At 42.6% G+C, this 125,205-nt stretch overlaps 1 protein-coding gene across 1 annotated transcript; it reads right to left on the bottom strand.

The window, feature by feature from the left end:
- Positions 1 to 4,792: 4,792 nt before the first annotated feature.
- Positions 4,793 to 118,731, bottom strand: GRM3 (glutamate metabotropic receptor 3). The gene is made up of 6 exons (XM_037390406.1): positions 117,982 to 118,731; positions 54,738 to 55,341; positions 41,600 to 42,455; positions 18,931 to 19,997; positions 10,922 to 11,096; positions 4,793 to 5,344 (listed from the first exon to the last, which is right to left on the bottom strand). The coding sequence occupies exons 2-6, from the start codon at positions 55,233 to 55,235 to the stop codon at positions 5,271 to 5,273; spliced, it is 2,670 nt and encodes an 889-aa protein (XP_037246303.1). The 5' UTR covers positions 55,236 to 55,341; positions 117,982 to 118,731; the 3' UTR covers positions 4,793 to 5,270.
- Between the last annotated feature and the right edge of the window lie 6,474 nt (positions 118,732 to 125,205).

Genomic DNA, 125,205 nt, shown 5'->3' with positions numbered 1-125,205 from the left:
GAATCAGTCTGTTATGCGTTCACTTGATTGAACTGAATGCATATTATTGCTGCATTTGCATGCTTTTCTTTGAAATCTGGAGTGAGACAACTGAATCTCTTTGAGGATTAAGCACATTTTAGTAGTGTTTCTGTATATATTATTGGCAAATTAGCAGAATGTTATTGTCTCAGCTTTGACAGTGCTTGCTAGCAGGGAAATGTGCAATGAATGTATTCTATCTTGACTCTGATTATGTTGGTTGATGTTTGTGATATATAATATAATTGATTAAGAGTCTAGGTTTGGGGAACATTTAAGTGTCTTAGAGCCACAGGAGGAAGTCATTGAGTAGCTTCAAGAAGCTGTCATTTTGTTCAAAGAAAGAGTTTGACTATTTGCTCTTGCAAAAGAGGTTCTGGGACTCCGTTAGTAAAGGGAAAGTCTGCAGTTTTTGGTGGTTTTGGTTCATCTGTTCTGCCAGAGCTAGTAGTGGCCATAAAATAGAGATACTTTATGAGCAGACAAGATAGCAGCAGATGTTGCCATTGATGCCGTGTTGGAGGTTGACTGGAGATGAGATGTTGACTCATCTCCAGCAGTGGCCAACACAAATGCTTCAATGTAAGAGTAAAACCAGCTACAATTGGTGCTGACATGCCAATGGGGATGACATTTCTTCCCTGGTGAGGAATGCTGCTGGTTGGTCCATATCATGAGACATGGAGGCCTCAAATAACTATTCGAGGTAATAAACCAGGGAATGATATCCTCAAGAGAAATCTTGGGAAGTTCTGCTTATCTTTGGTGGTGGTCTCTCTTCGCCTTTCCCCTTGTATACTGCTTTCACTGAATCCCCTTTTTATTTCTTGCTGCTTTTGAATGCTTGTGAACTGTGATGCTTTGGCAAACATGTAAGGATATAGGAACAGAAATAAAAGGAGGTCAGGTTCATCCTAAAATATACAGTGTGTCACATGTATGGTGGCATCCCCGGTCACCTGGTTGGATGTGCCTTTGCTCAATTTGTGCAGCAGGAACAGAGAGGACAGGAGAACTGAGCTGACCATAAGCTGCCACTGCCTTTTGGTTATTTCTCTGGATGTATAGAGCTGGACCTCATCAGGAAGAATACTCTAAGGTCCCATGTGCTATGAGGCTGGTGCTCTAACAGCACCTAAAAGCCAAAGTGAGGTTGTGTGGATGTGTGTTTGCCTGAATAAAAGGCATGTGACCTCCGAGAATGTTGGTGTTAGACACAGTCCATTCCTCTCCTTGCCTCCTTCCACATTTTAAATTGGAACGTACTAGAAAGTCACTGTCTTTCAGGGTACTCTGCTTTCCAGCCAGTTGTAGGCCGTGGTGGAGCTGTTACCTGGCTTGCTGTTGTTGCCCCTGAAGGAGGGGTTGGTATGTGTGTGGAGGTGGCACTGCTGGGGAGAGGGAAGCCCCTTCCTGACCCTGCCAATTCCTTGGAGGCAGGAGAAGCGAGAAGACTGGCACTCCAGGTCTCCCCCCAGCCTTTGCTTCCTACCCATCCCCTTCCTCTTGCGAAAACTGCCCAGCCTGGCCTTGGCCTCTTTTCTTCTTGCAGTGACAAAACTCAGCTTTGCCTGTATTACTGAGAAGCTTTTAAAGAGTTTCTGCCTTTCCTCCTGTAGACTGCAAGCATTGGAGAGTAAACAATGACACCATGGACATCAGGCTGCATTTGGTGACGAGTTAAGGGTTTGCTTCAGTCTCCCTTTCTCTAAGCGTACTAACTGGGTGAAGGATTGGAGTGGAAACTTCTTTAACCAGAGCTGAGATTTCTGGTTGGAGCCAGGGTATTTTGGACATTTTTTGCTGATTTTGGGGATTTGTTTTGTTCAGGTAAGATATGATATTTTTGAAATAGGTTTTGATCATTTTTTCTATTTGGAAAGACAATTCCTTTTAACATTTCTTTGGTTACGACGGAAGCAGTTGTGTCCAATTAATCCAGGAAAAACAATCTCTTGAAGACAAAATAAAATATTTTGGTTTACCCCAGTAGATTTTTGGTTTGCTTTCAAACTTCACTCAAGACTTAAAAAAGAAACAGCTCTCCTGTATAAAAACCAAGAACAAAGGCAAAAAAAATCCCAGTCATTGTTTACTTCAGGTTGACCTGCAATGATTTTTTTTGTCTTATTTTTCTGCTCAGCCAATAAATAAAAAGTGATCAGTTTTTCACAGACCTTTCTGCACTCTTGATTTGTATCAGAGAGCTAAGATACCCTGAAGTTACAGCTTCTGAATGATAAACCGAACTTTTCTGCAGCCTCCAGTGAGGCACTGTGGGCACTGGGTTTAGCCTTGCTCTGACCCCAGCATTCCTCCTGGCTGTCTGTGGGCAGGGATCAGGGCAGTGTGACAACTCTTCAGGCTCAGAGCCAAAGTACTTCGAGCTCCCCTCTACCATGCAAGGAACCGTGACAGGGCCCACTGTACTTTGAGGTAAATTACTCAATCTTTATGTATGATGAGAGCAAAAAAGAAATCAGAAGAGGTTTATACTCTGAAGCCAATCTTACACAAATCGGAACAAAACCTAGAAACTGTTTTAGAGAAAATGAAATGATGATGTAAGGCAAAAGAATAAAACATAATCCCTTTGTCAAGAGATTTCAATGCCAGTATGGCGTGCAAAGCCTCTGCCAGACTTTGACATTTTCTGGTTTTGTTTTGCTGTGTTTTGAAACTGGATTACTTGAGTCATCAGTCAATACCAGATAATCTGTGTCCCTGGACATCCAATGGGAAGTTGTGCAAGGTTTCAAGACAAAACCAAGTACAAGAATGTCAGAAACATTTGGTGGGGCTGGAACTCCAGAGCTCCACATGTTTGTTTGTGGGGATTTTTTGTAGAAAAACCCACATGGAGGTGGCTCTCAAACCACCTAAGTCTTCATAACCCATGCTCAGACACAGACGTTGGGTCATTTTCTCAATAGTGCTATTGAACTGAATGAAAGCTCTGGGACAGTGAGATCCTCACCTGCTATAAATTAGCTTCAGTGATGCCAATTTAGATTCTAGGGCTGGATTCATCTGACACAATGCTTTTATTTTCAGTGCAAACTTTGTGGTCTGAGCAAGCTGTGCTAGTCTTTTTTTGGAGAGATTCATCTCAGCCTCAAGTAGCAGTCTGAGATAAGCCTGCTCCACTGAGTATAAAGGGAGAAGGGGCGGACAATCTCATATGTAGTTATTTATACTGTAAACAATGAATGTTAGGTGAGATGGATTTGACTCTGATTGTTGCGTTCCGTAAGAACTGAGAAGAAATTCTCATTGGCTGAGGCATTTTTAAGAGCTCCATAAAGATAATGTAGATGCAGGGACATCAACATCACAGTCAGGTATTCTGACCTTTTGCCATACTGTGAACAGCCTGTTAATCCACAAAAAAGCACACGAAAGTCCAATGAATGTAGCTGCCCAAGCTCAGATGCTTTAAGGAGTCTTGATTTAGAAAACCAGACTCCCAACCTGTAAAACTTGTCCCCTGTGCCATGGGGACCAAGCCTGAAACATTAGGCACTACAGGGCTGGTGGAGAGGAAGAGGGTGAATGCAGAGCTCTGCGCGTAATGCGGGCTGAGCAATGCCTGTTCTGGTGAAAGTCACAGGGGTTTCTGTACTAGACAACTCCATGATGTAGAGGCTTGAATGGCTGTGTAGCCAGTCACAGAAGTGTTGACAACAAGAGATTTTGCTGGTGGACATCAGGATTTCCAGAAAAATTAGGCATCTATCTGTGAGTGGGAATTTTAAAAACCTGCATCTTTAATTTTGGCATTCAAAATAACAGCTACTTCCTTTACCAGTTCAGCCCCAAGGACTTGCACCTTTCCAGAAATGTGTAAAAACATCTGCAAGTGCAGGAGAACTGCGGCTACAGAGAACTTGTACATCCGACAGTATGTATCTGTAGTGTCTGCCTTTCAAGCCTCAGTGGTGTTGCCTTTGAAGTCAATGAGAATTTTGCTATTGACCTCATCTGGAACGCGATCAACGGGAACAAGCCCTTAGGTAAATATGCCCAGACACATTAATCAAAGGTGTGTTTGTTTCCTTAATGACTTTTTGGACCTGGTAGAAGGGAGGATTTCAGATTGTTTCAATACAGTGAGGGCAGCTTTAAGAGTGCAGTTATAAAAGCCAAACTTTGAAGGTATTTTGCAATTGTCTAACTCGCCAGTATGTGTGTCTTGAATAGTTTGGTTTGAATGCAAAGGTCACCCCAGAGAAGTGTGTAAACGTCTCCTGAATTTGTCTTTTTTGACTTTTTTTCATCTCTGTTTCTGTGGTGCTCCAATTACTTTTCACAGCACTGTTGATGCAGAGAAGCTGTTTTGGCTGGAGGGATAAAACAGTCTTAGCTAATTTTCTTACAGAAATTCTCTTTGCTTTTTATATGGTACCAATCTATTGTGTGCATGACAGTGTTAAACCATGCCAAAGGACTGAACCAACAATCAAATTTTTTTTGCTTATACCTGAGATGCAGTTAGACATTTTCACTTTTGAAAATGTCCCTACATTTTAATAACAAAAAGAGCACTTGAAATGCTTTAATAATGTGCATTTTTTTAAGGAAAGGGAATTTATACTTGACCTTGACAAAGCGTTCATCATAAGCACATATAATGTGGTACAGATTTTGTAACACAGACAGACAGGTGTGTGTGTACACACACTAGTATGACAGACTCTTTATCTTTTTTACCTAAGCTGGTGTCTAGAGAAATGTAATGACCTTGAGGGAGGAAGAAACAAAAATGAAAACATGCTGAAAAACTTTTATCTTTTTATTATTGGTGCCTTTACATTAATACTGCTGTTTTGTGCTGAGAAAAACAATTGTCTGTTACATGTAAGGTAACCGTAATATACAACATAGAAATGCAGTCTAAGTTAATTACAACAAGGAGCTACAAAAAAATTTTGTAGGAAAGAAGTCACCTAACATTGCAACTGTGCTTGCAACAAATCACTCCCTTACTGCAGGACTATGCACATTGTGAACCATGGTTATTTACATGTCCCTTAAGACCATTAACAACAGAAGTGCTAAAATCAGTCTAAAAAGTTCCAGAACATCACTATATGCTGTACAATCCTCAAAAATAATTTATTACACTGTTTCTAAAAAAAGGTACTAGTTTTGTTTTGATTTCTTTTATTTTGTGGTGTTTTCCGGAGTGCACAACGTGCAAAATTTTGCCTAACAGTCTAAAAACTCAGGAACTGAACTGCAAGTCACAATCACAGAGATGAAGTGGTGGAGTCCAGAACTTCCCTTCCGTTGCAAACGGTCGGTACGTACATACTAGCAGATGCTGAAAGAGAAAGAGAGGGGAAAATAACTGATGTCAGGGTGGCAAGAAATTGCAACACACAATATTATAATTTATGTTGATCTGGGCCATCTCACCCAATTTAACCAAAATGCCCAATGAAAATTCACCTTAACATGACTGTGTCAGCAGTGGAGCTGATGGAGGTACAGTTTGCACCTCTACAAGGCAATTCGTATCTGAGGCTGAAGCATCCCCTGGAGGAACCTCATTTCTCTTTGCTGACCATTGAGAGCACTTAGGGCGACTAACCTTCTCCAAGAAGTATCTCAATACAATACATGAATTATTATTTTTTTTTATGATTCTGCACTGCTGGATCTCACTTTATAAGGCTTTGCACAGTAGTGCGAATTAATATAGCTAGAGTGCTGCTAAGATATACCTGTAGAATAAAAAGTGAACCTTCAGATTTTTCGTGTTTTATTGGCTAGAAATGCTAAGGTTTGATCCTTTGAGTTTTTACATAATTGGAATGAACATTCCTGAAATAAAATTGATGCATTTTTAAATCTGGGACAGAATCCACCTCTGCATATTAGGACTGTGTCTTGATATACTTTTTAATTTAAAAAAGTAACAATTCTAAGTACATGTTGGATGAGTGAAGAAATTTTTGAATAACTGAATTTGGAAACAAGGTTATTTCTCACCTAATCCCAGAATATTTTGTGTCCATAATACTTTTCATTTCTAGGAGCTCTGGATCAGGATTCAATATGCATCCAGAGGTGAGGGCCATATTCTGATACCCTTGTCTACATGGCCTAGTATTTTATATGATAGGTTTTCATTGCTTCAGTGATACAAGATGATGATTGAATCTGAGTATCAGAATCTGTTTCTAAATGTATTTGTATTTTAATTGTAGAATATATTACCATTCTGCTAAAGCCTTGTGGATTTTAATTTAAAAGCAAGCTGGTTTGTCTGTCTTTGTTAAAATTATCCATTGGGCATCAGGAATGTGTTTGCAGATACTCTGTGACATCTCTGCTCATGGCATCATAAAGCTGTTTTTTGAAAGATACATTAGGTTAATGATAACAGTGACCCAGAGAAATGTGATGCCTTCATCAAAGAAAACACATGGCAAGCAATGACTTAGTAAATTCAATCATCCAGTGTAAAAAGCAATTTATGCAGCTGACAAGGGTATGCTCAATCTTCCAAAACTGGTGCTGGCTACAGTCTCAGCTGCAGACTGGTTCCTTAAAGACACTCGGCATCACTGTTAGAACAGATCTTTCTTTCTTCAAATCAGCTTCTATTTCTAATTCTTTCATTGAATGGATAAATGTTTCATGGAAAACAGAACTGTTTTAACGAAAGAGATTTAGAAGCACCTGTTGGACTAACCTGCTACTCAGAGGGCAGGTCATATTGCTGATAAAAGGAAAGCCAGGAATGAGCTCTGCCCTGAATTAGGCAGATGGAATTTAGTCTCTCGCAACCTGGGTATGTATTGTGAGTCACATACACAAAAGCCATCATTGTAGGTAAAAGGTCATGGGGCATCATGCCTATGATTCTGTGAAGGTTAACTATCAGGTTTTTATTCAGTTTTTAGCTGGGTGTAATATGTCAGCACATTGATCTGAATTTTTTATTATTGCTGTTATTTTTATTTTGACTTATTTTTGGCAAATAGAAAGATCAGTACTGCTTAAGAGACCTGATTCAAATCCCTGTTCTACTGCAGTATGACTACAGGAAAAAGCATTTTGTTTCTGTGAACATCAGTCACCCACCCAGAACTTCTGTAGCTTCAGGGTTTTTTTGAAGTCCAACACAATGAAGAGCTCAAATGCTACAGTAACCAGGTCAGGACGATGTAAAAGCTGGGCAGAGAAATATGGTGGTAAGCAAGAAATGATTGGCCTTGCCTTTTGAGTTCCCAGGCTTCCTCCACAGCACGTACCTCTTTTGTAGTGCTGGCAGGCAGTTATTAACTCTGCTGGGTGGAGTAAGGTGTTCACACTGGGTATTCAGCTCTCTCTGAGACAGAACAAAAATCTTGCTTTTCCTTACACACCTCAGCAACGTCAGTTGCTAGCCCTGCACTGTTTCACATTTTGTCTTATAGCCCAGAGGGTTCCTGAAATATTGCTGGATCTCCCAGAGACACTTCACCTCCATTTTGCCTTATGTTGAGACCAAGGACAAACGTGTGACATGACCAAAAATCTTGATTTGGCTGCAGTTCGTGCTTTTGATCTCTTTCCTGCCTGTCCCTCATTTTGCTTAGATAATCCAAAGTAAGAACCGGAGGTAAAAAGCAAAAGCCCAGCACTGCCGTGCTGGAACAGGCAGATTCAAACTTGCTGTCTGTGTGCCACTTTTGGTACTCATGCTCACAGCTGGACAACTGTGAGTTAATCATATAAAAACCCCATATATCAGAGCTAGTTTAGAGCAAGGGCTGGGAAAAATTCTGAGAGAGGAAAATATACCAGTCTGGATATAAAAGTAGCTTCAATTCCTCTTCTGAACCCTGTGGAGGGCACCTGGATAATCTCAAGCCTGTGTGCAGCTTTTCATGTGGACATTACTTGGATGAATGACATCTTCTGGGTGTTAAAGCTCAGCCTGAATCATGCACGTGCTTAAATCAGTGCGGAGCTTTCTGGGAAGTTTTATGAGTGTTGACTTCCTGCCTTCTGGGATTACCTCTTCCAAGCCCATAAAACACACCACAGGAGAACTGGGGAACATCCCAGCAGGGGAAACACTTGCAGGGGAAGCAGAACCTATGCAGCTCTCTGCCAAACAAGGATTTTCAGGTTCAAATAAATGGGTACGGATGGACGTTTCAAAACATGTCATATACCTAGATACAATATAACCTGCCTCTCTTCAGCTTAAATCTGTATTTTTCTGTAGTCCAGATCTCAGCTGTCAAAATGATCAAAGCTTGGTGCCTCTATAACAAGTTTCCTTGCTTAGCAGTCAAGTATTGACTTCTACTTGTTTTCTGTGGAGCATGTAGCAAAGAAGAGGAGCTGTATTCATGTGACTGTAGGAGGTGCTTGTCTTAGCTCTCATGACTACTACCACACTGCAGCTCTTATAGTTGACCATTGACTCAGGCCCTCCCTCCGCTACTCAGCTTAGGGATGCAATTGTGATACACATTTAGAGCTAACACGTAACACTACTCAAAAACATCATGAGTGTCACTTACCTTTTGTCATAGAGTTTCACCAGTTTTCACTGTTCAAGGAATTGTCTTAAAACCTGTGGGTCACTTGCTGTTCATGACCCACTATGCTCATGGCATTAATGACTGATGGAGTGAAGAAGTGGTGGCAGCCCTAAGGTGCAACGGAGGGACAGAATCCATGGAAACAGGAAACACACTGCCCATTAGAGCAACCTGGATACTCCTGTCCTCTAAAGCTCTGATAATAAACAAGAACTGCCTTTTTGTATGTTGCTGTTACTAGAATGCCCGGGAGCTGATTTTGATCAGTTTCTGACTGATGAAAACACCATCAAGACCAAAGTAAAAACCAGCTGACAGTCCCATGACTGATAAGAGAAATATTTTAAATGTGGGTTAGAATCAATTTGGATTACAACCTCTTTAGAGGTTTCTAAATGACCAAAGAGTTAAGGAGGAAAAAAAAAAAAAGAAGAAAATTTGTTTAAAATAATTTACTAATAATTGGAAAGGAGTAAGGTAAAAATTTCCTTCTTAAAAATATTGGTGTTGTGATAGTGAATTCTCAGTGTTATTTTCCGAAATAATTGTTCTAGACAGAAACTACAGGGCTTTTTCCATTGTATGTCATGGGCCTTTTAGTCCTACTTCCAGGTCCATGTCTTGCCATGGTCTGAAAGACCAATGAAGATGAGCAGCCCTTATTCACCTAGGTGTAAGCAGTAAAAGTAAGTAACTGCAGCCACCTTTCTAAATAATGAAGTAGCCACAGATTGTAAGTCAGGATTTTTATGCTTTCCTTTGTGTATTAAAACTATTCATAAATCTGAACAGGTAAGCTTTTAATGTAAAGATGTGCACTGAGGATATCTTTCAGTTGCATGCATGCTTGTGCACACACATGTATTATCCAACCATTACAACAAAAATATCAAACTGCAAAATGCAATTTTATACAAAAGTATCCAAGAAACAAAATGGTTTCTGACTAAGCTTATTCTGTAGTATGAAAGAATTAAAAAACTTGGGAAGATGACTTATAAAAAATTAATAAGGGATGAAAATAGTCTCATGGGACTTATCATTTCATCAAGGGACCAAACTTCTAAAGGTTATTGGCAAACCATTGGTCTTTTGGGAGTGCTCAGCACTTTGGACACCTAGGGGTATCCTATCTCTCTTGGTTTAAGTTTTCCAACACAGAAAGGAGATTTTGGTTTCTTGTGTCAGGGCTGGATATGGTCCTGACTGATAAGATGGGGGGCATGTAGAGCCGTATGGCTTCTCTTTTGTTAAAGGACCATGGGCACCCACACACAGTATGGTTTGTGGTGGGAGAGCCTGAAATGGCTGGGGTCCCTTTAGCTCCTAATCCCTGCCAATGTGTTACACAGCAAGGTCCCAAGTTCTTTCCATGTTCTGTCTGAAAACTGAAGTGTCGAAGGTTTCTAGTCAATTTTGAAATCTAAGCGATACTCAAAAACCTGAGGCTAGGTTAGTGTGAACTGCCTGGCAAGCCTTGCTCTGTGTCTCCCCTTTCCTCTGTTTCTTATTTTGTGCCTCTTTATAGTTGTAGTGTGCTTTTTCAATTAGCTTTCCAGGTTAGGCATCACTGTCCACAAAGCTCTGTGAACAGGATGCTGTGTGCTCCCATTCTTGAACAGTTAAGCTTGACAAGGGAAAAAAAACCCCCAGCAAACACACAGGTGACCTTTTTTTTTAAAAATAATAAAAAAAAAATCTCTGAGCAAGTCACTCAGAAGAGGAGCGACAGCTTTAGAACAAAATCACAGAAGTGAATTTGCTTGGGGTGAAGAGACTGAAGATGAAGGAAAGGAGAGAGGCAGAGCAGATGAGCTGTCCTTGCGACAGAGCACTGATTGCTTCTCCCAGCTGTGGCACTTACAAAAGGTACTGCTCACACTCCACATACAGATACAGTTTATGGCATCCTCTGGATGCATTTACTGCAGACTTGGAGCTGTTCCTTATAATGCAGATGATAAGAGCCATTGAGAGTGTGCTGCATTGTGGCCCTGGTCCTGTCAGTGTGTCATTTTGAAAGGAATACTTCAGGGCAATCTGATCCTGCCTCCGCTGTGGGAGTGAGTGAGAGACAGGCTCTACTTGCTTTGTGCAGCAGACTGGAGTCAGAGCCCACCAAAAGCTTTCTGCTGACTTCAGTAAGCTTCAGAGTGGGCTCTGAGATGATTCCCATGGGAGGGGGATGAGTATTTCCCTCCAGACACAAATGAAGTGATATTTGCATGGGGTACATAGCTCAGCCTATAAAGGTCTTTCTGTTGCTGGTAAAAAACCCCACCTTGTCTCAACCCAAACTCACTGCAGCCCCCCCCCCCCGGTCCACATAGAAAGGTGGCAGTTCTGTTACTTACACTGAGAGTAAGTGGTCCCAGTCCCACTGACACTGAACCTGTTGAGATGGAGTCTGTGAGTGACCACGTTCTTCTGGGGCTGGAAGAGGATGATGTGCACCTTGGGTGCGAACAAACAGCCCAGCACAACAAAGCCGCTCAGGCTCACAGAGATGCACATGGTGGTGGTTTGCACCTAGGAGAGAGTGGGTGCAAAGTGCTGTGTTTCAGTATGGAAAGCTCTGAGATGCAGAATATTAGAAGCATTATCATACAACAGCAGGAACCACAGTCCTGGGGGGTTGTACTGGTAGAGGCTGACTTGAACATCTGTTGCATCCTTATCTTCCGCAGTCCTAGGATTATACGAGTGAGGTGCATGGTGCTGATGGTGCCCTCTGTCTCTGCATATCAGGGGCAGATTGAGTGTTTTCTCTCTCATTTTAGCACAGAAAGGATAGTTCTGTTCTCTTTCTCTTATCTCTCATGCCCTTGATTTCTAAATTGATCAGGAATTCCTCTGTAATGCCTATCATGCAATATCTGAGCAAAGCTGGCTACAGTGAAAACCAGCCTGCACACCTTTTTGTTTAGTGGGGTTTACATTAGATGCCTCATGCAAACCATCCATTTGAAAAACAATTTACTCTCCAGCCTCAACCCTAATCAGAGAACTTGAAAAATCCCTTGCAGGAATACAGGTGCAGTTTAGAGTAAACATAAGAGTTGGTGACATTTGTCAGACTGGGCCTGAAAGGTGCCCTGACTTTGAGACTTAAGCTTTTGGACTCAGAAATGAATTTTTTGTAAGGCCACTGGATTTTAGAGCAGTTGTCTTGGGGCACTTGTTACTGTAACTTTGCTGGCACCATCTAGCTTTCTTCCTTTTTGTTCAGTGCTATAAATAGGTGCCAGTTTACTGCCTCATTTTCAGTCTATATTCTTTTCTTCCAAGCAGATTCCTTAATTAAGATGTTGAATTAAACCGCTTTAACGTCTACTGCTTAATTTGAATTATTATGCATCCATGTCTCGTTTTTCCTTAGTTACACTCCTGCAGTCCTCGGAGATTAGCCTTCTTCCATGGGAATGGCTCTCATATCTCCTTGTCAGAAATAATTGGTGCAAAATGAAAAATAGAGTATTGAATGGACTTTGTTGCTTTATATATATACTGAGCACCAAGTGCTTTGTCAGCAGTGAGTATAATTAATTTGATGATATAATAATCACTCTTTATCCAAGGTAGACATGGCAAGCACCATGAAAAGGTGCTCAACTTTCACAGGGTGAGTGAACACTGAAGACCCTACAGGGGCAGCATGAGAAAGGGACACCTCCATGTTTCCAGCTCCACTTTTTCCTTCACCTCTCTGCATATCATCCACAGGGCTCTGCAGTCAGTTTGGGGTGGGTATTGAACAGGGTAAACAGGACAGGGTCTTTTCTTATAAAACAAGAATAAATGAGGGTAAGTAGTTTTGTGGTAAGTTCTCTTGGCTAACAAAGTCCTCCTCCCCACCCTGCTTTGCGAGGGCTCGTGCCTCCTAGAGCAGCTCAGCAGTGTTAATATAATTATACACTCAATCAATGAAATTATTTAGGTTAAAAATAGCCCCATCCCAATGGGGTTCCTTTTCACATAGGTCACTTCAGTGGTTTGCTATGTAACCCAGCCTCATCTACATGACACCCATGTGCTGGCAGAAGGGATCCAATCCTGGCAGACCAGGCATGAACAACTGGCAGCAAAGGCAAGATCCTTGAGCCAGAATTACTCTCAAAGAATTTTTTTTCCTTCATGCTGCATTACTGCTGTATTTCTTAAGCTTTTGTCTAAGATGACTAGGTTGAAAATTCCCTGAAATGGGCTAGATATTGGGGCTGCTGTCAATTTATGCGATGTGTGCTTATTTAATCATATCAGGCTTTGTTGTATTTTTGGTTCTGAAATCAGTGTGGATCTCTGCATGAAAATCAATGTTATCAGATAAATGTATCTTTTCCAGGAGCTCTCCTTTACATTTTTGACAGTGCAGCCACAGAGTCAACTACCAAACATTTGCAAAAGTTTGCAGAGCAGTTTCTGGCCTCTACTTTGGGATCTTCTAGACCTTCTGGGAGCAATTTCTGGGATTACTGGAGGACTTTGGGGAACACTTAAAGGAATGTCAAGGTGCTTTGCTGCTGGGAGAGGATTGACACAGGAGGCTGTGACTTCTAGCACCCCCCATCAGCTTCTAAGGAGCTCTGTCGGTGTCCTTGAGCAGCTTGGAGCTTTTGACTGAGATGACTCTTGGTTAGGTAAGGCTGGGCACCCTTGTTGCAGGTGCTGGGAAGAACTTTCTGTAGGTGCTGGGCAGCTAACAGGTTTGGCTGAAATATGCACAGAAGAGGACTAGAAATTTTGCTGAAGGCTGCATTTGAGTGCAGAGCATGGGCAGTGCCGGAGGGCATGGTCCCCAGTGCCTGCAGGGGCAACTATCCCTGGCATATCAGGATTGACCCAGACTGAGTCCCTAGGGAAGGTGCAGATCTGCAGCTTTGGGGTTGCAGGGATGCCCCTGAGGCCTCTCATAGGGCTTGGGTAGTCGTTCTCCTTTTCTGCAGGAGATGTAGAGGATTTCTGTTCCCAAGTTAAGGGGCTATGGGAGGAGGCCAGCAGACTTTGCAGCATCAGACATGGTGAGAAAAAGGTGGACTGGACCTTCTCTGACCTTCTGCAGGTACAAGAGCCTGGTCCGTACTAGAGAAGAACTAGGCAGCCCATGTTTGTTGAGTTAGGAAATGGAGAGTCCCATGATGAAGGAGGCTGGAAGTCTGTGACTTGTGGAAGCAGGCAGATGTGTCCTGCTCTGCTTACAGATCTGCAGTTACAGCATAGGTTAGCACCCCAACAGCAGGGTGAGGAGAGGGAGTTATGCTCTGTGTGACAGAGCAGTGAAGGGAGCTCTGCCTGGCAATGGGTCTTGAGCCCGCTGATATATTATGGAGCAGGATTAGTGGACAGACCAAAGTGGACAACATTGTGGTGGGTGTCTGCTATAAGTCACATCATTAGGAAGAAATAGAAGAGACATTTTTCAAACAACTGGAAGAAGTGTCATGTTTGGAGGCCCTGGACTTCTTGGTGTAGTTCCACCACCCTGATAGCCACTGGACGGACAACACAGCAGGGCAGAGGCAATGCAGGAGGTTTTTAGAGCACCCTAAGGTCAACTTCCTAAAGCAGGTGATTGAGGAACTGATGATCACGTGATCTTACAAACAAACAAGAACTTGTCAGGAATGTGATGAGTGGGGAAAGCTTTGGCTGCCGCAACCAGCAAATGGTGGAATTCAGGGGCCCAAGAGGAGGAAGCAAGGCAAAAAGTAGGATCACTATCCTGCAGAACAGATTTACCTGTTCAGGCATCTTCTTGGAAGAATACCATGGGATACAGCCTGGGAGAGAAGAGGAGTTCAGGAGGCCTGGGTGTTTTTCAAGAATCAACTCATCCAGTCTGGCTGGAGGCCTGTAGCTCGCTGTGTTCCCCAGGGTCAGTGCTGGGTCCGGTGCTGTTCAACTTATCAGCACTGACCTGGATGAAGGGACAGAGGCACCCTCACCAAGTTTGTGGATGATACCAAACTGTGAAGAGCGGCTGATTCACCAGAGGCTGCGCTGCCATTCAGCCAGACCTGGACAGGTGGGAGAGCTGGGCAGAGAGGAACCTCATGACGGTCAACCGAGGCAATTGTAGGGTCCTGCACCTGGGGAGGGACAGCCCCGTGTACCAGCATAAGCTGGGGCTGACCTGCTGGGGGGCAGCTCTGTCTAGAAGGACCTGAGAGTGCTGGTGGGCAGCAAGCTGCCCGTGGGCCAGCAGTGTGCCCGTGGGGCCACGGGGCCAGTGTGATCCTGGGGGGCATGAGGAGGAGTGGGGCCAGGTGGAGGAAGGGGATCCTCCTGCTCTGCTCTGGTGAAGCCACATCTGGAGTCCTGTGACCAGTGCTGGGCTGCCCAGTTCCAGAGAGACAGGGAACTGCTGGAGATGATCCAGCAGAGGCTGTGGAGGTGTTGAGGGGACTGGAGCATCTCCCTGGTGGGGAGAGACTGAGAGAGCTGGGGCTGTTCAGCCTGGAGAACAGAAGACCAAGAGGGGATCTTACCAATGCATACAAACATCTTAAGGGAGAGTGCCAAGAGGATGGGGCCAGTCTATTTCAGTGGTGCCCAGTGACAGGACAAGGAGCAATGGGCGCAAACTGCAACATAAGAAGTTCCTTCTGAATATGAGGAAGAACTTAGAGGGTGGTAAAGCACTGGGACAGGCTGCCCAGAGATGCTGTAGTCTCCTTCCCTGGAGATGTTGAAAGCCCGCCTGGATGTGACTGTGCAACTTGCTCTGGAAGAATCTGCTTTAGCAGGGAGTTGGACTAGATGATGTCCACAGGTCCCTTCCAACCCTGACCAATCTGTGATTCTGTATGAATGGCCCATCCCAATGGGCAGGAAATCAAGTAAACCTCTCTATGCCATTTTTTGTTGTCCCTTCTTTCCTATCTGAGACTTGTGGGTGTGAGGAAATAAGCTTGCATGGATAATCAATGACTGCCAACAGTCAGTATGGATTTACACAGGGGAAATCGTGCTTAATGAACCTGACAGACTTCTACAGTGAAATGACTGGCTTGGTGGATGATGAGCAAGTAGTTAATATTTGTTAGTTTGTCTTTAGTAAGTCTTTTAACACTGTCTCCTGTAACATCCTCATTGGCAAGCTGATGAAGTACAGGCTAGGTAAGTGGACAGTGAGGTGGACTGAAAACTGGCTGAACTGCTGGGTTTAAACAATTGAGATCAGTGGCACAACATCCAACCAGAGGCCAGTCACTAGTTTACCCAGGGGTTGATATTAGGACCAATGCAGCTTAACACCTTCATTAATCACCTGGATGCTGGGACAGGGTGAACCCTGAATAAATTTGAAGATGATACAGAATTGGGAGGAGTAGTCAGTACACTAGATGGCTGTGCTGCCATCCAGAGGTACCTTGACAAACTGGAGAAATGGGATGACAAGAAATTCATGTAGTACAGCAAAGGGAAAAGCAGAGTCCTGCACCTTGGGAGAAACAGCCCCAGGCACCAGTACATGCTGGGGGCCACCCAGCTGGAAAGCAGCTTTGCAGAGAAGATCCTGAAGGTCTTGGTGGGACAAATACACCACGAGCCAGCAATGTGCCCTTACAGCAATCAAAGTCAACAGCCTCCTGGACTGCATTATGCAGAGTGTTGCCAGCAGGCAGAGGGATGTGATCCTTCCCCTCTACTCAGCCCTGCTGTGACTCATCTGGGGTGCTTTGCCCAGCTCTGGGCTCCCCAGTACAAGACAGACATGAACATACTGGAGGAAATGCAGCAAAGGACCATGGAGATGATTAAGAGACTGGAACAGCTGTTGTATGAAGAGAGGCTGAGCGAGCTGAGACTGTTCAGAGTGGAGAAGAGAAGGCTCAGGAGGATCAGTATGTATAAGTACCTTGTTGGGGGAGAAAATAAAAGGGAGCCAAACTCTTCCTAGTGGTGCCCAGTGATGGGACAAGAGGCCATGGGCACAACCCAAAATACAGGAAATTCTGCTTAAACATAAGAAAACTATGAAGATGGTCAAAAATTGGCACAGGTTGCACAGACAGTTTGTGGAACCTCCATCCCTGGAACTCCATTTGAACTCCGATTGGATACAGCCCTGCTGTAAGTGACCCTGCTTTGGGCAGGGGAGAGGTCCCTTCCAACCTTGTGGTTATGTGAAGATGTGTTGTGTGTGGCAAAATCCCACAGCTGATATCACGACTGAATCACTAAATGCTCTGCTGTAAACCGTTTCCTCAGAATACCTTTTGCTGTTGAAACCTATCTGATTCAGGGTGAGAGAGTGGTCGTGTCAATATAAGCAAGCCTAGTCTGAGAGAAAAAAAGCATTTGTGTACTGGAGATACACCTAAACCATAAACCCTTCATGGAGCAGAGAAGGCCTTAACTAAATAGCAAGGTTATTTGGTTGGTGAATCTGTAAGATGTACAGTAATATGCCATCCCAGCATCTAACATGCTGGCCGACACCTGTCATATAGGGTTCATACAGGGACATTTCTGCTTCAGTATTTGTAGGGGTGTATACTATGTTGAACTACTGCTTTTTCTTTGTTCTGTAACTACTATAGTGAAGTCAACACCAAACCTCTGGATAAATTTCCAGTTCTTCCCTTTTTTTCAGAAGGGTGAGTCCTGAGCGATGTTTGTGCTTAATGATGAAATCTCAAGCCAGTCAACATACATTTTTTTCATTGCTACTATGAAGTTTCTAAAGTTGGGGTTTTTTTGGTGGTGCCACTGGTATTGGTCTACATTAGGATGGCACAGGTTGGTTCAGAGTCAAAATGCAACACTGCACAGAAATAAAATATGGGCTTTTCAAAGGAACCCCAGAAGTGTAGACATCTAGAAGGGGTTTTCAAAAAGCTTCTGACATGTCATGAAAGTATCAAAAAAGGTGTTGAAAGCATTTTCTGTCAGTTTTGTAGGACTTGAGTTGGCTTATTTGGAATCTTGAATTTAAATTAAATGCCTACAGGTATTCTGGGAAATCTCACTCAGGAGATAAGGCTGAAAAATGCTGCTTGAACAATTAAGTCATGCTCCTTTTGACCATTAGTGTCTGTGCTACCCACTCATGTGACTATCTGCACTGATATTACACTCCTTCTGTGTCTATCTTCCTGATTACTTTGGGTATCTGGAGATGTTCCCCAGTGCCTTCCTTAAATTTTTCCTTCATTAGCTTCCATCCATTACTTGCTATTCTAACTTCTCCTGAGACTGAATAGTCCCCTTCTCTCCTTTTGTTGCCTTGAAACTATTTATAGTCTGTGATCACATCTCCCTGGGTTTACTCTTGTCTAGACTAAATATATTTAGCTCCTTTACTGTCACTTGGTGTGTCTTACCATGTCGTTTGTTATCTATCCTTGTTTTCTTGAGGTTTTCAGTACCTTTCCTAAACTGAGAAAAATAGAACTAAACACACCGTTCCGGAGTGGTCACACCAAAAGTATGTTAAATGACATTATTAGCACCACAGTTTTACACGCTATTTCATATATGTATTACTGGTAATAATATCACCCTAAGCTTATCTACCTTTCTTCTGGGCAGAAAGTTGAATCAATTCACTGCAAACTGCTGTAACAGTCAACTCTAGCAGTCACTTCTCACATCATAATAACTGAGATTTCCAGTGGAGCAGATCTGAATCTTTTTCTGAGATAATTTTCTTCCATCCAAAAATACGATTTTATTGAACTTGAAGCTTTGCAACACTATGTGACACTTTAAACAATTTAATGTTTGTTTTAAGTTTCTTTGTGAAAGCTGACCAATATTACCTGCCCCGTGAGGAAAAAAAAAAAAAAAAAAAGTCCTATATCCAAGTAAATTTTTTTGGTTTGGATTGGGTTTGTGGTTTGGTTTTTTGGTTTTTTGGGGGTTTTTTTTTGTTTTTTTAATAGCTGTTTCATAGGAAATTTTGAAATTCTTTCCTTATCTTTTTTATTTGGGAGAAAATACCATGTTTGAATGGCATATTCTTTGCAGGAGACTAGTTAGTTCAGTTTTTAATGTAAGGCCAACCTCCATCAAATAATTCATTATTACTCATTCTAGCTCATGCTTTATGAGGTTTTTCTGTTACAACTGACTTCACATACCAATGTACCAGTATGGATACTTAATCCATATCTTTATCGCAATCAGACTGACAGTACTGATGCCTTCCACCTCTAACTGTATATGCTCAGTTTGAAATGAGACCATCTTCTTTAGAAATAAGCTAAAATTTGGTGACTTGCTTAGGTGGTCATTGAAACAGGGCTTATTTGCAAGGGATCCAGGGGACAAAAGAAGTGAAAGAAGCTTTTACTGAATGTCGACACAGTCCTCTAAAGTGATTCATGTGATTTATGGAAACAGATATCCAAAGACTTACTCTGTAGTCACTGGATGTCACATAAAATATGGGGAGAAAGGCCAGCCAAATGATGCACGTTGTGTACATCGTGAAACCGATAAACTTGGCTTCGTTGAAGTTCTCTGGACATTTCCTTGTTTTGAAGGCATATACAGTGCATAAGACTACGAGGATTACATCATATGTTAAGGAGATTAACATACTGGAATCTTTGACATTGCATTTCAATATGACAGTCTCTCTCTTCTCAGGAAGAGTGTACCGCCTGGTGCCAGGGGCCTCCAAGATAAGCCACACGGACACCACCACAATCTGTACCAAAATGAGACTCAGGCAGATGAAGACCTGAGAGCTGGGGCTGATGAACTTAGGCCTTTGGGCACCATTCTTTACACCATCAAATATTCTGGCTATGCAGTTCGTTTTTGTCAGAAGGGCAGAGTAGCAGACAGCAAAGGAACTTCCTAGCCCCAAACGACGAAGGGTGCAGATAGCTGGAGAAGGCTTAGCTATGAAGAAGAAAGTCATGCTGTAAGACAGGAAGACCCCAAAGAGTAATATGTAGCAGAGTTCACGGCCAGAGGCTTTAACCAGAGGGGTATTGTTGTGCTTGATGAACACTCCAATGACCATAAAAGTACAAATAAAACCCAGGCATGCAATGGTAACGGGACCTATTGCCCAAGCATCTTCCCACTTGATGTAGTCTTCTGGTAGGTCATAACAGCCAGTCAAGTCAGCTGTGGGCCATTTTCCAGGCCCACAGTCTGCACAAGTGAATTCATCAGCCAGGTACTCATAAGTTTCACAGGGAATACAAATCCAACAGCAGACATCTCCTGGTTGCATATTCTTCATCTCGTTAGGAGCACAGGGGTCACTGCACTGGGAGACAGGGACAGAGCTCCTGGACCAGTGGATAGAGTCAGCCTCAAGTGACAAGGTTTCTGCCCAGTGACCAACCTTCACATAGGAGTATCTGCCTCCAGTGTACTGGAAATTGAATACGTTGTATCGTCCTATCCCGTCTCCATAGGCATCAAATTTGACCATACTGTCTGCAGCATTGGGAGGATTGAATGGAGCTGTGAGGGAAAAAAAAAGAAAAGAAAAGAAAAGAAAAAGATAATATTATTATCAAAGCTACAGATGACTTCTTTCATCCCTTTGGCAAGCACAGACATCTGACAACTTAGAGAATCAAATTCAAGTGCCAACAGGTAAGTTGAGAGGTCTGTGTCTGTGTCATTTTTTAACTTGGAAGAAAAGAATAACTCAGATATAGAACTTTCTTTTGTTTTACTGTGTGAGGTATTTTTGTAAATGTTAGATTACCAATGTCCTTACTTCCCTCCCCTCCCCCCCCACTCCCCCGGCCCCGATACAAAATAATTCTTCAGTTATTTCTCATATTATGCACAAATGCTACCTTTCACATTTTCTCTTGAAAGAAGGAGGTCTGCTTCTAATTGATACTCAGAATTATTTGGTAAAGTTTGGCTGTCATGATTTAAGGAAATTCAAATGGTCAGTTAATAAACATCAGTTTTGAGGCCAACAGTCTGGAATGCAGTGGAACAGAAGATTCTCATGGTTTAACCCCAGCCAGCAACTAAGTACCATGCAGCTGCTTGCTGGTTCCACACCACCTCGGTGAGGTAAGTAGGAGAACTGGAAAAAACGTAAAACCTGTGGGTTCAGATAAGAACAATTTAATAACTTGAAAAAAAGTAAAATATACTACTACCACTACTACTACTACTACTACTACTACTAATTATAATGAAAAGGGAGATAAGAAAGATAGAGAGGAATAAAGCTCAAGAAAACCAAGAACCAAGCGATGCACAATACAGTTGCTCACCGCCTGTTGACCGATGCCCAGCCAGACCCCGAGCAATGAGCGGTGGCTCCAGGCTGACTCCCCCCAGTTTATATACTGGGCATGGCATTCTATGGTATGGAATAGCCCTTTGGCTGGTTCGGGTCTGCTGTCCTGGCTCTGCTGCCTCCCTGGCTTCTGCCCCTGCTCCCTGGCACAGCATGGGAAACTGAAAAGTTCGTGGTTTAGGGTAAGCACTTCTTAGCAACAACTAAACCCTCAGTGTGGTATCAACATTATTCTCACAGCACATCCAAACCACAGCACTGTACCAGCTTCTAGGAAGACAGTTAACTCTATCCCAGCCAAAACCAGGACAACGATTCATTTTGAAGATGATGGATAAGTAACTATGTTGTCCTCAACAGTTTATTCCTATGTCTTTTTCACTTGTCCCTGTGTTTTGCTTCAGTTTTACCAGTTTCCGATATTTCTGAGGTTCCCAGCATGTGCTGCTTTGGTCCTATATCTTGTTTGGGGAACAGATGAAAAAAACCACAGACTCGATCTGTGACCTTCTGTGAAATCAATATTGTAACACTTCCAACTGGTAAGCTCTGGAGAGCTCGTTTTTTTCCTCCAGCTGAGGGAATGAAGAAATATTAAAAATGTGGGAGGAAATTGCATTTACCGTGTATGTGATTTATTGGTCGTTTGCTGTAGCATCAAGAGTGGACAGCTTTATAGGCAGGAAGAAAAAGGGTTTTTTTTCCTGCCATTGATGAGCAATAAAGGTGATTTCATTCCCCAGTGTCTTTGGTTACAGAAGTGGTCCTACTGTCATTGCTGGAATAAATCTCTTTCCCTCCATCTGTGCCCATGCTATACCTGAGAATGGGACAGTATCATATAAGGATGAAGTATCTGTTTCCGTTTCAACCTCCAGATACTTTAGATTTCTTGCAGTAGATTTATTTAGCTTCTATAAAACACTGAGGCCAAATTCTTTCACCTTTATTCCTGCAGAGCTTTACTTTATTTTGCAGTGCTCTCACTAAGGTCAGTGAAAGGGACAGTGTTTTTTATCACAGAATCCACAATCAGAGGGCTGATGCATAACCTTTACTGCCCCAGGTGCTGGAAGTAGAGTGCATTTCTTTCCCAACATTCTTTTTATCTTATAGCAAGGTTGGGAGATAATTTACGCTTGCCTATAGGCTCCTCTGGGTTTGAGCCAAGACTCTGCCTGTTCTTAACCCTGTCCTCTCTTGCATTTTACCACCTCACCTGTGTCAACCACAGTGGCGGACAGCCTTGGTTTTCAGGATTACAGCCTAGGTCTGGATAACCCAGGAATGTGAAAGAAGATTGCTTTCTCTTTTTCTTCACTGTTAGCATATAGTTGTACTGCTGGATAGCCCAATGAGACCTCTGAGTGCACAAAAATCAAGGGCGGCATAATATAGCCCCAAATGGCCAGTCCTCCTGGAAGTAACATGCTCTGAATTAAACAAGTGGCTAAATTAAAAATATAGGTCAGCAACAAGGATATTAAACAGCTTCCCTTCTCGCCCTCCACCTCATGCACAGGCACGCAAGCTCTCATCCAGGAGCAGCTTTAAAATGAAATCATAATGCAGCACTTAACAGCTCTTCAATAATGTGTTGTCATTGCCAGTGTCTTATTTCATTATTCATAACACTTATACGGATTGTAGAAGCTGTTAACACAGCAGCCCAATTTTAAGAGCCTATTTATTCACCTCAGTGTTATACAGGCCAGCTCCTGAGGTGTGCTGAGCGCCTGTGACTTCTGCTGGCACCACTGGAGCCACAGGTAAGCAAGGCAAACCAGAAACTGGTTGCATGGCTTATCTTCTGTCCAGGGCATAACTTCAAATGCATGAGTATCCCAGTGCAAGTCATGTCAGGGTCAGAAATATCAGCACTCCTCAGAGGGGTTCCCCCTGTGTAACATATTCAACAGCTTCTTAGTTCTAGTAGAATATTTATCACTGAAATAGAGCAAAGTATTTCCCTTGCACTTTGTAGGCAGGTCCAGAAGGCAAAGCAGGTAATCTCATGTCTGGTTAGCTTGAAGCTCGTGTGTTTGTTGCCTTCCATGGGGCTACTGATATGAAGAAAAGGTTTTTGTAGGACAATATGTTTTACATCAACCACAGCTTGTAGCTTGAAACATTAATTTTTAATGGCTGCTGATAGAGGAAAATAAATCACACTCTTTCAGATGGAATTTAACCAAACAGTGATGTATTAAATTATAGTATGGTGAGCCAAAGCCTACAAATGAGCCCACTGGGTGGTAGCAATTAGTATAGCCACTGATCACATATAAAATCACTAAAGCATTTTAACTGCTATTTGTCAACGTATTCTAGATCCTGTAGAACCACTTCCAAAAAGACATGTTTTCAGAAAATATGATGTAATTAAAATCATAAATATAAGATGCTTATAGGCAAGAATATGATATCATAAGAAAGCAAGACTTTATCTTTTAGAGTAAAAAGAACATTTTTTGCGTATTTGTAAATGATTTTCCCAGAGATGATGTCAGGCCATGTCATAACTCACTCTGAGAATTCTTTTGCAGTTACATTTCAGTTTTGAGAGTAAACCTACATTCTTTATAACAGGCACTTATTTCTGGCAAGTCTTTTTCAGAGTTGTAGCTAATCTGTTCTGGATTTGCCTCTTGGGAGATGAGAAACAAGTCTCTCTGGGTCTACCCATGCTGTTAGTTAGGGGGACACCTGAATGACAGTACAAACTTTGTCTCCTTTGAGCAGTGTCTTTGAACCTTCTTCTCCCTTTGCACTTCATGAAATGAATTTTCCTTATGCAAAGTGGTTATCCAAGTGAAATTCTATAAAAGAAGCTATCAAGGAAAAGGAAGGATAATTAAAAGTGACTTAAAGATAAACCAGTGACGCTTTGTGCTCTGGCTTACAGCAGTTCGGCAATGAAGGTGCAACAGCAGTTACATGAGAAGAGGAGAAACACCCGGTATAGAGAGTGCAGGAGACAGAAGCCTGTGGAGCCAGAGTGCAGGCAGTCCACCTCTGTCAGCTCACTGAAGAAATCCTACTGAAGGATAGGATACCGCTGTGTAAGTGTAGGACAAACTACTTCAGCTTCAGATAAGAGATGAATGACTGTGTAGATTTATGACTGCTTTAGTAGCAGATATGGATACAAACATAAAATAACATCATAGCTTTTATATAGTGAATTATGTCACTTTGTTTCCGTCTTCCTACAGTGGGACCATCTTTTCCAACAATCACATAGATTGCAAGTATGTTCTTATGTGCTATTAGAAGCAGGTGAGTTGCTTTCATTTGGAAATATTTATTATTTCTTGTGCCAGTGAGGTACAGCTCTTGATGGAGGGAATTAATTCAGAAAGAAAGTTCTGAAGGGAGGATTTATTTTCTTATTGGGCAAAACCGCTATTTTCAGAGGTGGTATGGGAAATCTTTTTTGAAATTATTCCGATTCCACACATTGGTTCAGCTGGGTGAAAAATACTCCAGGATTTTTTAACTAGGGATGAGTAAATGAGGAAAACAAAGCAGTTTTAATCCTAATTAGGCACTGGGAAACTTTTAAGAGACAGCACAGCCTAGGAAAAGATGTGCGTCATCTTAACTGGCTTGGAACCAGACGAGTCCTGTTTGCCAGCAATGTCTTTGGGCCAGGAAAGATATTTTGCATACAGCGTCTTGCATGTTTTTGGTACAGAGCTGAGTCTATAGATGTTGCCTTATAGAAAATATCATCAGTAACGCTTCCTGGTAGGGATGATGACAGGTATGCCTACATCTGAGAACATCTTTCACATCCAATAATATGTGCATTTGTTCTTTGCTTGCAGAGTGTATTCTTTCAAAACAAGGTACAGATCAGAGGCACAGCTCACTAGCTAGGAGGCAATTCATTAATAACAAGGTTCGATGAAAGCTCTGCAGTTTTTCAGCTCAGCAGTTGGCAAAGCTGTGGGATTTCATCTGGTTCGGAAAGAAATGTAAAAAGGACTATTGTGTGCACCAAAGGCACCTTCTTCAACAGCTTGTTGGCCCCAAAGACTTTCAGCCAATAGACTATAAGGAGATCATGATTAAACAGAAATGCAAAGGTGAAGAGGGAACAGGCTGGAGTTTCTGAGAAGTTCAGTAAAGCCTCCTTAGTCTCACTAGATGGTGCTGCAAAAACTCTGAACTTCTGATCTAAGGCTGAAAAACAAGACATTTGTTTATGTAATGGAAAAATATAGTTTTTTTTTTAAATGCCCCCCTACTCCTTCCTGTTACATATCCTGGGCAATGCCTTTTTAAAGCACTGTTAGGAAGAGCCTTGATAATAATGTAACAGGATATGGTGTGTTTGTCCAACGGGCTCATCTGTGTGTGTGATGCCTTATCTTGAAAAGTATCAAAAGGACCCTGAGAATGCATATCTTTTAATTTTCTTCTATTTTTATCTAGGTATGGTTTGTGGAGGTCAAAGCGACTTATTTCTGCTTGTCTGAACATTCAGACCGAGTAATGGAGACCTGTTGTCTCCACCCTGTTGGCACCCACTCCTGTTTCTGTCTCAGACACAGCTGGTGTCTACACCTGACTGGCAGAAGGGATGTTGAAATTCGGCAGTTTAAAAGTTAGTACAGGGAAGGCTCAGAGTGAAGTGTCACTAGATTGTGTACCTCTCCACAATTAATAATTAAGGAATGGACTTAAAATATCAATTTTTTACAGAAACACATAGTCCTTTTTAACCTCTGCACCATTGTTTCTGGATGTGTTTTGGTCATATGTAGTATTGCCTCTTCTCATTCAGGAAATGAAAGAGAATGAGTAGTCTTCTATAAATGTTGTTTTCCTACTGTGACTACAGATTTTCCATTCAGCTCTATGGATTCTCTCTTAGGTTAGAAACGTGCTTGCTACAGGGACTTTTAACACGTCATAGACCCCCACAGCGTTTGCAGTAGTCAGAGACAGAAATGTTTCCCCAGGCTTAGCTGCAAGGTTCCCTCATGTGAGTGATAAGCATATGAGTTATCCTGAGATTCCCTCCTGCAAAGGAGAACAGGTATTTCTAGGGCTCACCTTAGAGTAGGTAGCTAGAGCAGCTCAGCTGAACTGCACCTGGCTTTTTTCTGCTGACCATAATGAGAGCGACTAGGTAAAATACATCTACAATATCTGTACATGAAGTTAGGTGAGATGAGTATCACCAGTACTTGGAACAGACAGGCTCACAGCTGGAGTGCCGAGTGTGCAAGCTCTTGTACAAGCTCCTGCAAAGGTACCTGTGAAGGGCTGCCTCCGGCAAGCTGTCTGCACAGGTGCTGCGAGTGCTGCGGAGGCTATCAGAGAGAACAGCCCAGGATAAAAGTGATGTGAATGCTGGAAAAATAAATGAAGAAGGGTCCAAAAGATGGGAAGAATTCATTCAGCTTGTCATTATCTTCAGCCTGGCTGAACACAGAACTCCCTAGCTGCCTTTCTTGTGAAACGCTTGCCTCAAGCAAAATGTTTTACATTTTCAGGAGTGTGCTGTTCTCTTGCCTGTGTGGCCCTTGGGCACATATGTGGCCTTCAGGACTGGGGGATAATGAACTAGATGCTAAATTACAAACCTTCATGGAGGAAATTATGAAGTCTCTCTTATTTTTTTAAGGAAATTTAAGGAATTAAAAAGGGAATTTCTGATTTCTTAAAGGATTTGGATGCAGAGATTACATAGAAGTTTTGTAGTCATATTTCTCTTTAAAAATAAAAACATATCCTCTGAAATTAAGAAAATGTCTTGAAGTTTTTGGTTAAGGTTGCATCAGTCCAACTTCAAAATAAATCAAACATTCATGGAAAAGCATCTAAGGTATTTTTCTTTTTTTTAATAAGTCTGCTAGGTTGATAATTGATATGAATGGTTTTTAAGATTCTAACATAGCAATGCCTTTCAATTGATATTATTCTTTTAATTTAAGATTATCCACTTTAGAAAATGGTTGGCACAAGAGGCAGAATGCATGCAAGGTAATTTATACTAGCAATCAGCTTGCAATTACCAAGTAAATTAAACCATGACTTTAAACTGCCTTACTCCTCCCTTAGGCCAGCTAGTTATTTTGTTAACAGAAGCAAAGGGAAGCCATTCCCATTATGAAGAATTATGGCCACCATTAGGGTGACAACACAGAAGCTCAGGAGCTGAAACTGTAAGTTCTGGGCTGGCCTTTGGTACCCCTTGAAATGTTTTTGGTCTGAGTTAAAAGGGAGTTGGCTGGTGAATTATGTGTCAGTTGCTGAACATTAACATTGCTTTCAGAGCCTGAGATTTTGGTTGGGACTTTCTGCCAGTCCCGTGGTTATGAGTTCCCTGTGTCCAATTTGGACTTTTGGGTGAGGGACATTCTCATCTAACCTCAGTGCTGGGAACTGGTGTCATGCTCTACCCTGCTCTCTTCTCAGCACATCTGGGACACAGCTGAAAGAGGTTGCAGCAGTGTTTTAAGTTTGCTAAAATTTACTTGTGGGCTAAGTGAGGGACTTGGATATGTGATAGGGGTGTGAGTCTTTCTCTTTTCGGAGGCACCATTCTATGACATGCTAATTCCATGCCCAGATTACATATAGTAGCTGATGGCTAAGGAAGTGTTGAAAACCTAATATTTCTTTGTCCTTCTTTGTCAGACTGAAGGAAATATGAATTGATTCAGTTACTAAGATATTGAAGGAAGGTAGTTAAAACACTTTTTCCTCTGTGGGGACTTGAGGATTAGAGAAGTGTTTCCAGACAGTGCTCTGAATAATTTAGTTAGGTAGCTTGCCCTTAGAGATCAGAACCAAATGAACTATGAAATAGACCCTCTGGCTATTATTTCCTAGTTGACTTGATACGAAGACACTCCCAAAACAGGTGGGCTGACATAGATTTAATTACTTACAATGCAATACTATTATTTAGTAGTAATAATACTCTTGCTGTGATGGTCTAAGATTCAAGAAATTTCACGCCTATAAGAAAGGCAGTATTTTTGATTAGAATATAGATGGAAGAAATGCACAAGCTTTCAGGCACAAGGGCACTTCATTAGGTTATCAGAAAAACTGCTCAACAAATTTGACCTTCAATTATTTTGAAGGAACAGCTCTGCACGGACTTCAGTATATAAGGTTTTTATTTCCTTCTGGAAACACAATTTCAGTTTGCAAGCAGCCTCATTACTATCCATTTGCAAAGTAATTGCTGAGAGCTTTCTGTTCCCTTCTTTAAAAGTATATAGTTTAAAAACACAAGGTCTGGTCAAGATGCAAGACAAGATACAGCAAAGAGGTGTTAGGTCAAAAGCTTCTGTATTTTTTCCAGATATATGGGCAGTTTAATAAATGTATTGCCTCTTCCTACAAACCTTACGACGCTATGCTATTATTTTTGTTAAGAAGCTACTGAAAACTCTCAGCAATCATCCTACAAATTGCTAATAATGAGGTAATTTGAAAAATGAAATTGCATTTCCAGTAGGAAAACAAAACCATAAGTAGTGAATTCTAAGGAAAGCGTCTTTTTGAAATAACTGCAGCTCAATTTTATAGAACACTTTGTGGAAAAAAAAGAGCTGCAGGATGCTTCAGAGCATCGTAGCATTGTAAAGAAACAATGCTATGGTGAAACACACAGAGGAACCTTTGTGCTCAGATGTACTTGGCTCATTGTACTTGGCACATCTGACATGATGTTGGTGGAAGACAAAGTAGACTTGGAGTTCAGCTGGAAAGGTAAATGTTTCACACATGGTGTAAGATTCTGGACTGTATCAGTTTACTCTGTGAATATAATATGTGCATGAAAAAAAGTGCATATTAGAATGTCTATGTTGAGAGTGTAGTTTTCTCACAGAGCTCCTATAGTCAGTGGAGAGAAGGAGACACCTCCAAAGGTGGGCTCTGACTAAATGGAATTGCCATCAGGAAGGTGGGTTACTTCCTCCACCAACAGGTCTGCAGTTATTAGACTACAAAATGAGTTGTGGCAAAGTAGGCGTGAGAGCAAGCTGACTTGAATATTGGCCACAGATAGAGAAAAACTAATGCTTTCAGTAAGGCCCACCACACACATTAAATGTGACTCATCTTTCTTTGTAAAGGTTTGATTCCGGATTTTCTTTTTACTAAATTCCATATAATAATGTGATGGCTAGAAATGTCCATCTACTGCAATAGCAGGTTAAATCAGTATTCGGTAGAGTATATCTCATGTAGGACAAAATGCTGAGTCTGCCAATCGAGAGGTGAAAATGGGCTACTTGCAACAACGAATTCTAGTAAAAAGATAGGGAGATAAAGGATAAGAACTCCTGGCTTTTAAGGTTATTCATGCATATCACACCCCAGTGGCAAAGGTAGCACGTCACCTCTCCCAACATCATCAGTGCTCATTGGCGTGCATTATCCTAGAACATGCAAGCTGCATGTCCCATTAATACTTGCAAATTTTTCTGCTCTCAGGAAGAAAAGATAAAGCTGAGAGCACAGAATCATTTTTGCTAGTGTTTTGCTTCACTGAATCAGTTTGGCAACAGCAATCACCAGACCTCAGGGGAAAATGTAAAAAGAAAATGTTGATTTATTTCCCTGTTTAATGGTGGAAGCAGAGACACATTGGTAGGCTTAGACTGATGAAGTGTTTCAGAGATCTAGAAAGGACATTAACTAACAGTACTGCCTGAAACCTTCATCTGACTTGAGACACTTTCTTCTCTAAAGAGCCTTTGAAAATGGGCTTTTTATTCTTTCAGTTACTGGACCATTAACTAGCCATTGGCTACTTACTCAAATTGATGTGGAAATGTTCCCAATAGCAGCTTCATACAATGTCTTATTTCCCACTGTCTGGTGGGGATCTGCCCTGGGACAGCAGGCCGATCTCTGCTACCAAGCTGCCATCAAGATCTTGGAGCAGTGATCAGCTGCCCCATCCATCAGGGCCATAGATCAACATAATGGAAAAATCCTGCTTTTGGAGAAATTATAGGTAAAATTTATTTATGAGTTCACACAGTGTACAGTTATTTGTGGCAAATGAAGGGACCAAAGAGTAGAACCTTCTACTGTTGCAGGCAACTATGTAATTGCTGCTTAGACTAGAAGAGTCCAGCAACCCCACCCCATACACTTCTGCATATGGTCAAGCATTTTCTAGTGTTTTGTAGCAGATTGATGACCTACTGTAAAAGGTAAAGAACCGCTGTGAAAGCGTTCCCACTGGAAGAGAGCGGGCAAGTTCTGTAGCAGACATTCAGGCTCCAGAGCTACTCGCACATGGTCAGCTGCTGATCACCACAGAAATTCAGCCTTGGCAAGAATGGGGATTGCTTTTAGGGCATAATCAATAGAAGGAAGAGCATGTACACAGCATGTGCAAAACATCCTGTGTATGGTGAAAAGCCAAAAGAAATAACAAGAAGCTGCAAGGACAGTTAGGGCCTCTGCAAGAAAGGGAGCAAAGGGAAAACTGAGAGAAGGATCACCCTGGGACTGTCCGCTGGTTGTGGGTGCCACAGCTCAGCAGTGCTGCTACCTAAACACCAGTTTCTGTAGAAAAAAACTCTGCTTTTCGATTTGCTGATCACTTTTTTGAAATGCAAACTCAGCAGTCATACATCAAGCATTACCTTTTACTGTAGAATTTTTTTAAGGAAATTAAAATTTTAAAAAACAGTGAGTGCTCTTGTGAGAGTGTGTAAGTGTGCGTACATGTGCCTGTGTGTGTTTTCTGATCCCAGCTTCCCACATGGCAGTGTGGCTGATACCGTTAGGAGTCGCAGCCCACCCTGCGAGTCCACACGCTCTCAGCTGCAGAGTTGCACAGGATTTCTGTGGCACACGCGCTCTGTGTGAGGACTTTGTTCAAGGCTCTGCTTTACCCAGCTTTCTCACACTAAGTAGTTTCCCTATTTCCACTGAGCATGGTGCAACTCTTTCCGTGGCTAAAACTGCAGCATTTTCTTAGCTGAGCCTCGTATTTCAGTCACAGAAGTGGTAAGTATTTCACATGTACAAAGGAATTGGTGCATTAGCTTATTCTGTTGCCCATCAAATTGTCTGGAATCTGTGTATAGCAGCAAATAGAAAAATGCCCTGCATGAAACCCATATTGAATTGAGGAGCAATTGCACATGCACATGTAGAAAGGGAATATCTCTCAGCCTTCAGAAGTACTCTTGAATTTTTTCCGTAGCAAAAGTGCTAGATATACATGTGCCATGAGTTTAGAAGAGATGAGATGACTCATGTTTTGGCAAGTAGAAAGATGGGCTTGTAGCAAGAAAAGGAAAACTGTAAGAGAAGAAAAGCGGATGCAAGACTAAGGGGGCAGGGGCCTTCAGAGTGCGAGGTACATTAAATTCTGCTTTCTATTTACTGGGTGTTGGTGACTGCCATTCACATCACTACTGCTTTTGGCTCCATGCTGTTCTTTGTATGCACTAAGGAGAGAGTGATCTCTGCTGTGGAGACCCTACAAGCAAACTTAATGACCTTGGTAATTATTTTATGATTGCCGTGCCTTAAGCTTAAGGGCTTATATTTGGAGATATTGTCATTTCTGGCTTAGGGCTAAACCCCTTTGCATCCCAGTAGTGAGCAGGAAAGTTTGTGGTGATTTACTGCTCCATGGACGGAGCAAGAGGTGAGAAAAAAAAAATCAAAGGATTTCTCCTTTGCCTGAGCCATGCTACAGCTAGGATTGTGTGGATGTTTTTGTTATAAATTTCTTTGCTTCTTATACACCTGTTCGTGAATATGTGTGTTCCCCCTGCCTTGAAGAATTTTAGTATTCTTTGTATTTGCCTCTGTACTTATATATTATAACCTCTGTAAAAATACACTTTCATGGCAGGAAGAAGGAAGCAAAAGGAAATTACTCACCCTGATAACAGCAATGGAATATCTTTTTACATTAGATTCTGTATCTGCTGACAAAATAGCCATACATATTGCAGTGATGCCAAAGCAGTCATTCTCTGAGACGCTTTTAGAGGTGTTTAGGAATGTGGCTCTATGAGATGAATAAATGAAAGACACCCTTTACCACATTTGTCTGCCAGGTCCATCCAGTTTGCAGTTGATGGGGATTGGGTAGAAGTTCAGTTTGGGAAGAGTACTTATACATAAACAGAGTTTCTGCTCCACAGATGTGCAGAGCTGATTGCTTTTTGAATTCTCTTTTAGAAGGTAGGTGTGATCTACTGGCCTGAGTAATTTTTTAAAAATAAGAATACTAACACTTGCATGAATAAGAAAGGTAAATTTGTGGTAGGAAATCCTTTCAGTCATTCCTCTGAAATTTTTGCCCTAAGTACTTCTTTTGATTCATGAGACCATTTAAACAAAGGATAAGGCTGTGAGTATTTGGGAAATATGTGTGTTAATGCAAAAATTTACACAAGGGATGTTTGCAGTCTGGGTTGAGTTCCCTTCTCTCTTTTAGATAGAGAAACATGACTATCACTGAGCAGCTTTTTTCTGCACTGGGAGTCAGAAGTGGGCAAGACAAGCTTAAAGGGAATAGTTCAGGCTTCGCAGAAAGCTGGAATAAATTCACATGCTCATCCGGGCTGCCATTTAACAAGTACAAGTACAGCAATCAGCTTGTGACAGGTATGTCTGGAAATATGCTACGTGGAAGTGATGTAGGATTCAGACCCAGATCCATGTCTAATTGCAGCACCAGACTGGGATGAATGTTAGTGTCATGTTAATGCAGCTTATACTGGTTTTGTACCTATTCCTGTTCGGTCAGTGTTAGCCTGGGAATATATTTGCACTGAGCTCTACTGGGTGAAGCAAGTGTGTCTTCCAGGAATGTAGTGATATTAAGGCTACTTCAGGAGAAAAGGTGATTTTCTACAGATTATGCGTTCAGTTCTGCCTTTCTGGTATAATTATTAGCTGCCAACCAAAATAGAGGTTTGGTAAAAATAACATAATGTTTAATTATCTTTGGGATTAGACTGCTGAGTTTGTGACTGTCTGTAGTTTTCTTCATCACCCTTTGAAAAGACCAATTTTCTTGGGGACTCACTGGAAGTCTAGGACACACCTAGAGAGTAATTTAGTCTCCCAGTGTGTCACACTGTTTCAATGTGTCCCTGTGCAATCTCCTTCTCATGTCCTTGTCCTCATCCTCATCAACACTGCTGTGGTCATGTTCCAAGCACAGCCTCTGAATTTTTCAGCCCCTAAACCAGCACCCCAGCATGCAGGTGAGACTAACTGAGATTAGTTCTGGAAGTGCTGAATTGCTCTTCCATAGCAGTTGATATAGAAGAAGCTGGTCCTCATGTCGGCTGTTCAGAGCCAATGCAGATGCTAAAAGGTAAGGGGTAAGATTCCTGAACCAAACTGTTTTCTCACATGGTATCTTGTTCTTCCAGGTGACAAGGAGAAAGAGGCAGACCTAACATCTTTTCACTTGCATGTGAATGTCTCTCACAAGGTAGATCTGCATGAAGAATAAGAATATAATCACATGGTATGTCCTGAATTCTCCCCCTATTGTAAAGACCAGTGGGACTGGAAAAGTGAGCGTTTATGATTGGGGGATGAAATGGCTGTACTACTTGTCCTGCTCCTCCCAGCACTTCGACTGTGCAGACCCTCAGTGTTTGGGATTCACATGGCATTTGCCAGCGAAACAAAAGAAGAAATAATAATGGTTATAAAATAAGCAGCTGGCAAACACAGAAGTCTGGGATTCAGGTAAATTAGGTTACCAAGCCTTCTGTCTCTCAAATATGTGATCCGAAAGAAAATCATTGCTCAGTTTTTCAGTCCTCTGTTTCTTCATAAACACGAGGTGTCTAATCTCATCCTCATTTACATACCCGCATGGACGCTGTGCAATCTAGAGTTTTATAAGATGCCTAAAGGCTACATTATTAACATGACAAAAGTAGCTGACTATACGTTACATGCAAGGCACAGACTATATAACTTTATGTTCAGTTTTTCATAGCTCATCTGAAGTTGTGGGTTGTATAAATATTCAAGCAGAGGAAATTGAGACAGAGAGCCATTTGCTATTTTAGGGATGTCAAAGCACTTTCACCTAAATGTGCTGCTATAATAAGTTTGGGGCCATTGCTGGCCTGTGGCTTCTGCAGACTTTCCAGGAATGGCACCCAGGTGGGTAAAGACCAAAGGCAACATATTTCCAGAGCCTTCCTGAAGGGCTATGAAGAAAAGTTGTTGCTGCTCTGTGTCCTGCTAGTGCTGCATTCCTGTCTTTTTGTCTGTGGGAGCTCAGCAGCCAGGTCAGGCAGAAGAGTGGTGGCAGATGGCAGTGGTGGCAGTGGTGGCAGCAGGCAGAAGTACCTCACTCTCAAGTTAGATGGGAAGCAATGGTCCCAGCACACGTTGGCTTCTGCTGTTGAAGCTTATCTCAAGTGGTAAGAATACAATTCAGCCTCTGCTCCTGCTCACTCAGGCTCATTACTGTTAATACCAAATGAAAGCATGAAAAGGCAGTATTTTATGGTGGTCACTAGCTAGAGAACAGACACCATTGACCTGCAATCATGGCAAGAGAATTTTAATGAAAATTTTGTTTGGATGTTGTGCCCTAGAGATGACAACGTCTTGTGTCCTGCTGCCAGCCCAAGTATCCAGTTTACACAGTGCAGTGTGTGACACACAGCGCATCCAGGGTGCAGATAGGATTGTTTGCCATTGTGATACCTCAAACCTAAACCACAGGATAAAAAGTTTTCATAGTATTTTAATTTCAGCCAGTTTACATCTATAAGGCCCTGAGCAACTGGGTGTGACGGCACAGCTGACCCTGCTTCAGCAGGAGGTTGGACTAGACACCTCCTGAATGCCCTTCCAACCTGATTTGCTCTTTAACTTTATTATTCTATATATTATGAATCTACATTATACACAGTTGAATATTATATGTATGAAAATATGCAGGTATATAAACAACGTACATAAATGCATGAATATATACACTTATTAAAAGCTTCAGGAAGGAATAAGCAGAGATTTCTGTCCAGGAACCTGTTGGAGCGGTAAATTTGCTCAAGAGAAAGGAACTGCAGACCCCCATATCAGCACCCAGATCTGCAAAGAGGCAGCTGGAGGAAGGAGGAAGTAGAGGGGGATCATCAGGAAAACCGGGCTGTCAAAATCTTGCTACAGCTCTGTGTGTGTGTATGCCACAAGGTAACTCTAATATAGAGAGAAATATGGGAAAATACCATGCAGGTTCCTGTTCCTTTGCTCTGAAGCAGGAAGTATCAAGTGTGCTTTTAGCTGCTTTCAAGGTTTTAGATTCTATGACACATTTGTGGTCCTAGAAAAAAGGCAGTATTTTTTCCTATAAATCCTAGACATCTTTTTCATGTATATTTTTAATGAATATCTTGGGAATTTCATTCTACATTTTCCTTGAATTTATTGGCCACAAATCCAATATGAATTACACTTTTAAAACTTTTATGAATAATAAGGTATTAGATGCCTTCTGCCATGGAAGTTTTACCTTCAGGTGAAAGTGGTGTTTGTTTTACAAATAAGCACCACAGGGAAGGCCAGGAGGACCTTACCGCTCGCTGTTTGAGTGCTGCGGGCCAAGGGGATCTGACCTGATGAGCAGGAGCTCATTGGGTGAAATGACGGCATAGCAGGGCTGTCTGCTGCAGAGCCTGGGATGCGGGCTCTAGCTTTATCTGCACATCTACTGACTGGTACTCCCTGCTCTAAAGTTATACCTGGCTTTTGAAGTCTCCACATTTTTAATCTGCTTGTGATAACAGATGCTTCATTTTTTGGTCTGCACTCTGTGCAAGCCTGGCAGGACGCTGAGCTTCAAAGTAGACTTTTGACAGGAAGTATGTGTGGCTAAATCCTAGAGAAAGTACCATGCAATGCTGCTGTGCTTAGCAGGGAGGTGACATCTGCTTGTGCAGACCATGACTTTTAACCTCTTTTCTACTTGGGTGGAACAGTTATGATGGAAATGACCCATGAATGTGTGTTCACACCATGGAAGTCAGCAGTGTTCAAGAGTAAATGCGAAGGTGAGTTTGTGTTCCCACTTCATATTTGAGTGTTGACTAGGGCAGAGTGGGGAGGAGGAAAAGAAAGAAAATAAACCACACAAATGTAGGACCAGGCAGGAATAAAAGTTTTGTCACAGAGTCCGGTGAATGAAAGGGGACAAATCAGACCTGACGTACAACCTTTTTCTCATTTTGAGTAGTCATTCTAGTTAGCTGCAGGAGAGGATTTTGCCTCATATAAGCTTGGTTTGATGATGCAGGTTTTGCTGTAGAAGGGCTGGATTTCTGAACATAATACGGAGAGGGATGTAACAGTGACTCTTGTGGAGGAAGACAGGGGGAAAAGACACTAAGTACTATAAACATATGTGCTGCCTAAAATTTCTAATGATCTGTTTTTCAGGGTTACTGCTTTAGCCAGTTTCCTCCTACTATTTGCTGCAGAGATTCAGAAAGCTGCAGAAGGCAGGTGGACATGCACACGCCCCTAAATCCAACCTCCCTCTGCCCATACGCTCCTGCACTAGCCTCATGGCATAGTCAGTCCTGCAATGCCATCATCCCTGTGAACTGCACTGTGGGAAAAGCCACTGGAGCCCAGTCCCATGCCCTTAGGTGACAGGGCTGTCACCCTGCACTGCCTGCTCAGCGACCTGGGGCCAGTTGGAGCTAATGCTGGTCCCTGAATGTCACTGCTGCCCTTCCTCACCCTGGCCAACCTGCAGCCCAATGCCCTGGAGGAGCAGCTACACCAGGTAGCAACATGTGGGGCACAGCTGTGCAGGACCTGGTCACTTTGTCCCAAATGATGGATAGATACCCCTTTCACACTGGTCATGATAACACTCATAACCCATGTCAAATATTGTGAGGCTTGCAATAACTCTGTGGGCAATGGGAACGCTGCTTTGCTGTGTCATCCTGGGGGCCTAAGGTGGCTAAAACAGTAGAGCTGGTTGTTGCACTGGCCCCTCCACCCCTCCTCCCTGAGGGAGGGAGGTTTCTGGGAATGTGGAGCTCTGCCTGGATCCCTGGATTCATAGCCCTGCTGAGAGTCTCCTCCATGCACTGCCCTCCACCAAACAGTGCCTGGGTGCTGGTGAGAAGTTGAGTTTACTCTGTGGTCTCTCCCATGGAGCCCTTTACTTCTGTTCAGCACTTCTTTGTTAGCACTTGCTAACAGCCTCTTGAACCAGCATGTCTTTATCAGCAGAAGAGCATCAGGAGTCAGAACATGAAGTGCTACACTTGTGCCCTCAGGAAGCAACGCAAAGGATGGGAAGATCAAGAAGATGAGCCAGCTTATATCTCTTTGAAAGGCCAAACAAGTGCTGAGATGGAGTGAGTGTTTATCTAGGGGCTGGGCTTTGCTTTCTCTGATTCTGCTGCTGCTCGAAGTGGGAATTAGGCATAGGCGTCTCTTTTCTCAGTTACTGAAAAAGCTCAAGATATCATTACGTTTGTCGTATATATATTACTGACTTGCAAGAAAATTTTGTGCTCGGTGTATCTCACAGACAATAAGGAATGATATCTCACCCTGTTTTCATGCCACACTGCAGTTCTGTGTAGTTGTTTCAATTTAATGAAAAAGGAGACATAAGTAGGACCCCAGAGACATTAATGAAATACTTGTCACACAGCATGTCAGCAGCAGTGGCAGCATGAGACTGCACAAATCCTGGCCAGCCCCCTACTCCAACACTGCTGTTAGCTGGTTTTTGAGTGTTTCCTTACAGGTCCCACTAACGCTGTGCCTGAGAGTCTCATTTCAGGCTTTCAGCTAAATGGCAGGTGAGAATCTTAGTTGCTCTGTGCTCCATCTGTAGTCAATAACAAGAGATGTAGGGGCAAATTGTATTTCATGTGGGCTACCTCACATGAGCTGAACCACACTCTGTAAGTGCTGATCCCCTTCATTAACCGAAATCAGGGACTAACCAAAACTCATTCCAGTGCGTAGGGTAAATGTCAAAAATTGCACAGTCCCACACCAGTCATATAAATGCACCCTATCATTTACTGGTGTGTTTGAAATGCACCGTCACTTATTCCTGGGAGCCAGAAGAATACAGTCAGGGCCATTTGTCAGGTTTCTTTCATGGCAAGCTGCAGGTTTATGCATGTGGGGCTCATCTATTCATACCTCTGCCTTGCAGCAGAGGAGGCATTGCTTAAAAAGCTCTTTGCCTGAGAGTGAATACAGCTATCACTGTTGTTCTGTTTCTTGCCTGCTTCCTTTTGGTGGGTGTGCAACACTACCTCAGCTAAAGAAGAAAGTTCGCAACCTGACTTGGTTGCAGTGTACCTGATGGGCTGGTAATATCCATGCCATCCCCTCTCCGCACTGGGGGTACGTTCTCAGATTTGGAGCTGGAGATACGAAAGCATCATCGATCAAATGTACCATGCAGCAAGGTCCTGACATCGTATTAACAACACACCCAGTGACTTTCTTCAACCAGAAAAGAGCAAAGGCGCATTCTTGGTCCAATGGAAATCAATGATAAGACTTGTATGTATCACAATAACAACCCTTTCTGATTACTGATTCAGTTGCTGATTCTCTCACTGTATAAAAATCGCTCATCTGCTTAAAAAATAACTGACATTAAATCATGGCTTCACTTTATAATGGAAGAAGTGGTAACAAAGAAATGAGATGAGCATCATGCTGTAAGCTAGTAACAATATACAGGGAATAAAACCATTAGAAAAGAACTCAACAGGTTTTTCAATGTTTTAAATTGGAAATTAACTGGAATTAATGCTCTTCAGAATTTGAAAGATTTCCATTTTGGTTTTAAAACAAATTAATTTGGTTCAAAAAAGAGACTTCTGTTTTCAAAATTGCAAAATGACAGGCTTTAAGGTTTTGGTTTTAGGTTTGTTGGTTGTTCTTTTTAAGGCTTGAACAGCTTCAGCTTCCAATTCATAAAAAGTACAAAAGATATTTCAGTCAAAATGAAAATGAAATTTTCTGGCTGTCTCTAAGTGAAAATTTTCCGGGAGTTTTGGTCAAAGAAAATTGTGGCTATTTTGACTTTATGACTAAATGCTGAGTGAGAAAACGCTTGGGTGCTTAAAAAGATCTCTGCATGATAGAAAAAAGGTTAGGGATCATGCACTAGAACCAAGTTTATTAAGTGACAGACTAAAGCTTAGACTCTATTAAGGATGTATGCTTTTAAGCTCATAAAGATAACTGGTGTGTCAGAAAAAGTTTCAAAATAATTGCAGTTTAGGTTATTGAAGTGACTACTCATTTGGGTAGGCTGTTACTGTCCTGAAGCATCCCCCTGGCAGGGACAGAAGCACATGGCACAGCAATGTCATCCCTTGTGATCAATATGCCAGGACCCAGCTTCTGTGAAGCGCTGTGCTCCTTAAACGGCTTGATTTCAACAATTTGAAGACATTCAAGTATCTCTGAGGATAAATGTAAGCAAATGAGAAAATAGTTTTGATGTATTAAGTGCTGTGTGGAAGGGGAGGAGAAATAATGGGCTTTATTTTCCATAGGTCTGAAGGCTAAGAGGTTGTTCCATTCTGTCTTTTGCTGCTTGTGAAATCACTAAGGAAATCAAATGCAATTACAGCATGGCATATGATATGTATAAATTGCCTATGCATCTGTGTATGTCATGGCACATGACTATCCTTACTGGTGCAGCAGCCGTTCAGGAGGACGCCAAGCACCATGACGTACACAAGCGCTGTGTTGCTCAGGCCAGGCACGTGGCTGCAGCTGCATGGCATGCAACACTCAGAGGAAGGTTTTGAAGCATCTCAACTTTCAGCTGCTCTCACATTATTTTTCCTTTGTAACCGAACCTATTTTACCAGAGCATGTCCAAGATCCTGGGTCCTCCTGAATCCCCTCCCCAGAGGTGAGTTAAGATGCAGTAAGTGACCAGTCCCATCTGCTTATTCTTGACTGCCATGGTAAAGAAATCTGGAGACATGGGCTGCAGGAACCCCTGACATGCTCTAAACAACTCAGCTAGTCAGCTAGCAGGATGCTGGGAGACCAGGGGTCCCAAGAAGCTCTGCAGCATGTGCTGGGAAGTACGCCTACAAGTACCCGAGAAAATGGAGTACGTGGCTACACCAGTCATACCCCACTGGAATGAGAGAAGCAGCAGGGATGCAGTTGGTAATATCTACAGATGGTCTGAATCAAATGCTGGGAAGACCTCTAAAGGAGGGAAAAGTTCAAACTCTAATCTGACAGTTTCACATATTTTCCAGTGTTATTAATGTAGCACCATTATTGAGGGTCTCTTGGGACTGAGCATGTTGTATCATACACGTATTTATCCTTCAATTCCTCTTGAAGCTAGTTCTCATACAAAGCACAGCATGATGCTTCCTTACTATCAACTTGGTCAGCTGAGAATATCAGTTTAATAATACATAGAAATGCAAGCTCAACTGAGATGCATCAGAAGAAAGTTACACGTGTAACAACAAAAAAACTACACTTTACTTGTTTCCTTTGTAGATCTATTTAGCCTTGCTACAGTGTAATATTAATAGCAAACCTAAGCTCAACCATTGTAGAGGAATTATTGAGGAATGAAGGCAGGTTAATTAGCATTGATAATATACAGCTGTGGGCTTCCTTCAGTGGCAGTGGGCTGGCTGAGGTGGATAATGTGCAGCTGTGGCTGGTTCCTGCTAAGTAGCTAAATAGCTCTAAGGGGTTTAGAAGAGAGAGCACTGGATGAAGAGGGACCCAGAAGAAGCAGTGGGAGGAGAGAGAGTGCCCTAGATGTAGGAGAGGGCCCAGCAGAAGAAGGGAGCCTGGATGAGAGGAGGCTGGCTGGAAGAGGAGCCAGGAGAAGGAAGATCTGGATGCAGCAGAGAGAAGCAGCAAGGTGGACCAACCTGAATAGGATGAAGAAACAGCATGGACAGTAGCTGAACCTTTAAAGCATTGTGTGAGACTGATGGTGGTGCCAAGGCATGAGAAGGCTGGTCTGGGGTAGTAAAAGCCTTGTTGCTGCCAATTAGTTTTGATAGTGCTGTGACAAGCCATATGTGAGAGCAAAAACACAGACATGTCATGTGGTGCTTAGCTGGTCCCCATGAAGTTTGCTCATATCATTGCCAGATCATTCACTCTCTCTCTCTGCAAATCTCCTGCACGTGTTTATTCTAGTTTTCTATTACTCAGTCATCCAGTCTAAAGCACTGTAACATGACTAATGGCATTATCCCACCTAGTTAAATATTTTATACTGATCTGGTTTTCTGGCAGGATTTATTGCTTTACTATGGCAAGATCATTGGCCATCAACCACAGTCCCTCTATTATGTAACTCCTTAACAAAAGGAGGAAGAGAAGCCAAGCCTCAGCATAGGCATAACAGGCAGTTGCCTGGTGTAGCAGGTGGTGAAATGACCATTGGCCTCCAGACAGGCCCAGCTGAAGCCAAACAGGCTGTGAATGAAATGGAAGTTGGTGTGTGGAGGTTTAGAGGATGGAGGGTAAAATTTCCAAGACCAGCTGTTGCTACCTCCACCTCTTTCTTCTACTAGAAGCAGGAGGAGTGTTGAGCTGAGGGTTTTTTTTTTGGCATTCTCACCAATCTCCCTGTCCTCCTTTCTCCCTTCTTGTGACAGGAGTGACCTTGCCTGGGCACCACCCTGGTCTGAACTGTGACAACAGGAGCTCCTGGGAGTTCAGCTGGCTCTTACTGTGGCTGATGAACATTTCATTAATTACAGTAATATTCTGTATGTTCCAAAAGAGAAATTATTACCTGTAAAATTTACTTTCAGGAGATAATCTTTGTACAGCTTCCTGCCATCCAGATGCTTCATGGCATCACAGAGTTTGGTGGTGTTTGGACACAGACTCCTCTGCATTTTATGCAAGGCATGGGCCATCGCATACACGGCATTCACAACAAACATGATCTTGGATTCTTGCTCGTAGTTGGAACTGTTGATAGTGAAGTGCTTGTCACAAGCCTTTTTATGTGGTTTTCGGTTCTGGAGATTACACTGGAATTTTTGCTCCCAGAAGTCCTTGAACCAGGGGTTGCGTCTGTTATTGTAAGGGCTGAGGCTTTGGAAATACTTGTCAAATTCTTTAACTGGATGGGAAGCAAGTTCCAAGGTTATTGCCCCGGAAGCTATGTGCTCATTGCCCTTGACAATACTCTCTTGTGCACCCCATCCATCACTGGCAATCCAGGTGAAGGAAACATTGAAGCGGTTGGCAGCTGCAATGAGCTCCCGAGAGTCGTCGCCTCGCATGAAGAGCACCACCACCCTGGCATTGGGTTTCTGGAGGAGCTCTCTGATCACGCCATCGTAGGACTTCCTGATGTTTGACCGGCCCACTTTCTCGGAGGTGGCGATGCAGATGTTACGGAGGCGAGCTTCCTGCTCGAAGGCTTCGATCCCTGTCTCACCATAATCTCCTTCTGAAGCAACTGTTGACACGTAAGTCCAGTTGAAGTACCGTAAGATTTCAGCCATGGCTTTCGCTTGGTAGAAGTCAGGGGGCACTGTCCGCGCAAAATAGTCATAGCGGGATTTGTCACTCAGCTTGGCACTGGTGGAGGCATAGCTTATCTGGGGGATCTGGAAGAGTCGGAGCAGGTTTGCTACCTAGAAGGAAGGGGGAGAACACAGGTTTTTAAAGGGTGTTATTTGTAAAACTGAACAGAAAATTCTAGGGAAAGGCATAAACAGGTTTTTTTTAATGAGCTGTTCTGACAATCACAGATTAAGGGTGTTGATAGAGGTGGTTGATAACATACTCTGGTGATAGCAGCGCACTGCCTGTGCAGAATAGTTGTTCTGCTGCCCAGTTAATTCCCAAGGTCCTACTGGGACTGTAATGCACCTTTTATTTCTGTCAAACTGAGTATGTTTAACCCAACAAAGCATTTGACACAAATGGACGATATACTTCAGTCTCAGCCTGTGCTCCTTACTAAGGTCTGGGGTTAGCATGCCTTTGCTGTTCATAGTGATTCATCTTCTCCAAGACTCATTGTACTTGACAACAAAATGCACCAAGACGACATAAATTTCTTTTTTATGCAAATATCACAGATATACTTGTACAAGCCTTTCACAGAACTTTCTGGCCCCATTTAATCAAGCTCTGAGTCCCCACTTCTCCTACTCTTTGCTCCTTTAAACTCTTTTTTTTCTGAGCTGTTCTGGCTGCAGTCCTCCTGAGATGGCATGTTTGTTGCATGCTAGTACTCCTCGTACTCCTCAAATGCTGCACAATGCTGTGTTGGCCTATAGCTTTTCATAAATAATAAAACCTTTTAATATTCTCTAATCGCCCTTTTATGATTTATGTGGTGCAAAGTCCTGTTGTTTTTTTTTGTTTTTTCTCATACGTTGCTATGTCCAATGCTAAAATATTCCCAAATCGACTCTGTTAGTCTCACAGAAGTGTAGCTCCTGATTATATCAGGAAAGAAATGAAGAAAGTTTATGGCATTTTTTTCCTTGTGATTGCTTCTTAAATGACAAAGGGAAGACTTCAGAGTTCTGCTCTTGGTGGGTAGAAGTTGTGTCCAGTAAATTAAATTTGAAGTTGATCTTGGAGTACAGCCTGACAAAACCAGTTGAGAAGCGATAGTGTACTTGAGTTTCCTAAGGGAAACTTATTAAAAATTGCCCAATCAATTTTTTCACATTTTCCACAAATGTTTCTCCAACCACAGACTATGCCTGTGAGGATTTAAAGGTAAAGGACTGTTTAGAAAAAAAAAGTTGTGGAACAAGGTAAATTTTGAATGTTCAGATATCAATAGCAAAATTAAAAAAAATAAAAAAAATATTTAAAAAGTCTGGTAAAAACCCCAAAATTTTATTTCTTTTTTTTTGCAACATATGTCACTTGAGATTTTATAGATTTAGATTCTATCTTTTCTGTAATGCAGACACTGGACAAGTGTCCTGCTGTGGCTCAGTTTCCCACTGTGAACTGGTGTAATCTTTTTTCTGGGCCAGGCTCTGCTGCCAAACCATACATGCACAGTGCCTCTCGAGCCCCCTGGTCCACCTGGAACAGGGGATGTCAGGAGGCCCTTGTCCTTCGGTCCTTCTGGGGCACCAGGGATGCCCTGGCATCTCAGCTGTATCTGTGGAGCTGAAACATGCTTTTATAAAAGAAACCACTAGGAGTGGTTTATATTGGTTTAAACCAAAATAAAACCTTTTCTGCACTGCTTGGGAGGAGTATCGTGACAGGGAGGTTTGACTAGCCCACGGCGGTTTTGCCTGTTGGTGTAGGCACATGGCTGGGAAGTGCTGTGGCTGAACAAGTCACTGTCCCTCAGGAAACAGCTGATGAGGCTGTAACCACCCTGCTACGTGGGAACATGCATTAAACTGCCTTATGCTGGGAATGTGGCATTTATTTTCCATTGTGGTGTTCTGAATGAACAGCTTTAAAGCATTGGGGTGGGCCGAGAGGCTTGTTTTGTCACCAAGGTGCAATGGATGCTTTGAGCACTGTCAAGCCTTTGTGGTTTTGTAACTTCTGATTACGTGCCCATGTATCCACATGGTATGGTTCACATGTCCTGCCTTAAAAAGAGCACTTTGATTTGGTAATAAAATGTCCTCCATGTAGCTATTCCACAAGACTTCTTGCAGAATTGTGTGGGCTGGAATTGCTATTCTTGTCTCAGTTTATTCTAGCAGAAATTTTATTTGCGCTAAACCACAATAAGGATATGCATACACATCACTCTGCATTTCCCCCCACAAACTGACTAAAAAAGTCCATTTTCTAGTTAAAGCAGTGCTACCCAGTGCATCATCAAGCCTTCAGCTCACAAAGATGTACCCCAATAAGTAAAGGCAGCTTTTCTATTGCTTTTTATTTCTTTCGGTCTAAGCAGCACAAGTATCCATATGCAGGGAAACAGACCCACACTCCTATTTTACAATGGGGCCGCAGACCTTAGAGGTCACTGTCTTTCTAGGCTCCCTGCAAACTGCCTGAAATTCTGGTGCCACAGGCAGAAGAAAGCTTTCCTGGGACAATGCTGTGTGCTGCAGTGCTCTTCACTGCAAAGCTGTCCAGGTGGTAGGTTTTTCATGGACTAGAAATTAAAAAAATATAAGAAAGTCTGCTTAATCAGAGGATAGTGACCCAGTCATCCATGAGAACTGTAACTGATCATGTAAATCAGTGAAGTTGTATATGTTATTGACTCAGATCAGGACACTCTTCTGGAAATTCTGAAGCTGGGGATATTCTGGAATATTGTAACTTGTCAATTTTGGGGACTAATTTTTCAAAAGAGCTCAGATCTCAGACACTTAGCTGATGCAGCCAGTTTCAGAAGGGTCCCATTTCCTAGCCATTTACAGGCTGATCTGATCATGTGATTCTGAAAATCAGATCCTGATTAAACGGGCAACAAGGTAAGGGCACAGGTAGCAGGTTCTGGAGAGGAGCTGGTATCTAAGGCTATGTGTGTTCTGCGGTGTCTCAGTGTAGTAGAGGAAAGTTCAATGTGAACCAGAGTTACGTGCCCAACACTGTATCACCTGAGGCATACCTACACTGTAGCTCCATGCTGCCTTGGGATGTGTGCTACAGCTTCAAAATTGCAGTGTAGATCAGCTTTTGCTAAATGAAATCTATTTTGGCAAAGCTCCAGGCAGCAATTTAATCAAGCCGTGGTGCATGCAGCTAGAGCCTGAAATCCATATGTTGGCACTTAAGTAGCAGTAGTAGCCTGGAGTTTTTTTGCTGTCAAAACCAGTGGGATTTGCAGATATGTAACACCTTTGCAAATAAGGCTGGATGTTCTGTATCTGCAACCTAAACCAACCACTTTGCACAGCTTGCTCTGGACAGTAGGTGTTGATATAGCCAGCTGCCAGTGTGATGGGAAACATTATTTGCCCACACACTGCTGGGTTTATTAGTGTAGCCAACTGTCCTGTGCTAAATTTAGCATCCATTTCCCAAGCAAACCTGTCTCGCACCCAGCTGCTGGGATGGCGGGTGGTTCTTAAGAGGCAGACCTACAGGAGCATGGCAGAAAGTCCAGTGTGAGCAATGTCCCTTTGTAGGGGCAGGCTGCACCAGCAAATCCTGCAAGTGAAGTGGCCAATGCAGTGCCAGAGGAGACTGATGTCCCTCTCACAACGTTGGAGCCATATCTGTCACTTCTACTTCTCTGTGCATCAGGGACAGAAGAAATACTTGTGGGAAATTGCCAATTTAGTTTATAGCACAGAAAATGGCTTCATATTAACCACCTGTGAGGAGCTATGGATTAGGTATGGCTATCAAACACGTGAACCTGGTTTCTGAGTATGTTTCTGGCCATTCAGGAATCCTGCTGATAAATGAGGTCAGGTAGGTGACACCTGTATGTCTCAGAAACCTTGGTCTGTCTTCTGATGTGTTGAATCTCATCAAGCCTTTTGCTTATCCTCCATAGGACTTTTTTTTTTTTTTTTTTCCCCTGGCAGTAGGGTTTGTTCTGATGTTTTTGGTTAAAATTTCCCTTCTTAACATCCCAGAGGCTGGTACATGGATTGTTTGAATGTGTACGGGACTGGGGGGCACAGGAAACACTTTGGGGAAGAAAAAAAAGAATCTCAGAAGAGTTAGAACAGATAGGGCATCTTCAACACAACACACAAGTGTGTATCACACATTTTTTGGGCAGTGGAGGCCCCTTGTTAGATGACATTGCACTCTGTGCCTCTAAAATTTTGCCATGTGAGAATCTCATGGCACTTAACACGGCTTAATGAATCTAATTTCACAGAGCTCCTCTGAGACAGGCAAGAGCTCCTGTGGCTGTTTTGAACAGACTTTAAATCAGGCTGCTGAGCAGAATGGGATGGAGGTAAAGGAGGTTTGTCTCTATCAAGATACCAGAGAAATCCCTGTCTTTGAACTGCAGTCTGTCCTAATGGAGATCCAGTCGCTACCTTTGGTCTCCTGAGAAAGTCTTTCTATTCCTGAGGATAAGTTGCTTGTCCAGATTCCCACAGCAAGACCATGGCTAAGCCGTGCCCCGGGGATTTCCTAATATTTAGGTCATTGCTATAATGCAGGGGCTGAGCTCTCACTTTGTAGAAATGTCTGCTGCTGCCAGCGTATGTTGTATCTAGTTCCTAAATGATGTTAATCTACACTGTGGGCTTTTTGTTATTATTTGAGCAGTTGCAGGTCAAACTACAGCTAAAGCATTTGTTCCAATAAATATTTTTTTCTTTTTGGCTTATTTGAATTTTTCTTTTTTTCTTACATCTAAAAATATTTTACTAAAATTTGGGCAGAAAGTGCCATTTAGGAAGGCAGGAAGGAAACGTTGGTTCTGAATGGGCTGGAGTGTGGGTGTGTGATAAGTGGTGGGCATAAACCTGATGTAAAGAATAAATGAGGTACCTCTGTAGTCAGCTGCCTCCACAGCCTGTACAGCCTCCCTGTACTCCCAGCTCCTGGTTTGTACATTTTATGTTAATTTATAACCTCACTTCTTTCAGTTTATAACCATTTACTTCTATCCTCTTGTCATGTATCCCAGTAAACCCTTTGTGTTCTTCAGAACGAACCCATACATACAGAAAAGCAGATAGCAGGTTCTCAGCAAACCTTCTCTTCTCCAGGGTAAACACACCCAGTTTCCCCAACCTCTTCTTGTAGGGCATGTGCTCCAGACTCTCTTCCCCATGACCAACTTTGTATTTATTACATTTTTATTTTACTGGGGGAAGCAAAGCTGGACATATCATTCCAGGTGTGGTCGAATGAGAACCAGAATAAATAGAAATAATAATTTCCACCTATCTACTAGCTATGTTTCTGTAGATCCACCCTGGCATGCTGTGAGCCTACGGTGCCACCAGGTTGCATCTTTGGCAATAAATACAAGCAATACTGAAGAGACAGGCTCCACCATAACTTCCCCTGTCCTCTTTGGATTCAGCAGGTTCAAAGGCATGGCTCTCACCTCAGGGACAATGTGACCCAGTGTGGCTCAGCTCGGGCACTTCTGACATATCCACAGAGCCTAGGAATATTTGGGGTGGGGAGATCTCAGTGATGCAAACACAGCTGCTCAGCTCGAATCCAAGAAAAAACTTCACTCAAAACTCTGATTTGTTTTCAAAGGGAAATTAGGAGCTTAAGTTCCTTACTGGTTCCAGAATTGAAATGCCTTTATCAGTCTGGAACACCCTCTCTCCATAGTCCGTTTTAAAACTGTGGGTGTCATGTCTGGGTTATTGTAACAAGCGCTATGGAAGACAATCTCCACAAAGGGGCTATGTCATCACCTGCAACATAAAATACCCATTTGCCTCCAGCTGGACGTCAGGCTCTGACCCCAGGAATGCATTGGCAATGCTACCATCCCAGTACTTTTAATCATTAAAGGTCAGTTGCAAAGAGCTAAGCCAGAAGCAGTGAAGTTATTTAGGACTTCCAGCCTGGCCTGTGCTCCTATGTAGTCCTGCACATTGCAGGACTAAAGCAGTGGTTTCCATTAGCTTTCTCTCTTTTTGGTATTAAGAGGGCTATTTACTAGTTAGTGAGTGTTGTTCCTTAACAAAATGCTTTCCAAAAGGTAACTCAGGAAAAACCAATTCATTACTAACCAACCAACCAAACATCTGGCATTTTTGGTTAGCAGGGGAAGGGGAGAAGACAACATTGTTTTTAGCCTTGCACTTCTGAAAATTTTGTTAATGAAGCTGGGAAAAATATAGCTAAGTATTTGCAGCAGACTCGATAGCTGTCACATCCAGAGAAGCAGTGTTTGAACAGTGAAATAATAGCATCTGCAAAACGAACATCAGAATTAGGGAATACTGTCAGAATAGCATCTAGGATTTCTGCAGAAGACCCAGGAATTGCTTTTTATATGCCTGTCCTGTGTAATAAAAGATAAGCCAAGAAGGACACAAAGAAAAAATGTTGTACTCAGAGAGGAGAATTGCTTGGAAATTCTTTTTGCATTCTGCCTCCATACAGCATTAACTGTTGAAGTGAAGTAAGCTAAGCACTAAGCTGGCAGACTGAGAAGAGACCTGTGAAGAAGACCTTGCACAAGGAGTGCAGCTCTTCCCTGAGCCTTGGTAAACCTGACCATGAGTGACTCACATCACATTTACATTACATGGGGAAAGGGACTAAAACTGGGGTTGATGGTTCTAAAAGGATGTAATGGCTTCTGAAGTTAAAAAAGCTATTATTGAACTATTTGAGACTCATGAACTGATGCATAAATCCTGGTCAGAAGGGACAGTATGAGTATGGGTGATGTCAAGGTGTCCCTAACTAGTTCCTATTTTTGGCTGCTTTCTCTTGTAGTTACATCCTTTCCCAGTTGTAACATGGTAGGGCTCCTTCCTTCTTACCTGTGATCTCATGGGTTACTTACCTATCCCCCCCTAAAACCATATCATTTCCCCTTGGCAAAAGGAGAAAATGGTCACACCAAAGGAAAAAAAAAATTAAGAATAAAAAATAATACCAAACCCAAATCAAAAAGACTGTAAAGGAATCAGTTACCCTGGGATTTTTAAAGCAGCCAGCCAGAGGGAGGTACTCACATTCCTTTGAAATCTCTAGGAAAGACATGGCCGGTGCTGTTTGGGCAGTTTGAAAATCTCAACCTAGTGGTGGTTTGTTTCGGAATGTGGAACGGAAACAAAGCTAGGAACAAACCGCAAGGATCTGGCTGAGAGGGAGTGGAGAGGGAAGACAAACAGAGATAAGAGGGAAAGAGTTTAAAGGAGACACCAGGAAGTCAGCAAATGCATGTGTAGCTTTAAATGTTAGTGGTAGGTGGCCCATCTCACCGAACAGATCTTTTAATAAGGATCTGGTTTAGTTTTTACAAGCACAAAATCGCCAGTGGCTGCTGTTGCACAGTTGAATGCAAAGCTCCTCTATACGTGCATCACAAATGGCATACATGGTCTGTGGTCCCTGGTGAACCCCTGCAGCCCCCTGCACATTTCTCCTGCCCATATCCCGGTTGGGTCCATGCTCAAGGAGACAGAGCCCCATATGTTATGAGGTTTGTTTGTTTGCTTGCTTTTTCTTCCCCCCCCCCCCCCCCCCCCATGTAGTTCTTCTAAGGATTTTGCACTATTTGTATGGTTATGGAAGTCGCAAGCTATTGTTAAGACTTTGTTTGGAAGATGGTTTATCCTTGGAGGAAGGAAATTGAGGTAATTAGCTTTCAGGCTCCATGAGCCCTTGGCAGACTCGTGTGGCTAAGAAGTGACAGCTAGAAGAAGATGGCTGGTAAATGAGTACATATTCAGAATTTCATGCCAGATGGTCGGTCACTTAGGAGAGAGTCCTTAGCTTTTGTGATAGCAGCAATGTACCTTTGAACCTTCTCCAGTGGTTTTGCTCCAGTTTACTTAAGACATAACAAGGAATTAAAGAGAAGACAGCTGGGTACTGGTGTCTTTTCTGCCACTTTTTTCTGGATGAGGGTTCTAACTTGGGAATAACTTTCACAAGTGTGATCTGCAGGTCTTGTGGATTGGTAGCATAAAGGGAACTACACAAAGGTAAAGCTCTATACCTACATGAATATGGTGGATATGGAAATGCAAACCCAGCCCACCTAAGGGAATGTCTTACTGTTTGTAAGAGTTGACTGCAGGGAATGGACCCCAATCTTCATTCTCAGAAAATGGTTCCAGTTTTCAGGAACAGAGAAGAAAAAATCCAGCACGTGAATAGTCGTATTCCTGCTTACACATGCATATTCCTGACGGAGCTGACCTAAGTGTTTTAAACACGGCATTCGGTTTAGCTGTGTGGGTGCTCTTCTGTGCAAATGAAGAGTGGGGTTTTTTTTTTCTTACCCTTTTTACAATGTCATTGAACATCTCCAAGGAAAATATGTTTGAAATTTCTCTTGTAAACTAGGAGAGAGCGGATAATCTGACTCAAATGAAAAGCCATGAACCCAAAACAAAGTCCTCTGAACTTTGGATGATTTACCTTCTGATCCTAGGTTCAGCTCGGGTCAGAATTTTATTTCATGAAAACAGCTTTTTTACATGAGCCCTTCTATTGACTGAGAATCCTGGCTTGGATTTTTTTGGGATCAAATGCTGTGCAGATTGGGCTCACTGCTAATTTAAACACAACATCTAAAAACTAATTATCCAGATCATCATTAATGATAATAGCTTAGTCTGACCAGAAAATAATTAAGCATTTTGCATTCTCTTGTTGTTTTTATTCTCTGCAAAAAAGTGCCTATCATGCATAGTGACTCAGTGGGGAAGGTGTTCATTGCTGATTTACCAGCAAATTCTTTTTTCCTTGGTGGAAGGATAATGAAAGAAGCAGAAATCTGACAGCAGGAGCATCATGAAGTCATTTGGAAGACAGCTGTCCAGACAAAAATCTGAAGAGGGAGGGTGAAAGGAGGGGAAGAAAAAGTATTGAAATACAGTGGCAAATTCACAGGAGGAAAAAAAAATATATGAAGCAGAAATAATTTCTTGTCTGAAGACCTCAGCATGGTTTATTTTAAGGCTAAGAAACTCTGCTGTGGACTTTATGATATTTACAGCTCTCAGGCAAAAAAGAAATGCTTGACAGGGCTACATCTGGAAGCACCCAGCCCCCTGAGCGCTGTTTGAAAGCATGGGGAATGGGGATGCTTAGCCCTGCAGATGTGCCTGCTGAAGTGGTTTGACATTCAGCAGTGGTGTGATTCCAGTTGCTGCTGGAGCTACTATTTACAGGTGACTGTCTCTGAAATTTGGTAGTCCTTTCTTTTGGTGTGGCACCAAAATGCATGGCTTTAATGCTTTGAAGTCCTTACATCTTCAGGCTTGAGTCTGCAATGCCTATTATTCTTGACAAGGATTTTCTTTTGAAACAGAAGCCATGACTGACTATCCTAACAAGATGAGCAGAAGGAATGGATGGCTTAATTACACCTTTAATAGATAGTGTGAAATCTAGAGGAAAGCTAGAAAAGAGAGACAGAAGGAAGACCGACCCAATCTATGTTAAGGGAAAGTAATCAATTGAATACTTCTTTTCTTGCTGGAAAGTGCTCAATGACATGAATGATTTGTGAACCTATTTATTTATTTGTCTGAGGAACTGTGTAAGAAAGTTTGAATAACTACAGGCAACTACAGGGAAGCTGTATAGATCATAGAGTAATATTAGATATAACTACTTTTTCATCATCCCTCCCAGGTTTTGAAAATCAGGTGACATACAGCTACATTGCCAATTTTCACATGTATTGAATGAGAGTCTCTTACCAGGACTTCTGGTTTCCATCTGACAGCTGCTCCCAACCCAAGCTTTTGGAATATTAAGCATTTGTATATACTATGTGTACTCTATGTGTACTGCATCCACTCTGCTGCCTCGAATATGGATTTAGTCTTAATGCCAGTGATCACCAGAGACTGGCTTCAAAGGGACAGACTGACAGATGTGTAAGAGGTCCCAGGCCTTTTTAGGAGTGTGGTGTGGCTGCCTCAGGGTTTCTGAGAGGGAAGGAAATATCTGTACCATTTCCACATTTTATGAATGTGATTTTTAGGTTACTCCATGTCTGTTGGACACACATGAATTTAGGGTGGACTAAGGAACAGATTAACCACAAATAACTAGAACAAAGGCAGAGCAAAACCACTGCCCCCTCTCCACCAGTGGGACAGGGCAAGTATATGATGTTTCAGTATATATTACTAGCCTTGAGATACTTGCAGCTCTGGGAATTGCCAAGCCAGAGGTGGTATCTGTACAGAATTTCCTGATTTTTTCTGGTCATTTCTTGAACTCATTTAGTTTTTAGCATCCACCACAACCTGTCATTTGATATACTCTTTGTCTGATAGGAAGAAACAGTGAATAATGATTTCCTTACAGATTGTGTTGCCAAGGTTCTGTAGCTATCATTTCTCCTCTTCAGGTCTCTTTTCCAGCCCTGGAACTTGTTCTTTGTACTCCAAGTGATCAGACCCATGTAACTGGTGAAGGACACATCCTTGCTGGGCTAGCTGATACACAGTGGGACAAAACCACTCCTAGTATGAGAGGTGGCTGAGGTTCTGCTCTGCAGAAACTATGCTCCTGTGGTATGGGTAATCATTTGCCCATGTATTCCTTAATATGCATAAAGAGACAAGCCACACATTGGAACACAAAAGGAAATAAAATGTAGTTTGTTGAAATGCTGCTTCTGCGCTCATGCATGTCTTATGGAAACCTGCCATGCTCCCAAGCCCGGTGGGATTTAATGCCTTGACAAGAGCAGTAGCCAGTCCCCCAAAGTAATTCTGACTGAAATGAGCATTAGGTGAACTCTTGGCCTCTTTATGAAACAGGTAAATGAAACTTTGTGGGCTTTCTGTCACTGCTGGGATGGTCTGTAGTACAGAAGAACATTTTTTTTCCTTTGACATTGATGCATAGTTAAGGCCTGTATTTGGTCTGGAAAAATACATTGCTCATAGTGGTCCAGCACTGTCAAGTCTTGGTGCCTTTGGAAACCTCTAGGTGACCATTAGGAAATGCTAGATCCAGGGTCTTAGCCTACCTGATTCTGGGCTTAAGACACCATTCATTTGTGATTATGAGTAATGTGGACTGGTTTATTTAATTTAACCCAAAATAATGAGACCTGTGTAGATTTCAAAACTTCAGCGAAACTAGGGGGCATTTTTGCTTATGGATAGTGCACTGGCAGTGGTGTGTGTGTGGGGCACTTTAGCATATCTGAGGCTGCACTGCCATAGGAGTACCTGGTCTGAAGGGGAGAAGTCCAGAATTTCTGCTAAAAAAGGAGGCATATTAATTCTTCGTGTTCACTTAGTGAGGAAAAAAATGCCAAGGAGTTAAAGTTTTATAATGAATATATATAAAATAGGAAGCCAAGAACAAAAAGGTTCATTATGTTTAGCCCTTTGCAACTGAAACCAAGGATGCAATAAAACTATATTTGGAAAGACATATGGAGCATTTAACCCACCTGGGAGCATTTAACCCACCTGCAACTTACACCTTTGCAAGACATTGCAAATACTCTCCAACACCCTACTGAGACCCTATTTGTGACTAATGTTGCACAACCAAAAGCTCCAGTTACAACGTGCCAGAAGGAGGGAGCAAGATATACTGAGGGCATCTGTCTTCTGTGCTGGACTTCTGACAGAGTGCTTCCACTGCACTCTGCCAGGCAACATTTCCTGGCAAAACCTGTCTTAGTATAAACTAAATATGGAAACAAAAGGGAAGACAGCAAATTTAGGATCCATTCAGAAACTGTACTGCCTGCATGGGACATTTGAGACCTTAGTCACTGAGTCAGGAGAATAATTTTTATTTGCTTTGGTGTGCTTAATTAAGACACTAAAACCCTTTAATCATTTGGTCAGGTCTAATTTAAGTTTATGGCTAGTATGCCATTTTTACTTATTTTGGCCTGGAAGTAAAATAAGGATTTCTTCTTTCATTTTAAATCTCTGTTGCTTAAGTGACAAATCTTATGTGCATGCAGCATGACAGGAATGCATATATTCAGAAATATAGGTGATATAAATTTTTGTTGATGTGAAAGCAGAGATCTGAACTTGGAGTCGTAAAAGTCTCATGACATGCGAAGTTCAGAATAAATACTAAGACTTTTGGAAAATTCAGTGCCCTTAGGATACACCGTAGCAAGAGGAAGTGGCCAGCTGCCAGAGAGTTAAACTATAGCAAGTGTTTTTAAAGGGTGAATCAAACTAGTATAAATTAATTTAAAATTATATGCTAGATTGATCCCTAGGGTAAAGTGATTGAGCTAACACTTGCTTTATTGTCAAACTTATGTAAGCAGTGGTTCTGTTCCAGGAATCGCAGGTGAATGATTCTCACCTCATGGGGCTCCTGTGACTTACCTGTATGGAGACACTGCTATAGGAACCACCTATGACTCCTGCAATGAGTAATGGTAAATTTTCTTGAACGGCATATGAGCCATCAGGGCACATGTACTCTGTTTCATCCACTTTAGTCAAAGATGCCCTGACAAACTCCAAAGACTGTTCTAAGGCATATGTATCCCTGGAACACGTATCCAAGATGTGAACTCCAAGCTTAATTCCTGGCAGCAAGTAGTTGTCTCTGTTGATTTCATCGATGGCGAACAACATGGCCTCCAAACGCTGGATGCCTCGGTCTTCATTAATTCTCCCACATTCTTCTATCCCTGTGCCTTTTTCATTGATTGGGAATAAGCCACCTAAGACCAGGTCTCCTTCTATCTTAATTTCCTTCCTTACAAAGCTGTGGTCACTTAGGGAAAGGAAAACTCCTTTGGAAAATAAAGCTAGCGCAAGGACTTGGAGTCTGGTGAACATCTTCACTGGTCCTGTTTTAGCAGCTCTAAGAAACATTGGTGGGTGCAAAAGTGCTCTTCAGACCTTCTGATCTGTTGCCAAATTTGAGGTGCGGTCCCACAAGCTAGTGAAGAAGAAGCCAACAAGTCTTTCCACTGGACTTCTAAAGAAGAGATGAGAGGAATTAGAAAAGGTGACAGGAGATGTGAGCTGTTATAAAACTTTTATCAACAAAACATTCAAGAGCAGAGGTTAAGGGATTGCTGGACATAGCATAGAAAGTAAGAAATATAGTTGTCTTGCATTCTCATAAAGCACCTTATTCCATTTGCTTCATAACTGAATACAGGCCAAGCACCTACGATGACAGCTATGCGCAAAGATCACAGACTTATGGGGCAATATATCTGGTGTTGACCACTACTCAACAATGTTTTACATTTTGCAAGGACAGAGACTGCTTCTGAGGTGTTTCTCATACCATCCTCTCTTATTCTATCCTCTCTTCTTTTCTGGACTCAGAGGCTTATGTATTCTCCTTCACTGTGTTACCATTTGCTTCCAGCCTTTCCTTAATAGATTTTTCTTTCTTTTGTTGTTGTTTGCGCTCTACTTACTATTCCTTCGGGGACAACACTGTCATAGTGTTGTCTCCTTGCTGTTAATTTTTGCTAAATTCAGCATTTGGCCTTCAGATCCAAAGCCTCTTTCTGAAGCCCACCTGCCCTGCCTTCCTTTACTAGCCTGCTCACCTGGTGCAGTCAATGGGAGGACTAGAGAAACCTCTTGGGGCTTTACCTTTAGTTTGGGGCTTTGGCAAATATATGAAACACAGGAGAAGCCCTGTTTTAGCAGGTAGTAACTGAGGGCTGTGTCTGCAATAAAAAAGCAATCAGGTCCATGTCATACCATTTAAGTGTTAACGTGCTCCCTGGGACTGTTTTGACTCAGGTCAATCAGTGCTCTTCTAAACAGTGCCTGGGCATGGTTCATGGACAAGAAAAGACTGGGGGCCATTCCCAATAAAGAATTTTGGTGTGGTCACAGTGTTTTGGCCATTTCATGTTGGCTGGTGTCACCAACAGAGGATGGTCTGTGGTCCATTTATTTGTTAGCTCTGCAGTTCTGCACGGCACTTTTAAGTGACACACCAAGGATAGTTATTATGTGGAAGGCCTGTAAAGTGAACCCAGATCTCCATCAAATGCCTTAATCACAAAACCATGCCCTCCTTAAGGCATGAAAGATTATCTTGCAAGCAAGTTAAGGTAAAAAAAAAAAAAAAAAAAAAAGAGAGACATGAAAGAAAAAAAGAGACATGACAAGGAGGGGTCTCATACTTGAAGCTTACTTAGGGCATGAAAACGCTTATGGCGGGACTTGCTCTCTTTAATGTTAATCACAGTTCAGTGCTCAGGTCAAAGGGAGAACACAGCAGAGATGTATGTACTTACGATATGATCCTACTCTCAGTAAGGTCAAGACCAGTTTGCCAATGGCCTTAAATGGAGAAAAATCAAGCCTTAGATTGAAGCTCATGTTGTAACAAATTTGTAAATAAATATGCATACACAAAGTCTATTTATGCAAAATAGATGCACGATTCATCCATAGACTCCTTGTCAGTATCTTTTCAAATATGACAAAGGGGCTGCCTTGATCTCCAAATCCTGAGATAAATCAAGTGTGGTAACATTTAAGTAGGTCACTTTAATAATTTATTTCTATACTTACCTTTTCCTTAACAGAGTATATATTGTTAGAGTTGCAGGTTTATTTTTAATTTAAAAACAACACAAAGAAATTGAAATAAGCAACAGTTAATATTTAACACTGAATGATGGATGAGCACGCTTACTGCAAGGCAGCTGTTTATCCTGGTACAATTCTGTGTTGCTGTACCAAATTGTGTGAAAGGATAGCTTCTCATTCATATTTAGTCCAACATTGTTTTCTCATAAATCAGTAAGGTGTCAGTGCACTACTAAAGGTCTTTCTCTGCTGTCCTAGTAACATGTGTGTGGTCTGAGCTGCAGGCTGTCTCAGCAGAATTTTCCATTCAGAAATAAGTTATATCTCAGTGGAAAACAAGCATCATCATCCCTCAGTGATCTATAAGCAAGCTAGTTTGCTGATCACCTCTGGTTTATTACTCAGGTCCAGGAAATGTATTTTCTGGTAATGTTAGGAGGGTAATGACATAACTGTATTCAGCGGTACTTTCTGTGTCAGGCTTGGTACTATAATTTACCAAATATTATTCAAGTGTATACATGGCATATAAAATGGTGATGCTATCCTGTTGGAAATAATAATCAGACAAAAAAGTGGCATTTGTCACATAAATGGTTGTGTGGGTAATAACTCAGTTGAATCAACTTCCATTGTTCTCATCACTAATCCACCATTTAGATAAAAACAGGACTTGGGATTTTTTTAAATGCAATATCCACCCCAATTACTTCTGTAGCTTCTGTCACCGCTGTATCTCAGCAAATATTCATACATTTATGCTTACAACACTGGTAAAATATTTATTTTCCCTGTTTTACACTTGAGGCAAAAGAGGCACAGAAAGATGAAATGAGATTCTCAAAAGAGTCAGTTCAGATTTTGATTTGCTCAGCACTCACAATCACTATCAAACTTTGAAAAGGTCTCTGCTTCCCTTTAGGAACTGAAGAACATGCTTTCAGCTGTACCCTGCACCCCCTGATTCCCACTGAGGCACTGACTCTGAAAAACTTCCTAAGCAAGCTGGTCTCTCTTCCAAGCCTCTTCCTGAATGATTTACCTAAGGTCATCAGCACAGCCAAGAGTCAAACTTTGACCTTTTCCAGTGATCCTCTGATACCTGAATGATAAGCCTCCCTTGCTTCCCATTACTCCTGCTGCCTTTTATGTGAGTCTTTATAAGGTCGTATTAAAACCAGCCTGTTTTCAACAGCCTTTCAATATTATGAAGAACAAGTCAGTTTGTCAAAGGAAAGGCTTATAAATGGAGTTTTCTGTAAGGTTTTCTAAAACCTACCCAGGACATGCCTACAGCTACAGTGGGTTTACCTGAAACAGCAAGGAGGTGTCCTCATCCTCCTGACTCCTTTAGAGGTGCTTGTTTTTGCAAATGGCAACACCTTCCACCTTACACCATGTGCGTCTCAGGGATTTATGTGACTCTGAAACCTCAGCAATAAAGGCTAGAAAGGTACCAGAAATTATTGCAACATTGCACATTAAAAATGTATATGTAAAATGATTGATACTATTGAAAGAACTGATTTTTCTTGCAAAGAATGCAAAGGATTTCTGTATTTTATCAATTACACTTGTTACAGTGACCCTGCTGAGGGAAACTGAAACCAGTCATAGCACACCAGAGGATCAGTCTCAGCAGAAGTCAAGGAGCTATTGAAGATGGTGAGGATTGGGAATACACATGGCCATTTCTGTTTCTCCCTTGACACTTTGTGTTGAAAGCACTGGTCTGAAGGTGTCCAGGGATATGAAGGGAGGAGACAATGGGAAACCCACCTGGATTGGAGAACACAGATGACTCAATCCTGTAATCCTGCTCTATCTGGGGATGCACTGCTTGGTAAGGGGTGCCTATGGGTGGAAGTCACCCACTTACACCAGTCACCTTAGCCTCCCCACTTGGCAACTCCTGGGAAGCTCTGCACTTTTCATATAGGCTTGGAAACTGTATGGAGACACCACATATGTGGAGTCCTGCTTTCCAGGTAAACATGGTCATCCTATTTCACGTGTTCAAATCCTCTGTTTATAAATCGGAGACAGTTACCAAAGGCACAGCTTTGGGTATCACGTGTGCTTCTCTCCTTCTGCAGACTCTGTAGCCTGTGCACTGCTGCCCATGTAGCAGCATCGCAGTGTCCTGCTGAGTGCACCAGCTGGGGAGTGGAGTCATTAATGCAAAGGCTGGTTTGCCTTTAATTAATGCAAAGGGAGGTTTCCCCTTTGGGCTGTGAGGTAGGGATGCTTCCTGGTGGTGGGACTCCTGAAGGAAGCTGCGAGGCAGATCTGGGTGGCCGCTGAGCAGCGTCACTATGCTGACACTGAACAGACAGCTTGATGTGAAGAAGGGAGGTTATTTTAAAGCAGCTTGCAAAGATGGGCTAGCAACTCGGTTCCTCTCCTGTTCTCTCTGGTGTGCACCTCCCACATGCTTTCTCTGCAGCTTGCATAAGTCATGACTATATATACAAACATTTTGTAGCCATTGCAGGCTGATACAGCCCATATTCCTCCCCTTAACCATGCTGAGGGTAGCACCCCAGAGCTGAGATTTGTCATTTCCTACTGGAAGTGACCCCACTGACCACAACAATTTGTCTTTGCAGTATTGCCTTCTACTAAAAGCATGTTTCAGGGATGTTTCAAAAAGAAGTACCTGTTGATCAAGCTGCAGTTCTTACATTTTTCATTGGTATTTAATGTTTTAACACCAGCTACAGGCAGTGTTGTATTGTTCTAGGTGTTCTGTTAATGTTAAAAGTATGTACAGTCCAGCCCTATAGGCTGCTGATCCTGCTGGAAATAGCTGTAGAGCATAAGTATAGAAGCAATCCAAATATTGAAATGAAAAATAAACAGAAACAGGGAGGAGAAAGGTCTTCATATCTGCATCAGAAGGTTTCTGCCAGCACTTCCCTATGTGAACTTTAGCCAGTAGCACTTGGCCTGTGAAACAGATCTCTTGGCACACTGGATCCCCTTCTGTTTCCACCAACAGAGGTCCATGGGGGAGAGCTACATCTGCTCTTGAGGGACACTGTCAGCACTTCCTTCAGGAAAAGAAACTCACTTGTGTTAAATGGCATCTGTGCTGCTCTTGTTGAAAATACCCTTGCCTCTCTCTCTGAATAATCAGTTTTGGTGGACTATTTCTGTTCCTGTAAAAAGTTGATTGCACAAACACAGTATTTCTTGGTGCAAGTTTGCTTATTTAATAAGGATGTGCACAACCTTGGTTTTGTGACCACTAGCATGAGAAAGAGGATGTCTGGGTTTTCTACATTCAGTATTCCACTGATATCATCTCCAAAATGAAATCTGTCTTTCATGGCTTTCTTCCAAGGGCTATATCCACATGACAGCTCTGGCCTTCTGCAGGATTTCTGTTTACAGCACACAGAGTTGCTCCACCTGTGCTATTGGTTCAGGGGTGAATTCTTATTAGGCTAAGTGTATTCAGTCTATTTTTTTAGGTGTCAGACTCCAAAAAGAAGTGCAGTTGAATCTTTCATTTAGCCAGACAACTTATAAATTGAGTATGATTGTTCATGCATCAATAATTTTTCTGATACCTTCTACCATACCAGCGTCAATGGTTAGCACTGGCAGTCTATCCAAGAGCCATAGACTTTCCAATTTTCTACTTATAAGGATGGAATGGGAAAAATTATTGAGTTTATTGGGAAACTTTATTGAAGCACTTCAGATCTAGTCATTTTTCAACACCATTAACTAACAAATTGGACCAATCTACATGATTGGGTTAAAACTCTAGAGGGTCTTGCCCTCATCTCTACCATGTGCTATATCCTAAATTCCTCTGCACTTGTTCCCCTTTACAGCATTTTTCAGGGCTCATCTGTTTACCCAGCTGCCTGAGAAAGGATGCAACAAGAGCTGACGTGGGTGCTGGAGAAGTCTATGTTTAGCTCTATTGTGGGTGGGTCCCTCTTGGCAGTCATGGATTTTTAATGCATTATTCAGGACTACAATGTGATACTGTGGTGCCTGGAGCCATATGTCAACTTGGTATCACCTGCCACCCTCAATAAACTTGCTTTGGAGGAGGACTGTACTCAGTGGAAGGTCACAAGGGAGGCTTACTGCACCTGTGTTCTTGTACAGCATAGCAGTTAAGAGTTCTATCAATATACCTGTCTCCAAGGCCACCCCATCAGAGAGGTGTCTTTCCCTGAGCCCTTGCTGTATCGTACAAATCTTATCCTAGGGCAGCAGGTTTCTAAAGCAACTCCAATTTTGGCTCAAAATTCTGGCACCTCTCTCAAGACTGACACAACAAATTAAATGCCATGATTTCTTTCTCTCAGAGATCATGGATAACTTGCACAGCAGCATTGCTCATCCAACATATTTGGCACATTTATATGTGTTCTGCCAGAACTTGACCTTAATACCGGATGAGATCTGCACTGAAAGATAAGGCTTCTTACTTCGTTGGAAAGTGATGGACAGGCTTGAGTCTCCTTACCAATTATAACTAGAGATGCCGTCACCTCTGGAAGAGAAATATTTGTAAAGGATCCCAAGCCTTACGGTGACAGATATGTGCCAGGTACACAAATTGCTCACATCCTGATTCTGGCTGGCTGAAATCTGATAGCTTAAATCAGGAAGGAAAAAAAAACAAACAACCAACAACAAAACAAAATGAAAAAAGTTGCAGAAAATGAGATGAGGTAGAGAAAACAAGTAAATTTCTTCCATGGAAATGGAGAAGTTCCTCTCATGAAACGTTAATGAGGTTCTGACACAAAAGTTTGCTGAAAATGAATCAAAGTGCTTTAAATTTCAATTGCTGGCTGTTATATCTCAGAAATTTATCTTTTTTTCTTTCCTTATGAAAAATGACAAAAATGGGTTTACATCTAGGTGATTTTGTGTCTTTCATTTCAGCTTGGAAACCCATACATGAAAAACATTAATTAATACAGTTACCACTGCCAGCAGCACGAGAGTATAAACCATACAAGTTTATCCCATGCTTAGCATACTGCAGAAGACTTTGAAAAGCCCTAAAAATTTAGGAGCGATTTCAATATAAAGAATGACATATAAAGCAAGCGATTATACACCAGTGTAGAAGGAGACTGTTCCTCTTAAAACACAAACTTATGTTCTGTTGCTTTAGAATAAGAGAAAAAAAATATCAGAACACTGAATTGCTGTTTGTACTGTGTTAGCATCAACAAGTGATGCTTTATTTTTTCTACAATGTCAACATAAAACAGATGCCCAGCTCTTTCCTCAGAGATCTATGATATATTCACCCTGTTTCAAAAAGAATTTAAAATATTAATCACATAGGAAAACAGATGTCTCTGACATGATACTCTTGAAGTTTCTAGATATTAAAGGACTATATAGATTAGAAGATCTATTAATTTAACCTGGTGAGGAACAAGGAGCCCCTGGAGATTAACCAGACATTAATGTGGTGTGGAAATATGGGTCTTTGCTACTTGTTAAATTACATGAGTGCCTTTGGCTCTGGCCAAGCCTTTCTCGAGTGAGTTTGGTCTCAGGAAAGGGAGCTGCAATGAGCAGATCACCAGAGCTAGAGATCTAGGTCAGGCCGGGCAGTCTTCTAACTCGTTAAGAGTTTCTTCCATACTTTGACAATAAGTATATTTGAGTGTATTGAGAAATCCAGCCATGAGCCTGAGGCTTTGTACCATCTGGACGATTTGTGGTGTAATGATCTTGATGTAATGCAGGGTTAGACCTTTGAAAGTCCCACCATCTTCCCGTCTGTCTTTTTTGGATTGAGCAGAATCCTACTGCTTTTTATCCATCTGCTTGTTTCTTCCAGGCATTGGCGACAGCTGAAAGCACACCAGCAGAGACAGCAACGAACAGACAAGTGCTGTCTGCTTATTGATTGTGTGTTAGTCGACTTTAGTCTCAGTCTCCCTGTGTGGTCCCAGAAAGACGTGGAAGAGGAAAAATGGGAGTATAAAGACTTTGGAGACAAAGCAGCAGCTGGCTTGTGACCTGTGGATGTCACAGCAATTATTCCTGTTAGGTGCTGCAGGGATACCATCACCAGGCTGAGGTCAGTGATGTCAAAGGCTGGGTGACAGAGGTAATGGCATAAATGCAGAGTATTCCCACATGAAGTGAACCGTGACATTTTCAGCATCACGTCCTGGGATGAAACTTTTAGCTAAGAGGAGCTTTAACGCTTGGCTTGATGCAAGTGAAGCTTAACTAAGTGAAGTTCACACCGACCTAAATATAACCCTCCAAGGAGAATCTGTGCGTTTAGTCTTTGGACAAATATTTAGCCTTTCCCTCTTACTTGATTCCTAAGCATCTATTTTCTCCTGCCCCTGCAGAGCTCATTTCTGTCTTGTGCTCATAATCACTTTTCAGCTCTCTGCAACATCTGCAGGGTTTTTCTTGGGCCCACATCTCTCCCTGAGTTTCTGCCTATGCTCCAGCTGAGGTGCTCTGCCTGTGCGCTCTTGGCTCCCTCCGAACAGCATCGGTGCGAGCTGCCAGATCGCACTCTCATCACTCCTCTGCCAAGACATTCCCTCACTGCAGCAATGCGGCCGAACTATGGCTGAACCTCTGCATATGTGGAGGGCAGAGACTCTTTTTCACTATTGCTTCCGCTCGGATTTGATCTGCCTGCCAGAACAGCCAGCCTTAGAGTCGTACGGGCCTTGCAAAGCAGCTAAGCGTTCACCCTTTCCCTTCCCCACCTGTACGTGGGATGACTTCTGCTGCCACTCAACGGCACCCAGTCCTGGCCTGGACCCCCAGGTAGTAGCATTCAAACCTGGCCTGGTGCCCTCCACGTCACTGGTCTGGATAGGAGAAACTGGAATAGCAAAGGGGATGGCCAACAGTGGGAAAAGCCCCCACCCCCACCCCGTGGCTCCTTCTCGCCCCCTGTGACTCAGGGTGACATAGGTCAAATAAAAGCCTTCCCAGGCTGGTGCTTCCACCCCTGTCTGGTCTGAGCTGTATCTCCCAGTTTGCCACAGTGGTACCAAATGCTCAGCTGGGAATTTTCCAAGTGAAGATCGTTCTTCTCATTTGTCAAAAGAAGCAATATTTCTCCCCCTGACATATGCACTGCAAGCACTTCACAGAGCAGGAACTGCTGCCTTGCCCATGGCTGTTCAGCACTGAACTCTTGCCTCATCACCACTAACCATTTACTGATGAGACTCAAACAGCCTCACTCGCCTGCTTAATATATGGCAACGTTTTAGGCACCCTTGACCTCCCCCAGGAGAATCTCCTGCCTATTCTGACTTAAGAGGACACAAGGTCCTCCAAAGGCACAAAAATATTTCTAATGAAAACCGAGGCACTTGCTTGAGGTGGACTAGTTCACCGAGCACCTACAGTGTGAGTTTGTGCCTGACTGCACAAACAGGATTTCACCTACCTGTCATATGTTTTGTTTTGTTCGTGATAGCAACACAAAGCAATAGAAAGGGGTCTAAACAGGGAAAGACTGTTTGGGTTTTTAAAGACAGGAAAAGATTGTTTAGCATGCATTGTAGCTTTTTGCTGCCGAGTTTTGGGTTGGTTTTTTTTTTGTTTTTTTACATAAAAGGATTAAAATCGGTAGCCTCTCCTGCAATGATTCTTCCTCCCCCATCAGAGCCCAGACTGGTAACTCTTCCATCACGTGAATGTTACCTCCAGGCTACAGCATTCAGCAGAGTGTGAAATCACAATTAACAGAGCCAGTGTTTTGTAAGTGAGCAGAGCGGCTGCAAATTACATCCTGCTATTAGCTGATTTTAGAACAAGGCTGTTGAACAGCTTCATGATTACTGGGCTGTGGCGTGTATTAAAAAAACATTAATAAAACATAATTGATTGTGAATTGTGCTTACTGCTTTTATAGTTTTAATCACAAGTGTCACAGAAGTTTACTGGAAACAAAAGCTGCCCTCAGCTATCTACAGGAACTGGGTTGTTTTAAAGTTTTTACTGAATTTGATTTGCAGCTGTTGGAAATCAGTAAACCACTGAAACCTATGGGTTTGGCCAACTTAGTGATCCTCTTTGCATTTTTCTTTTCCTATTGGCAAAGAAAGGTGTGAGACTGCCTTGCCTTTTGCCAGAAAGTATTGCTGGAAGCCTGATGGAAATGGTATCTTCAGTCTCTCAGACTTGCCATTCACTCAGCTTGCCCCTTAGCAGCAGGTAATGTCACTGATAGGGAACAGGAGCTGGAGGTTTCTGTTTGCTGAGAAACAAGCCACAACAAAGAGCTATACTTAGAAAATACTTTTCTGGCTCTCTTCTGGACACCAAATAATTTTTAAACCTTAAATCATGTATTCTTACAGGAACACAGTAATGTTTAATTCTGATCCATGATCCTGTCTGGGCTTACGGATGGAAAAAGTATGCCAGAGTAAGTTTATGGCTACATTTTTCAGACTTGGATGCCCTGTTATGAATTTATGGACTTTAAAAAGGCCATTCACAATCAGTCTAATTTGGGACTGTGACAGATTTTGAGTCCCAGCCAGTGTTGCAAACTGTCTCCTCTTCTGCATCAGTTAGTGCTACCAGGACCTAAAACTCACTCTCAGGCTAAGAATTCCCAAAGCACTTAATTTCAGACACTGCCTGCATTTTCTGGTCAAGGTGTCACCTTACTCTACTTACTAGCCACATTCAGTCAGAGGAAGACTAAACTCTGCCAAAGTCCCCAGGGACATGTGCTCAGGTATGTGGGCAGAATCTTGCCTTAGCTGTAGGTGTTTAAGGTGTTACCCCACAGAGAGATGTCAGAAAGTGAGGAATAAAACCCAGGAGTTCCAGATCTGTCCTACTGTGACCACCAGAAATGTGAGTGCTAGGAGTGCAGAAAAATCTTAGAAGTGGACCCAAAATGAGGTAATACAATACCTACATAGTTTATTGACTTTTTGGTAGCCTGTTCCCTGGCAAATAAACTAGTATAAACACCAGGAGTAGATTGCTGAAAGGCATTTCCCGTTGAAGAGCAAACAGTAAGGGTTATTCTTAATAAAAATAAACCCGAGAAAACAATTTTTTCCTGTTTCTGCAAAGACATAGCCTACAAAGGCAGTAACAAACATGCCTTGTCCTGGCCAAGGGAGTGACTTCTACTGGTATGAAATGAAATATAGTTCAGTCACCACTCAGGCTCATTTCTGTTTTGGACTCAGCCTTTGCGTGAAGGTGCATCCTGGAGCAAACACCTCCACCCTGCAGCAAGCTGCTTCTTCTTCTGTATCACTTGTCCACCCCTCAGATCTAGTGTAAGCTGTTTGCTTGGCTCCTTTCATGCAGTTCCACAATAGTGTGTGTACACGCATATACATATATGTTTTTTTTATGTGAAGAGCCAGAGCCTCACATCCCTTCTTTTACTCTAAATCACCATTGCTATGGCAACAACTGCTTAACTGAAAATTTAGAGAGGCACTTAGCAGAAATTATAAAAGAAGACACATGACAGAGTTCTGCATCAAGACACGGCCTGATAGCCCGCTGTGGCTCCAGTCACCAAGTGCTCCAGGACACCCCAGGAACCTTGCCACATGTAGTCTGGCCACCTTCTGCTCAGCGTGGCAGAGGAAACAGCTTTCTCTAACACTCACTTTGTCTTTATTCTTCTCTGTGTTGATAATACGTGGCATTTCAGCCATCTGATCAGCCACAGCACTGAATTCGCAGTCCACCGAGCCTGGTCCTCAATACCTCTGCCAGAATACTTCATGGTCTGATGGTGTGAGGGGTGAATTCCTTGATAATGAAGGCAAGGAAAGACACAGGCCCTGTTTAGTGTCTCTTGAACAGTACTAGTGTTCTGCATCAGCATGCCTGGCAGCAGATGAAGGGCTTAGCTGAGTCGGAGGACAAAGAACACTGCGTGTCTCTAACATTTCTCCTTGTGAGGAGTCACTCCGTGCTGCCAAATCTCAGACATGATGATAGAGTAGAAGGGCCAACAGGAATAATCTCAACAATTTCTAGTGAATTTAGGAGAATCACCTTTTCCTAAACTTGTGCAAAGTTTGTCCTCTGTTCTTACACATGGCCACATCTCAAATAAAGCAAGGTGAAATTAGCTGTGTTCATCCTTTACTTTGGATGAAGCGCACTAATTGGTAAAAACTATTCAGAGAGAGATGTTTTGGCCACCAAGCTCCTTCTGCATAAAACGTCATTTGGAAGTCCTTTCCCTATCTTCAGTCAGACAAGTTGTGTACAAGAATGCCATACCTACTAGGACCCGAAACAGGCTGGAAGTGTGGGCAGTTATAGACAGAAAAAAAGGCTCTGTTTGCAGTTGAGTGCCCCAGGAGTGAATCTACTCTTGGGAAAGTGGAAGTTATGTGTGTTTTGGATCCTGTTAATGGTACGAGAAGATGTAATCTGGGAATGAATAGAGTAAACCTCCTTCTAAGAGGAAATCATTGAAGTGGCTCCCCAATCCTGGGTAAAAACTAGAATGAAAAGAGGGCAGGTATGTAGATGTGAACTATTTATTGCTGACTGGCAAGAGTGGAAAGCAGTTCTGTTGATAATCTGTTTCCATAGCGGACATAGGCAGGGCATGGGTGATGGTGATTCACTGTCTCCTCTGGTACAGAGGGAGGATGCACATGGGTAGGCAGTAGGTTGCACGCTCAGAACAGATGAAGGCGGGGGATCTCCTGCCAGATACTGTTGAGCTGCTCAACAGCTGCTCAACTCTTGATGCTGGACAGTGTGGATGCTAAATGCCTGCACAGGCTCAGGGTCACTGGAAAAGTTCTTGGGGGAGAAATCTGTCCTGGACTAGTAAGCATGAATTCTTCCCAAGGAATTCCCTGCCTCAGAAAGGCAGGGTGTGAGTTTACTCAGGGTACAGCCTGCACTCCTGGTTTGCTGTCCCCCTGTGGACTGCTGCAAGATGTGGGACAGCAATTTAAGCCCTCTATACCTCATAGTCACTGTTTACAAAGCACATGGCTGTGAGACTTTACTGAGTTAAGACTTGCCTCACAGTCTGTGGAAACTGAGGACTCTTGATTTGACTTTGCTGGGAAGACATGAGTGCACTAGCAGAGAGAATCTTTACCTTAATTTGTAAAGGGATTGCAAACAACTGCACTGTGTGAAGGCAGTGGTCCACATTCTCTAAATCCTTCTCTGACAGTGGTTAAAGTTGGTGCCTATGACAGTGAGCAAAAATTGTGCTACTTCCCATGAACAAGCTCCCAATCTCCAACAACTTACAACTTGGGAGTTTCCTATGCTGGTTGTGATTTCTTGTGAATTTTGTAACCAGCAATAGATTTATTGTGGACATTTTCCCTTTGAACCCATGAAACTATTAGCAACCACCAAATCACCTTCAGAGCTTTGAAATGGGATTGTGGAGCTTAGGTAGTAAAACCACCTGGATTTCATGGTAAAAACACACCTCCTTGTTTGATCTGCCCCCCTTCCTTCTTTGATGTTGCCTCATTCATATACTGGAAAGGTAATATGCCTGCATGAAAATTAAGAGAGTGTCCTGGTTTTGGCTGGGATAGAGTTGATTGTCTTCCTAGAAGCTGGTACAGTGCTGTGGTCTGGATGTGCTGTGAGAATAATGTTGATACCACACTGATGGTTTAGTTGTTGCTAAGAAGTGCTTACCCTAAACCGCGGACTTTTCAGTTTCCCATGCTGTGCCAGGGAGCAGGGGCAGAAGCCAGGGAGGCAGCAGAGCCAGGACAGCAGACCCGAACCAGCCAAAGGGCTATTCCATACCATAGAATGCCATGCCCAGTATATAAACTGGGGGGAGTCAGCCTGGAGCCACCGCTCATTGCTCGGGGTCTGGCTGGGCATCAGTCAGCGGGTGGTGAGCAACTGTATGCATCATGCATCACTTGTTTGTGGTGGTTTTCTCCCCTTGGGTTTTATTCCTCTCTTTCTCTCTTCTTTTCACTACAGTTGTTATAATTATGGTGATGGTTATTATGTTTTATTTCCATTATTAAATTGTTCTTATCTCAACCCACCAGTTTTACATTTTTTCCCGGTTGTCATCCCCATCCCACCACGGTAGAGGGAATGAGCGAGCAGCTGCATGGAGCGTAGTTGCTGTCTGGGGTTAAACCACAACAGAATATTAAAGAATGCAATTTCCAGAGTTGTCTGCTAAAAACAAATGCTCATATCTAATTTTAGACATCTAAAGTGAGGTTTCTTGTTTGGTTTCCTTTACAATGGATGGATGGATAGAGACAGGAACCTCCAAATGGAAATTCCTGTTCTGGGTGGGATGAAATACTCTGTAGGTGCTGCCTTCACTGTGGAAAGCGGGAGCTTAGGGTGAAAACAACCCTAACTTTACTGCCTCAAAGGCCTAAAAGCTAAGCAGGTTGAACTGACATCTTGACTGTGCTCCTTTTACCCCTTACCAGAGGCAGAGAGTTTTGGTCAAGGAGGTGTTAAAGCTTTTGCATGGCTGTTTGTATAGAGGTTTATTGTTTCTTGGAAGGTACAGTCCGCATGAGGGATGTACTCCTCTCTCACTACAGGAGGAGTTAGATCAGTTTTATTTTGGAAGGGCCAGGGCTGAATATTCTTTCTGTGTGGCCTGTGTGCCTTGTAATAACAAGATTTCTTGTTGTTACAATTCTCATTGCAATTTAAGACTAATACTTGTATCCTAAATTTCACCAAGGCCAGCGTGAATGAGTAATAATCCCATTAAAGAATTCAGGAACTAGCCAAGAGTCACTACTTGTATTTGTTAACAAAACTGAACCAGAGGTGGGGATTTCATTCCTTTGCTTGCACTTTCTGGCTTTGATCAGGGAGAAGCTCCATGCCTGCCAACATTTCTAGTGGCTTCAGGAACACCAGCAGAACCATCCATGAGGCCATGGGCACGCAACAAATGTTATTCTGTGAAAATCACCCCAAATTCTCCTGTCAAACAGTGATTGGAAAATGTGAGCTGAGAAACCGCAAGACCAGGTGCACGCGAAGAAAGTAGGTTAGGAATCATGCGTGCCAGACAGTAATCCAGGCTGCACTCCCCTCAGGGCATATTCTTCTAGATCCACAGCTTGTTTCACAGGGCAGGAAAATGATGGAGAAGAGTGATCTCTGCAGATCATCTCTTCTTCCTATTGTGTGGATGCATGTGAAGGGAACAGGCTGGGGTGAGGGTGGGGCTCAGGCTCTGGTGTTACCTCCATGCCAGCCCCCTGGCTCTGAGAGGACAAGGACCCTACATGGGTCCATGCAGACGATGAACTGCAGAGGTGTCTTTGAGCAAGGGAAAAATCAGGAAGGAAACGGCAGCCCAAGAAAAGGCTGTGCTCCAGCAGCATCTTGGCCGTGGGGCAGGGCATCGCTGAGCCTGGTGACAAATTCTGTCAGTCTCACTGACAGCACCTGGGCAGAGGGGAATTATGGAAGGAGAACAAACATGGAAATGTGAAGGAATGCTGAGATAAATTTTGAAATTTGTTTTCTAGGGCAGAATGGTATCTTTGACTATATCCTAGACCTTTAAGCTACACGAGGGTTTGCAGGGAGAACTGCACTTTTCAGAGTTTTTAATTGAATGACTTTATGTGTTTTTAGGACTATCACACTCAGTTTGGCAACAAGCAGTGAAATACCCTCCCTTCAGGGCTCAGGCCCAGCTGCCTGGCTATGGAGGGTGCTGGCACACCGTTTCTCAGGAAAGCAAAATCAGTGTGGCCAAAATCCTCTGCCTTTTCCTGGATGAATGGAATGAAAAACATAAATGAAAAATGCGAGAGTCCTGTGAAAGCAGGCATCAGTGTTTAAATTGGTAAATCTTATGGCATCTCTTCAATATAAAATGAAGGCAATACGTGAGTAACAACTTACACGTCACAGACTGCATGCTTTTGGTACATCCTAGTGGGTCACAGAACAGACACCTTCATCTGCAATATGAACGTATCTCATGCAGAAGTACAGGTGTCAGAGATGATCAGTCACCCTGACTCAAGGATTTCTTGCTGGCCTGGATGCATGTGCCCTACCTGTAGCTTTCCTCTCTAAAACAAGACTGCAAGGTGTGAAATTGGGGTTTACTGAATTCAGAGCTGAACGTCCACTGATTTCACTCAAACACAGGCTATCCCCATATGACACTAGAGTCCCAGCTTGAGTGTTTTCTTTCTGACATTGCATAATGCCAGGGCATTTTATTTTTTCCAAGATGGATATATTGCCTGGCAGTTCCAGCTGACGCAAGATAGGTTACAACAGCAATACAGCCTAGGAGCCTGAGCAAAGGACCTAATGAAAAGTCTCTTTTCCTGTGGTTTTCTCCAGGGAGGATTCTCCGGTGTCTACTGTTGTGGCTGAGCTCACTTTTCAGCCTTTCTTTTCAAGTGGGATTTAAATCTTGTTCTCCATTCCTTTACTCACCCACCTTCCTTTCCTCAAAAGGAAACCTGTAACAAATTAATGTCTTTGAGGTCTATATTTTGTGCAATTTTGTTGAAACTGGCTAGCATTCAAACTTTATTGGAATTGACAGTTAATGGAATTGCATAAGCTCTATTTCCTTAGGAAACCAGCCTTTAAAAGATCAGAGCATGCTATGAGCACTCCTTTATCCTTGCAATGTCCCAAGCTCTAACATTTAAACCTCGCCTATTGTTATGTAAGCCAACATATAGTTTTAGTCAATTATAGGATGTGATTAATCTAATCTATTTTAGACATAGGAATAGGATGAAATAAATTGCACCCAACTGTATCTGTTTCTCTCCACTGACTGCAAACAGGGCTGGTGGGGCCGGACAATGGAGTTTTCTGCATCAAGTGAACCCTTTAGGCTCCCACTTAGTCAATGAGGTCAGCATAGCCAACAGAGGTTGGCCTGCAATTCATTTCACCAGAGACTTCTGTTTTAGGCTGAATCACACCCTACACTTTATTGACTACATTGATGAAATGCACCTTAAGTCATTTAGTTCACATGCAGACATCTACAAAAAGGGTACCTAGATAAAGAAGGATTCTCCTTCATGCACTCTTAAATTTCTGATATAGGTAAGGACCAGTCCCTCTGTCACATTATTTGTATACTATCAGACCTTGATAGCATCAGACCTTCTGCCTTAGTACTAAAAAACTCCCCTCTGTGAGTAGGAGAAATACCATATGAAAAAATCACATTTTGCAAATCCATTCTCTATGGGCAGTGTTTCAGTTTCATTCTGGGATCATTGATTTGCTAGCTTTGAGCTGTTTTCTTCATCAAGCCCAGAGGATAAGCTTTTTTTTTTTTTTTTTTCCCCACTGCATTTTTTTCTCTTCTATGGCTAATGCTCGCTTATTCTACTTCAAATCTTATGTAAAGCTTTTATGAAGAATACATCTGTGACATGCTCTTTGGCTTGTTTTTTTGGAAAAATATGAATAAACTAGAATAAAATGGAAGATTGTCAGTGTCTTTTGCAGATTATCTGTGTTCCAGCTCTACTCACAGGAAAATGCAAAGTCGATTAAAACCCACCAAGTGTAATAAATATGTTTTTTGATCCTGTCAGCATGGCTAAAGATGAAAGCTAATGGCAAATCCATAATAAAGTGAAACAGATCAAATGATCTATCTATAAACTTGCATTCATGACAGATAAATGCTCTTATTATCTTCAGAGCATGCCTTGGTTAGTCTAGCATGAGCTTGGTGAACTCACTTGGTACTCTACAGTTAGGGTACTCGCATGTAGGAAGTTTTCTTTTTACAATAGGATTGCAAATGCTAGAAGTTCCATTTTTCCAGTCTGCCAACTGTTCTCTTCATTGATTACTGCTCAGCTCAATCCCTCAGCAGCTCTTAGACGTAGCCCACTCCTTATTCCCAGCTGCAATCTCCTTGTGTTTGTCTTCCAAGCCTTCCCCCTCCTCATGCTAGCAGTCTTTTTCTCCCAAGTTATTTGTACAGTGCAAGGCATGTTTTTTTCTTTCTTTCTACCTGACTGGGCTTACAACGAAGAGACTCTTCTGGTGGCCAGCCCTACCATAGCTGGATGTTAACAATTGCAGTAAAATCCTGGCTTTGCTTCTGTGCTTTTGTCATTCTTTGCATGGATAAGCTGGTCCCAAGCAGACACAGCGAAGCAATGCAGCCTCCTTCTCTGTTGTGTGGGATTATTCTGGATGGCACTAGAAGCACAGAAAAGCTCAAGTGTTTTCATCGAGCACAGACTCTTTAAAGGCTTCAGCTACTTGTCTCTTAAGAAGTTTTTCCTGAGTATGTGTAAGTGGTGATTATGTTGAAGGGCTGGTAACAGCCTAGCTTCAGGATATTCTCAGAGGTTTAGAAAAAATCTTGACCAAATGACTCTTGTGCTCACTCTCAGTGTCCTGCTTCAGAGCGTAAGCAGCAGCAATTGCTTCCCAAAGAAAAGCTTGCTAGAATTTTTTACACGGCAAAGCAGCAGTCCTTCCATCTCCATTTTTATCTCTTACAAAATACCTGGGTGAAACTTTCTCACCCTCAGCCCACTCTCAGGTCACCTTAACCTGAGCATCAAGCAGAGCACACCCTGCATTTCCACTCAAACAGGGCTCGAGAGCGCTACACTTTGGGAGGTGTTTGACAAATCTAGCAACAGGCACCACTGAAAGGGTCTCTTACACGGAGAGAAAACTCCTATGTTTTTCAAGATGAATTCAAGGATTTGTGTCAGTTGCTAAATCCATATCTGTTAGTCAACACGAGACCTCTGACTGGCTGCACCAGTTCACCCACTCAGAAGCATAATAGACGTGAACTGTTAGCTCTCTTGTACCAACAGACTGGTTTGAGCTAGAACTGTAACCATGGGGAATAAAAAACTGTGGCATATAATGACCAAATTAAGTACTGGTGAAAGCAACTCCATTTGTGTCAATCATAGTTATCTCATTGATGGATCTGGCCCATTGCTGACATTAAAAACTTTTTGTTCTCTTGTTCCAGCTGTTTTCAGAATTATTAATTAATCCTGAATTAATATTTTGTGCTTAAACAGAATCTTAGGAGCTTATTTAGAACCACTAAAAATCTTAAATTAAATATGAATGTAATGTGGGAAGACATAGAAATGAAAGACTCATAATTTTTCAAGTGGAAAAATTAAATTCCTCCTATTTCCCTCTCTTATTTGATGGATCTAGTACAAAGTGTATAGAATTTGAATAAGTGTAGTAAGAATATTGGAAAGCTTTAGCAGATATCTGCACAAGATGTGGAGCTGGATCTTGTCCTCAGGTATATGGACACACCTGCATTCACTGCCTGGGACAGCAGTTTACCTGACACAGATGCACCTGAACTAATCAGTGTTGCCAGACGCATGCTGGTGCCCCTGAGTGACTGCTGCAGGTGTGGGTAAGCCCTCAATGTAAGAATATTGAGTAAAGGAACAAACAGATCTGCAAAATGAGTACGTGGACCATATTAACACGATGATTAGAGGTCCATATCGATACATTAACTCATTATTTTCACTGCTGATAGAAGGTGAAAACTTTCTCCATTGATACTTCAAGGTCAACAGGAATAACTTACAGATTTGTTCCTGTTTATCTGTTGCATTTCAGGAGCCATAGAGGAGAAATTAAAAACTCATCAGCTGGCCAGCATGGAGGCTTGGAGCTTTGCTGCTTTTGACTGTTAAGCCTGCTATTTCAGATAACCCATTTTCAACTCCTAGATCTGCTGATCAAACCAACGTGCTGATGTTTGGTTGGAAGCAATACAGTTCCAGGCAGGGTCAGCAATTTATAGAATTTCCATCAGCCTAAGAGTCACCAATGAGCATATACACATATGTCTGCATGTGGGCTTTCTGGCTTTTTCAGCATTCAGGAAACAATTGTGGGAGAGTGTTAGCTGTGCTTTAGTGCACACAAGTCTAAAGTAGTGGCATGATCTTCATGCAGGGACTATTTAGCACCCCTGGCAGCTCAGCAAGGCAACAGGGAAGTAAACCTGCAGCACACCTCATTTTTCTTTTGGTTACTTCTCTGTTTTGATCACCTAACCCTTACACTCAGAAATATTTTTTCATTAAGTTGTGAACAGCTTTCTCCTTTTCCCTAGCTGAACTAATAAACAAGAATATTTTGTACTTCTCCACCATGTACAAATCCCTTTATGACCAGGGATAAGTGCCATCCCTGTATTTTACTATTGAGAAGCTGTGGAGAAAGCAAAGTATGGCATGAATCAATGTCAGAAGAAGCAAAGATCTCTTCTTTCCCAGTGCCAGGAACTAACTTGCTGAGATCATCAGTGTCTAAGAACAATGAAGAGAACAAGAAGCTAGAGGCAGTGTGGTATTACCTTCAGTACAGCCCAGTCCATGCACATGAAGAAGTGGTTCCTGATATAAGACTGATATGGCTGCAAAAAGCAGACACTGTTTAGGGTACCAAAATTCTTTTTCAGGTCTTCATTATCCAAAGCTTATTTGTTTTTTCCTCAGAAACGTTAATTGAATTCCCATTTCTCTTTACAAATGTTGCCTCACTTAAACTAGACCACTATGACCACAGCACTAACCCTTTACAAAGCTGTTTGTCCAGAAAGGTGATGAATTTCGATGGGGAAGTGACTGCATAGCCAGTAGCAGAACCAAGAGAACAGAGCTCTACAATATTATTCAGAATCACTCAAAGTGCCCTGAATACTTGTGTGTGTGTTTATGAGAAGAAGAAAATCCTGGCTTTTTCTATGAAGATGTCCTTCAGAATTTTTTGACTTTATGACAGTATCTAATTTAAAGACTGACTTCCCCAAATCTCTGAGGAAAACTCATGTACACCCTTATTTCCTGCAGTGAACTCATTAAAATCCATGAGAATTCTTTTATTGGCTTTGGGCTCACAATGTAATATACAAATCCCCTTCCATTTGTTGGAAAGACTCCAGTGCGGTAAGTAAAACAGTGCAGTGTAACTTGGTTCCAGTTTCATCTCTGTCTTTGGCACGCCTCTTGGTACCTATATAAAATAGGGATATTTCTTTCTGACTTTGCAGTTGTGTCCTAAGGATTAAGGCTTGAAATGTGCTACACACTCCTTCAGTGAACAGTAGTCTAGACAGTGAGTACACTCTGTTCTTCTTGGCATGGAGGTAAATTAGGTATGCCTCTGATGGCAGCAGAAATTTGGCCCCATTGTGTAGCAACATGAATCCTGTCTTCTCCAGGCTTTAGCCAGATTTCATTCAGCTGGAAACATGCCTCAACCTAACTTTAACATTGTGACGTATCTTGCAAGGAAAGATTTTTTTTTTCTGGGCTGTGAGAGAGTGTATTGATAGGCTGAGCAGGAACTAGGTGCACAAGCTCTGGCAAAACAGGAGAGATGCTCCAAAGGATTGTATCACCTGCACCCCTTGAAAGGTTTGATGGAAGAACAGTTGAGCAAGGCATGCGGGGTCACCTCTGCTGCTAGCATGTAGAGGAAAAGTCATTAGCTAGCCATCCTCCTTCCTGGGCAGATGCAAGTTCCTTAGGAAAATCCCATGGGATTTTCAGAACATCTGGGTCTGGCTCCTGCTGCAAAGTGCTTTCTGGAGAGCCTTTCCAAGGATTGTGGGGGAGTGTAAGGCAGCCAACTGAAATATAAGGGTGTAAATCACCTCTACTGAGTTGACTCTAAATTATCCTGGGATAGAGCCATGGCTGTAGACAGGCAGAATGTAGGCAGTGGTGCTTGGCAGGCTGACACTGCTTTCTGAAGCCAGCCTTTATCTTGCAGCCATAAGTGGGGTATTGCTGGGAAGTCCTCCTTGCTGTACTGAAAATAGCCAGCCTTAGCTTGGGGTGCAGTCCACAAAGTGCTGAAGAATCCACATGCCAAGGGAGCCTTCTCCCCAAACAGCCCCGAGTCTATGACCCTATATCATGACAAGCCTCAGCTAAGACCTCAGCACACACCAGTCTGGAAAACACTAGTTGTTATTGGTATTAATTACTCATTATTTCAGTATTATTTAATAAGTGACTTACAGCTATGTTCACATTACAGTCCCCTTACTCCAACACTTACACACACTCAAAAGGCAGATTATAAATACATATAATACTTCCATAAATGCAAATGCTTTTGGTTTTCAGTGTTTACTTGCTTGACTGGAGCATTCCACTTGAGCCTCATATGCTAGTTACAACAGATTGCAAAGAGGGATTCATGCCTGGGTAAAGATAGTTTGCTTGCTTTACAACACCAAGATAAATGCCGGTCTGAAGCACCATCATGAGGTCAATTAGGTCTAAGATTTTAAACGCCCAAAGATTTATAATTCCATTTTGACAGCCCCTCTGCTCCTCCTCCCCTTTCCCCCACCAATAAGACTCATTTAAAGCTTTAAAATATGGGAAGCAGAAAAGGAGTCATTAATTTTACTTACACAACAGCATTCACACTTGTAAGGTTTTGACAGCTTCACTAAACCCGAAGGAATTCAGACAGCTAGAGCAAATGAATGCATACCAATTCTCATATTGAAAGGAGGTAGTTTTCAGGGCTGAACACGAATTTTCTTCCTGCAGGAAGCTGACAGTGATGAGAGTATGTAGGATGTTTTACTGCTGCATTCACATGATGTTAGTTAATATTTTTTTCTCTCTTGTTCAGCATATTCTCTTTGCATTTCTGAGATCAATAGAACTGCATCAAGTCAACAGGTTATTTCAATATTTCTTAGGATGCTCTGCCCTTACCACTGTACTTAGCACCTATTGATTTTGGTAAAGCAAATAGACTCCTTAAAAGTTCTATTTGCTACTTAAAAAGTTCAGTTGTTGACTGTGTCTTTTTGGGCATAAGGAATGCAATTGGAGAAAGCTAAACATGTATGCATGGTGCTGAAAGCTTCTGGAAACAAATACTGCAGGATTTTGGTTTTTTATCACTGCCATGATTTTGGATGGAAATTGGAAAACTTGCAACGAATTCATAATAGGCCGTTGCATTTCCATCTGAGACAGAAGGAACGTGCTTACTTCTTCAGAAGGGAAGACAGATGAAGGCAGGCAAGCTGCAGAATAAAACAAGAATTAAGTGGTAGCCGCTTGCTGATCATTGTTCTGCTATCTGCCCATTATCTGTCTGGATGTAGGTAGTAGATACCACAAGAATTTAAATAAACCCCATTACTCACACTCACTTACAGACATGATGACAGGAGTTGCTTGACAGGAAACTTGGATGTAATTGAGCCTGTTGCTGTGTTGATTCTCCTCCAGCAAAATCCTCTACCTGTGCAGGAATATTTTAAGACCCCACTAAATTTGCAGTGGTGACAGAGTGTTAGGGCTTTTCAGTTATTTGTTTTTTGTATCATTATTGGGTCTCTACAATAACAGATGGTGAAATCTCTCCTGAGTAAGCCAGATGCCAGTGCTTTTTCTTACAGGATGTCATGCAAAAGCACTAACAGCTTGGCTCCTATTAGTACTAGAAACTGATGGGCTTGCTCCAGTGCCTGTTAAAGTTCCTGGGTGTCTTTGGTTCAGCTCCTTGACACATTTGAATGAGGCAGGACATCTGCTTTAAACACTTTTTTACTATTCCCAGAGTTTCTGTTGGGCATGCTCTTAAACAAGCTAATAATCTCTCTTTAAACAACACTTTCTTTTTATACTAGCAGACTCCCTTATGTGCGAGTGTAAGGTAAGGGCAGTTTGCAGGCAGGTGTAAAACACCAATTTGTTTTTCCTTCTTGAACGAGGGACTGCTTGTTTCTGAGATGTCCATTGACGGTGGTTTGCGTTTACAGGCAGCAAACACCTGTAAGTATACAGTTGACAGAGATTAGATGGGTGACACTCATCTTTATAAGGCTTGTCTTTCCTTGGTCCTTTCCCTGTGTCTCTTGCTGTGTCTTATTGAAGGAGCATGGCTTGATGGTTATAAAGGGATATTTTGAACTATTTCATGATCCTAGAGCTGTCTTAATTGACTCTTTTCTGTCATCAGGGTTAACTTATGAGATGATGATCAGGAAATCTCAACTACATTCACAGTTCTGTGTCAAGCGTGACTGTAGGCACATTTCTCCATCCCTGTGAGTCCCATATTCCCCACTGGTGGTAAGAGACACATTGGAGTCCTTTCATCACACTGATGGGCTATAAGAGTAAGTTTGGGTGTATTTATAAAGTCCATAAATCCAGATTTTCTTCTACTTATATCTACCTGCATTTCATGTTAAAATTCTTATTTTCAAGCATACATATCAATTTATAATCACTTGTTTCATGAAATTATTTTTTGACTGATGGATCAAAAAGTTTTAGAAGGTACATTGCTTAGAACACAATGGTGAATTGTAAAAAATAGCAGCATTTGGCAGCTAGTTGGGGGGTGGGGGGGGAAATGAGTGGATAAACGTGTTTGAGAAGCACTTGTAACAAAAGTCCTAAGCCACTGGCTCTTGCTTCACAGTGCTCAAATGTGTCACTGTGCATGCACAGAGCAAAAATCAGGAGCCCTAGAAGAGAAGCCAGATTGGTGGCACACTAAGCGGAGGGTGCCTGCAGCTGGTGGGGAGGGACAAGATGCCAGCTGAGTTAGTCCCAATATGCCTTCCTTTGAGCTGTAGGGATGTGGATGGAGGCACTTCTGCATCCTTGTAGTCCATGGTATTGGTCACTCTCTGCATGTATTCTCTCCTCTCCAAAAAGTTTGTATGTACTTCACTTGCTCCTTCTCAGACACCAGCAGAGAAGGAAGAACCGATGGTCATCTCCAAAGAGGGTTTTTCATTGCTGGAACTCTGGTCTGAACATGTCCCAGACTGGGGACCAGGTTTGAGTCTTTCTTTTGCACTTAAAGTAAAAGGCAGATGAGTGCTTCTCATCCCCTCCCCGATTCCTCAGATTAGATACTAGACTTTATGACAAATATTGTAGTTTAAGCATTGTGTAAGTATAACTAGGGAGTCCTAACAAGATAAAACACTCACTGAAGTAGGCTTTATATACATGCCAAGAGGGGGTCCCTCCCTCTTTGTCTCTGGGACTGTCTGTGTTGGGTAACAGTCCATAGCTGGCAACAGGCACTGAGTGACACAGCAGCCATAGGGACTAGATACCTGCAAACTTGGTATCACCCTAGTTATGTACAGACCTTCTCAGGTCTGGGCTTTCATTACTCTAGTCCCCTTTGTTTTTCAGAGAGAAAAAACCTGAATTTATTGATTTTGGCATTTTTCTTGAGAGAGGAGACAGATAACAGAGGGACAGAGGAAAGAAAGGAATAAATATTAAATGTCTTAAAAGAGAGTTAATTTCTTTAGACAGTTGCCTGTACAGTTTTCAAATTTACTGGGAAGGAAATCATGCTCAGCAATTGTCACTGCCTCTCAGAGAAGTGCTGCATCTATTTGAAGGTACATATTGTGTCAAAGCTCAGACATGACATACAACGACTGAAATAATTTTGGATGCTCGATTTAAAGGAATTGAGACTAAATTTCCAAGTGCTGCAGACAGTTTCTGTACATAAAACTCTCTTTGAGTATAAAGGGGATTTTTCAAAAGCATTAAAAATCTGTTTTACCTTCTGTCACAGAGTTAATTCTGCATTCTCTTGATCATCCAAATAGCCTCTTCATCACATCTGACCCAGTTTGGCTACAATTGTCTTTGCAACTAGGATGGGTCATGGGCCACTCTCTGGCCCAGATACCATCCAGCACAGCTACAGCTGCGTTGTTCCCTTACAGCTAAAATCTCCGGCACTCCAGAATGGTATGGTCACAACCCAGGGGTCTGTTGGGAATGCAGTGGGGGCTGAGACAGTCTCCAGCCTCTTCTGAGGAGTTGTTTTGGGAGAGTTATCTTAGTCAAAACTCAAGGGCCAGGGACTCAGTTAACAATTAAGTGATATGGATGATCATATTCTGGTGTTTGTCACTGTTTAAGAGCTGTAGTTGCAACCTTCAAGCTCCTTTGTCTTGAATATGTATGACTGTGCACAGTCCTTCAGACAAGGAGTTTTACACTAGTGTCAATAGCTATGTCTAGTCTCATAAATTAAATTTACGTGGGATCATTCTCTGGCAATGAGATCATTATGCCCACCGTGGTGCGCACCCACACAGCTATTCTCTCCCAGCCTCTTCAGGGTGCCCACACTGAAAATGTGTGTGGTGAATGGTCCCTGCTATGTGCTGAAGTCCCAAGCCATATCTAAGACTTATTTGGGACATTGTCATGTCCCAAAAGAACTTCATGACTTAGGTCAGAACTCATGTCAGGGACCATTCCAGCAATCAGATTGTGTTGTCTAGGACTTCTCATTGGCACTGTTTAGCTTATTAGTAATGCACAAAGACAGCCCTCACTACTTCTGCTAGAGCAACCTTGCCTGATGCATCCTGGCACTGAATTTGCTTTGCTAATAGCTGCATCACAATTGTTCCCAGGCATCCTCTCCTGGATGAGAAAACTTGTGTGTCTCTTCCTAAGCTTCCAGGTGCTAACAGAAATCCCTTATACTTTCCTAAAGCTGAAAGCTCCTTTGCTGAAAACAAAAGAGGAGACTTCTTGGGTGCATGGCAGCACTCAGTCAGTGAATACCACTTCCAGGGTGTAGACAGAAAGAGTATTTTCTCTAGATGCAAGGTAGTGTTTGTGCCATTGCACAGGACCATTTAAAACTTGAGTACAATCCATGGTATTATTGTGAGAATAATAATTTAAATAGGTAGGAATAGGTGCAGAAAATTACTACTGCAAAAACAAAGGGACTGGTAAGCCTGTTTTGAGGGAGGAGAGCAATGTGGCTTCATTTATTTAGCTGAGTAAAAGGAAAGCTAGAGTTTTTGACAGCTCTGTGTAGACACCTCAGGGGGCTGAGTACTCGGGAGGGAGGAGACTAAAAGACATTTCTGGCACAAGAACAAGTTGCTACAACCTGGTCCTGAATAAACAGACATTGGAAATTATAAAGAAATTCTCTAAACAGCAGAGGAATTAAATTTTGGAAAAGCCTTCCAACAGCAGGAATAACAGCCAAAACCCCCAAATTTAGGAGGGAGCTTAAGAAATCCATAGAAGGGATCATATGACCCAATGGCTCATGACAGCAGGAACTGAACTCAGTGACCAAAGAGGTCCCTTCAAGTCCTATCTCTGATGATCTGAAAAGTATCTAAGGAGACCATGTCCTACTGATCTGCAATGACAGAGAATGTGGAGACTGAGTCTCAGTCTGTCCGGAGCTAAACACAGGATGATGTCCTTAAGCAACAGTCCTGCCATTCCATATTATAGCAAAAAACCCCAGGAATAGCTTCTGCAGGGACACACACTGTAACTCGATGTAACACAGTTAGGGAAGAGTGGACAGAAAGAGTTATTTTTCCTAACCTGTGTTTGCAGTATCTTTCATCCTGGGTATATGATAAGCATGAAAACTAAATAGGCAGATACGTAGATATAAATTCTAAATCCATCAGATCTTAAATTCAAGAGTGGCTGTTTTGTGTCCTAAATTCTGAGTTCTGCTTAATTCTTGCAGCACATAAGGCATGTAAAACCCACCCACTCACTACTTCAGAGCCATTTTTCTTCATCTAAATGAAATTTCCTTAGTTCCATTCATCTTTCCAGCTCATTCAACAGGTCTCTCTGCAGCAGTGAAGGGAAGCATGTTTCAATGTGCTAATCCAGCTCCGAGATGGATTAATTGACTCGCAGGCCCCTCTGATCACTAGCCAGATGTCTCTCCCCAGCTGGCAAGCTTTACTAATTTTGTTCTTGTTGTTGTTGTTGTTAATTCTGGGTTTCCAGCCAGCGGGGGCCCTTCTCTACTCAACCAAGGGCAACATGCCCTCTACTGACATTTTGTATTCTTTGGCCTGCTTTCCCTCAGGCAAAGATATTCAGCTATAAACCTCCTCTCCTGGCACTTTTTCATCTGGCCTGTGGCCCCTGGAGGGAAGCCTCCTGGTGCAGTTGCACTTGTGTGTCTGGCATGTTGGGCCACCGCAGAACAGCACCGTGCATGCTCAGGGTGGCTGAGGGAGGCATAGCGGGCCTGCAGGGCTGGTTTCAAGAAGTGGTCCAAAATTTCAGGTCTGTGCATTGAATTTTTGGGAAGAAAAAGAGACTCATTACATGAGGTAGAAGCATTTCCCCTACCAGGCTGGGTGCTTTGAAATGTCATGAAAGCAAACTCTCAAGGGTGCTTAGGAGGGCTGAGCATGAATAGACCTGTCAGGACACCAAATCAAGAAGCAATGTAAAATGCGACAGTTTGAAGATGGGATGTGTGAGTGCTTTAGGCTCCACTCCTGATTCTCTCATTGGCCCTGATGTCTTGAACAAGACACTTCACTTCTCTGGTACCTCTATTTTCTCATGCCTAACAGAGGTTAGTGATAACATTTTTTTTTAAGATACCTGCAAATGACCAAGACACTGTGCGAACGAAGTATTTTCAGTGTGAAGGCTTCTGCAGTGACTTGCAGTGATTTGGCTAAAACCATGTTGCTGTCAAATGGAAAGCTGTTGGTTTTGGCCAGACTGCAGAACACTGTGAGTTTTCCCAATGTCTTGGGTCATTACTGTGATTACATTGAGTAGAAACTTAATCTACAAGAATTCATCTGGATGGTGCAACCTTTGTTCAACTCAGCAGTGACTCCCTACCATAAATTAGAGGGGTAAGTGGTCAATGAGGGAGGACAGCTGAGAGTACTGGCAGCAGTAGGGATATTTGAAGACACGTACTATTTAACACCAAGACCCTGGAGTCCATCTATGCATATAACTGAACCATCATTATGGTTTCTTAATTACAAAGGTGGGACCCTGGTTTTCTAGTTTCTTGCTAATGGGGGTCATTTACTGCAAGCTGAAAAAAAAAAAAAAAAAAAGGATTATATGAATCGTCTCCTTTTTCCTTTCCTTTCCTTTCCTTTCCTTTCCTTTCCTTTCCTTTCCTTTCCTTTCCTTTCCTTTCCTTTCCTTTCCTTTCCTTTCCCTTTCCTTTCCTTTCCTTTCCTTTCCTTTCCTTTCCTTTCCTTTCCTTTCCTTTCCTTTCCTTTCCTTTCCTTTCCTTTCCTTTCCTTTCCTTTCCTTTCCTTTCCTTTCCTTTCCTTTCCTTTCCTTTCCTTTCCTTTCCTTTCCTTTCCTTTCCTTTCCTTTCCTTTCCTTTCCTTTCCTTTCCCTTCCCTTCCCTTCCCTTCCCTTCCCCCTTCCCCCTTCCCCTTCCCCCTTCCCTGCCCCCTCCCCTCCCCTGCCCCCACCCCTGCCCCTGCCCTTATAATGAGCTAACAGAAAGCTGTTCCCCAGAGAAAATAAAAAAACCTGACCAAACACTTATTGACTGCACACTTGGTTTTCTTTCATTAGAAAAGAAGTGGGAAACTATTTTTTTCATTACAAGATCAAGAAGAGCACAGTGTGAGGAGAGAGAAGTGAGAAGTTCATCTGAGGTGTGAACACAAGAGTTCTGTGTTTGCTATGGACAGAACAGTCCCCACTCCAACTCAAAATGAGGAGGAGGTAATTTGTTCAACATCAGAGCAGCAGCCTACAGTTCATAGGGATGCAAATAAGAAGAACATCTCACTCTTGTAATCTAGCATCTCGGGTCTTTTTTAGCATAGATACGTGCCTTGTATAAATCTCATTGCTATTTTCTTCCCACATTAGGCATAGCCCCGGGGAAGTTGTTTTACAGCTAACTTAAGGCTTTGACCTTTGATCACTGTACCCTGGGTTCTCACAGCCCCGAAAACAAGTGTCTGAAAAAATGAAATGTGAACAACATGCACCACCAATATCAATTACTGTGTTGTTATGTGGTAAATTTTCCCCATGGGGGGTGAGCAGTTCACTTGATGCATTTGGCGAAGGGTTTGATTCTTCGCCCCACTGGCAGTGCTGTGATGCTGACACCTCTCTGTACACTTCGGTGGGGTGCAGAGCGGAGTAAGGGAGCGCAGAGTCGGACCCAAAGCCTCTGCGAGTGCAGAGAAAAGCAATCTCTGTCAAGGGAGGGTTTATGCAGTCTGAACAGCAAGCTGCGATCTTTGAAGAAAAGACTTCAAAGAAATAAGGAGAAGAGAAACAATGTCTAATCTTCATACAAATGTGCTCAGGGGTCTCTGAAACTCAGAAACTTCCAAGATTTAAGAATTAATTATCACTTGCCAGAAGCAAGCTTTATTCACAGGTAACGGTTACATCAATCTGAATCCTTTAGGTGTAAAATTCGTTGAATTATATCAAACTGATTAAAGCTCAGTAAATCACCATATTTCCCTTTGGTCTACTTGCACATTTTCCAGATGTTTGATGTTATCCTTCACATTGTTTATGTGGGATATATGACAGCAGCTCCTAAAATTTCATATTTCAAAGGAAATACACTTGGAAATATTTCAGTATGAAAATTGTGACTTGCAGGTTCACATTAAAACATGCAACAAAGTGGTCTGGCTTCTCAGTTCCTGTAGAGCAACGCAGCCCTGTTGTCTTCTATTTACTGCAGCAAAAGGCAAGAATCTAAATCATTTGTCAGCTCCACAGCTGTATAAATAACAAGGAGTACTGTGAATGACTAAAAGCAGAGCACTGCTGTTCCAATTCCTCTTAGAACGGTGTGTGTAAAATGTCCCTCAGGCCAGCTGAGGTCTTCAGGATATCTCAACACCTCACAGACTTTATTGTATTTGTCCTTGCAATACAATTTTGAGTAAGCACTCCTGTTATATCCATTTTACACCTGAATTTTGATACCTAAGGAGGTAATATGACCCATGGTTGCAGGGCAAGTTAATGGTGAAATCAAGAATTAAACATTTTTAAGTATCTGGAGGACTCAGTTATGTGATGGAGTTATTGTGCTCGAGAAAGCAAACAATTTATTGTGAATACCTGATGAGAGACATACTCAGGCTACAGTAACATGTAGTTTAAATACTGCAATTAACTAGAAGCTGAAGATGTGAACCCAGCTGGCTGGTGTGGCTCAGCTGCTGCACAGAAACACATTAAACTGCAATAACGTGATTGTGTATCCCAGTCCTTTCTTCTATAAAGCACTATCTGTCTTTCATCTTTAAGACTTCAGGGAAAACGGGTGCTGCAGAAGCTCATGAGAGAGCTGCACCACTGCAGGGAACCAGTTCCCTGACACGAGCAATGGTCTTCATACCCAGAGCAGCTATATCTGATAATACAATTTAAAAAAATGTCTCTCTCAAAATGTCAGTAAGCCAAGTCACCTGTACAGAAGAGAAGGGGAATGAAAGACAGAGACCAGGACAAATGCAGCCACTTTGAAAGAGTGAATCTTTCTGGCAGGATTGCAATTGCTTCATTTTGTGATTGTAGCCATATGGCTTTTGAGGTTGGGTGGAATTTGCCCTGATATTTGCCCACCAGCAGCCAGAAGGCATCTGCGGCTGTAGTCTCCCCACACATATGAATACTTTGCATCCTGACAATAAGCAGACTCAAGCACTGTCCACCGCCAGCATTGCCAAAGATGTGGCAAATGTGGGTCTGCTGCTGCTTGAGAGTTACCTGCCATCACCAAGGAGCTAAGTAACACAGAGACATTACATTATCGCTCCTTAGCATCCAGAAGGATACAAAGGACAGGGTTTGACCCTGGTGTTGCATTACAGGTGGGGCTGTGGGTGTTTGTTTTCAAAGGAAAATTTCTCCTGCAAACATTCAAAAAAGTCCCAGGCAGTCTCCTCTCGCTGACTGTTGCAGCTCCCAAGACAACAAAACCAAAGGTAACTGCTGCTGCCTCTCCCTCCAGACGGGAAATGTGGATATGTCAAGTATTTGTTTTACTGTGGATAGTTGACACAGCTTGTGAGAAATTATTCTGGGAGGAAAGAAAACATCCCAAACTCCTCCGCTTCTTTGCCCCCGGCTCCTTTCAGCTCTGCTGGCTGCTCTGAATCACCCCACCAGGAATGTCCCCTGCCCAGCGCAGGGTCCCCCACCCCTTCCTGCAGCCACCCCCTCCTGCCCGAGCAGGGCACCGAGGGGTGCACACCGAGCCAGCCTCAGCAGCTGGGAAGGGGTCCAGCGACCCCGGTGTCAGCAGGGCTGAGCTGCCATCCCACAGCCCAGATGGGGTAAATCCAGCAGACTTTGGCCCCCAGCGACTTCGTACCAAAACAGGCAACTGGTACGGAGCTATTTTTGCCCGGTGGGTGATATTTGCTGTGTTGTAAGGTTTTGGTGGTGTCACTTATCACATGCCGGTTATAATGCGTTGCCTGAGGCATAATTAAATTCAAAGGGCATATCTGTGCTAAAAGGGAGGGTTGCAATTTGTTGATGTTAGGATTTTTCATTAAAAACCAATCAGTTTTTTCGACTGGCAGGAACAATGGTTACACAACAAAAATGCTATTAAAAAAAGAGAAGGCAAAGGCTTTTCTTTCTTTCTTTCTTTCTTTTTTTCTTTTTTCTAACAACTACCTGCCTGACATTTCCACATTGACTTGGAATAAAGCCCAGCATTTAAAAATAATGGGATTGTAACAGCAAGAAAAAGCAAAGAGAAGAGCCTTGAGGTTAAGAAAGGTCTGGCAGGTGACAGGTGTAGCTTCTATATATGTATAGATATGCCTTTGTGCACACAAATATCTGTATTTATACATGTGTGTGTATGTATGTGTTTCACCTCCAGATGAGAAATTTGCCTTCGCTGCTGAAGTTAATTAGTTCTCATAATACCCATGGAAGCAGACATTAGTATCATCCTTATCTGCAGATAAGGAGGTAGGAAAGAGCATGGAGAGAAGGAAGCACAGAGAGATTAAGGGATTTCTACTACAGTAAACTCAGTGCAAAGCTGGGAATCCAGTCCAGCAGGCAAAATTCTAACCCTATTAAAAGCAATGGGAGACTAACTTAAAAGATGCCTGGATCTGGCAGTTTTGCCTGCTTTGTTCAAACCTGTCTGATCTGTTCACTGTTACATGTGTCCTGATGATGGTTTCAGAAGAAAATTGTACCTCTGACTGTCTACAGCTCCTGGCCAAATCTCAGCCGACTCCCTTAGTCCCAGAGCTTCAGAACAGGGGCCGAATCTTTCTTTGAGGGGCTCTGTACCATACATTTACATGTATCTCAAAAAATAGCCTGGCATGATAAGTGAGGTAATTTAAGATCTTTCTAAATTGAGTACAACATTATTCCAGGCCACAAGGGTCAGGGGAACAGGAATTTTACATCCCTGGTTGCTACACTCCACAGCACAGTACTATCCAGAAATGGCTGGAGGGTTTCAGCTAAACAGATGAGCTATATTTAAAATAGATTGGGCAAAGCCAGCTCATTAAAGAAGAAAAAAAAGAAAAGTCCTAATTTTATAATGGCTTTCTTGCCTTCTTGCTTATATACTTGTTCCAGGGCATTATTTTCATGTTATTATGGTGTTTTCAGCTGTTATTTTTTAAGCTCACTTCATTAATATTGGTAGAACACTTTGAAGTAGGAAACGTTAAGTGCTAAGTGGTATCACTGACACACTTTCAAGGCAATGCTTTTGCCTTCCCAGAGGTCATGTTAAGCATATGTGTCACACCTGCAAATGTGCATAAATTGCTGCTGGCAGCAGAGGGCCAGATTTCCCTCGAAACCGTGGCAGCAGCTGTAGGCTGGCTGCAAGTGGATTCCTCATTTCAGCAGGGAGCTGGTGTGCTGAGAGGGGTCCACCAGCCAGAGACCGAGTCCCCAGCCTGGCTGTGAAGCAGCTGTGGGGCAGAGCTCTGCTCTCTGGTACTTATCTGTTGGATAATGCCCCCCTCCCTTGACTCATTTGAAAGCCACCCAATGACTCCTCTGGTGTTTAGCACTGAATGTCCAACATTTCTTCTTTCTCAACAAGAGTGCAATGGTCTGACAGGTGCTGGGAGGAGCGCAGCGCATACTGGGTTAGGTAGGAGAGGAGAGGCTGCTGGGATGGGCAGCAGATACACCTGCTGTAGCATCTGTGAACACGGGGACTGTTTCATGAGGCTGTCCCCTTGCTGCAGCGCAGTGCTGTTGGACACTGGGCTTTACTGATTGCTTACCACCAGCCTGGAGGATCACAGGGCAGGAGACAGGTTACCAACATCTGAGACAATGGTTTACCTGTGGGGAGTCCTATGGCCCATGTGAGAAGTCTGTGGCATCCAGGTTAATGTGAAAACCTGTGACTGCAACTATGGCCTGGTTGCTTGTATCCCTTCCCCATCACCTTCTGGCTTGTAGGCACGCAGAGGGACTCTGTCTATTGACCTCAGGGTACAATTTGGACATACTTCACTGCTTGCAGAGAGCAAACTGGGAAGCTGTTGTGGCACTGTATAGCAGCCTTCCTGCTAAACTACAATAACACAGGCATCCCACTTGCCTGCAGCTGTGATTTATTACCTCGTCATAAAGCTAAAGGAGGTTGAACTTGGTCAGTGGTTTGATGGAGAGGTCTCCAAGGAAAGCACAAGAGTTGGAGGCAATGTTGCCTGAGTCAGAGCTGGGGCAATAATCCAGCATAGTGTTAAAGATGTTGCTTTAGGATTGATTGTAAAATCAATGTATTGGCCACTGGTGGTCTGAGAGGGAATGTAATACCTGACATGACTGGACAAGAGCTGCCAGGTGTTTTCCTGCAGGGTTGAGCACTACAGCAGGTGTAAGTTGGATGAACCGAAGATGATGAATCTGGCTGATTGCTTTCTTTGCTGTGTCTTGTTACATAGATTTAGAGGCTTGGTTGTTTTTCTCTGTTCTCTTCCTCTGTATGTTATGTAATTCCTTAAATGACATGGAAGCACACAAAATACAAGAACAGGGGAACACTTAGAAATTTCTTTTTTTTTTCCTAATAAAGTTCCCAGCTTCTGGAAATCCACAGTTTAAGGATCCCCCTAAAGTTTTTTTCCACTTAAGAATATTGGTTATGTAGACTTGATTTTTCTCTCATTATTCCCACAGAACTACCTGGAAGCTCAGGCTGCTCACCACTGTTTGCAAGGCTGGCTCCACTACCTACCAGCTTCTTATACAAGACAGCAGCTCTTTGCCTGACACTCAAAGATAACCAGTCAGATCTGTTCCCATTAGCCACTAATTAGCATTAGTGGCTGGCATGCAATTAGATGTTGTGGTTCAGATTCTGGATTTTGCCTGCTGGAGCCCTGGGACAGTGCATTTTTCCACAATGAAATGTGCATGCTGCTTACTTGTTATGTAGCTTGTTTGAAACAGTGCCAGTCAAGGAACATAGACATTTCCCTTCTGCAAAGCAAGCTGTGTGTGTGTAATAAAAGACACAAGCCCTTTTGTAACTGCAAAAAGTACATTAGAAGAACACTGATCTGAATTTAGAGATAATGAAAATGAACAATTTCATCCACACACCAACCTGGCCCCTCTGGTTTCTAAACAAATACCTTTTCTTCATCTGTCCTCCATTTATAGCACAAAAAGAAACGTTTTCCATGGGATGACAGACTTCAGATTCAAAATCTGTGTTTTCATCTCCTATTTCTGTGTTTCTAGTTTATTAAACTAAAAATTTGAAGTAGGAAAGGTGATAAATGATCCCATACTAAAACCTGCAAAGCAATTGGAGCACCTCTACCCTCTCTGTTATTTTAGGTGCTCATTTTAAGAATGACCCAAGCAGACACTTTTGAGGATGGCAGGGTGTTGTAAGAACCACTGCTGCAAACACTCTGTGACTGTAGTAATTAACTCCGGCTCTCCGCTGGGAAAGCGAAGCCTCGATAAGCACATTACAAAACCATTGTTGGAAGTACAAGTGCTTTGAAGAGAGCATTGAAAGGAATTTTGCCTCAGAATATAAGAAAGTATGTAATGTGAGATTTCTCGAAGGAGAAGATTATGCTTTATTTGGGCTTTTTTATACAGGGTGAGAAGCAGAATGTGAGAATACTTCACAACTTATATAGGAACACAGACATTTGCAGGCTGGACTGCACCCAAGTCCGATCTAGTTCCACATCTTGTGGCAGAGAGTGGCCGGCACCAGATGCTGCATAGGGAAGGTACAAGAGTTTGTAGGGGTTCTGTTTTTACAAGTTGGGGAAAATATTCTCCTAATTTCCAGGTATTGTTGTTGCTGCTATTATGTGTGGATTTAATTTCTATTTATAGGACAAAAATTAAGCAGAGGTACCTATTTCAGACTTTAGATATCATTGTCCACAGTGTAAAATGCTTCTTCCAAGTCATATGCTGAATGGCTATAGCCAAGTGGGAAAACCTGACTTCCACCTGTGCAGTTAGTTAGTCCAGTGCATATTCCTAGTATAGATACCCATAATCTGCTTCAGTCTGCTGGCACGGGAATGACCGCTGTCCTTTGGCTGCGCAGCAGTCAAGGCAAATGGGAACCTACCCTGCAGTTTTGAACAAGGTGCGGGACTTTTTTCTGACTGTCACACCAGCAGATCAGCATCCAGGCTGCCCCAGCCCTCACAGAGGAGACACAGCACAGGCATGGGCCAGGCTGGGACCCTGTTGACGGGGTCCTTACTGATACTAGCTGCCTATGGGCAATTTGTTTCCTATTTCCGTGCTGCCTGCACAGGGCAGAGAAACTGACACTTCTCTGAAAAGCAGTGTGATTGATAGCTGTGGCTAAAAAATAACCACAGAACATAACAGAAGAGATTGGTTTTTTGGATTATCAGCTCCACCGCTGGAATTGCTTGAAACCACCCACAAATCTCTTCCTTAGACAGAGAAGAACACATTCACCTCCATACAAAGAAAGTTTCTCCTTATGTTCCTCCTGCAGAATTGAGTTTAACTTTTTACTTTTACTTCTTGGCATTGGCTATTTTGTTGTTATTATTATTAAACCCCCCCACTCTTAACTGTGGTCAGATCCCTCATTGAGCTGCAGTGAAGGAAGGGCATTTGCACTGGAAATTAATATGTCTGGCATGTCTGCCTTGGTTTTGAGGATAGTGCTTTCATGTTCTTTTCCTTTCTTCCCCAGCTTTCTTCTCTTTTGTGTCTGCTTGCCTCTTTCCCGTTTCTTTCACAGTTGCTATTTTTGCTCCAAGCAAAGAACTCAGTCATCCTCTCACCCTCTCACAGACTCTGCGTAACCCTGAGGACAGGCTAGCAAACCTGACTCTCTGGAGTGAAACTTTGCATCCTTCCCTTGCCCTTTTCATACTCTCTGCCTCATCAAAGTTTTCTGTCTCCCATTCCCTGGGTTTTTCCCTGCCTTGCTGTGCTCCTGGAGGGCAGAGCTGCCTCACTACTGGCACATCTGACTGGGGTGCTGTCAGTGGCTGGCATGCAGAACTCTCATTGGACACTGGGCCAGTGTCACCTCTCCTCTGATGTATTTTATCCATTTCAGCTACATGATATTCAGGGAAAGGGACAGTCTGTTACTCTTTGTCATTACCCACTGTGGCACAACAGAATTCCCCTGTGGTTCAAGGCACCATATGTTTCTTTAATATACACAGTCATTTTGATGTGCCCTCACATTTCTCTGAACTCACTTTGCCCTTCTGTCCCTCCTCACTCTCTGTACCGTTCTTTTAACACTGTCTTCCGTTTCGGCACTGTGGTCCTTCCTTTTCCCCACGCTCTCCTTGCTCTCCTCCAGGGCTGTATTGCCAAGCCTTGGGCAGCTGTCCTGGGGTGGACATGGGGCCGGGGCCAGGGGCCAGCAAGGGTCTGCCAGGAAGGGCCGAGCCACTTTGAGCCCTCTCCCTTCAGAGAGAGCGAGGATTTCTATGGCTTATCCTAAGTGGGCAGGGAAATAAAGAGAAAGGAGAGGCAAAGCTGTGTAATGAGGTGTCAGCTGAGGTGACATGGCTGTGCGAGGAGCGGGGAGCAAACCTTGCTGCAAATGAGTATTTAATATCTGGTTTGCAAAGCCTTGTTCCTTGGAGGTCTGCAGTCATTTTATCACTTTTCCTGGCTTCATTTTCATATCTGCTCTAATCTGTGTGTTTTCCTATTTATTGTTTTCTCCAGGTCTGTTCAACCCTTCTTCCTACCATTCCCATCAGTGTGGCCTATGGGCTCCTTCAACCAATGTTCCTAAAACCCCTTGACTGGGGTGCTGCAATGAGGCAACAATTAATTCCTGTATCTGTAATTTGTTTATCTTCTGTTACAGGGTCTTACAACAAGCCTCAGGAGAGGTATATAAATGATGAATGCAGGTTAATAACACGGGAGCCTGCAGAAAATAGCATTGAGATGGCACAGCAATAACGGGTATAAAAAAAACTGAAGCATGTGGTGAAGCCCCTACTATATCATAATATTTCCACTGGTAATATACATTGTAGTTTGTGCTAAAAAATCTGAAACTTAAGAGTAATAAAAAATTAATGCCTCCAAACTGTTACTGAGAAAAAAGGTTAGGCAAATTATTCCCAGTTGTTAGAACAGGTGAAAAAAATAAGCAAAAAGGGTGAATTTAATCCTATTTAATTTTAATCACCTAAAGAACTGCAGCCTAGCCATGTACATCAACAGAGCTCACTCTCTCATCAGTGCAGAAAGGCAGAGACTTCAAGGGAGATAGACTTATCTCAACCCAGGAAAAATGTTTAAAAGGGGAGGGGGCGGAGCTGAAGACCCTGGCTCTCTCTTAACTGGAGAAAACTAACCAATCTAGTTTTACATTGACAAGTTGTCTAACCCTTCCAACAGATACACTTGGAAGCTTTCTCCTTCTTAAAGACATTTTTAAAAAATGATCTAAGTTTGCTATGGTATGACTAGAATTAGCAGAACTATTTGTAGTTCCTGATATTCTGAAAAAAAGAGGTAAGATAATTTCTATTTGTTTAATAACACAGAGGCAGCTCATGGACTTCTCTAGATGCACTGGAAAGTCTCTGCCAGATGTGAAGTGTTGGAAGCAGAGCTACAAAGTTGTACCAGATGCTCAGGATGCTCAACCTATATATCATCTTTGTAAACATTTTGTGTACCTGCATGAGCCTAAGGGGACATTACCCACATGAGTTAATATCACAGAGGGGTTTGAGAATAGCTGCCACAAATCTTCAAGTAGGCAAAGAAACCAGAGAAGCCTTGCCCTCTGATGAACAGTTTGTTGTTCCGCTTTAACAGGTTGAAGACACCTGACAAAAAGAGACATGGGAAGTAGTCACACTGATATGAAAAGGGAAATCTGCTTTGTTTTGCCCAGTAATGAAAGCAGAGAATGAGAGCTGGGCACCATCTTTGGAACATCAACTGAACAAATGCATAAGACGTCCCACCCAGCAAGTATAAACCAGAACACCTCAGGTGTCAGGACACAGGCATTGTGGAGACGTAGCGGCGAGGGTGACAGGAAAATGATGAGAGCTACATGCTGGACCAAGAACACAGTTAGTGTTTGTCATCATGGAGAGATATGTTTCTAATATATTTTAGCATATATAGGACCGATGTTTTTTTTGGAATGATAGCATGAAGATGAATTGCGTAAATCCTTGTTAGAGAGGTGCATTCCTAGGGAGCCAAGAGTGCAAAATCATACTTTGATGGGATAATGTAGGAGAAAGTACTGTGGAAAAGCAGTTAGGTGAAGAAAAACTTAATCCATATAATTGTCTGTTCTTCCAAAGCCTTAGCCAGAAATCTGTCTGAAACACTGTTTTTCAGCATGTGATTTGGTAGCCCAGACATTGCTTTTAAGGTAAGGATTTTGGTGGTTGTTTTGTTGGGTTTTTTTTTTTGTTTGTTTTTTAAATGTTATTTCTTGATAAAAGTAAAACTGCAGTTTTCTACCTGTGGTCTGTGAACCTGCATGGGTCTAGGATTAATTTCCCAGCATCCATACTTTTCTATTTGTCTGAGCAAAGAAACCCTAATGACAATACACTTGACAGCAGAATCTGCATCCAGAGCGGGAAATAGGAAGGGTTTAGCAATGAGAAGAAGAGTGAAAACCACTGGTGCAAAAGGAATACTTTTGAACTTGCCACAAGAGAAAGGGAATCCAGATCCCTGTGCCTTTTTTTTTTTTTTTGACAAGAAACATCTTGGTTAATGGAGGGCCACCTACACTTGTATCGAGAACAATTGAAATACAGAGTAGCTAGATGGCAACAGTCACTGACACTGCCAATGCCAATGGCACTGTCATTGCCCAGGGAAAGGAGAATAGAAAGTGCTGAACCAAAGTCAGATTTGTTAAACTGATCACTGGGAATTGGTGGTATTAGACTGTGGTCTAAATCTCCAACCTGGTGTGTGAGGCACGGCCCTTTGCTCTGAGAAATGGGAGACCTGAAATCTTATCATCACCCTTGATGACAGGGGAGAGAAGCTGGGAGGCTGGCAAGAGGCAGTTAGGAAGGGGAAAGTGCCGACTGCCATTTTTATTGCAACAATATAAAAGTAGCAAGGGCCTCTGCAAGTGGCTAGCTGGCTGCTTTTAGATGATCTTCAGGGCATATATTTTAGCACAATGTAAATTTTGGGGGTATTTTATTATACAGCAGGATGACTGGTCTACAGGAGAAGTTCTGGATTTGCCACAGCAATCTGCCAGACACATCGTCAGCCAAATGTTAAAATATGTTAATGTTAAAATAAAATGTTAAAAATATGAGCACATTAAAGGCATTGAGAATCCTGACTGATCCAGTGCTCTATGCAGATGAGCCTGCAAAGTGCATTTTCTTTTACCTGACTTGAGTTTACTCGGTGGAATAACAGTCTGTGAGCTAAAAATAGCTCACAGAAATAGAAAATGTTTTCTCCTCAGCTTTGTCCGTATTCCTCACTTGCTGCATGTTGAGCTGCTGCTCGTTTCTGTGGCAATTTATGTTGAATACCCCATGGAGAACTAGCAGGTGGACCAGAGATCAAAGGTTGTTTGCTCTACTTAATATCTATGGTATTTCTCAACTTTCAGAATGGAACCAAATCAAACAATCATCCAGGAAAAAGACTGTCAATTGGCCAGATAAAATCCATGGTCTGTGGGAACAATTATGCAAAATCCACATCTTTGAATAAATCATGGAGGGGGGCACTGAAACTGCAGATCTTAGATGTTTGATACAAGCTATGGATAAAACTTTATGAAATTACAGTCTTTGATGTCATCTTAATCTTTAGCTGCTTCCTCATCTCACTTGTGGGAAACATGGCCTTAACTTTCAATTTGTTGTGCTCTTCTCTTTCTAAAAAGATCAGTAACCTCCTTAATATTCTCCTTGGGTTTTTTTTGCTTGAATGTGACATATTTATTTGTCAAAGACAGATGTCCAGTATTATGAAATGTCTAGCCTAATATCACACTTTTTTTTTTTTTTTACATGACATGACATTAGAACCGAACAATTTTCAGACATGAGTTCTGTACCTCTAATCATCTATTGACAGCTGGGATTTATTTTAAAAATATGTTAACTAGAGACCGGAGCAGTTTAAGAACAGTTTGGACCTAGTAATATAGGAGTCATAAGAAGAGTCATTTCCTTGTTCTGTAAGTATTTTTTGACTGGTTTAAGCAGTAAATACGCAGCCTGATGAGATGTAAGCAAAGGTTTCTCTATGAAAACAACCTGTTTGTCTATTTGGCTACATCTATGACCAGAAGAAAGTTAGTGCTAGCGAATTTGCAAATTCAAATGCTACAAAAGGATGACTTGGTCTGCTTCCCTGATGTTTATGGTGCTGTAACTCAAAAGTTATTCATTGAAAATCAGTGGAGATCCTTGAGTTTCACACTGGAGAGACATTTTCAGCTTTAAAGACATAACCAAAAATGGGCATTCCTAACAGAGCAGAGTATGCTAATACTGAAGTCCAATTTTTGTTATGCCGTCCTAGAGAAGGAAAACCAGATCATCAAAACCACTAGTGCAACAGCATCATCCTGACAGGTTAGTGCCGGGGACCAGTACTAGCAGGGCAGGGTTACGTGCAGTCCCTGCCTGTATTGTAACTAGTCCTCTGCCACATTAAGAGCTATTGATGGAAGGGTGTGTGTAGGAGGGAATATAGACCATAAAGTGGTGAAAAGGGGAAAAAATTTCCCAAATCCCTCAACCCCAAAGCAGAAATACAGCCTGGGCTGTAAGGACTGAGCAATGCAGATTGTGCATCCTCTTGAGGTTCAGCAGGGAAATGTACTTGTAATTATCGCTATTACCTGGTTATGCCACTCAAAATCAAAAGGATAATCTTGAACTAATAAGTACAACAATTTGCATATGTAAAGGAATGAATCATATTAACCCAAATCACGCCAGGGAAGCGATTCCATTTCTGACTGCCTTGAAGACCCATCGAGCAGATGATGGATGTTATAATGGTCTCGTCCTGATCCTGTTAATAGTCCTGTCATTGGGGGCTTGAAGTCAGCTGACAGAGAGGAGAAAATCAAGTGGGTGGGGAAATCTCTGCAAGATCATGGTACATGGGAATCTCTGGGAAGCTTTGAGAGCCCCAATAGAGGCTTCCCCTAGCTCTAATTGAGCAAGCTTAGAATGAGAGGCACTGAAAACTGCAACAGGGGAGGAGGAATAAAAGGTACCTTTGAGGAGGAGAAAGGAGTACATGAGGGAAATCATGAGAATCCACTCCTGGGGGCTATAAGACTCAAATTCATGCTGTTTTATGCAAAAGGAGCACAATCTAGCTTTTTATCAGAGAGTTTCAAATACATGACAGCTTTTAACAGAAGACAGCAAAGGCTAAAGAATGAAAAGAAAGAACTCAACCCGCCAGTCACTGAATTTAAACTAAACTAAACTGGTGAACCCTGTCAGGGAATCTGTGCTCAGAAAGGAAATCAGGGGACCCAAGGTCTCAGGGACTTTTGACTTGAGGAGGAAAAGCAGGTGTTTATGAAACTGCAAACGCCTCTACACAAAAACCTTGAGTCTAGCAGAAGTCACTTTCTGACAGCATCACTTGGAAGGAAGTGTATTTGCTTTAATTTGAGCAGTGTAACCTCCTCCACACTCAAACCACAGAACCTCTGAGCCTAATTCAGCTTCATGAACAGGAAACAGTGTTTTGGTTTAAGAATGTTAATTTTTTGCCTTAGGAAATTGTTGGTTCAGTCCTTATTATAACCAACATGAAAGTTATCACATATGCATGGTATGTAAACTGAGAAGACTTTGCATATTTGAATACTTTAATATTGGACCAGGGTGTTGGCACTACAAGGTGATTGGAAGAAACCTCAGTTTTTTTCAGAAAGGTCTGAAATGCAAATCTTAGAAATCAACAAGACTGAGATGAACAGTGAATCTAGACTTGAATGTTGGCAGATTTTCCAATAATACTTTCCCCCTCACTTTAGCACTGTTTTAATTTGGCATCCCTGAAGATTATGAATAGCTAATTCACAGGTCTACTGACTTTACAGGCATAAGGGCTATAACAACCTGCCAGCTTGATCTCTCCTACAAAGCAAGCAAAAGGACATCCCTGTATTAATTCAAGTCTAACAGTTTAGTGCCAAGAACTTAAGAACCTTTGAACTGGGTTAAAAAAAGGTCTCTGTAGCCTGTGCCTGTCAGTACTCAGTCTCTAACAGAGGTCATCTGTGTACACTCCAGGAAGCACAGGTGTAACAATGCATACATAGAGTAATCCTTTTGGTAATGTCCTTTGATGACAAGTTTTTTAAAAACATTGCATCTCTTACAAGTTCAGATGGCAAAAAAACCACCATCAGCCTAAATTGTTGCTTTCATGTGTGGTGACAAAGTTAAATCTCATTTGAAAGGCAAACTGAATACCAGAGAGAAAATTCACTTTGGAAGATAAACTTATCTCCGAATAAAAAAGATGGTATTTTAGGGTCTCAGACACATTTAGCTTTCCTCCTACCGAGGACCTTGTGTTGCAGAGATTTACTTTTTGAAGAGATGTAGAACAGACTCCTGTGGAAATAAATGAGGGTGGACAACCTGGCAAGGACCAGAGAAAAACCATCAGCACCAGGTTTTCCTCTCTTGCTGACATGGCATTTTGTTTGAGGTGAGTCACGGAGCAGGCTCTGACTAAAATGATGACAATCATACAAGAAACATAGATAAAACTGAGCCTGGTCTGTTGGAGTCCTAACTTAGACATTTAGGTCAGTTTCTTTTAAGCCAGTTTCTATGTTCCTACACATGATCTGCTTATTCAAAGGTCCCTTCATAGTCAGTTTATAGAAAAAAATAAAACATTTTTTTGGACATGATTCCTCTCTTCCTATAGTACATGTCTTAAACAGGTCAGTTGAATCACTCCTTAAAGTGCAATTCTTTTTATCATGAAAAATGATTTTCCAGATATGTAGACCTCCACACTGTGGCTGTCTCTGTCTTCACACTATGTCTGCTGAGATAAATCCCACCCTCAGATGCTTCTTTTCCTTGATTTGAACAAAGAATGAGGTTATGGAGTGAAATGACCAAAACAAGTTCCAGTTCCTGGGTAGTCACAGAAGTGGTGGGAAGCTCAACAGATCGCTACAGGTACCCCCTGCCCCTAAAGTCCACAAGCTCCTTCTAGCTTGGTGAGAGGGAGATTATCTCACAGAGGCAGCAGTGGGGAGAGACCGCTTGTTCTTCCAGACATCTGGGTGGGAGTCAAGCCGGTTTTGGATTTTAGGAGGTATGTGAGGCATATTAAATATTACCTTTGCTGTTGGTATTAATCACAAACAGAAGGATTCAACATAAATGCATGTGTTTGATTAGAAGTAGAAAGGACTTTGCTTGCTTAGAAAAAGTTTTTATGTGGTATAAATCTGATGTGTCTGAGATGAAATGCAACTATTTGATTAACTGCAAGGAGTTTGCAGGGAGGCGAAATGATACAAAGTTCAGACCTAAAGGCAAAACAATTAGCATAGTTGTGCAATCAGCCGAGCTTTTACAGTTGCTCTCCACACACTTGGTTGGGCTGGAGTGAACATGACCCCAAGGGCTCAGGGCACAAGGTTCCCAGCGCTACAGGCAGCGGGAGGCTTTTGGGCAAGAGCGAGGACACAACAGCCTACGTGCCAGGCACAGATCCAGACCATATTGTACTCTCTACAGGCCCAAAGGTCCTCCAGTGTATTGTAGTTTTACTCCAGAGGAATGTGTCTGAGCTGAGAAAATAAGCCTGTTCTGTAACTTCAGGTATTCCTCTCTGCTGTCACTCTGAAAAAGTCAGCATGGGTGTTAGAAGCTAGAGGACCAGCTCCTGAAGGCATGGGAGGCAGAGAGGAACTTGGCTGACAATCTGCCCATAGTCTGGAGGCTCTTAGAAATATTTCAGGGAAGCAAGTGGCTGAGAAGCATCTGAAGGGTGTTGTTAAGCTGTGTTGCCTGGGTTCTGCAGTGAAATGGGAGGATTAGACAGAGGAAGAGCTTTGGGCCCTAGAGCATAGCTGACAGTCAGCAATGAGGACCACAGGCATGGAAAAGTCTGCACCTATCTCTGGCCACCAGGCAGTGCAAAGGTCCTTCTCTCCCACTCAGCAGAAGGGAAGCAAAGCGGCCCTGGCACCAAGGGGAGGCTGAGCACGGGCCAGGAGAATACCGTAGCAAACCTCCTCAGTGAAAAAATACCCACCAGCCTGAGGTTTAGCCGAGGCTGCTGTCTCCAGGTAGGTTTGCTAGAGAAGACCAAGCTTTAGTGAAGAACAACAAACAAGAAGGATGAAGTGCTGCCAGTAACTGTTTAGTCTGGAAAGGTTTCGAACTAATTTGTTTTCTCTTCAGTAATCAACTTAGGAAGCACCTGAGTCAGTCTGGGAGGTTTTATTGATCTTAGCAGAACAGCCCATTGATAGGGAAAAAAATATTGGAGAAAAATAGACATTTCTGCCATTCTCAATTCTTTTTTCATCAACCTGTTTTCACTAGCAATAGCTCTTTCTTTTACTTACATGCTATTTTCTTTCCAAAACACCATTATTTTCTTCACCAAACACTGAATCCTTTACTCTGAAATAATCTAAATATTTTCTTTAATGAGCGTAAGAGATAACAATGACTTACGTTAATCATTAGTTGGAACCATCACAGAACAAGAACTCAATGCCATTTAAAAAGCACTTAATGCATGGACTAAAGTTTGTCATCTCACTAAGGAGCATAAGATTATTTGGTGATACAAGTTAGAAAGGAAGCATTATCCCTCTGATGAGATTGTGCCAGAAACCAGGAAGAAATGCTTTCCTTTGGAACACATCACACTATTTGCACAGTCTAAAACATGTCTTGGTTTCTATTTCTTATGCTGAAAACCATAGCACAATGTCCCTTTCATAGGTGACAAATTAAAAAGCCCACCCCAATCTTAGGACTCTCATTGTTTCACAAGCATTACTTTGAGTCTTTCCAGTGGCAATGGATGTCTTGTGGCTTGATGGCCAGTGCATCAGACTGGATGGTGTCTCAGACTGGGAAGTGGGCCAGTTTCAGAAAACCAGAGAAATCATAGACAGACTGGGCTGAGACTTACAGTTTTCCAGATCCCATCAGCAGACTCAAGTTCATCATTGATGTGACCAGACCAGGTTGTAATCAAAGCTGCATAAAGTTCAGGAGGTGAGAAATTAATAGGGAAGAAAGGAGAACTTGGGCTGTGGTCATTAGCTAAAGCAGAAAAGAACTTAAACGGCAAAACCAAATGATTAGGCTTAATACTAGGGAAAATATTCTTGTCATAAAGGTAGTAAGGCATGGGGACATGCTGCCTGGGAAAGCTATGAAGTCTCTGCCATCAGAAGTTTTCCAGAAAAAAATGAGTCTTTTTTTTTTAATAAGTGACACAATAATCCTGATGCTGCCTTGGGGCAGGAGACAGACTAAATTGTCTCTTCTGTCCTTATTTACGTTGCGCAGTTCCCTGCATTTACAATCTGTCTCTGTCCTTGGAGCTTGTAACAGTGCAGTTACACTGATTTACACTAGTTGGGGGATTGGAATAACATGTTCATGACTCATGTTCTCATGCCATCAACTCCTGAGCAGCTTCCCACTGGTGACGACCAAGCTCAGAGTCAGACTGCAATATCCAGTCTCAAACAGACAGGCAAGTGAGCATGCCTGAAGGTAATGTTTTATTGCAGTGCAAGGTTTTTGCTGCAAAGTCCTCTCTACTGCTTGAGTACGGGTACGGGAAACAAGCAGGCTGACATTTGAAAACCTGAAACTGCAGATCTTATTGATCTCTTGAAACTATGAAAGGATTGAAGTGCAGTACACCTGACAAATTGAATGACATTACTAGTTGGTGTAAGACAGAGCAGCTCCATTGACTTTGTTGCTGATTTATCACAGTCTAGGATTTGACCCACTGATTCCTGAATTAATTTTTTATATATACATGAACTATTTATACCGTATGAAAAATCAATACCTTTTTATTGTTCATCTGATTTAGGATGGATAAAAGGAATATTTCAGTATTCTCCAGGGTTAATGCAGGGGGGCCTTGAATGATGAAAGACACAATTTTTTTTGAATGGAAGAAAAATTTCAGGACAGAAAGGAAAGAGTGTAATTTAAGCTAAATATCCTTTCTATCAATGATCTGAATAATAGATTTTTTCACCAACTCATGACAAAACATAAAGTCCTTTGAGAAGATGGCATATAATTCTTTATTTCTCTTTAAGAAAGAGCTATTAATTTTGAAAAATCTTCTTTCTGAATTTCTTTGCATTTTATAGGAACCATAAAACCTCCAAGGAGTTATTTGAATTTCAATACTGTCTCACACTTTTATTAAAATATACTCTAACCCTCCTTCAGTGATTAACATGAAGATAGGGCCCTTATTTCTAACAACTGAAAGATCTCAGTTATTTCAGATTTTCCTTATGTGTACTTTTGATTAAATAATTACTGGGTAAGAGCATTAACAATTTGTCTATGATAGGGAACATATCATAGATTTCCTACTCATGTTTCTGCAGTTTATGCTTTTGCCAATGTGTTTTATGAGTATTTATGAAAGATGACACCTTGAGTTAATAACATAAAATACCTACTAGTTTCATAATCATCACTGCAGTGCAGAAAGCTTAGAGTTACAGTAGTTCTGCATTGACGATGTCAATAAATTTACTGCATTGATTTCCTTAGGCAAATATTCCCAAAACATATACTACTATATAACCTTCTATTGTGCTTTGCCTACACATAAGGGTATCAAAGCCTACGAACATGCAGAGTAGACTTTAAAGCTGACAGCGCAAGTCATGCTGTTTCTTCTTTCTTGTTTCCCTGTTGTCCTAATATTAGAGCTCATTTAATGTTGGTTTTTGTAGACATACGCTTCTGCACAGTCCCTACAGTACGAAGCTGGTCTGCTAATGGTCTTTACATGACAGACTACATTGTTATCTATATTAAAGATGATGCAAAATGCTGCTGCTCCTAGCGTAGAGCAAGAACTGAACACTCGTGAGCAGAGACTTGCCATGTGTGCTCTCCCTGCACACACACACAATCTACCTCTGTCTGGCAGAGCTTACTGCTCTCTTGCAGGACTACCTTTTTTGTTCCTGAAAGTTGTCTGTTTTTCCCCTCTTCCCCAAGAGAAGCATGTTGCTCTCTGCTGCCGCTGCCTCTGCTTCCCTCACAAAGGGAGCTGTGGAAGCTCTGCTTTGCTGGCAGATGTCTAGGTGGCCACGTAGGGAGGCAGATGTCTGCAGTAGAGAGTGCTGCGCTGTAAGATCCTGGGGTAGGAACCCTGAGTGCTGTTCAAGTCACTTACAGAAAACAGAGGGTTGGAAGGAACCCTGAAAGGTCTTGATCTTCCTTTGCTATTAAGCAATTCAGGATCAACTTTACTTATGTCTTATCTAACTCATGCCTTGGCTAGCTTGTTTTCATACACCTTTGGTGATAGGGACTTCCTAGACTTCCCAGCAGTTTATTCTGTTGCTTGACTCTCCTTACTGTTAAAAGCTTTTCCTAAAGTCTAGTCTGTTTGAAAATTTAAGCCTGTCACTTACCTGTGATAAATCTATTTTTTCACACCTCTAATTCTTCTTGTTGATATTCTCTGGACTCTTGTCTCAGTGATTTGTTTTTCTTCTTAAAACATTATTCTCAGAACTGGGCACCATACTCCAAATGTTCCCCTACTAGTTCTGAGTAGAAGATAATGTTTACATTCCATATTTTACAGACAATATTTCTATTTATTAACCCCGGTAGGAAATTTCCATTTTTCACAAGAAGTGTGATACCACGGTGCTCAGCCATGCTCTTCTTCTGACCTTCTGTAGCCTTAGATCCGTTTCTGTTGCACTGCTACCTGGCCTGTTGCTCATCATCCCATATTTGTGGTAATACCTATGTGAATAATTTTATGGTGAGCCTACTTTCCTCCAAGGGTTATTTTGGGAGCCAGAATCTGGCAATATTAAAGTGTACCTAATCTGAAAAAAACACATTACTTTCTGAATCTGGGAGGACATGATAATCAACTTAGCTAGCAATAACTCTCTGTCCTTTACTTATACAGCAAACAGAAAGTCAATTGCACATCAAAATATTGTAAAAATTAATATGTAATAGTAGTCAGCAATCAGAAATAAATTTTAGAAAAAATCTTTGGAGTCAGGCAAAATCAGGACCCCTTTCATAGAATATTACATAGAAGTGTATAACTTCACAGAATAATATGACTTAATTAAACATGGAGAGTATTTGGAATTGATACAGATGGAGGATGCATTCACATTAATCTTATTGAAAGAGTTTAAGTTTTATTTTAGGAAAAGAGCAGTACAGAGAGTTCCAGCCACATCTTGAAGTCCTTCTGTTATTGCTGTCATGGAAGTTTTGCTCGAGAAAAGACTATATGCATTTCAAGGGAATTACTTTATTAATAAATAAACATAGGTGAATTAGTACATGTAAAACAATTTTGGCAGAGATAATAATGGAAACAAAAAGAAAAAATATTGAATGGATTAGCACACTTAATCAGTCTTAGGTTGCTTAATGAACAATTAGCCTAGTGTTTAATCCCCCTGGATCCATTTGTTTTTGCAGCTCTTAGCCTCTAAAGATAAACACAGGTGATTCCAAACATGCTTTTGTTTTTGAAACTATTTATATTAGTATTACATTGTAATAATTGGCCTGGAAACCATATAAATGGGGATGGACAAAAATGGAACTTGCTAGAGCACCTATTACTTGGTGCTTTAAAAGTGTTGCAAAAAACTTGCAGCACTCTGAAATAGGACTGAGATGACTCTTGTTGATTAAACATAGATGACTATTTACACAGAAGGTCTTTTTTAAGGCCTTGGGAACACACTGCCGACTATCCAATAACTGGTAGTACAATGCCAGGCTCTGCTGACACTGTGATCAGATAGTGTACCATAGGTACTTAGCTCACTTAGCACGAGCTAGATTGAACAGACATCTTATCGGATGAGCACTCAGGCTTGCTGAATGCTGAATGCATATCTTACCAGTGGGTAGAAAAAGCATCGTGCTGCATCCCACTGGTGGCCTGAATGTGCCTCCCTGTGGCTTTCTGTCTGATACCATAAAACTCTCTCATGGAGACCAGCCTTCCCTTTCACTCAATGTAGCCAAACAGTGCTGATTTAACAGTTCCAGTGTAACTGAGTTAGAGGTTAGAGGCAAGGAACTACTCTCATGCATAACGATGGCTTGTACTCTGGTAAAAGTCATGCCAGTTAAAACTTCAAAGCAGCTGCTTACCTGTTCAGTGGGAATTCAAGGCTTGGAAGTTAATGGTTAGGAACTAATGAGTTGGACTGGGTATATTTTAAATTTAATACTGCATGTATTAAAACAAATGTTTTAATTTACTGAGATATATTTAAACAACATGTTGATTAGTTTGAAGGCTAGAGGAGACATTTTTTTTTGCAGTGTTAAGGTACTTCATGAATCGCTACAGATACTTGAATGAATGCTTTTTTTTTTTTTTTTTTTTTCTCTTTCCTTCTTTTTTGAGGCTTTCTTGGTTTTGGTAGCACCTACTACTCTCATATGCATAAACCTAACAGTTGCAAAGGATTCTTTAAGAAGCCTTTGGTGCAAGTACCTGTGGCAGCTCCATTAGGACCCCTCTGATGTTACCCATGTCCTAGCCAGTTTGGGATACATTCTGAACTTGCCAGGGAAGAGTTTAAGTCTTAATAAAAGAAGAGAAATTAAACAAGAGAGGCAGAGAGTGTGTCTAGGGGGCATGAAATTCTGGATTCTCGCCTAATGCCACATTCATCAGACTTAACGTAGATGAACTCTGTGTGGGTTTGCCAGCAGCGAAGTCAAACTTCTCATTTGAGACTTCCTGATGCATTGCTCTGCAGTTTTGATACTGAAAGCATGAGCAGCTTCTGCCTTTTTCATGGGTCTATAGCTGCAATACCCAAGTGAATGCTAATCCCATATTTCTACCCATCACAGCTCTGCGACACTCATTGCTATATTTTATGCTTAGAGTTGGTCTGGAGGCTTCCCTTCTAAAAATGCTCCCAGGGAGCTCTTCTTGGACTTGTGGACAACAAGGCTGCTAGCTGAAGTTAGTGATCATGACGATCATTTCATGATAAACCAGCTAAACACGATACATGCTGAACAATGCACCAGTTAACCATCCCTTCATCTAGTAATGACTGAACCAACAGAAGCCATCTCCCATACAGATCCCTCTGGCAAAGTCAAAGCAACAGGCTGTTCAAACTACCTAGGCAATTTTATTCTGAAATGTTAATGTGGATGTAAAGGCTGACAATTCTTTCATTGGGGTTGTATGTGTTTGCAACCTAGAAATGACCAGAAGCAGTCAAGAAAAAAATGTAGCAAATTTGAAAGTGACAGGACAAGGACATCACTATGGTTCTGTGAGGCTCCTGAGGGCTTTTTGGGCAAAATTCTGTCTGGAGTGAGGCTTGGAGAATGGAACAAAGAAATAGCACAAAGGATTTCTTTGAGGAATGTTGTGTTCAAGACAAGTGAAGTCAAGTCATTCATCAGTTGTACTCATCTTTTGGGTGTGGGTCCAAATGGGCAACTGGAAAAGGTCCAAAGGAAAACAACAAGAATAACAAGATTCTTAAAAAAGCACATGGCTAAACCAAAAGCAGTTATTTCATTGAGTCAAGAGGAGATGACTGAGGAGTACATTACAAAAATGAATGTTAAAAAGTAAAATCGAATCCCTTTGCTATATACAAGGCTGAAATGGAAAGTACTAAATTGCTTCCAATTTCCATAGCAGAGAGGATAAGAGTGATAAGCTTAGTTGCAAAAAGTGGGATTTGATTAAACTTTTGGAGACCTTCTGTCCGTAACAACAGTGAAGCACAGGCATTTGCCATTCCAGGAGGCTGTGAAATCTCTGTCATTGCAGATTTTAAGGGAATCCTTCAACAAATATTAATTATAAACATTTAGAGATAGTTTATGCAGCCTTTGGAGGGGGAGATGGATCAGATGAAGATTATCTGTGGAACTATAAATGCTGATTCAGGAAGACGGAACATTGTGTACAATCTTTGAAAATGAAGAAGCTTACATAAAAAAAGGCCTCTTCCTATCCATTTCTACCATAATGGATACTGCACACTTTCAGGATAAGTTTTAATTGGGACCTTGTGCCCTTGCCAGGAAATCACAGGGACTAAGATAAACTACTATTATCTGCAGCTGCTGCCTGGACATTGATTTAAGGTATCTAGGTCTAAATGGAGCTATTTGCCTGCTTCCTTCCTTAAAACTGATGAATTTGGAATAGACAGACAGATTGAAAGGAGCACTTGGAGACTTGAATACGCCTTCCTCCTTACAGGCCAAAAACCCCAGATGAGTGACATTTTAGGGAGCAGGAACATCTCCCAGAGATGAGCAGACGACAGGGCACTGCTGGGTCATACCACTCCCTGCTGCTACAACTGGATGCTTCAATTTACATTTCAACCTCCGGCCAAGAAACTTGGGCTTTAAGTCATCTCCTAGCTTCCAGGAGCTGGTGTTACATCCAAACTAGATTCTTCTTCCTTTCTTCATGCTGAATAATGCCACTTGGAATACGCTTATCTGAGCTTGATACTCAAGGTATTAGCATTACTCTGGATTCTGGGAAAAAGCGTGGTCAGATTGACTGATATCGATGAGAAATTCATAGTCCTTAAAAACCTTCAAAGATGTCAATGAAACAATAAAAAGAAATCAGTCTTTCCCTATTCATCAGAGGGCTCTAATGCTGTTGAAGTGCCTGGCATGTCCAATAGCCTTTCAAACAATCTCTGAAAGTGTTAAAATAAAGACACCTTTCCCACATTATCTTTCTCTGCCTTTCACAAACGACAATTCTTTTAACCTCCTTCTCCCCTCTTTGTTTGCTTAGAGGATCAAAGCTTTTTTATTTATTTCTTTTTCCTCCCAAACAGTTTCTGGAGTGTTAAAAAGCACCACAAGTATACTGAGTTTACATTACAAACAAGTTAAAATTCCCAGTCTGTCAGAGCTTTTCTCCTAGGATACCAAGAAAAGCAAACTTCAGCTAAACTGCACAATTAATCAGAGATCACTTCTGAGTGAAGAAGAAAAGGTGGTTTTAAGCAGATCTATTCTTTTCTTGGACATTTGAAGTCCACTTCAGAAAGTAAAATTATTATTCTGTGAAAGTTATCTCATTTTATTTGTATTCCTGGAGCTACCTCATTAGGTCATCTTCCCTTTTAACTCATAAAATTATTTTAGTGAATCAACTGTGGGGTTAGCCATACATAAATACATCCTTATTGACAGCTACACTGACAAGTGAATGGATGAAAAAGGGCACGGACTGTATGTTGTTCTAGCTAGGACAGCACTCGGGTTTGTTCTCTTTTCAAGACCATGAGGCAGACAGCTTATTTCTTGGTTATAAAGAAAATGCTCTTTTTTCAAGGTAAAGGTATCTTGTAATAATGGTAAGATAAAGAACCATGTGTTGGATGGCTTAAGAGCTGGACTAAACAGACTCGGTGTTGATTCACCATTCCCGCACAGACAGTTGCTGCCCTTTTCACAACTTTTGAGAGCAAAGACTAGCCTGATAACTCAACCTAGTGCATCAGTCCCGTGTAGGATGGGTTTGCACCTTTTTATGAAAATGTTGACCTCATTGTCTGTTATTGTCAGGGCTCTTCTAAAGTCCTGGTGGTTGCAAGGAAGAAAGTGAGCAAACACAATTAAGAGAGCCCAACAGAACACGCTGAAAACTGTTGCAAAGTAGATTTGACAAGTGCACTTCAGTGTGTTTTTACAGTGTTTGGAAAAATATGCTGAGAGGAATCCTATAAACTTTTTTCCAGTAAAATGTCGTTCTGTGGTAGTATTTCATGGACAAGTATTTTGTAATGATGAAAAGCAGACCCTTATTACTGTCTATGCAAATAATGTGCTGTACAGAGCAGCATTGTAAGGTATCCTTTTCGTACAATTTTGCTGAAGTTTAATCCAATATTACAATGATGTCCCATGTGAGTGGTTTTTTTTCCCCTGCTTTTTACAAGGCAGAGTTAAATACTGGTAAAATGAATCTGTTATAAGGTAAAAATCACAATCTTTCATCTGTTGTATACTGAAACATCTGGAATCTTTTACAATGGAACAAAATTAGGTATTAGTTGACGTACAGTAAAGATGTCTTTCTGACTGACAGAACATTAGTAAAAATGCCATTGCAAATCTATGATAAAAAGCCAAAAAGTCTATGGCCATATTCTCAACTGGTGACACTCAATCAAATAATCTCACCAAAAATTATAATGAGGCTTTTTGAAAACTCCCTCATCATGGCAAGACCAATTATACTTTTTCTTAAAATAGCAACTTTTAAATGTTCTTGCAGATAAAGGCAATTTTTGACATTTCTTAGCCATGTGAGCTAATGCAAGCAATCAATCTGTTTTTTAACACCTCAGAACTGGAGCCTAGGTGTCTTACTGCACAATATCTTTATCTTTCATTTTACCTCCATCCTTTTGTCTGTTTATCTGTTTGTTTTGGGGTTTTTTTGTTGGGTTTTTTTGGGGTTTTTTTTTGTTTTGGTTTTTTTTTTTTAATGAATGTACACAGAAGTGAGGAAAAAACCCAACATAGTATGAGTTCTGGAAACATCCCCCAAATTTACTTCTTGATTTTTGTTGGATCTCTGGCTATGTGATTCTAACACTAGGCCAGTCAATTTCTGCTAAGCATCACAAACGTAATGTAATATTTTCAAACAATAGCAGAACAATGTCTTTTCATGCTTTCCTAATATTTTTTTCACTGGGTGATGCAACCACTGTGGATGAAATTAAAAACGAAAAATCTAAAGACATGATAATTAGAAAATAATACAGAAATTGCTAGGCAGTAAGTACCGGATCAAAAAAACAGCACAGCCAAAGACGTCCTATAAAACATATATGTAGAAATGTTCACTCAAGCACAGCTGCAAGTTTCACATCAGGAAGGCATGGCACATACGAGCTGGAGCTAGTATGGGATCTCAGGAGCCTTAATCACAGCTACATTATATCAAAAAGACAACAATCTTGATGCTGTGAGCTGTACTTTAAAACAGTCAAGAACTGCAATACATAGTCTACATAAGATAGCCAAGGTCAATAAGATCAAGGGTGGTCTAGGAAGAATACTACTTTTCTGAAGTGCTGCATTCTTCACCAGGGAGGAGGAGTGCATCTAGCCTGCAGGATCTCTTTGTTCCCATAGTGGAGGACTGGGGTTGCCTGAGAGCTCCTGTACCATCTCGGCCCTGCTGTTATGTCCATACAGTCACACCACTGATGAAACAATATTTAGGGATTTTTAGAGTTGAAAATATTTAGGAATAAATTTTGGGATAAATTTTAGGAATTTAGGGGTGAAACTATTGTGTAAGATTTCTAAACCCTTTTAAAATAGTGTCTCATCCTATACCTCATAGGTTGGTGTCATGGTCATTGGTTTGGCCACACAGTATTAGATGAAAATTGCAAACCACTAATATCCCAGGGTGCTAGGTTTAGCATCTGACACATTGGTTTTGCTGGTTTACAGAGTGGCACCATACAGTCAGGCAGCCCCTTGTTGACCCTTGTCTCAGTCAGCCTCTTCCCAGGGCTAATTCCAGAGAAGCATCCCATTGCTGCCCTATCTCAGACTCAGTAAATTGCCTGCAGCACCCACCCTTGCAGACCGCAAGGTAGTATGTCAGTCAGCCTAACAACACGGGCTTTTGAGGACCAGCCACCACAAACCAGAGAGGCTGAGGCTCTGCAGAGCCCCAGACGATGCAGTTACGTTAACCTCTCCAGATACAGCATTTAGGTAACACAAAAATTGCCCCTGATTTGAGTGTGGACTCATTAGTGGAGCTTTCTGTGGGAATGGGAACTAATGTATGAGTCTTACTATATTTCTCAGCTGAGAGTGCACTCAGTCACTATATCCTGCACGCTTTCTTTTTACTCTGTTTTATACCAGCTTGTCATCTTCTAAACAAAGGTTTTTCACAGTTTTCAGGTTCCCTTCAGCTCCTTCCTCCTGGCAAGCCCAGGCCCTGCTTCCTTCTCTGTACCAGTGGGAGGCAGCTTCCCTGCACCACACAACCCTTTGATCCTCTTCTTTTCTTTTTTTTTGGCAGTCCCTGCTTCCAGCCTTTGCCTGTGCTTTTCCTCTAATTTCATATCAATCCCATCCCTCTCATTTTTCTTCCCTATTTTATTCTTCCCTTTTTTACTCTCCTCCAGCACCCTTCCTTTTCCAAGAGCAGCCCTGTTTCTTCTCACCTGCATTCTCTACCTCCCCTTCTCAGTATTCCCCTTCTCAGGCACCCTGTTCCTTAAAGGGTGCTCTAAGCTAACATTTTCTTCCTTCTTCCCATGAATACCTTCCTTTTAAGACACTAATTCTCCTAATACACTTCCGACCTATGAATTTGCTGCCTTTGTGGTCACCCGCTGAGCTATTGACTTCATTTTCCCTTGTGTGCACTTGCTTGGTTTTCCTCTGGAATCTGAGAACTTCTCCACTGGCTTCCTAAGAGACCCCGTCAATCTGTTTCTGCCTCCTTTGTTTATCTTTCCCCTTCCTCCTTTTCTCAAGGATATGCTTCATTTGTCAATGTGTGCTCACTGTATTCTGATACTTGCTAAGTTTTCTTGGTCACTATGGACTTTAAAATCCTTACATTCCACCTCTCCACCTAGCTTCTTTAACTTTCCTATTATTTCAAATTGCCATGGAAAAAATCAGCTTTATGACATTTTCCCTACTAGCTCACCCTTTCCTACATCTCTGATGCTGTTCCCTTCCATAGTCAGCATGCCTGAATGCAATCCTCTGCTGGGCTGAAATTTGCAGTTACTTCCTCCATAACATGTGCAATGTTTTGCCCTGCTAGTTGGATCACAGGGTAATATCTAATCTCTTTAATGAGAATGTCTTCTTCACCACCTTCACCTGCTTTACAATCTCTTCATCCCACAACTGATTTACCATTCCATATACTTTTCCTCCAGCTTGAACACTCATCTGAGTGTCTTTATTGTTCTTTCTTTCCTTTTCTATCAAGCTATTTTCTTCTCTTTGTTTCTCCCATTTTGTCCCCTACAGATCTATTTTCCTCAACCTTTTTTTTTTTCTTGACAACTTTTCTCCTCTATTCACTTTTCTAATGGAAAATTTCAATGTGTCACAGTATCCACCAACAGCCTGATTCAAGTTACCATTTCAGCCATGAAACGTTCATCAAAAATTCCCTCTGTACATACCTTACTTGATGCATATTTGATATAGTTTATATACTGGTCATCATTCTGTATCCCTTTGGATGTACTGGAAGAGGGACAGAGTGCACGCTCAGCAAGTTTGTGGATGATACCAAACTGGGAGGAGTGGCTGATTCACCAGAGGCTGCGCTGCCATTCAGCCAGACCTGGACAGGTGGGAGAGCTGGGCAGAGAGGAACCTCATGACGGTCAACCGAGGCAATTGTAGGGTCCTGCACCTGGGGAGGGACAGCCCCGTGCACCAGCATAAGCTGGGGCTGACCTGCTGGGGGGCAGCTCTGTCTAGAAGGACCTGAGAGTGCTGGTGGGCAGCAGTGTGCCCGTGGGCCAGCAGTGTGCCCATGGGGCCATGGGGCCAGTGTGATCCTGGGGGGCATGAGGAGGAGTGGGGCCAGGTGGAGGAAGGGGATCCTCCTGCTCTGCTCTGGTGAGGCCACATCTGGAGTGCTGTGGCAAGTGCTGGGCTGCCCAGTTCCAGAGAGACAGGGAACTGCTGGAGATGGTCCAGCAGAGGCTGTGGAGGTGTTGAGGGGACTGGAGCATCTCCCTGGTGGGGAGAGACTGAGAGAGCTGGGGCTGTTCAGCCTGGAGAACAGAAGACCGAGAGGGGATCTTACCAATGCATACAAACATCTTAAGGGAGAGTGCCAAGAGGATGGGGCCAGTCTATTTCAGTGGTGCCCAGTGACAGGACAAGGGGCAATGGGCGCAAACTGCAACACAAGAAGTTCCATCTGAATATGAAGAAAACCTTCTCTGCCTTGAAGGCTAGGACAGGCTGCCCAGAGAGGCTGTGGGGTCTCCTTCTCTGGAGACATTCAAACCCACCTGGATGTGACTGTGCAGCCTGCTCTGGGAGAATCTGCGTTAGCCAGGGTTGGACTAGATGGTCTCCAGAGGTCCCCTCCAAACCCGACCATTCTGTGATTCTGAGATTTTCAAGGTTAGGGTCATCAACGTTATCAAGGTCAAGCCATTTGTGAGACTATAACATGTTCTGAAGGAAGGCTGCCTCAGTAACTGGGGTTAAGACCATGCCTTCACATGCTGATAAGTTGGGTCTTAGAAGGTTTAGGAAAGCTGTTACACTGCTACTTTTTTTTTGAGACAAGCTATTGATTTACATGAGGAGCCCATATGTTCCTATATAAGCAGTACAATTGCTGACTACATAAAAGCTCCCATAATCTCAGCAGCGCTATGAACAATAGCATAATAGTTCCTACAACATAATTTTATATTTGAGGCCCAATATGAGATAAAAGCAATATAGTTCTACAGCCTTTTTCTGTGTAATTTGCTATAGCTCTCGTAAAATTATGTTCTTTTTGATTTTAATAGTGATTTGCCTCCTACGAAAATTTGCTGCATTGCTTTGGAAAGACAGCTAGAAACAAAGCAGTATATTCCTTGCAGTATTTTAAAAAACCTGAATATCCCTGAAATAAAATGTCCAAAACCCTCAGAAGACAATAGGTCAGCCAGTAAATTCATTGAAGTCACACAGTGATTCTGGGCTCACCTGAAAAAAGAATGAATTACACTAATCTGTAATAGTTAAAACACTTCTAACAATGAACTGTGTTTTTGTCTCAGTGGAAATACCTGACAATCGCACTGAGGCTGTTCCTAGACATCATTGTGCCCAGGAGGAAATGCTATTTTTTTGTCATTTTATTCCTACTACTAAAATAAACTTAGGATTTTCAAACAAATCTGTATTTTCATAAAATGAAATGCATCCCAGATTTTTCTGCCAGTGAAGGGCTAGATTATCACAGTGAAAGTTGGCCTTATTAAGTCCACAGCCAGAGGCAGTCACAGGCAGAGATTTAGGAAGATGGTACCAGCCAAAGACTATGCTCTTTCTCTGCCACTTTTGGAGCCCAGGTCCACCACAGTTGTGCTCTGGACGTTCAGAGCTGCCTGTGGGAGCAGGGTGGCTAATCACCCTTCTGGTCACCCCTTCTCTCTGGCTGTGGGTACCCCTCCACTGCAAATGCAAATCACCTAGGGATTAAAGCACAACCTTATTCTCCACACTAGTAGAGAGGGAGAAGACAATCTTCTCTTCAACTCTTTGACCTGGACTAAGTTCCTGATTAAGCTTTAAACCAGCTGTCAGTTTTATACCAACAAACAGAAAAAAAAGCCAGTCAGCATTACATGATCTTCTTCACAAGAGCTTATATAGCTTACTGCAGTTATACATATTCACAGACTAACAGTAATGCTGGCTGATCCTGGAGTGTGTCAAACATCCCCGTCCTGTTCTGTGACATCCTGAGAGTGATCGTGTACCTAGCATTTTATCAACCTGAAAAATTTGTACTAACTGCTCGATAGCTATACTACAAGTTGGAGAAAACAAGGTGCAGAAATCCTGATAAATATTTTATGGGGCTTTGGAAACAACTTTCAAAAACTGAATGGAGAGTGAAGTCCCTTCTACAGGATGCTGTTGGCAAGTTAGACAGGCTTAGACAGGGTCTCACACTTTGTAAAAGCTCTAGGTTGGATTCTCAAATCACACTGATAAATCAGATTTTTGTTGGGTACACACTTCGTGCGACCCTACTGGATTCTTGTGGACCAACAAAGAATTTAAGCCACCAGATTTAAAGGTAAAATTGCAATTTGACCCTGGCGTAAGTGACATTAGAACCAGGCCATTCAGGTCTTCTAGTATTCTATATGGGACTGTGCAAGCTTTAGAATAATTTATGCTCTGTAGGACAACTCCACAGGAGAGTTGTGTTTGCACAAAACATCCAAATAGCTCTTTCTTTAAGTGCCAGTATATCTCCTTACACTTTCTTAATTTCCAGATTCAGCTCCACTTATGTAACACAGACTACTGAACTGAATGATACCACTATTTGTAGTGCATTTCTTTGCTTTTGGCTTTCCAGTCTGATTTAATACTTCGCTTTGTCATAATTTAATTAAGTATAAAAACATTAAGTGAATCCAGAAAGATACCTTACCTCTGCATCTTGCTTTAGATTCACTCTTTCAGTGATAAAATTAGAATCTTACTCCTAGACAAGTCATCAACATTTGCCTAAAAAACTATTTGTAGAAGCTTATAAGTAGGTCATCAGCACAAGTAACCCAGACGAACATCCACAGTGATTAGAAAAGCATCTCAGCTCTGGGACGAAAGTCTTATTTTAATGTACTTGATACAAATGCCATTTTTCTTGGTTTTAGTTTTGGAACAGTAAAGCAATTGGTGGCTTTTCTATTTTGAAGTGTGTTTAGTGTTTTATATGTAATGCAGGACTCCAGCAATACTGAGAGTAGCAGTGGACGGCATCCTTCTTTTAAAAAAAAGCAATGAGCAAAATAACCACAGGAATTAAAAGTATGAAACACTCTAACAGAAAACAAATTAGCTTGCACTGCTTTTCAGGTAGTAAGTTTATTAGGAAGGATTGCATGTATTGTTACTGATTTCACTCAAAGAGTGAACATTAAAAAAGTACAATTTTCCTACTACCCTAATTGTGAGTAAAAGTCACCTAATGTGTAATTTTCCCCAATATAACTGGGGATGTCGTATTTTCTTGTAACACTTGCATTTATCTACATAAAAAACAGCAAAAGGTGTCACAATGATTTAGCTGTATCTGAAGAAAATGAAAAAAAGTCATTTTCCTAAAACATGTATTTGATCAGGTGGGTTATGTGCTTTTCAAATTGTTTTCATGCATATTTAATCAATGTGAGACATATGCAAGCTGAAATAAGTAAAGGTCTGTGTCCCAGGCTGTTCAGTTTCAGAGTCTTCTGATTGAGATTCTTTAAAGCTGAATTAATTATTTTAAAAAATGAACTAAAATAACCTTCAGCAGGTGGCATAAACCGAGAAAAAGCCAAAGAACTCACAAACTGCCAGCAAACACTTAGTTCAGTTCAATACAGTATCAGTAAGATACCTAGTTTTTCAAGAATTGCTTGGTTTTTATCAAAATTGCTGAAAACTGGGATGTATGGGTAAAATGATGTATGGAAATACTACAATAACCTGGGGGGGAAAGCCCCCAAATCCAATGCCCCCTACCCCCCACCCCTAAATCCTCCCTACACACTGGCACAGAGAGACACTTTGTCACACCCACATGTGTATCTCAGCAGATATGTGTGCCTGGCACACACAGAGATGAAAGATACGTACCCACACACCTCTAGGTCTACACAGAGTAAAATAAACACTGTCTAGGAATAAAACCACATTCCTATGGATTTATACATATAACGCATCTGTGTGCATCCAAGCAAACATAAACATAGATACACACATGTACACGCCCAGAGACATAGGAACACAGGCAAGGCACATACATGGGCACAAGCAACTCTAGAAGCACACGCATATACCTATACAGCTAGATGAATACTCACATGGACAGATAGTTATACAGACATACATGAGGAACAGTTTACATTGTCTCTATCATCCCTGCTAATTTCTCCTTTCTTTTTGAAGCCTTCCAATTTTAGGATCCTGGAGTGAGCCAGGTCCCTGCAGGGAAGATACCTCAGGAGGAGCAAAGCACTTCCCGTTTCTTTAAGGTTTCTTCCCCACCTTCTCCCCCTCTCCCGCAGCAGCAGATCCAGGGAGATGAGCTAGGTACCCAGCACGGCTCTCCCAGCTGCTGGGTTGGCACTCTCCACCCCACCTTATGAAGGGTATAGGACGGCAAGCTAAAGATCTCCTTGCTTCACCCCCAAAGCCTGCCTCTGCAGGAGCAGAAACCTCTGGGCAACATCTGGACACAGCTGCCTTGCCTTGGGCGAGCTAGCCCCCTTTCTCCACCCCTACCCCCTACCCCCCTACCCCCCCCCGCCAGCTGCAGACTACAGGGGTCCCCCTGCACCCTACCTGCCCTCTGCAGGTGTGAAAGCCCTGCGCCCCAGCCCCAGCTTCTCCTGGCCCCTGACTCCTGTCAGCAAACCGTTTCGCAAACCACCAGCTCCAAACTTTTTCCCTGGCTGCACAACCCGCAGTCCTCCGGGCAGCGGCTGCAGCTTCTCCGGAGGGCAGCATGGGGGTGGTGGGGGGGTGGTGGTGGTGGGGGTGGGTTGCGGGCTGCAGGGACCCGAGATGCTGCAGGGTGTGAAATGTGAGGACTGGGATATGGGATGCAGGAATGTGAGGACCGCGATGCACAGCTCCGAGATGCCAGGATGCAGGGAGCAGGATGTGGGATGAAGGGACCCAGACCCGGGATACCAGCCCCCAGCTCCTTACCGTGCAATGAAGGTAGGTCCTGGCGAGGGTCTCCAGCTGCTCCCGGGCATCGCGGGCCTCTGATGTGCTCGTTAAACATCCACCGGGGAATCTCAGCCCCCAAACTTGTGTGAGCTGCTTCCGTCTGGGAACAGTCACGCTTTCTCCCCCCCACCTTGGATCGGATCCCGATGGAAACTCATCAAGGCCTCCTAAGCGGTCAGAGGTAAGGCTGGGAGGGAAGGGGGAGAAAAAGGAGGGCAACGGGAGGGAGAGACTGCGATCAGCAAGCGATGGCCCCCTTCTCTTCCCCTCTCCTCTGGAGCACACGCTTCCCGTTCCTCCCAGCAACTTCGGCTCTCCTTGGCCAGGCAGCGCCTGGTACCAGCTCTGTCAACTGGGGGCCCTTTTCGCAGCCTCGCATCTTTCTAGATTTCCTCTGCTTTCCGGGCAAAGGGGGTTGGTGCAAAGCTTTAGATTAGGAGGCGACCTAGAGTTGCAAAGACAAGGAGGGAGAGCCGGCTGGCATTTGCAGACTGCTTCTCCCGGTGCTCGGGGCGTGCGGTAGCTCTGCAGCCGGCGCTGCGCGGAGGGGCTGCCTGAGGTTTATTCCTACCGTTTATTCATTTACTGCTTTTTCTAGGTCTAACTTTGAAGCTGGTTGCCGCTGTCGGCGCGGCGGGCAGCGAGGCTGTGGCGAGGAGCGCTCGGACGGAGGCAAGCCGCCGTCCCCATGCTGCGGGGCTGCGCTCCCGCGGCTGTTTAACTGCGTGGGCAGGAGCGCAGCCCGGTCCCGGGGGGGAGGACACGGGGCTGGGGGGGGGGTGGGGTGGAGGGGAGGGCATGGGACACGGGGACGCTGCTGTATCCTGGCAACTCCGCATCCTTGCCCCGAGCATCCTTCCCCGCAGCGCCGTGATTGGACGGGGCCGGAGCCGGGGGATGGGGGGGGGGGGGGAGGGGGGGGGGCGGGCGGGGCCGGGACGCCCCTCCGAGGATGCTGCGCTCTGGCACTGCGACTTGTCGCATCCTCAAAAAGCCGGGAGCGGGCAGCGGGGATGAGAGCAGACGGGAGAGCCGAGACGGTTCAGGGTGTTGTATGACCGTCCTCCTGCCTTCTCTCTGCCAGGTGGCTAGATAAAATTCCGTCTGCTCTACATCTCCTAGAAAAAGAATGTATTTGTGTGCATATACACGCATACCCACATCCCAGATATACAAATATATGTTTTAACACATAGATGTATGTAAGTGAACATATATATTCTATACATGCTACCTGTATTATCTATATTCTTTATGTTCCCTCTATATGTTCTAACTCTCCCATATGGAAAGACAGAAGAAAACCAGTTACTGTGGGAAGATCATTTAGAGTGCAGCAAAGCCGGATGCAAAAGGAAAAAGCAAGCTACTTTGTGTGTTCTATATGTTTGAAAACCAAAGGTTTACATTACGTGGACTGTTAATAGGAGGTCGTGGTCCTAAATGCGAGAATTAAACACCATGAGGTGAGTGAGCCATAACAGTCAGTGTGTTGACTTCAAAGAGGGTGAGTTTAAGCTGTGCTGTGTGGGGCACTGCTGGTATTACATGTGGCTTCATTGCTTATTCTCTGCTATGGGGGAAAGCGAGCAGCTGCTTCCTGCTGGTTGGGTGTAGTATGGAGAGGGTGTCCGTAAAATCCCAGTACCTCCCTTTCCATCATGGCTTCGATTGCGACACTAAATTTCTCACCCCTAACTCTTCAGTAGGGAGAAAGCCATCATCCACTTCTCCCCAAATGCTTCTCCCCACCATCAGACTTGCTCTCAGCCCAGCTCCACGCTCATGTACCATCAGTGCTCATGTAAAGCAAGGAAAGAGGCACCGCAGTCAGGAGCTGCAATCCTGCAACTCACATGGGGCCACTATTGTTTCAGCAGCCATGGTTCGGTAAGGAATTAAGCTAACGTAAAATGAAATAAAACAACGACAAAAACCTCTGTTTCTGCTTTTTAATATTTTATGTTATTTAACATCTGCTTACTTTTGTGGTCTACCAATTAACTTTGCTAATTTTATAAGAGATTTTTTATTGGAAGCCAAGGACATTTGCCAAGATGTGCATGTTAAACTGATTCATTAAGTGCTTCAAGGTTAAGCAGGGAGCAAAAGGAGAGTCCAGTTCCTCTCAGTTTATCCTACTGTAGATTGGATTGAAATGTACATGAGACACTGCAGTAACATCAGGCTAAACTGGAGTCAATATGGAATCAGTCCTATGTCTTTCAAATCATAGCACAATTTAACAGACAGGTCTGGAACAGTCCTTTCAGTCTTGCAGGTTGATTGCCCAGAAAGACGAATGGAAGGAAGGATCTGATTCTGCATTGACTTGCACACGACAGTTACGGCTTAAAGTGAGTATGAAAATAACTTTTTGGTTGGGTAAGATATAAAACCCACTGTGTATGAAATTGGTCACCACAGGCACCAAGTGGAATTTGGATGAGATGTATTGCATGATTTGCAGCAGGCCACTTAGGGGCAAGGAGGTGACCTGGGCATTCATTGCTTTTGCTTCAAGAAGCATCCTTTGCACCGATAGTTCACTCTTTTTCCATGCCTGCTGCTGTGCAATGCCTGATAATGATCCCTAACACTGCTACTGCTTGCATTTACACCTGATTTATGGCTGATTTATTATACTGAGAAGCAGGAAAACAAAACTGAAGAGCTGACCAAGCTAAGCTGTAGGCAAAGGCACAATGGTTTCTTTCCCATTTCCTACCAGTGCTGTTCCTCAGGTGGTTCTCCCAGCAAATTGGAGTCTTGTTTTAGCCGCAGAGGAACTTACTCCAGCCTTCCAAAGCAGGATTCTGGAGACCTTATTTCAGTGTATGACTCTGGCAGAACCATCTTTATTTCTGTAAGGAAAACAACTTTGCCTTGATTCCCTTTTGGGATAGTACGCGCTACATCCAGAGGGTATTGTGAAGATGCCTGAGCATGTGCCTTCAGCCAGTCAGATGCTGACACTTACGGGTACACGCAGTGTTACCAAGCAGGGAAATCCAAAGATCTCAGCAAAGCTCTGTGCAAAGCTGTGTTTGGGTGTTACTGGGCAAAGTACTCACTTGAGGCTAAACTGCACCTTACGCTACACTTGATTGTAGGCATACCCATGGTTAGATGCAGCAATTGGGTAGTACAAGTTCTGCCAGAGGACAGCTTGGAGAAAGCAATCAACAGCCCTCAGTGTCTTTGACCTGGATCCAAAGAAGAAGTCTTTATATTAAATGTATTTGTTTATTTTCTGTCTCTGATGCAAAGATGTTAAAACAGCATTAAAAGTTTCTGGGATAGGAATATTTTGCCTTTTTGATTCATCTATTAGTGAAGTAATAGTTACAGCTACTTAAAAGATAGATTCCTTTCAGATTGAGTTCCCGCATCACGCAAAATTGAATTTGTAGAAAGCCTGATGAGCAGAAGAATTTGTTTTTATAAAATTTATGAATATGATTAATTAAAAGGCTTACGACCACAAATAAACAGATGCATATCTTTTTCTTACATGGAATTTTAGCATAAGTGTCAAGATTGTACACATGGGAACTTTCTAATTTTACATTTGGTGGCAGGATACTGTTCCAGCAAAACACTTTGTAGGGTTCCCTAACTTGCTATAAGCAGCTGTTTTGAGACACGCTCAAGTTATTTGCTGATAAAAGCCTGAAGTGATGCTTTAGAAAAATTGCAAGTATGCATGTACAGCCAGTGAGTGATCTATGGATTGGGCCCAGCCAACCTGAATAATTCATGAGGCCTATGATCTTTCCTCCTTTCCTGGGCACCTTACAGAAATGGACAGGGAATAGGGCCATGGATCAATGAGTTTTTTCTTAGCAAATTGCTCCCTGCCACTAAGTTTCCAACAGCTCTGCAGATGCTTTCATTGTGTGTGACTGGGCATAATCCCATTCTGCAGCAGCTGTCCCGAGTTAACAGTGTGGTCATCACCACAGAACCAAGCCTGGTATATCTCCACGGTTTGGGGCACACATCAGTAGCACCTAGACATGATATTGTGTTTGTTCTTCTTGAAGTCTGCCAATCTCAATGTGCAAAACACCCATTGGAAGGAAAAGGAGGGCTACTCCACCACTTTTGGGTAGCCACAGGGGTCTAGATATGTCTTCCCAACACTGTGGCCATGGCAGTCTCCATCTTTGGAGACACAAAATCAAAAATTCATAGTGGCTAATGCATAGGTCAACAAAGCCCCACGCTGCCTGGCTCATCCCTGCCTGCCAATTGTAGGTGCCATTGACATACTCCAAAGAAACAACTCAGTGGTGCAGGGCTTTCGGAGAGGCATGTGTCCCCATCTGGTAACCAGATCCACAGCTATGAAAAGTGTAAGGGGTGGTGTCACTCTGACATGCTTAAGGGCCCCATGGGTCGCTGTGGAAAATTAAGCACTGTTGTGGTGGGCAGACCCTGGCTGGGCACCAGATGCCCACCACAGCCACTTGTCACTGCCCCCTTCAGCCGGGAAGGGGAGAGAAAATACAGTGAAAGGCTCGTGGGTCAAGGTAAGGATGGGGAGATCACTCAGCAGTTACTGCCATGGGCAAAACAGGCTCGACTCTGGGAAATTAATTTATTACCCACCAAATCAGAGTAGGATAATAAGAAATAAATCCCAAACTTTAGAACACCTTCACCCCCATCCGTCCATTCTTCCTGGCCTCAACTTCACCCCTGATTTGTCTCCGTCTTCCCTCTGAGGGCACAGGGGGACGGGATGAGGTCAGTCCATTACACACTGTCCCTGCCGCTCCTTCCCCCACAGTGACAAGGCTCCTCACAGCCTGCCCTGCCCCAGCCTGGGGCCCTCCCACTGAAGATGGTCCTCTATGAACTTCTCCAGCATGGGGCCCTCCCACGGGTGCAGCCCCTCAGGCACAGCCGGCCCCAGCCAGGGTCCCCCCGGGGTCCCCAGCCCTGCCCCAGCCCAGACTCCTCTCCCCATGGGGCTACAGGCCTTGCCAGGAGCTGCCCCAGTGTGGGCTGCCTGTGGGTCACAGCTCCTTTGGGCACCCCCTGCCCTGGCGTGGGGTCCTGCAGGGCTGTGGGTGGGGGTCTGCTCCCCCATGGGCTCCATGGGCTGGGGGCACAGCCTGCCTCACCATGGGCTTCCGATGGGTTGCTGGGGCATCTCTGCTGCGGTGCCTGGAGCCCTCCTGCCTCCTGCACTGACCTGGGGGGCTGCAGGGCTGTTCTTGCACATATTCCCACTCCGCTCTTCCAGCTGCAATTGCTTTTGTGCAGTTTGTTCCTCCACTGCTGAAATCCATTGTCCCAGAGGCTCTGCCACTGCAGCTGATGGGTTCAGCCTTGGTCAGTGTCGGGTCCGGCTGGGAGCCGGCTGGCAGGGGCTCCATCAGGCATGGGGAGGTCTTCTGGCAGCTTCTCACAGAAGTCACCCCTGTAGCCCCCTGCTGCCAAAACCTTGCTGTGCTAACCTAAGAGAACTGTACCAAGAAGTGTCAATCTAGTAAGTTTCTTCTGGGCCAGGTATGGACTTTCTTCTCTCTTAACACTGACGCTTGGTTAACTTCATTATGAAACTCATCAGCTAAATGGAATGTCTTCTTTTCTTGTTAACCGGTTTTGAGGAGACTTTAGATCAATACACATAGTGCAAAAAGTCCCTATGTACCTTACTGCTAAACATGCTTATCCTCTTACAGCTGATTTGCATGGCACCATTGGGACTTGAGCAACATTATTTCCTGTCAGATGCCCAGCGATTACTTTTTCAGCTGACTGAAGAGATATTGGCCTAGCAGCAACATGGATAATATGCCATCATGTGCCGAGACATTTCAGTCTGAGCCTTTCACAGCCACAAGGACTGTGGAAACTCTTGTCTACAAGGCTCAACACATCAAAACCCTGGCCTTCACGTGGTATGGCATGGCACATCAAAGGAAGACTGCACTCAACTCTGTGCACATGCAGCAGCATCCTCCCTTCTGCCTCCACCTTCCATGTCCATCAGCATCAATATGTACTCCTCCCCAGCTCCCCTTTTTCCAGCCAACTTTCCCATATCCCTCTGCCTTTCTCACCTTCTTCCCTTTTACTCTTTAGACAGTTTGCTGCCTGCTTGTTCCTCTTGGCCATTTCTCCAGATAACCCCAAGTGTTCCTTACCCCTTCTCAGCAGAGACTTCTTTCATGGAAAAGAACCAGCAGCTGTTGTTCATCTTCATCAGCTACAACAGGCGAAAAGATCTGGCTTTGCTGTGGGAACTAGCTGCCCTCTCTCCACTTCTGCTTGTTTCTCAGAAATCAGGTTTCCCAACATACTGCTGGGGACACACACGTGACACTCAACTGTCATCCAAGTGGGGTACCTTCATAGAAATACATGAACAGCAAGGCTCCCTCCAGGTCCCTGACAGATATACAAGTATGCACACTCCACTTGCACCCCACAACCCTTCCCTAGCCAAAATCCTACTGCAGTTTGTGCAGGGATGAACATAACACAGGCTCTGCGTGATGTACGCCTGATACGTGCAGCAAACTGCAAACCACCTCCAGCTTCCATTGCTCATTACTCTGGAGTCAAGCTCCGTCAGTCTGCAGCTACTCACTCCATCATCCTGTGAGTCTGTGATATAGGAGGCGATACTTGCCTGAGAAGAGATTTGCCTTCCCCCTAAGGAGCAGGGGTCTTCCTCATACAGGGACAGGGCACAACACACTAGCACATCTCAATCTCTGCCATATTCTTTAAATTAATACATGCAGGAGACCCCATTCTACAAAATCCATACTGTTCTCTCTCTTTTTCTACTGTGTGAATAATTTGGTACCAGATACCGGAATCACCTAACACATTTTGCTTTTGACTTAGTCACCTTTTCGTTTTGTGTGTGTGTTATTATTATCTTTGTTAGTATTTCAGCTGCCAGAAATCTGGCTTCTTCAAACTACTCCTTCCTCCCCTCTGAAAACCCCCTAACAACATTTCTTCTCTTCTGAAACACATTCCCTTCCCCCACCCCTCTTCTCTGTAGGAATTACTGCATTTACATATTTTCTTTAAGGTGCTTAGGAATTATTGACAAGTTTGCTTTGTCCCTGGGGGCCGATGCAACACAGTCAAGCTGTGAGCTGCTTAAAACGTTGACTGGCTGATAGAAGAGATTGTGATTCTGAATCACACTGGCCAGGCCAGAAAACG

This window comes from Falco rusticolus, chromosome 5, assembly GCF_015220075.1.
Source record: "Falco rusticolus isolate bFalRus1 chromosome 5, bFalRus1.pri, whole genome shotgun sequence".
Classification (NCBI taxonomy): domain Eukaryota; kingdom Metazoa; phylum Chordata; class Aves; order Falconiformes; family Falconidae; genus Falco; species Falco rusticolus.
This window is presented reverse-complemented; position numbering and strand designations above follow the sequence as displayed.

Coding starts and splice junctions, on each gene's coding strand:
- GRM3 (XM_037390406.1), bottom strand. CDS start 55,235: ATGTTTCTTAGAGCTGCTAAAACAGGACCAGTGAAGATGTTCACCAGA. Junction 19,998..41,599: donor CCTGAAAGTAAATTTTACAG/GTAATAATTTCT, acceptor TTTCCCTCACAG/CTCCATTCAATCCTCCCAAT. Junction 5,345..10,921: donor TGGGACCACTTACTCTCAGT/GTAAGTAACAGA, acceptor TTTCTCTTTCAG/CATCTGCTAGTATGTACGTA.